Consider the following 144,179-nt stretch of genomic DNA (forward strand, 5'->3'; position numbering starts at 1 on the left):
TTAATGTTGACATTTTACATATTTGCAGTTTTACATTAGACAAAATTATGTCAGAGGTATAAAATGTTTTTTTTAAAGTTATTACAAAAACCAATAGGCCCCACTTATTAAATATGAAAAACACAAGTTAAAGGCAGTAGGTTTTTAATGGTGGAATTGTTATCATTGTTATCACTGTATTAAGGCCTGTAGACACGTATTGTGTTACATGGAATCTCAGAGAACACTGTTAAAGGCAGTAGGTTTTTAATGGTGGAATTGTTATCACTGTATTAAGGCCTGTAGACACGTATTGTGTTACATGGAATCTCAGAGAACACTGTAATAGCCAAAAGGTTTTCATTTGGGTCACCCTTTCCGATAAACTGTGAGGGTAGATTTGCACTCTAATAATCCTTTTTAGGACTTTTTAAACGTGTGTATATATTTCTTTGCCAACTCTAATTTTGTACACATTTGAAACTGTATTTCAGGATGCCTGATGGCTGCAAAGTAGATTGCAAAAACAACAGTTGGGCCTTAATCCATCGTTTTTTTGCACTCCACACCACCCCAGTTCAGACATGACCATATGCAAATCAGCCTTGACCCTGTGCCTCATGGAAACAGTCCAGCCCGAACTGCCAAGCCATGTCTTTCCTGGACCGGAATCAAGCATCCTAGGACCGGTTTCTGGCTATCAGCCGTCTTCAGCCAGGATAGCTTGACTCCAGTGGTGTGGAGAGCATGGGACACACGTCTGAGCATACCCATCCCACTAGGGGTGACAAATGCAAAAACAACAGTTGATGGACAGAATGCAGAACAATGTCATACATTCACCCCAGTACAGAGATCTGGGCCTAGATCCATCGTTTTTTTGCACTCCACACCACCCCAGTCCAGACATGGCCATATGCAAATCAGCCTTGACCCTGTGCCTCATGGGAACAGTCCAGCCCGAACTGCCAAGCCATGTCTTTCCTGGACCGGAATCAAGCATCCTAGGACCGGTTTCTGGCTATCAGCCGTCTTCAGCCAGGATAGCTTGACTCCAGTGGTGTGGAGAGCATGGGACTCACGTCTGAGCATACCCATCCCACTCGGGGTGACAAATGCAAAAACAACAGTTGATGGACAGAATGCAGAACAATGTCATACATTCACCCCAGTACAGTGTTCTGGGCCTAAATCCATAGTTCTTTTGCACTCCACACCACCCCAGTTCAGACATGGCCATATGCAAATCAGCCTTGACCCTGTGCCTCATGGGAACAGTCCAGCCCGAACAGCCAAGCCATGTCTTTCCTGGACCGGAATCAAGCATCCTAGGACCGGTTTCTGGCTATCAGCCGTCTTCAGTCAGGATAGCTTGACTCCAGTGGTGTGGAGAGCATGGGACTCACGTCTGAGCATACCCAGCACACTCGGGGTGACAAATGCAAAAACAACAGTTGATGGACAGAATGCAGAACAAAGTAGATTGCTTAAGCACAGTACAGTAGGCCTGAGTTTGTTATGGTGAAAAGCCAATGATAATTGTTGATTTGTTCATTGTTAAAAGTTATGTCAGATGTGATAGATCTAATCTGTTTTTATGAAAGGTTGTGACACAAGCAATAGGCTTCATGCATTGATGTGAAAAGTATTTGTTAGAAACAATAGGCCTTAGGGTTGATTTCTATCACACTGCCTTTAGACAGATATTTTAATACATGGAATCTTACAAATTACCTTGGTAGGTAATGGTTCTGGTGTTGGTAACCCTCTTTGACAAACTCAAGAGGTATATGATTTGCACTGTGTAATCCTTGCCAGACCCTCATAGGACAGGTTTAGTTGTCTCTCAAGCCCTGTCATCAATCAATCTACACACATTCATGTGAATGAGGGCCTTTGGATCAGCCCTCTTCTTCCAATCTTATGTTTGAGTGTCATTACCAGGCTGCTCCTGCCCATGAAAGCATACATTACAGGGTAACTTAAGTCACGGTCTCTGTTGCCTTGTAAGTGACAGCAGTTTGAGTGATCTTGGACACATCAACCTGAAAGTGAGTGCGATTCTGTGCCAGGAATGGTGGGCCAGTCTTTTAGTTTTCCATTTCTCCTTTTATAGGTTGCTTTCATTTATTTCCTTTTTCTGTGTTTGTATTTTTAAAGTGTCCTCTAGCCCCCCTCGATAGTGTATTAGGCAGTGTGGCTTGCTTAAGCTGCAGTGCTTCTCAACTTGTGTGGTCACTGCTTCTAAACAGGGTGGTCATCTTGGAGTGAATTATGCACAGTGTACCATTGTTTTACCCTTTCAAGATGGCTGCCATGGTTATAATCATAATGTCAGTGCTTGAATCTGTTAGAGCAATGATACACCATGCACAATACTATTCCACCATAGCCACTCACTGTGATGTTTATTGAGTGGCCATCTTGTTTTTTACATGGTGTATTATTGTTTTACTACTATAAGGTAGCCTACACACTGCTTCTAAACCTGGATCTTTAAAATAATAACACATTATCTGCAGTACAGTCGAAGGATATCTGCCACTGTTAGGTTTAATTTTATTTTTTGTATTGTAAGTGTATGCCTGTTGTGTTTAAGCGGTGAGATTTGTTTCCTACTTTTTTTCCAAATTTTCTTGTGTATGCTTATTGAGTTTGTGTGAGTGTGTGTTTAATTGTGGATGGCAGTGGCATAACACACGCCTACTCTGCCCACGCTGTGCGGGGTGGCCCCCAGGCTCCAGTGGGCCCTCTCTGCACAGTACTCTGGCGAGGGATCGCACAATTGAGTCCGGAGTGGGCCCCTCCACGTACCTTGCAGGGGGCCCCCTCAAGTTTCCTTACGCCAGTGGTGGATGGATAAGTACGTGAACACAAGAATGAGTCCGTGAGTAAATAAATGACAGCATGAGTTCAAGAATGATTGACAAAGTGCATGCATGCTGACTTACAATGTGTCAAAACTCACCTATAATTGAAGAAGCAGTTTCAGTCATAGGTCAGATTTATTGGCATTGCCAACAATGTTTTTTTTCTCTGCTTCTCTGGCCCTTTTTTTTCCTCAGGAGGCCAGGATCACAGTTTCTGGTTAAAACATGTCATCCTTGGCCACTGTATCTTTACTCTGGTGAAAATACATAACTTACCTCTTCTACAACATTGAAAGATTCCATCTTGTGTCAACTTGCCCTTGAAGCTTGAGGCATATCTAAAGAGGGTTTGCCTTCTTACGGTTTAATTTTTTATTTTATGTATCTTATGTTCGGCCAAGTTGTTGTTCTGTGTGGTGCAGAGCCGGCACACCCTGGACAATTTCTGTGTATGGTAATCAGGACAGTGAGCAGTACATTCCTGCTGTCAATGAGCTATAGTGCAAGGGCTTAGATGAAGTGGCGGCTCCCCCATTGAGGTGTGGGGGCGTCGCCTCACTGCTTTCTCGCCGTGCGAGAAGGCAAAAACATAAATAGTAATAGCTACCATTTAGGTTTCTGCCTTCTCGCATGGTGGGAAAGCAGAAGTGCCTGGTTGGGTGTGGGCGGTCCTGCTCTAGGGCAGGGGGGAGTGGCTTGCTTACTGTTGTGCATACTGACTGTTTGGTCTGCCCTGGGGCCGACCAAACAGTCAATACCCATGACCCGGGTGGGGCGCGCTCCGCTGCGCCTCACCTATCAATCAGTTGTAATTGGCAAAGGGAAGGGAGGGAGCCGGGAGGCTGCTTTTCCTTGATGACTAGAGCCGCAGGAATAACGTAGGACAGCGGGAGCGGGAGTTGGGACCCATGCAGAAGCTGAGGTGGCTGACGGTAAGTTTTATTTTATATATTTTTTTAATTTAACCCCTCCGGCCTCCCCCCACAACTACCCCATTTACACCCCCCACCCCCCCCCCCCCCCCGCCCACCCGGCCGTCATGCCGGCCGCGACTGAAACAGAGCATCCTTTGTTAACATTTATTGGCTGTAATAGTTGTGTTTTTTCGACACGTGTGAATGTACTTTAATTGCAATCGCCAATGAGATCTTCCAAATAATTCTGGATATTTCCCGTTATTCGTTTCCATATCGCCCCTTTAATTAGGAGAGTTTTAGTTAAAAATAATGTAAGGTGCTGGTAGCGTGATCAGCAGACAAGTTGCCGACTTTCCTTGCAGGAGTAAACTGAATATACACACATTTTTGGATTCCCAAAATATTTCCGCGCTGCTGCCAGCCTGGAGAACAGTTCCCAGCCTCCACTAGCACAGCACTTAGGGGGATAAAGAGCGCCACAAAAGAGGGCCTCTGCAGCGCCGGACTGGGAACCACAACCGGCGCTATAACAAAAACGCCCCCTAGGGGCCCAAAACCGGCCCCCACCTGTGCGGCGCACCGGGGGATTGCCATGTGCCCGCTGTGGCCAGTCCGGCACTGGGCCTCTGTCACAGGGCAGTATTTTTTGTATTTTATTTATTGATGTAATAAGCTTCACAACATATATCAGAGCCAAAGCAATCGTGCTGGGACAGGCAGGCAATCTATCCAGGACTGACGGCAAACAGACACTAACAAGGAAATGCCTTCTCTAATAATCACCCGTGCCGCAGAGAGGCCGGCCTGCTACACAACACCTCCTACATTTTTAGCAATAATATGCATTTAAAGCACTTCTGTTTCTTTGACACAGCAGGGAAGTGAATTTATGGGGCTGGTGCAGCCTAGACTGTACCCATATTGTAACAAACTGTTGTTAAATACTAAAAGAGATGCCCAATAAAAGGCATGGCTTGTGGTGTGGCCCCTCCCACGGTGAGGATGGATGACTGAGTTCATTAGAAGGCCTGCATTTCATTAGCTGCTCCTGCCTGGGCTCACCTACTCAGGGGCGTAGCTAGAGCTTGTGGCGCCCGGGGCTACCCCTCAGATTGCCGCCCCTTGGGGAGGGGGGCAGGGGGGGGGGTGCTGGGGAAAAAGGACGGTGAGCACTTGAAAGATGTCCGATTCTCCGAGGAGAGACAGGTAGTATTGCTGCTAACAGTTACCTCGATCTGTGTTAGGACCATCACATCCGGTTTAGGGTCCTATGGTTCTGCAGTCTAAACGCTAGTCCTTGCTCTTCTTGGTATTCATTCTTAGAAGAGCCACGTGACCTGTTTTAGAGATGTCCGCTTTTTATTTGGTGGCATCAGAGGCTGATATTAGTAGTTACTTGAAACGTCTTACATTCCAGATTACAACATTTGCTTATGAATAAGGTGGCCCCTGCAGTGCAGTCCATGAGATAAACCTTTTCCCATCACATTCATTTTTAGCATGATCCCGACTTGGACACCAGCCGCCACATGGTTAAAGTGATTTGTTTTATTCTCCTTGTTTTAACATGCTCCTTCTCTTTTATTTTTGCCTAATTAGCATTATTTTCGCCCTTTTCCTTATTACTCAATACATTATTCTATCCAAAATTCACAAGTTTATCATACAAGCAGCATTGTAAAAGGGCTGCAATTAACTAGCAATAGAATAAAACACATACTTCCTATCGACACTTTTATGAAATATGTAAGTATGGGCATGGTCTTCAAAGCTTTGTCATGCGAAGTGATGCCCACCCTCTTTCATACCTGCCAAGGTTTCAGATTGCTAGGTGTGACATGATTTTGATAATTTAGTTTGTAGTTGTGAGTCAGCCATCTCGGGCATTTGCAGCATTTTTAAGATCTTCATTGTATGATATTCTAATCTGCTTGCAAGACAGTGTCACTCATAGTAGTTGAAATATCATGTCTCTCATAATTACACTGAAATTATGAAGATCGTCACACATAGCGATTTGAAACCTTGGCAGCTATGCATCATAGCCCCACCACCCTTGTATGTCTGCCCCATCTGACTGGACTCGACTCCGACCCGACTCTCTCTCACCTCAATCAATTATTTTATATGTCTGTCGCGCAGAGTGACGCCCGCCCGCAGCCACAGCCCACAGAGAGACAGTACTGAGTACTATAAAGCAACAGGGCAGCTGCAGCAGGGCCAGGCAAGAAGAATGGTGGTGGTCTCACTCTCCACACTCCTCGACACGACGGGAGGGGCGGTGAGGTGAGCGCGCAGCGCGTAATGCATCACACTGGCAGGCTGGCTACGGTGCGGCGGCGAGAGGGCTGGCCCAAAATGTTACAGGGCCGTCATTGATTGGTTGTGGCTGTGCGCACCGCGCACGCTACCACTGATTGACGGCCCTGTGAGCGAGGCTGGGAGGTGAGAGCCCCCCAAACAACGGTCGGGTTCACACTATGACGTGATTGATTTTTATTCAATTGTTGTGTGCTTAGCCATAGTGCTGCTACTTCAGATTGAAATCAGAATGGGAGATGGCTGTCACTGAGTGTAACCGACGGCAGGGTGTCACGGTGACGACGGGTCAAAACTCAAAGTGTCAGAGTGAGTGTGGTGATAATATGATATGACTGTGTGTGTGTGTAAAGCGCCACCGGCCGCCCTACAGTCACAGGCCTCCGTGGCCGCAATAGGCCTCGGACGGGCCTCCTCAGTCAGTCAGTGAGTGAGTGCCGGCCGCGGCCGCCTCAGCCGCCTCAAAAAAGTTGCCGCCTGGAGCGGACCGCCCCCCCCCCCCCCCCCCCAGCTATGCGGCTGCACCTACTACACAGTGATACTTTAATCAAGAGGAGGAGAAATCACGTTGAATCCGGTGTGGACTCAGGTAATTACAAGCTGCATGATTTTGTCTAAGTAGCCAGAGCTCTGCTGGACTATGGCGTCATGCAAGGCACTGACGGCGTGCCCCTATGCGTTATTACAGTGCATGGTCAAACAAGGGTGAGACACTCAGGAGGCAGGCCACCTCTCAAGAATATTTTTTTCTTGAGGTACTGCTATTATCTCTGCACTTTTTCTATAAACCAGGCACCCTTCTATGCCAACTGGCATGGTCAAGCGGCGTGCATCCTACCATTCACATTCGACCCAGAAAGGCTGCATTTTATTCCACAGAAAGGTGCTTGAGGACCCGATTCAAGGCCCGCCAAGTTGCTGTACCCAGGTGGCACAGTTAGTAGGACACAATTATCCACAAATATTTGATCTTCCTCCACCAACTGCACTCTACTCACACCCCTCTTGTGAACATGCCCTGCAACATACAATATAGTCTCTTCACTAAGCATGGGCGAATTTTGCGGATTTGCGAACTCGCAATCCGCAAAATCCGCGAATTCTCGCAAATTTGCGGATTTTTTTTGTGTGTTCGCGCGGGTTTCTGCTAGGTCGCGAGGGTTTTTGTACAATTTCGCAAACGCGAACTTACCTGTCGGGTCGCAAGTTTTGCGAACTTGTTGTTTCTACGTGTCCAGCCTGTTTGGGACACTCTTCTTCATCACTGCCACCCTCTGTCACCACTGCCACTGTCTGGTTCACCCATGCCACCCTCTGGCTCACCCATGCCACCCTCTGTTTCATCACAGCACCCTCTGGTTGTCCAGTGTACATTATTGTGGCAAAGCAAAGCACACCTTCCCTGCCTCAAGTGACCTGAATTAATTTGGGGCTGATTAATGTGTCACAGAATATTTTTTTAGCTGGCACCTGCTTCCTTAGTGCTTCCTGATTAGTGATCTTTTGCACTTGCTAAGTGCTTTCATTGTTGCAAAATTAGTTACAACACCTGCCCTGCCCCAACTGACAATAATGAATTAGGGGCTGATTAATGTGTCACTGGATTTGAACTTCCAGCCTGGCTCCTGCTTGTCTCCCTTAGCTGTAATTCAGGACCTTTGTGGCATATGTGTAACTATTCTGAGGGTCAGAGCAGGGTCACATAATAGTTGCAAGTAGGCAACTGAACTCTGGAGGGGCCCCTCAGGAAGCACTACAGGAAATGGCTACTAATGATGAGCTTGAACTTTTGAACCTGGTAAGTAGTTTCAGTTTTGCTAAGATCGTATTTCTGCAATTTAGCGCTTATTCGCGGAGCGCGAAGTTGAACTGGGAAGCCGCGAACTCACGCGAACAGTGCGAGCAAGCCATAAAATCCGCTGCTTGCGGATTTACGGATTTTGCGGGAAATTCGCGAATCTCGCGGATTGCGAATTTACCGAAAATCCGCAAAATCCGCGAGCGGAACGGATTTTCCGCTCATACTTACTCTTCACTAATTCTACCCATTGACCTGTAACCCACAAATTCACAACTTTACAGTATATTGCCTTGATGTGAGGTATCTTGTCAGGGAAATCGTGATCTCCAAATACATATAATAGAAGTAAAATACCATAGAAGTTGAAAACCCTCGAACTGCCTTTAGGTGCTCAGTTTCACTTCACCCCCACAATATTCACTCATTGTTGCTGTCTCACCCAGGCTCCAATTATTTTTCTTTTTTCTGTTTTTCTCCAAATACTCTTGACGATACAAAACCTTTAAGAAATGGGAGCAAGAGCGCTAGCCGTCTGTGTAAGTAGTTCTTTGTGCTTGCATTATGGGCTTGTTTCTAAAGCTAGATAGAGGGAGGAACTGCGCTGACCCAGTGTTTAGGTTCCGTCATTTGCAGTTGTACTTGTTCTTCAGATGTATGTAATTGTTTTGTTGCGCTGGAGGCTAATTTTCTCCATAGTAGTGTAAGCTATCGCACACACCTGAGGTGGGCTGAAGGAATCTTTCTAGTATACTAGAAAATGGTGGGTCCTGAAAGAGTCTGGGAAGCCATCCGTACCCCTTTCCACGGGGAGAGCAATAGCTGGTCCCTCTCCCCCATCATGGAGAGAGTACCTTAAGCCTTGCTAACCAATCCCAAGCACAAAGGCGTTGGTCCCTTCTGGCAAAGGGGGGTTTTATGGCAAATCAAGACTAGGTGGAGTCTGCAGTGGCATATTGGGCTGAAATATAGTAGCGGCTGCTCCCGAGCTTGGGAAGAATTCTGCTTTATCTACAGCAGCAGCCACCTGTATCTTTAGATCTTGTAGTCTGTTCTAGTCCAGAAAAGGAGAGAGAAATGAAGGACACCATTTGTTGAAAAGAATGAAGATGTTGGAGCAGGGTAGATCCCTGGGAGAGAGAGGTGCCCTACATGTGCGAGTTTCAGTCTTGCAGGAAGAGGGCAGGGTGTTAGCTGGCTCTCCTTCCCCCTGTGGGCCAGCCCAGCGTGTTGCACCTGCACCAGTCAGTATACAGCAATAGCTGGTGTGCGCCCCAGTACTCCATCATGCCCTGCTAGAGCAGCAGGCCCAGAGCACCTGACACCATGAAGAAGACCCACTCCAAATCAGGCACCTGACCAGGCAGTTTGGAAAGAAGCAGGCCAACAACAACAACCTTTTTGCCCCAAATCCACCCTGGATCTTACCACAGACTTCCAGCAAAGGAGACAAGACTACCTACAGTCAGTATATCATTTATCATAAATCCCTCAGTTCTCACTTTTAAAATAACTTATTCCAGTTTGTTTTTCAACCCACGTGGAATTTTCAGTTGTATTATTCGGCGTGTTTTAGTCTTTAATGATTTTCTTTTGCCTAATTGTGTTTGTTGACCTCGGTCGTCTCAGAGCTCTCAGTGTTTCTAGGTCTATGGGCAAGCAGTGAGTTAATCCAGGCACGCTTTTTCCTGGTAATTGTAGTTTCGCTTTTATAATTAGAAAAACAGAACAGGTCCAAGAAATCAAAGAAAAGCTCTAGATTTGGTGAGCAATTCCACGATGGATCGAAGATGTGGGAAGTCGACATTCCTAAGGTATCTTTACCTAAACTGTACTGTCAACAAAAGGGTTTCCTCCTTTCATTAGTTCCAGGCCTAGTGTGGGCATCAGGAGGCCGCCCCTAGATAAACATGTTCGCCTCTCATCTGTCCGTCAATACCATACCAATGACATATTTAGTGGCATACAAGTGCCAATTATTAATACCAGCAACACATTACAGCACTACGTGTTGATCCACCGCACACCATTTTACGGCGGGCCAGCTGAAGCCGGCAACATGTAGCCTCGACTGCCGAGGATGTGGTGGAGTGGTCAGTTTGTTAGCTCTGGAATCAGAAGACCTGATTGCCCCACACAAATAGGTAGTGTAGGATTGACACTGTGTCTATCTTCATGAAAGTGCCAAATAATGTCAACAGCAAAGGCACAGTCCTCCTTTCATGCATTTTTGTAATACAACAAAATGCTTTCTATAAGTTGTAGCTCTGGCTTACTGTAGTTGATGCAATAGAACTAACATACCTAAGAAATAATGATTTGCAAAGAAGAAAGGTCAGGGTTGGAATATTTTGATCTTGATTATATGGAGTAATCTTTTAATCTTATAGTTATGTGGCAGGGCCTAGCTTCAGAAACATTTCTATCTACATGTTGCTATGACATCCATTTATTAATGTAATAACTGCACTTTTACAATTGCTTTATTAACCTTCTTGCTTTTCAAATTTGCTTGAAAATGCACCATTTACCCACTCTTTTTTCAAAATTTTCTCAGGGGGAAACCCCCCCGGCCCTCCTTAAGATGTTAAGGCTTGCTCGCTGCGCTTGCTCACCATGGTGCACTCCCACACAAACTTTACACCTCACCACTTTCAAATGTTACCAGCCACCACTGCTTAGACGTCGAAAAAGTGTGTATTTGTCAAGCAGTGCTTTCTGGTTTTTAGGAGGCTTTGAGTTGATGATGTATAATGAAAACGCATAAGAATAAATGACCATCTGACATTTTTGATTACATGGCCTTTCTTTTCCAGAGTGTTTCTCAATAATGCATTGCTTAGCTTTCCGTGCACTGCAGTAGTGTTGCAATAATTATTCAGAGGTGAATGTATGCAAATACACAAATAAGGAAGTTTCAATTACTGTTCTAGAAAGTGGGTGAGCTAGTATGATAACAACATTGTTTTATGGCGAGCAATTACTATAAGATTCTAAACAGTTTTCAACCATGATCTGGTTCCAGAAAGCAAGAAGCCCGTTCCCAAAAAAAAATCAGTATTTATCTATTCTTGTGTTTTAGGTTTTCTTTTTGTGGCCTGACTCTGTTTATCTCAGGCTTTTGGAACCCATATGGCAGAGTTCAATTATGTGACTATACATGCATTTTAAATTATGTGTGGCATTCGATGGTGTGCAGCAAGCATAAGGATTTATGGAGGTGGCCATAAAGAATTGTACATTTTTCGGGTTGGCGACCTCTCTACAGGGCTATCTTAAAAGGGCTGGGCCTTAAATTCAGTGTTATGTAGTTAGGGCATTGTCCATATGGATAGCGCAGGATTTCTAAGTTGACTGCATGTTACCTTAAAATTATGGTTTGTATCTCTCCAGTGGCAAAGATCTGAAGCTTCCCTGCCAGCTTCTGTCATTGCTGAAAGTGAAAAGTTGAGTGTTATGTTATGTGTATTTGTAAAGCACACTATCACCTGCGAGGGTACCCTGGTGTGGAGCAGGTGTGTGTGCCTAGCCCTGTCCATGATAGGTATCATGAGGAATTTGAAGTGAGCACGTTTGTGTATCTCGAGCCAGTGCAGTTCCCTGAGGTGTTGTGTGATGTGAGTTCTGTGTGGGATCATGAGGATTAGACATGCTGCCAATTTCTCAATGGTTAGATGTCTCCTAGTGAGTTGCTTGGTGATCCTGGCATAGAGGGTGTTTTCATAGTCCAACTTTGTGTTGACTAGGGCGGGAGTGACAGTTTTTTTAGTGCTGCTCGGGTGCCATTTGAAGAATTTTCTCAGCATCTTCAGGCTGTAGAAAAATGTTACAGAGATAGTGCAGACTTGCGCAGTCATGCCCAGTTTGTTGTCGATGATTATTCCGAGATTCCTCGTGTGGGTTCTTAGTGGGGGTGTGGGTCCGATTTTGGTTGGGCACCAGTTGGAGTCCCATGAAAAAGTGTTCTTGCTGAAGATCAATACCTCTGTCTTGTTGATGTCGAGCCTGAGACAGTTGACGGCTTCTGACATACAGGCGGTGAACTTTCTTTTTGTGTTGGGGTTCTTGTCCGAGAGGGAGAGTATGCCCTCCGTGTCATCTGCACAGGAGAGGATGTTAATGTTGTGAGCGGATCACGTTGGACAGAGGGCTCATGTATGCTTTGTAGAAGGTGGGGCTGAGTGATGAATCTTGAAGCAACCCGCAGATGAGTTTGCAGGCTTCCGAGCAGCTAGGTGCCAGTCTGATAGTTTGTGTTCTATCCAATGAGAAGGAGCAGATGAAGCAGAGATCAGGTTGCTTAACATTCATTACCGATAGCGAGTGGTCAAACCAATCAAGAGTTAGAGCACTATTCCTTAGCCAGAATATTTTGGGGCAGTAAGAGCACTCAGTGCCTTTCATATTATCGTAGTTTGGAGAACTTTCATTGACTGACTCGGACTTCCATCCACTCTCTGATTAGTACAAGAGCATTACTAGTAGGTCAGTCTTGCAGCTCCTTCTGTGTGACACAGAATGGCAACTTTAACTCCTGCTTATTCCTTTCACCTTTTAGTCTGTCTCTTTTTCCCGCTAACCCAGGAAGTCAGGTGACTCTCAAACATCCCTTAATTGCAGGACCTACAGACCACTTATGGCCAGGAATCCTCTGGCATACACTGGTGGTAAGGGTGATGAAATATGGCCATTGCCTTTCAATACGTGAGTGCACAGAGAGACTCCTTTAATACACTTTCCCTACCTGACCCTACCTACATAATCATGTTCTGGTTACCTCACGTAGGAAGCTGGGTTTCCGTTGCAGTAACCCCCTCACTTTTTGACAGACTACTGATGCACTTTGACTTGATGTACCCTGGGTTCCTGCCAATAAGGTTCCCAGGGTCTGAGTTCTTTCCCAAAACTGTACCTTGTACCCCCAATTGGCACCTCTGTGGCCACATGTGAGTTCCTACTAAAAGGTACCTTGGGTACCAAGGGCACTGTGGCCAGGGAAGGCGTCTAAGGGCTGAAGCACTTATTGTGCCACCCTTAGAGGCCCTGTACCTTTACAAACACACACACACTGTCATTGCAGGCTGCATGTATTGGTGAAGAACAATGTGAAGAGTCGACATTGTACACACCCCTGTGTTCCATGCCTACAATCCACTGCCCTAGCATAGGTCAGCCAGTCCTCTAGCTGGATGCATTGTACCAGTGGTGAGGGTACAGGTGCATAAGCCATGTATCCCTCCTGTGTCTAGACCAATTCTTAGACATTGTAAGACATGTAATGCCATTAAGAGTATATGGTGCTGGGGGTTGTCATTATGAACTTAACAGCACCATAATGGCTTTACTGAAAACTGGAAGTCTGGCATCAAACTTCTCAGCTCATTAAACCCACATTGATGCCAGTGTGGGAATTAATGAAGAATTCACTCAGAGGCCATCTTAGAAATGCCCCCTGAAATATGACCAGCCTCTGGTGGGTTCCCTGGCTGGTACACACCAGCCTGACATCACGAGACATGTTTCTGGACCCCTAGGTTGGGAGCCTTTGGTCCCTGAGCCCAGAAACAAAGCCTTTCTTGGGCGGAGGTGGTCACACCTCCCCTAGGCCAGGAAGAGCCATCTGTGGAAGTGGAGCTTCAAATACCTTGCCGCCTTTGTAATGCAATTCCCATTCTCTCCTGCTATCAGGAGCAGGCTCCCTTCCTGTCTCCCCTCCTTAGGTCTCGCCTGTCGATGCGCATGCGCATCGAGCAAGCAAGACTATTGGGGCTTATCCACTCTTTATCCAACTTGCAAGGAATCGTGGCGATTCCTTGCAGTGCCCGTGACTTTTAAGCTCAATGCACATGCGCATTGAGCTTAAAAGCGCGTGCACATGCCCCCAGCCGCCTGCCTTGCCTACTCTCCCGCCCCCTCACTTCTTGATTGCACGGCCGCTAGGCCGTGCCTCCCCTACTCTCCTCCTCCTACTCTCCTCCCCTCGCCGTCTGTTCCCGCACTCCTCCCACACCCCCGCTCCGCCCCCTCCCCTGCCTGCCATGTCGCGTCGATGTACATCGCTCTGACATCTTCCGGTAAAATTTGCGCTATTGGAATGTAGACAGGAACACCCCTCTCTCCTTTCATGTACACACCATGGACTGGGAACGGAAAGCTGTCCTCACACAAATGCTGCACCAGTCAGCAGGTCGAATGCTCCCTCTGGATAAGCTGCGGTGCCTTGCCTACTCTCCCGCCCCCTCACTTCTTGATTGCATGGCCGCTAGGCCGTGCCTCCCCTACTCTCCTCCCCTCGCCGTCTGTTCCCGCACTCCTCCCACACCCCCGCTCCGCCCCCTCCCCTGCCTGCCATGTCGCGTCAATGTACATCGCTCTGACATCTTCCGGTAAAATTCGCGCTATTGGAATGTAGACAGGAACACCCCTCTCTCCTTTCATGTACACACCATGGACTGGGAACGGAAAGCTGTCCTCACACAAATGCTGCACCAGTCAGCAGGTCGAATGCTCCCTCGGGATAAGCTGCGGTTTCTGGATGCTTAATGCGGTGGAAACAAGGAATGTTCCGTGGTTAACTGTCTCTAACGTGCCAACTTCGCTGCATGTCTGTGGGACGTCACGTTTCTCGTCCTAGGCTTTCATCTGACGCCCCAGTAGGTTGGTCTGTAATTGGAATGTAGACAGGAACACCCCTCTCTCCTTTCATGTACACACCATGGACTGGGAACGGAAAGCTGTCCTCACACAAATGCTGCACCAGTCAGCAGGTCGAATGCTCCCTCGGGATAAGCTGCGGTTTCTGGATGCTTAATGCGGTGGAAACAAGGAATGTTCCGTGGTTAACTGTCTCTAACGTGCCACCTTCGCTGCATGTCTGTGGGACGTCACGTTTCTCGTCCTAGGCTTTCATCTGACGCCCCAGTAGGTTCTGGGAGTTGTAGTCTTGGTATTGTTCCTATAAATCAACTGGACCTGCTTACTCAACAAGGCGCACTGTTGACAAAGACTGATGAGCCAACTGGTTTAACGAGGATAGCGATGTTGGCCACCCCTCACCCTCACTCACCCTCAACCCCTCACCCTCGACCCCTCCCCTCAACCCCTCACCCTCACCCACCCTCACTCACCCTCACTCACCCTCACTCACCCTCACTCACCCTCACTCACCCTCACTCACCCTCACTCACCCTCACTCACCCTCAACCCCTCACCCTCACTCACCCTCACCCTCACTCACCCTCACCCTCACTCACCCTCAACCCCTCACCCTCACTCACCCTCAACCCCTCACCCTCACTCACCCTCAACCCCTCACCCTCAACCCCTCACTCACCCTCACTCTCACTCATCCTCACTCACCCTCAACCCCTCACCCTCACTCACCCTCAACCCCTCACCCTCACTCACCCTCAACCCCTCACCCTCACTCACTCTCAACCCCTCACCCTCACTCACCCTCAACCCCTCACCCTCACTCACCCTCAACCCCTCACCCTCAACCCCTCACCCTCACTCACCCTCAACCCCTCACCCTCGACCCCTCCCCTCAACCCCTCACCCTCACTCACCCTCAACCCCTCACCCTCACTCACCCTCAACCCCTCACCCTCACCCTCACTCACCCTCAACACTTCACCCTCAACCCCTCACTCACCCTCACTCTCACTCACCCTCACTCACCCTCAACGCCTCACCCTCACCCTCACTCACCCTCAACACCTCACCCTCACTCACCCTCACCCTCACTCACCCTCAACACCTCACCCTCACTCACCCTCAACACCTCACCCTCACCCTCACTCACCCTCAACCCCTCACCCCCTCACCCTCACTCACCCTCAACCCCTCACCCCCTCACCCTCACTCACCCTCACTCACCCTCAACGCCTCACCCTCAACCCCTCACCCTCAACACCTCACCCTCACTCACCCTCACAACACATATTGTGTTACAATAGGTGTCACATTTGCGAAAGATAAAACGATTGGCATTGTAAATAACAAAGCTGTTATTTCGCTATTTTAAAAACAAGCACATACATAAAAAATGTGTCCTTTACAATACCAATAGCTCAAACTTTCCTAATACGAGACATATTGCATTGCTGTGCTTCTCTTCCCTGCTGCACTCTCCTGCTCTCTAGAGATGTAGCATAACGACGAGAGCTGCCATATAAGTCACGTAAATACAAAACATGTTGCATTCCAAATGCTATAGGTGTCACATTCGCAAAAGTTATAACTATTGGCGTTGTAAATGACAAAGCTATCAATTTAGCTATTTTAAAAACCAACAAATAAATAAAATATTTGTCATTTACAAAACCAAAAGCTCCAACTTTTCTAATGCGAGACCTATTGCATTTCCAATGCTTGTTTGGTAGGAAGTCAGGTGGAAAATATTTGCGTAACCCAGAAGGTGTGCCCACCTCTGCCAACCCACCCCTCAGGTGGGGAGGCTAGGTGAAGCCCACTCTTCAGTGCCCTCCATCTTGCAGATGGCAGGCACTCTCCAATCAGAATATGAGATTGTGCCCACTCCCCCATGTGAGGTGAGCACACCAAGGGTGTAGTGACCCTAATGTCAGTAGCCCATTTGCAACTGACCTTGAGACCCCTAAAACGCCCCCCAAATACAGTATTTAGGGGTCAGCCTGAACCAAAAAGGCATATTCCCACAACCTATGATGAAGGGCGAAAGAAGAAGCCCAGCAGAGGAGACTACAGAGAAGAACTGACTTGGCCACAGCCCTACCGGCCCTTCTGCAGTTTCCAGAGATCCTGCGCCAAAAGTCACCTTGTCCTGCAGCCAGCAACCTCCCGAACCTTTGGGAGGACTGACTGCTTTAAAAACGGAGTGGATCACTTGTGAACAGCAGCTCTGTTCAAAAGAAGCACCAAAGAAAGACTCCAAGACTGCTGAGGACAAAGAAACCCGAAGCCTTGAACCACCACTGCACCCGACGCCTATGGCCTGAATCCGTGTGGCCCACCGGTCCCAGCGAGGTCCCCCAGTGCTCCAGAGTCCAAGTCAAGAATGGGTTGACCCCTCCAGGACTCCCCAACGTCGCCTACAGCCTCTGCACAGAGATCGCGTAAGAGCGAGTGGCCCAGAAAGGTAAAATCCGACCTCAAAAGACAAAAGACACCTCTGCATCCAGCCGCCCTGTGCACTGGAGAAGTGAACCTGAGGTGCACCTACATCCCGAGCCCTCCAACTTACCTGCCCAGCTGTTGGTTCCTCCTAGAAGTCTGCCAGGACCAAGCCTGCATCCAAAATCCAAATCCGGCAAATCCCATTGAAAACCACAACAAGGCACCCAATGCCAAAACATCACCCTGCACCCAGTTGCCCCTGCGCCGCTGAGGGTGCTTCTGTGTGCAAACTCGGATCCCCCTTTGCCCTAAGTCTAACACCAGGACAGGAGATTTGCTCCCACAATGTTGTGGCCTGCTCGTGAGAAGCCACCAACCGGAAGCCCTCTAATCCCCCTTGGATAGCATTGGGCCGCAGCACCCTGCACCTGGATGCCCTAGTTCCAGTGAGGGTGTTCTGAGAATGCATCCTTGACCCTGGGGGAACCCTTGTTCTAACCCCAGAATACCAACTCCCAAAAATAAGTACTTACCTGCAAACCATTAACCTCATTTCCTTCCATAGGATTGCATTGACTGATTTTCCTTGAAAACATTTTTGTGTGGGGTTGTTTGTATGAAACATTGAAAAACTGCATATGTTTAAAAACTGAATGACTTACCTTTTGTCTAGAAAATGTTTTAGTGTGATATCCAGGCATATCACATTGAATAGAAAAAGTTCCTTAAAAAGTAATCCAATAAGTAACATGCACAGTAATCTGTAAAGTACCTAAAAAGTAATTTAGAAATGTTTACATACCTGTAATTCGACCAACTGCATTTGAACCTGCATTCAACTGCAAATCCCTGCATAAGATTTTGCTAAGTATTATTTCACTTACCTGCACCAGGCCTGGCTTGGTTCTGGAAATACAATAACTAAATAATATTTTTGATACAAACAAATTGGTCTGAGTTTAGTCTTTGAGTGTGTGACATCATTTCTTGCCTGAGTGTGTTCAACAAATGCTTAACACTGATACTGCCTTACTGCTCGCTCACATTACCACAAATAGAGAGTAAGGTGCTATCTACTTTTACCTCTGCCTACCTTTGGGGTTCCACTGGACTCTGTGCACACTATACCTTACTTTGGTATAGTAAGTACAGAGCCAGTTTCCTACACCTCGATCATGGAGCATAATAATCAGCTGAGTCACAGGCCTTGCTTGAAGCACCCGAGATGCCAACAAGCTGTATGGACCATTCCTTTTTCCAATAGCAAACCGCTCCTCCTCTGTCTTATTTAATTATGTGTGTGCTGTCTTTCTCTGTTCTCCTTTATGTTTCCCTTTTCTTTCTCTTATTACATCCTCCTTCCTTTATCTAATTCTGTTTGTTTTGTCCTTGCATTTACTTTTCTCAGACAGGAGAGAAATACACAAGTTTATATTCATTCATAGTCCCTTTCAGTCTGATTCATGATTACCATGCTGACTCCGCCACAGTTTTGTTATCTTCAAATGAATGGTTTAGGCCCGTTTGATTGGCATGAGGGGCAGAAAGAAGGCAGTCTGAATACAGCAGTATCATTTCCAGCTGCATTTGAGCTATTGAAATCTGAACAGGGCCTTGAAAAACTGTAATTTACAGAACCAGCTTCTCCAGTTTTGAGCTCCTGACAAAAACCCTAGCTGCAGCCATAACTTCAGTCATAAACAGCTGAAAAAAAGCAAATTTGTGTTGAGTCGAATGCGTGTGAAATAAAATTCATGGTGAATTAGCAACAACGTGTGTCCTTACAGAAACTCGGCACGTGGCTGAAGTTTATGGGTCAGAACCATCAGCACAGCTACATACGAGTCAGTTGCTGAAATACCCCACTGCCACTTCCTGAAATGGAGTGGGGGTGTGGAGTATCTTTCCGCCCACTGCAGGATTTCCACCCATGATGGCCAGCCAGATTAACTGGAAAGCCCCACAGCTTGTACAGAACGAGAGGAATTGGCCCCATTGCATCCAATCACACTGGCTGAATTGCCTCGTAGCATTCATGGGCTGCCTTAGAAATACATGAAGGGCAACAGCTAATTCCTTATGGGTTGGCGGTTCGGGCTGGACTGTTCCCATAAGGCACAGGGTCAAGACTGATTTGGATACGGCCATGTCTGAACTGGGGTGGCGTGGTGAGCAAAATAACGATGGATTAAACCCAGATCTGTGACTGGGGGTGAATGTTTTGCCAATGTGCAACATTCGATCCATCATCTTGTGTGTTTTGCTGTTCGCCCAATGTGGGAAGGGTATGCCCAGAAGTGGGTCCCGTGCTCACTACGCCACTGGAGTCATGCACTCCTGGCTGATGATGACTGATAGCCAGAAACCGGTCCTAGGATGCTTGATTCCGGTCTGGAGAAGACATGGCTTGGCAGTTCGTGCTGTACTGTTCCCATGATATATCAAAAAACAGGGGTGCCAGGACTCGGGTTCAACTCACAACAGCTTTTTATTTAGCGGCTGCGTCCCTTCTTTATATGGATTCAGAAGGTTTGTATTTTCATTCAAAACATTTTTAAAAGTTCAAAAATATTTACATTTTGTACAGACAACAGAGGATTTAACATTCCTTAGACAATTGAAACAATATAAACATAAGTCATAAGTGCAATACTTTGTCGAAAGACAAATTATAACATTCCTTTGTGATTACACTTTAGCTATTAAACTGGAAAAACAAACTCAATTTGGTACACCACTTGTTTTGGTTATAGTCCTTACGACCGAGCGTACATAGTTAATAGGACTAGACACATTGGGCCTTATGACTTTGGAGAAATCGCCCTATGTTCGTGTGCAAACCCTTAGGATTTAGGTTGCCTTTGAAACAGCCGAACAGCTGTTGTGAGTTGAACCCGAGTCCTGGCACCCCTGTTTTTTGATATAACGTATACTGTCCAGCCAGGACCCGTAGGACAAAACCCCTCCAGTGTTAAAAGTACTGTTCCCATGAGGCACAGGGTCAAGACTGATTTGCGTATGGCCATGTCTGAACTGGGGTGGCGTGGTGAGCAAAATAACGATGGATTAAACCCAGATCTGTGACTGGGGTGAATGTTTTGCCAATGTGCAACATTCCGTCCATCAACTTGTGTGTTTTTCTGCAGAGAATCATCAGTTCCTGGATTATCGCTCTTTCTGATCTACACTCTGGTTTAGTCCTCATAGGCCAACAAAAAAACTTGCACAGCACCTTAACACACCAGAAAATTACTGCAACCTAGGGTGTCTGAATATAAACAAAAGAAAATCAAGAACAAGCAAAAACAACCAAAACTGACACAAGCTAAATGGAGAACACATTGACAAAACAACCAAATACACCTTCTTTAAAAAAATACATCACCCTGCAATACATCCAATTGCATTGAAAGCAGAATTTCTAAGGCTATACTATCTGATGAATTCAGATATGACTATTCAATGACGTGCTCCAACCAATTCATCTTAAAGGTGCCAAGATATGAAGCCCTAGTGACACTCGAGACCTCATCAAGTCTTAAGCAAGTGGGACACTAGCCCAACAGACAGCCTGAATCTGTTTTTTGCAAGCATTTATTGAAGTCTTCAGAAATGTCCTCAACAAAGTTGGACATTGACCACTTCTACTCAGCAAGTGAAAATGAGCCCTGCCATATCAAACACACCTGCAGAAAAGCAAAAGCAGATTGCTTCACTTCAGAGCCCTACAGACTCAATAAAACAAGACAGCATGCTTGTTGGTGCCCAGAGGATATCGCCACAAACCACCAGAGGAGGAGATGCAAACCATCCACAGAAAAAAGACAGAACGGTTCTATCTGACCTTGCTACCAAAAGAAGCTCCATCAAGATATACCACAGACCAGAAAACACAGACACAGAAACAAGGCAAAATGAATGAAGTGCACCGGAATACTAGGCAGAAACTATGCTAGCCTAAAATCAGACTGAAGACATCCAAACATAGCCAAAGGAGAGCAAGCACAAGGTCAGCGATCGCAGAGTAGAGCTAGAAAGAGTGTAGCAGGACAAACCTGGGAAAAAGTGTGACTTTGGCCTGTGGAAAATGAACTTCAATACAATGAGACCTAAGTGTGTGGAAAACTAAAAACAATTTACCATAGCCTGCCCCAGATATGAGAACAGAACCTTTACTTTGAGACCTCCGTCCACAGGATCTCTGACTTCATTGGGTGTGAACTTTAGCTCAGCAGCATCACTGTGACTGGGAAACAAACTGGGCCATCAGAAAAAGCAGAAATCATGCAAAACACTGTTACAATTTCAATGAATCCGCAAATCGTTGGCAAGATTTTCAAACACAAAAGCAGGCCAATAAAAAATTCATGTATTCTATTGGATTGTGCCGCACTACTCAAATATGTGTGATATCAGAACACATATGTTATTGGTTCTCTTTGTTTGCTTAGTAACTAATTAAGAAATAATAATGACAGTATAAGAAGTCAGCAAAAACGCTGAGCATCTACTGCAGCCTCCTTTTCACCATGGACTCAAGCTACTCTCCTCTGCCCCTCCGGTAGGGGGGCTCTACTTTTTCAAAGTAGATGATTTTACCAAATTCTTCTCTAGGAAAATGGTGGGCCTTTTCTCCTCTCAGGAGGAAAGGTACGGCCAAGGGACTGGTCTGCGGACTGGTCTGCGGACGCCACCTTTTTTTAATCAAAAATTCTTAACAGACTAATACTTCAATACCCGGATGCTGGTCTAATAGTATCAGGTGATTTTAATTTGCAACTATTTCGGTACTCAGAATATACCTTTAATTCTGGAGGTTTATTTAAGGATTGTTGTGATATTATGTCAGAGGCTGGAACCAGCCAGTTAAAAGTAAAATCTGGACCAATTTCCACATTTAAGAAGCAAGGTTAAATCATCGATTATACATTTATTTCGGACAATATGAGACTTCATGTGTCTGAATATAAGGTAATCGGCCGGCCAGAAAGTGACCATAACCCTCAGGTTGTAACATTTAATTTTTTGGTAGAAAATCTTTTAAAATCTAATGATCTTCCCAATTCGTCATGTTCGGCATACAACCTGAGGAGGCTGGTATGGAATCTATCCAATAAGCAGGATATTATGCAAACGGCTGAGGTATTGATTAAGGAAAGTGATCAGGGCTCCCAGGGTGATATGAATATGATTATTAAATGGAATTTTATCACAGAGTCTATTGTGGGGAAATTTTCTACTGGTAAGATCAAGAAAATTAATACCAATCTGAATTTCCCCCCAAATTATTAAGGTTAAAGAAAGTACTCAATAGAGCTGTTCGTGAGGCGTATGCCCGTAGATTTTGTCAGACCTACTCAGTGTATAAAGAAAACCTGAAGGAACTTAAGAAGACCTATAAACAAGAAATATGGAAAGCAAAACTAAAATATCAAACAGGGATTTGGAATGGTTTATTATCTGCCGCTAAGCAAAATAACGCAAACATTTTTTGGGGGGTTATCAATAACCTCAAAAGGGGTGGCAGTAGGGCTTTTTCTGTAAATATACCCGAACCAAGTTGGGTAATGTTTATATCCAATTTGTATGGTGTATCGGCTGGGGTGGGAAAACACTCAGATAGGTTGGCTTCAGGTGAGGTAAATAATATATCATCAATTTATGTGGACAATGAAGAGTGCTCCAATCTGAACCCTAATGATCATGCTATTTATTCTAGTCCTGATCCAAAACTTGAACTAGAAATTCCGAGCTATACTCAATTATTGACCGTGTTACGAGGGCTGTGATCAAATGGTGCCCCAGGATCTAATGGGTTACCGAATGCCCTGTTTCGTGTTAATAGTAATTTGTGGGCAGGCATTTTGCATAATCTATTTAGGGATGTTCTGAAATTGGGAGTTGTTCCAGAGTCGTGGCAAGGTAGCATAGTGCAAACAATTTATAAAAGTGGTACGGTTTCAAACCCCGCTAATTATCGTTTAATTTCATTGACTGATGTCGATGCAAAAGAGTTTGCTTCCTGTGTTCTAATAGGCCTGGAAGACTGGGCTATGAAGGGGAGTATTATTCCATTCAATCAGACTGGGTTTCAGAAAGGTCAATCCACTATCACCAATTTGTTGGCCCTAACATTGCCTGCGAAGAAGGCTGTCTTGAATAAGCAAAATCTATATATTGCTTTTATTGATCTTAAGGCAGCCTTCGATTCTGTGCCTCGAAACTTGTTATGGAAAAAACTGTCAGATCTGGGAATTCCAATGGAACTGTTGAAAGCTATTATGCTTCTGTATGCCAGCACTTGGGTTCAAGTTAAGATTGGGGAGGGTAACTGCTTATCAAGGAGGATCATAACATATAATGGCCTAAAGCAGGGTAGTGTCCTTGCCCCCTGCTTATTTAATTTATTTCTATCAGACCTTCCACAGCACTTGGATGTTGTCAATGGCATGCTCCTAGGATTGGGGGAGTGCAAATTGGCTACCTCCAGTATGTTGATGATACAATTTTGGCGAGCCATACCCTCATTGGTCTACAAAGACTTATTACTGCCTTTGATGATTATATACAGCTGAATGGCCTTGAACTGAACGTCAAAAAAACAAAAGTGATGAAAATCGGTGTAGTTAAACAGAAGTTTAATTCCTGGAAAGCCAGAGCAGGCACAATTGATATGGTTAAGACATATAGATACCTAGGGGTAATATTTGATAATCAGATGTCTTTTAAATTTCACCTTAAAGATTTAAGGGCCAAGAATGTGACGTTGATCCATGCTTTTAAATGTTTAAAGAAATCACTGAATTGTCAATAGTATGAGTTTATTAAAAAAATAATTAAAGCCAAGTTACAACCTAGCCTCATTTATGGTTCTCCGATTACTAGAGGAAAAGATGGGAAGTTGCTTGACTTACTGATTGTTAAGGTTTTTAAAGCAACCTTTGGAATTGACGGGTCAGTGTGTCAAGCAGCAATTAGACTGGAATTCGGTCTCCAAAGACAGTGCCTGGTACGAAAGGATCCTTTCTAAAATGCATGGCTGTTTTATCAACATCAGCCCCAGCATCATTAGGGAATATTTGCTGGCAAGAAATTGATAAATCTGCTTACACTGCAAAATGGAGAGCCTATATTTTAGCATCCTTACATGATATCGGCCTGGAAATTGAAATGTCAGCTTTAAAAATGCCTAACTATAAACTAATTTTAAAAAAGCATATCAAAGCGGAATCGTTTAAATTGGATAAAATTGCTTTAGCGGAAAAAAACTATGCATGGTACGTGATTAATTCATATCATTCCCCGCGTTTTCAGACATATTTAAATGTCTTCTTTTCTGTAACGTTAAAAAAAAAATTCTAAGGCTACGTATAGGGTATAAACCCAACAAAGGAGGGCACTCTTTCTTGGATTAAACAGTGGCCGGACTCTAATTGTAGATTCTGTGGTTGGCCACAGGAAACTCTTGTACATATAGTATGTGTATGCCCGAGATTGACTAATCTTAGACGTTTTTTTCTGAGACCTTATTTTCTGATGAGTGGTGTGAGATCTGCTCGTCAGGCATTAATCATGTCATTGTCCGGTGAATCGGTTCCACTACTATGCCAATTAGTAACATTTTTAATGGCAGTAGATAAATGTTTAATATAGGGTTGATCCCCTCTAATTTTATCACCTTGGTGCTATTGATTTTAATGATTTATAATCTTGATTAAATTAATAATTTTTGTTACGATGGTATTAATTTGAAATGTAATATCAGCGGGGTTACCATCGCAGCAAACTGATGCACTTTTTGCACATTAGATCATTTGAAAGGATGGGAAATGAATGTTTATCGATCGATAATATTTCCTTATGATTTCTATGGAAAAGTATGTAAAGCACACCGTCACTTTAAACTGTATTATGTAATTCAAGATGTAAGGTGGCTAGATTTGGGCTTATCAACAAGGTTTTAAACTGTATACATGGGATTGTTTTTTGTATTATGTGAAGAGAAGATCTCTTGTTTTAAAATGTAATTGTGTTTTTTTTTGGTTAATTATGATGCTGTGATTGCAATGATTTTAACTAATCAAGCAATAAAGATGATATACCACTCAAAAAAATAAACAAGCATTTGCAATGCAATAGGTCTCGCATTAATTAAGTTTGAGCTATTGGCATTGCTAAATATTGCAACACCAATTGCAACAAAAGTCTATAAATTGTAGGCCAAAAAAAGTGTATTTGTTTTTGTATCAATGGTGGCATGCTGCGCTTTAGATTAATATGTTTAAAAGTAAAGTGTGCCATACTGAGATTGCTACAATAGTTAATTGTGGATGTGTTAACAATTGATATGTGCACTGATGGCTGGTGATGTGTGTGCCTGTAGAAATTGTGCACTGATGGCTGGTGGTGTGTGTGCACTGCCGGCTGTGGTGTGTGTGCCTGGTGGAAGCGTGCACTGACGGCTGGTGGTGTGCGTCTGTGCCTGGTGAAAGCGTGCACTGACGGCTGGTGGTGTGTGCCTGGTGAAAGCGTGCACTGATGGCTGGTGGTGTGTGCCTGGTGAAAGCGTGCACTGACGGCTGGTGGTGTGTGTGTGCCTGGTGAAAGCGTGCATGGATGGCTGGTGGTGTGTGTGTTCCTGGTGAAAGCGTGCAGTGACGGCTGGTGGTGTGTATGTGCCTGGTGAAAGCGTGCACTGACGTCTGGTGGTGTGTGCCTGATGGAAGCGTGCACTGATGGCTGGTGGTGTTTGTGCCCGGTGAAAGCGTGCATTGATGGCTGGTGGTGTTTGTTGCAGGTGAAAGCATGCACTGACGACTGATGGTGTCGGTGCCTGTTGAAAGTGTGCACTGACTGTGTGGCTGTGTGTGTGGCTGTGTGTGTGTGATTGTGTGTGTGGTTGTGTGTATTGTGTTTGTGTGTGTGGTTTTGTGTGGTTGTGTGTGTGTGTGCTTGTGTGTGTGGTTGTTTGAGGGTTGTGTGTGTGGTTGTGTGGTGGTTGTCTGTGTGGTTGTATTTGTGGTTGCGTGTGGTTGTGTGTGTGTGAGGTTGTGTGTGTGTAGTTGTGTGTGTGGCTCTGTGTGTGTGGGTCTGTGTGTGGTTGTGGTTATGTGTGTATGTGTGTATGGTTGTGTGTGTGTGTGGTTGTGTGTGTGTGTGTGGTTGAGTGCTGCAAGTATGTTAACACTAGCACAAGCACAATGGGGTATACACCACCTTCATGACACTCACAACTCATACTAGGCTGCAAGTATGTAACACACTCTTGCACCAACAAATTAAGGTACACCAGATTCATAACACTCACCAGCCACTCCTGTGGGGTAAGTATGTAACGCTCTTGCACCATCATAATGAGATATCACAGTTATGACAGGCAAGCTCATCGTACACATGCATCAGCATGACCACCCTACAATGTCTACAAAAACACTGGATAGGCACATGTTAAAACAAATATTCTATAAGACCCCGGCTTTCTTTGTTCCCCAATCCAGTATTCTTTACACTATGGCTGGGAACTCTAACCATGCATCATATACTATCAAGTACATTCTCCACCACGGAAGATGATGGGGAGTGATTATCTAGAACCACACAGGAGATACGTGTTTGTAAAAACACCTCGAAATGCTGATGTATAAAATACAGTGCATAACCAAACTTTACTATGTCCCTCCATACCGTCACCAGATCATATTTAGAGACGAAAGTTGACAAACAAGTTATGCAACATCACCTAAATATATCTCCAGTGCAATGCACGCATTCGCATATGTTTTGGCCGTTTATAGGGTCCATCATCCTGGGCCTTCTACCGGACATTCATTCACAATGCTGCCATGTACCTTCTGCTGCAATGAACATCTGTTCCCAAATGTGTATTATTGTATTAAAGCAGGCTATATGTCAAGATTTACAAGTTGAGTGACTGTTTACTATCATTTAGGGTGTCATATCTTTTGATATTCTTTTACTGATCCTGTAATAAACAAGTTTCAGCTTTACCACTCCAATGATTGTTTTTGGTGCCAGCAGCCTTGATCACTTTCAGGACACTGAAGCGGACACTTTGGCTGAGAAGTGGCACTCCGAATTTCGCAATTTCTCTAGCTTGTACAACCCTGGGGGTCAGCGAGAGATTAAATACGTGTTTTTTTGGCATTATGAATAATAATAATAATAATAATAAAACACTTATAAAGCGCCTGGCTGCACAAACTGTGTGTCCCCGCGCTAACTGCTTATAAATCATCCAAAAGGTGGAGCCAGAGAAACTAAAGAAAGGGAGCCATATCAGCTAGCTATTTAGGGAAGAGGAACGTTTTGAGTTTTGCTCTGAAAATTCTTTCGGACGGTTCCATCCGCAATTGAAGGGGGAGATCGTTCCAGTGCTTAGCAGCTAAAAATCGGAAGGATTTACCACCCATTCTGGCTTTTTTAATGCGGGGGATTTTAAATTGCATTGCACCAGATGACCTTAGAGCTCTCATCGGTCGGTGTATAGTCAGAAGACTACCTAGGTACAGGGGGCCTTTGTTATGGGCTATCCTGTGGGCATAGCAGAGATTTTTAAAAATAATTCTTTCCTTGATAGGAAGCCAGTGCAGTTTGGTTAGGGCAGATTTAATAGAAGCTTTTCTCGGGAGACCTAACACCAGACGAGCCGCCGTATTTTGAATGCATTGGAGCTGGTGAAGGCCTTTGAGATTGAGACCTATTAAAAGGGCATTACCATAGTCCAAATGTGGCGTTATTAAGGCGTGAACTATGGTTTTTCTTGCTCCTATAGGAATCAAATCAATGATTTTTCGGAGGATTTTAAGTATGCCAGTGCACTTTCCTATGGTTTTATTCACATGGGTTTTGCCCGACAGGTCAGAGTCTATCATGACCCCCAAATTCTTTACCACTTTGGCAGGGGTGGGGAGATTTCCCAGTTCACAGGGCCACCACGCATCAGACCACAACGATGTTTCCTTCCCCACCACCAATACCTCTGTCTTCTCTCCATTAAGGCGCAGACAGTTATCGTCCATCCACGTGGCTACTGCCGACATGCAATTTGAAAAATTTGCGGCATTTTCCTTACAGTCCGGTGTAATTTTAAACATGAGTTGAGTATCATCAGCATAACTAACAATGCCCACCCCAAAATTCCTTACTATGTCAGCCAGGGGTTCCATATAGATGTTAAACAAAGTAGGGCTCAAACTAGAGCCCTGTGGAACCCCATGGCTGACACTGCGGGAAGATGACCTAAAGGGTGGGCAGTGTAGTTGGAATGATCTCATGGTAAGGAAAGATCTAAGCCAATCGAGTGCTGGACCATTCACTCCTAATTTTGATAGGCGAGATAGCAGCTTAGAGTGCAGCACAGTATCGAATGCTGCACTGAGGTCCAGCATGACCAATGCTGCAGTCTCGCCCTCATCCACCATCATTCGGATACATTCCGTGGAATACAGAACTGCCGATTCAGTGGAATATCCTGGCCTGAATCCTGATTGAGAGGGATGGAGTAAGTTCTCCTTTTCTACAAAATCCATGAGTTGTTTATTAACAACTTTTTCTATAATTTTGGCGCAGTATGGAAGAAGTGATATGGGTCTTAGGTTGTTAAACTGTGTAATGGGAATGTTTGGTTTTTTTTTTAACGGTATCACTTGCGCTAATTTCCAGGCTTCCGGGACAAAACATTCCTGGAAGGATAGAGCGATCATATGGCTGATGTGGTCAATCAGAGTGTTTTCCATGATGTCCTTACATTTATCGTATGGACATACATCCCTGGGGGATCCAGAATGTATACTTTTAATAATATTAAGTAGATCCTTTTTATCTGGAATGGTAAACATAGACAATGTCGGATTTTGAGTGGCGGGAGTTGTTATGTCTACGTTATCCCTTACATCAGGGGTTTTGGAGAAGGTAGCATGGATCTTCTCCACCTTTTCCACAAAAAAATCAGCGATTTGTTCGCATATTTCCGTGGAATAGGTATCCAGAGTCTCTAGACGGGACGAGCAGGTCAGTTCTTTATAAATACGGAATAATTCCTTTGTAGGATGGGCAGCTTCCTCAATTCTATTGTTAAAAAAAATACTTTTTTCTTCTCTAACCATTTTTTGGTATATTTTTAGTTCGGTTCTATACTTCACTTTGAGGTCTGGTGCATAGCTCTTTCTCCAACTGCGCTCAATAGATTTACAGTGGGCTTTTGCAAGTCGGAGTTTTTCCGAAAACCAGGGTTCAGATTTAGCACACCTAGTAGGGGGTTTAGTAGTCCAGGGGGCTATTTTATCTAGAGCATTCTCTAACCATTGCTCGTAGTTGTTCCATACCTCTTGAAGTGAGGTCCCTCTGGTAAGGGGATGCTCATCTAGGAAGCTTTTAAACTGAGCCGGAGTGAACTTTTTCCAGTTGCGGCGCTTCAGCGAGTGGACTCTGATAGGCGGGCTTTTATTTTGACTGTTTAAAATCTCACAAGTTACCAGGAAGTGGTCAGACCACAATAACGGGGTCGGGGTAAAAGGGGCAACAATTCCCTCCCAGTTTACAAAAATCGGGTCAAGTAGGTGCCCATGTAGGTGGGTAGGGTAAGGTGCCATGAGTCTTAAGCCTAATGAGCTAAGTGCAGTTTTTAATGAGCACGCTTCTTTAGCGTTGTGGTCTTCAAAATGAAGATTTAAATCTCCCAAAATCATGAGATTTTTATGTCTTATTGCAAGCTGGGTGGCAACTTCTATGAGATGATTACAGAAAAGTCCTGTGGGGCCAGGTGGTCGGTAAATAAGTAAGCCAGTGATAGTGGTGGTGGAATCCAATTTAATAGAAAAGAATCCACATTCACTATTGGGGATGGCCAGATTAGTAAGCGTACATTCCAAATTTTTTTGAAAAATGAGTGCCAGTCCCCCCCCACGTTGGAGTTTCTGCCTATCTAGTCTGAGGAGAGTATAGTTATTGGGTATGGCTTCTAAGATGTCTGGGAGCGAGGCTTCTTCCAACCATGTTTCTGTGAGAAACATAGTGTCAAAAGCGTTGTTTTCCAACAAATCATGGATTTCCATTTTATGCTTTACCATAGACCTGCAGTTCAGCAATGACATCTTACGTGTAACTGTAGGTTCTGAGGTACCATTAGGGGAAGGGAGTGTAGTATTACATATCATGCAGGACCTGGGCACTTCCTCAGTTCTATGGTATGAAGGCCCCATGAACCCGATGGGGCTGGTAGCATGGTTTGAAAAATTAGCACTGGGGGAGGGGGAAGGGGAGGGAGACTTATTTAGATGTTTCCATAAAGGTTTGATGATGCTTCAGTGATAGTGTTCCGGCATTTTATGATGCCCCCCTAGGAACGGTAATGCTTCATGCTGAGGAGGGGCACACAAACAAAATTGGTTCATTTTTCCGTATCAGCTACTAAAATTAGGGACTTTCTGCTGCAATGGGGGTGCCCTATTATTCTACACCACACACGATTTACAGATACAAGACACCAGTTTGGCTACGGTATCAAAAATTACTCACTGATGTTTTACAACTCTCTTCCGAGGTGACGTCATGGATATAAGCCCTTCACAGTCCGGTCAGATGATCTCAGTGGAGTCTCTATCTGAGTTCTAGACATTTACGACGATCAGTTTCTTCCTTGTCCCTAGCGTCTTTTCTGCCTTTCAGCTTCACAGCATGGTCCAGAAGCGGCAGGGGATTTTGGTTTTTACATTATGGGACACCAGCCATGCTGGACCACAGCGCCAAGCAGCAGAGATAAAAGGCGAGCATTGAGTGCGTTTGGACGCACTGTTGCAGTAGACTACAGTGCCAGTAGGGGGTGACATGCGGCACCGTTGTTAACAGTGACAGTTCCTCAGTGTTTGAACCACTGTAAATCCCCAGGACGTTACTAAAGCCCCAGAACCCGAGCTGAACGTGGCAAGACCCTCACATCACTCGATAAAAGCCCACTCTGAAATTGTAGACTAGTTCACGAACACCCACAAAACAATCTGCCACTGTGTTTGGTCCATTCAATCCAAGCGAGGCCTCTTTCACACGCCCCATCCATGGGTGTCATCAGATACTTAATTGTAGTTTCTGTTTCCTTCTTCTCCATGTGCACATTTCTTTTTTCTTAAGTAGAAATTTACATTTATTTTATATTGTTGTCATCTGACGATGCCTGATAATAGTGATCTAGCAGAGTGACTGCAGTGAGAATGAACATCCTGTCTTTGACAGGGAAGAGAGATTACAGGGGTGGGAACAGTAAGGTTTAGTGTGTAGTGTCAGGGAGATCTGGGTGGTGCATAGATGTGTAATGACAGGGAGCTGTGAGGCAGGGCATAGGTAGGAACAGCCAAGGGAATCTGGGGGTGGGGCATAGGTATGCCCATCGAGTCCTGTAGATGGCGGGCATACATGTATACAGTCAGGTAAATCTGGGAGCGGAATTTTTTTTTTGCAGGAGAAAACCTGAATTCTTTCCTTCCACGTGTTTAGAGTTACTGAGAACACACCCAAATCAGCTGTTTAGAACAGGCAGCAAGAGAGGTGCTAATCACAGATAATGTAGTGTAGTTCCTATTTCCCCAATAGGCTCTGCGCATTGGAATAACATAAACAGCAGTGTAGACATAGGACTTAGGTCATCTAGGTCTCTACTGACTATGTTACACTTAATTTAGGTTTGCGCCAGCTAGCTCAGAGGTCACTGGAAACTTTCTTGAATGAATAGGCAGGGATTAGCTTCCCTGGCTCAGACAAGAAGGGATTCAGTTTCTGACACTGCATAAACATGACAACTTTGCTCCCTCAGAATAAGAGTGTATCTCTAGAGTCGTGTGAAAACAATAGACAGCTATTTCACTCAGTCAGCAGTGCATACTTAGTTTCACCAGAGTGCAGAGAAATAGAGAGACAGGCGTTTTCAATAAAAAGGTGTTATTTATTGAGCAGTCTTCTTTCTCATGCAAGAGAAGTGAATTGCCACAATTGCAATACTTAAAGTAAAGTAAAGTGCGTACAGTAAAAGTAGTATTATGAAATAATACTGTAAAAGCATTGATATGGTTTCTTAGCCATATGATACTTTAAAATGGATAAAATATATACATACATAAATACATTGACTAACGTACTTAACTGGTGCTTCTAACTAAGCCTACCCCGGTGTACCTGACCTAAGCCTAATACATGGGAAGGGATGAGTAAGTAGCAGTTTAAGTTAAGTTTAGTTAAGATTATTTTGCCAAGAATCTGCATCAGAATTCTCTTAAGGGTTTAGTCAGCTCCGTACCTTGGTAATAGAATGTGGGAGGTCTGGTATCTCTTTCTCAGGACTCGATATTCCAGCAACCCGCAAGGGTAGGCTGGAAACACCGGAGCTGAATTTTCTCAGCTGCAGAAAAAGACAGCGTCTCTCTCAGTGCGTCAAACAGGAGGGGCGGCTTCCGTGGGCACTCGCATCAGCTAGGCTCTCGGGCAAGTAGATGGCTGCTCTGCTCCAAACCACTGTGTGTTTGCTTAAGGCAACTGTTGGTATTTTATACCTGGAAGGTGCCGGGTTTGACGTAAGGTTGAACGTAAGACATCAATAAGAACTAACAGTTCTTTCTGGACTTCAGGAGTTCTTGTTCAAATCAAAACAAAAGCAGGGGGGTTTTCCCGGGCTGCTGGAGGCTTGGTTTGTTTAAAGAACGCGTTGTGCTTTCTAGGAGTCGATGGGAGTAGCCGTGCTGTGCTTTGGATTGCATGGGCTATTACTGAATATGAATCTGATTCTTATGCCTTTATCAGGATATTATTGATTATAACCTCACAAGGGCATAAATCGGGAATATAGAATTAGGGTCCTAGACATGAACACGACAATAACAAAAGCTTCATTAGCATGACTAGAGAGAGTAACTAAAGTACACATTCTTAGTTCATTTTGACGTTAATTAAACACCGTGGTGATTATAAATTGACAAGTCTACTAGACAAGGGTTCAATTTATGAATCAGTGTGGCCCGTTCCTTTGGTTGTCTGTAAACAGGCCGCCATACCCTGCAAAACACTTGCACAGCGGTCTGTGCAAGTTAACAAAAAACACCAAACACCAGCCCTCGTTTGCAAATTCGTGCACTTTAAAAAAGCCTTTGATCCAGCAGAATCTGCATTAAAATAAACAATAAAATTCAAGCAGCGGTTCGAGGTCCGGTCTTCATGCCCTTCATCCTTCTGAGGCCAGTTAGACAAGTTACAATTCCTTGTCACTGTGGTGCCTACGGGCGCCCAAGAGACATGAGCGGGGGTCAGGCGCTGTCTGGGGAGGGGTGAAGGGGTGTTCTTACAGTTGGGCATAGAGTACATACAATTCCGCGGAACCTGCAGCGCGCATGGAGGACTGACTTGCACCCCCTCCCTGAGCCTCCCCACCACCCCCCCCCCAAGTTCATCCGGCGGCAGGAGTGGAGCAACGTGCGAGAGGATGGGTGATTGGGAGGGGGGTTACACAGGGTATTTTATATTATTTTATTTTATTCATTTAATGCGATGTTATATAGCGCAAACTTTACCCGAAGGTGTCAGAGCGCTTTACGTAAGAACCAGATGCAAAACATAAGGACTGTGGATTACTGCGTTACATAAAAGATACAAACAGAAAAAATTGCAAATGTACAAGATTTGGCTTTAACGTGTGTAGTGGGGGCGTTATCAATGCAAGTCAGGTAAGCGCAAATACTGGGAAATGGCAGAGGATGGATGTTTTGCCGGGCTCTGCCCACGGACATGTAGCTATCTGTGAAGGATTAGAAGTACCACAGAAGGTTTAATGAGCGAGGCAGCCACTGGCAGAGGCATCAACAGGTCTAGTTACAGGGCTAAAGGGAGGGGGGGGAGCCGGGGGACGAGACCCTCCAAGAGAAGGAATTTTCAGATAAGGAGAATGGGGTGGGCTGCTATGAGCCATTGGGCGGTCCCTCAAATCTGGTCTGTAGGGGTGAGACGGCGAAAGTTTACCTAGCACTCCGCCTTTCATCTTTCCAAGGCCAGGTACAGGAATGACTGTCATTTCTTGTACGGGAGGGAGTGGGGGGGACACTGTCTGGGGCGGTAGGAAGGAAGTTTATACAGTGAGAGATGCGAGGGAAGCTGGAGCTGGTTTGCACAGGTGGGGGCAAAGCAGAATGTCACCTTCGGGAGAGGAGGGGGCCCCTCGAGGTGGGTGGCGGTTCGGACGCATGGGGAGTATGAGTCATACTCAAACAAGGAGGAGCATAAGTCGCAGAGACAGGGAGCCGAATGTGCAGAGAAGCACACAAGCAGTACGTGCTGTTGGGAGGGTAGCCGATGACTGACAGTGATAGAGGTCGTTCCACGAGAAAAAGGCATGTTAGATGCTTTATGAATCCAAGGAAGTGATATCGGACCGTTAGCTTGCTTATAGTTCCTCAATTGGAATTGCAGGGGCAGTGTGCGAGAACACAAACGTAGTTCCAAGGGCAGGGTTTAACAAGCGATGCACACTCTCTGCTGGGGGAGGGAGAGGGCCATTAAAGGAAGGGGGAGGAGAGGAGCCAGAAAGTTCAAAGAAAAGCGAGATCAAAGGAAGGGTGTGAGGGACATTGGCGAGCGAGCGTCATTAACACACAAAACATGTAAGCAACAAGAACACGTTGAAGAGTTAATGGGAAGATGCTCCTGAAACAAGGAAAGCGAAAGTAAATGGGAGATCTAAAGCGGAGCTGGAGAGTGAAAGCACACGCACGAGCTGCCTGTGGGAGGGAGGCTGATTACCTGATATGTGTCACTCGAGTGCATTCAAATATATGCGGAGATAAGTGACGGTCGCACAGAAGTATAATTGTGGCGAAGGCACACTATTAAGAGAAGGAAGGGAAAAGAGCCAAGCTATAGGTCGGTCAATGAGGCACTTATTTTTAAGAGGTAACAACCAACATAATCACGTGAAACACTAAGGGAGAAGCATCGTGCCATGTTTTACCTGATATGTTTGTACCGCTGGCCGGCCGTGGGCAGTGAATAATTAGGGGAGGAGAAATGCCTGAGGCCGAGCGAGCGAATGCTGGGGGAAGCTTCAGAAGCCAGTGGGAGGGAGGCTGATTGCTTTGGATGTGGACTCAGATGGTGCCTGTGGGGGGAAAAGCGCGTGCTTGTTCACGTGAACTTTCGAAAATCCGCCTGGTTTGACAATTATTTCCGCCTGGTTTTAGCTTTCTGGTTTGATCCCAATAGGTCTCTCTGCGAGACCTAAAAATTCTTAATAGTCAGGCTAGAAAAGTGATGGCAGCTGCATAAACAAGCGACTGATACCAGGAGAGAGATATTGGATGTTAGAACATCGGACTGTAGGGAGCTCTATTGAAGACAAAGGAGTACTCTGTGCTTCTAAAGACCGGCAGAAGCCCGGAGCATCAGCATTCCAATGTTTGTTCACAGCTACTGCTATGAACAAAAGGCCTCATGGAGCCTGAGGGGATTTCAACCCCCTTGGGCCTTTGTTTTACAAATAAGAACATTCTTCCTTCTAGAGTTGGAATGTTCTAATAGCCTTAGAGACCTCTGTATAATGTCTCCCTGCCATTAAAGGCCCACTCCCTTGTTAAAGACCCACACCTTCGTTTTCGGCCTTTAATACGAGAGCGAGCCTTTAATGGCCGGTAGAGCCTGCTACCAATCAGCATAACGGTATACCTTGCGTTTGGTTGGCTGCGCTCTGACTTACAATTCTAAAAGTTGCGACATTTATAGATCAGGTTAAACTTAGAAAACCGTAGAGCGCATGTGCATACACAATGCCTTTCCATCATTAACCATTGTCTTGAGGTAGGAAGAAAGGCATTTTGCTTGTGACGTATATAATCTGCATACAAAGAGTACTGGGTTGAGTTGAAAGGAGTAGACATAGCACAGTCCAAGGCCTATTGGAGGGACTGGATTTATGAGAGGGGAGTGGTGTTGCCAGCTGGCACACGCGGGGTGTTTTTCCATAAGTAATGTCATAGCAAACCTAAATGCTGAGATTTCTTCTGCAAGGTATATTCCCGCTGAAAAGATGTCTATTACAGCCTGGGGATTCGTCTCTACGGTTTTGGCCGAAACTTTCACAGGTCAAAGTGATGCCACGAAGCACTGCATTGATTTGCTAAAAACTAAAAAGACCCAGCAGCCCCTCATACAATTCTGCACACATGCAACCCTCAGAAAATCTGGGCCATTGTGTTTCTGACGCACAGGCACGAGCAAGTCAGCATCAGATTGGGGTGGTTCACGGGAGAAACCTTTCTATTGATTCCCGCACTTTTAGTCCTTAAATTAGACTCGTGTATTTTGCACTGCTTTAACTGTTGTCCACAAGACCAAAGCCAATTTGTCCAGAGACGTGATATGTGCTTAAAACGGTTACCCTTTCTGCCTGTAACATGGGACTGCCTGCTGCGGTTTGACTAGGGGGCTGAATGTTAAATATAACAAACATGGTAATAAGACTAATGCAAAAGGCTTGGTTACTATTGTATAGAGGATTCCACCGAGAACAATTATCTTCCCCTTGAGAAATGCCACATATTTAGAGTTTTGTATGAAAGGCTGGTCATTCAAATTGCAGCCCTCGCTCCTAAAAGTAGAGCATGTATTTATTGTACTGGAAAACATTTTAAGCTGGTTGGAGCTAGAAGCACAGGAAACCAGAATTTGTAATCAGGCTTTTGATAATTCTTTCCAATCAACAGTCATCAGAGGAGTTAGCATTTTAATATTCACTTTCAAGCTTATCATTTGCATTGAACCTGCTGGTATTTGCACAGAATGGTTGAAAGTGACTTTAGATATTGTAGGGGAAAGGCTGAGGGATGAAAAGCAGAAACAATTGTTTATGAATTTAAAAATAAAGATATGAAATCACTATTGAACCAGTATAAAGATGGTGCAATATTGAACACTGAAATTATTAATTAATGCTTCAGATTAAACATTAAACATTAATAACAAGGGAATGGGAAATCGCTATGTACGTCCTGGGTCTATAAATGCAGTTAACTGTACAGTTATCATCAGAGTCAGCCATGTTGGGGTGAATGACACAAATATTACTTCAAAAATATTGTGCAACATAAACATTGTGTCAAAAGTTTTGCGACTACCAAAATATCATGGAACAGAATAGCAAATGTAAGAATATTGCTTTTATATATAATATAATTTGTATTAATATTGTTGTATTTAACAATGTTCATTTTAATATAGTTGCAATAAATATGGATTTTTAATTGATCTAATATATTTTAGTTAGCATAATAATTTAAGGTGATCATATTGTTGGTATAATTGGTAATTCATTAAAATATAATTTGTAATTATAATGTTGAATTTTCAATTAGCAAATGTAATTATGTAGTGGGTTGTTGGGTTTTTAGGGGAATAGCGTTGGAAGTTAAATAAATTAGAATGGATTTAATTGTAATGTTAATACATTTTTTATTGTAAATTAAATATTCGATTGCTTATTATGTAAATAAATGTTTGAATTGTTACATTATCTTATAAAACTTAAGTTGTTACATTTTATGTATATTTAATTTTTTTAATTTTTGTTAGTAATTTATATTTTCTAAGCAGGTTGTTTGTTTGTAGGAAAATAGAGTGGGAAGTTAATGAACTTAAAATTAATTTTATGTTATTAATGCAATTTTTATTTTTAATTAAATATTAAAATATTTAATTGATTACTAATTATGTGAGTTATTTAATGTTTTAGTTATTTTCTTTGCTTATGTTTAGTTTGTAAAATGTAATTAATATTTTATTTTTTAGATTTTTGTAATTAATTTAGATTTTTGTAGCAGGTTGTTTTTGTAGGGGAATCACGCGAGAAGCTATTTAGGTTAGAATATGTTTTTATGAAATTCATAATGTTATTTAATTGTTAAAATGATAATTACTTTTGTATATTGTTAATGGTTTGCTTATTATGTAATGTAATTGTTTTATTTGAATGACTTATTCATTTTTTTAGTTGGTGTTTTAAAAATGATATTTGTAACATTTACTTTTTATTTTTTCAAATAACATTAGCTTTATCTAAGTAATATATTAATTTAATTTTTGTTGCTTTATTTTTAATTAGGGTCAAGGAAATGAGTTTCATATTAACCCCTTCGATGCTCATGACGAGCTCAGCTCATCATGAGGCACAGTGCTCCTGTGCTCATAACGAGCTGAGCTCGTCATGACCACACCCGTTTTTATTAAGGCCGAGCACAGGAGAGGGATTTGGTCAGCAGGGATGTGGTTAACCTATTTTACTGTGCTTATTTAGTATTTTCATTTTTTTCTTTAAACATATTTACTATTCACATTGGTGGTGTGGAAGAGGGGGCTAGATTTTTGTATGGGGATGGAGAAGCCCATATTTCTAGCCCGGGGCTGCCCCCGAAAACATTATAAAATATGGAAACGTTGGGCTGATTTCAGGGGCATTTGGCTCGAGCCTCCGCCAGAACAGGATCCGGTACTGGATGTTTGAGCGTACCGTGCCGATGTCTGTGTGTGCATAAGTTGCTGACATTGTATGAAACCGTGTGGGGGGGAGGGATCCGGGAGGGTTGGGGGTTGGGGAGGGGTGTTAGGGGGGGTTAGAGGGAGGGGGGTTAATTGCATTCCTTTTATAGCATTTGATGTAAAAGACATGATGGATTGCAATGTGTTATGTATATCTGCATGATAGGCAGTTGTCTCTGGGGAAGAGAGCCCTGCAATGTTTATGTGATCTATCAATAAAATCGGTTTTCAAAAAAAAAAATATTTACTATTCACTGTTTATATATGATTCAATTTCAACAATATATTTTGGCTGTTAGGCATTTAAATGTTTTTTACAAAATGATTATGAGTTGAAATGGTAGATGTACTCCCTCTAAAGTTCAACACTTTTCTTATTGTTGCTTCAAGTGGAGTAGGAATAGTAAATCTAAACGCTCCGAAGTTTAACTTTTTTTTTACTGTACTTTATTCTTAATATTATTGCTTAGTATTCTTGTTTGTATTATTTAATATTTTATTTTATATTATTCATATGGTTATTAGAAACATGTTTTAATTCCATTTATTTTGTATATTATATTATGCGCTGAGGCCAATCCTAAAGCTGCTCTCGCATGACAGCAGCTTCAGGATTGGCTGGAGCACTGGCAACTTGCCCTCCGAGGCAGACTGTGAGACTGTGCCTGCTCTCGCCAGCCCGAGCAGCGCAGCTGAGGAGTGAGAGAGCTTCACTACACATGAGGGGTTTGGCCGGCCTGACACGGCTGGCCAAACAACTCATGAGCAGTGAAGGGAGTGCCCACCACTCCCCCCACCAGCAGTGCCATCCCCTGGATACGCCCCCAAGACTCGTCAGAGAACTGGGGTTGTGTCCAGGGGATTAATCTAAAACAATAATAAAGCAGGTTTAAAACCCGTTTTATTTTTGTTTTATTTTGGTAGCGGGGGGGGGGGGGGGGGGGGAGGCGGTGGCCCCTGAGGCCAGCAATTGCACCTTTATGATTACGTTTGATATTTGCAGCACCACAGAGGAGAGCCAGTTGGAATTATGCAAGAGCATAAAAGTGCTACAAAAACTGGGTGCTAAGGTGTGGGTAAAGCAATGCTCAGAACCAGGTGAAGAAATAAAATATATAGCATTTGGAACCTTGAAGAAGTTGGAGAGCTAATTAATATCATGAAACCTGATTTGTAATTACATTTAGGTATGGTGAAGTAAAATGAAGACATCATCAGCGATCTAGAGACGAATGAGCCCTGAACAGGAACCTCAATGGTGCCAGAAGAAGAGGGTTTCTGTATGTTGGGTGGTTGGGGGAGGGGTCTGTGAGGGTGGTCAACGAGTAGGAAGCATGCAGTAGGATATTACATAAAATCACACAGATGGTCCAATTTATTTATATCCGCACCAGTCCACCTCAGCATACAAAGTGTGGCATGAAACGTTTCAAATGAGCAACCCAAGGCCGTTAACTTGCAATGTAAATGGTCTGCGAATTGTAATACAGCAGTGAATCATCTTTGAATACCTGTGAGACAGTGACTCACATTTAATACTTCTCCAAGAAACACATTTAATTGGCATCAGGTGCACGCTTCTGTTTAAAAATCAGAGATGGGTCCAGCAACATGAATTTCTATGGGGGGGGGGGTTGAGGTGGTGCTGTTCTAATTAGACAAAGTTCACCATATAACTCCTCGATTCTAAGAAAGATAATTCTGGAACATAGGTTTTAGTAAACATCAAAATCAGTCAAGTAGTAATTCCATTGTCAGGATACTGTGGCCTAAATGTGGATGCTCCTGGAACCCTGAAATATCTTTTCACTATTTTGTTGAACCTTCCTTCCCTGGTGATAGGAGGGGGATTTCAACACTCTAATGGATCCCCCACTCAACAGATCTACAGTGTGATCTAGTATGAGTACAACGCAAAACAACACAATGCCCGATTTAGGGCTAAGCGACATTTGAGTGTAAAATCCAGGGGGCAAAGAGGGTACACCTACCATAATACTAAACATAGTCACCTCTGCAGGTTGGATCATTTTCTTCTGGATAAATCACTGATAGACAAAATCCAGGAAACCAAACCTCACCCTGCACATATTTCGAATTATTCGGCAATCTGTTTGAAACTGCTATTCTGTGGACCAATCATTTGCCCCAGGTGGACATTAGACAAAAAGCTATTATTAAAATCAGATGTGTTACAAGAATTATATTATAAATAGAATGTGTTCCTTACGCTCAATTAAGTTCCCCTGCTCTGAGCATATTCTGGGGTACACATACAGCTTTTTAAAAAGAGATTATCGCATAGGGGCCTATTAGGATGGCAGGTGGATCGCCACCACCCGTATGGCTGTGGCGATCCGCCCGCCATTCTCAACCGCCGGCCTAACATTTCCCCCCGCCGTATTACGATGGCGGTGGGGATCCAGAAGGACGGAAAGACCGTCCGCCAGTTTTCCACTGGTAGGCAATCCGCCTGATTGCCTACCGGGCGGAAAAGTCCTGAAATATGGTGGAAGTGCTTTGCAGGCACTGCCATCCATATTATGATAATGGCGGTGTCTTGCTTTTCCATGGCGGAGACTCCACCATGGAAAGGCATGCAGTCTTTCCTTTGGGAGCAGAGGGTTGGGGGGGTGGGTGGCTGCACTTGGGGGGTACCTATGGTACCCCCTGACATTTGTGTGCACAAGGTGGCAGGCACCGCGCTGTGCCTGTCACATTGTGCATGCAAATGCACAACATGCCTTTTTAACATTGTGGCGGGTGCTGAATACAGCACCACCCGCCACAATGTTAAATATACAGGATGCGACCGCCATGGTGGCAGTCGCATCCTAATAGGCACTGAGGGACCGCCGCACCTCTTGTGGTCAGTTCCGTTTACTATTACGGTGGCGGGCGGACATTGTCTGCCTGCCATCGTAATGATACAAAAGGGGATGATGGACGGAGCGTTTGAGCCAATCAAACACTCACCCCTAGTCAACTGATCTGGGTTTAATCCATCACCATTCGTTAGCTCACTCAGCCACCCCAGTTCAGACATGGCCATATGCAAATCAGTCTGACCCTGTGCCTCATGGGAACAGTCCAGCCCGAACTGCCAAGCCATGTCTTCCCTGGACCGGAAACAAGCATGCTGGGACCGGTTTCGGATTCATAATCCTCATCAGCCAGGCTATCTTGAATCCAGTGGCCAAGTGAGCAAGGGACTCACGTCTGAGCATACCCTGCCAAGTTAGGGCGAACAAAGCGATACAAAAGGGGATGATGGACGGAGCGTTTGAGCCAATCAAACACTCACCCTCAGTCAACTGATCTGGGTTTAATCCATCACCATTCTTTAGCTCACTCAGCCACCCCAGTTCAGACATGCCATATGCAAATCAGTCTGACCCTGTGCCTCATGGGAACAGTCCAGCCCGAACTGCCAAGCCATGTCTTCCCTGGACCGGAAACAAGCATCCTGGGACCGGTTTCGGATTCATAATCCTCATCAGCCAGGCTATCTTGAATCCAGTGGCCAAGTGAGCAAGGGACTCACGTCTGAGCATACCCTGCCAACTTAGGGCGAACAAAGCGATACAAAAGGGGATGATGGACGGAGCGTTTGAGCCAATCAAACACTCACCCCAGTCAACTGATCTGGGTTTAATCCAACACCATTCTTTAGCTCACTCAGCCACCCCAGTTGAGACATGGCCATATGCAAATCAGTCTGACCCTGTACCTCATGGGAACAGTTCAGCCCGAACTGCCAAGCCATGTCTTCCCTGGACCGGAAACAAGCATCCTGAGACCGGTTTCGGATTCATAATCCTCATCAGCCAGGCTATCTTGAATCCAGTGGCCAAGTGAGCAAGGGACTCACGTCTGAGCATACCCTACCAACTTAGGGCGAACAAAGCGATACAAAAGGGGATGATGGACGGAGCGTTTGAGCTAATCATACACTCACCCCCAGTCAACTGATCTGGGTTTAATCCATCACCATTCTTTAGCTCACTCAGCCACCCCAGTTCAGACATGGCCATATGCAAATCAGTCTGACCCTGTGCCTCATGGGAACAGTCCAGCCCGAACTGCCAAGCCATGTCTTCCCTGGACCGGAAACAAGCATCCTGGGACCGGTTTCGGATTCATAATCCTCATCAGCCAGGCTATCTTGAATCCAGTGGCCAAGTGAGCAAGGGACTCACGTCTGAGCATACCCGGCCACACTTAGGGCGAACAAAGCGATACAAAAGGGGATGATGGACGGGGTGTTCAAACACTCACCCCGTCCATCATCCCCTTTTGTATCGCTTTGTTCGTCCTAAGTTGGCACGGTATGCTCAGACGTGAGTCTCTTGCTCACTTGGCCACTAGATTCAAGATAGCCTGGCTGATGAGGATTATGAATCCGAAACCGGTCCCAGGATGCTTGTTTCTGGTCCAGGGAAGACATGGCTTGGCAGTTCGGGCTGGACTGTTCCCATGAGGCACAGGGTCAGACTGATTTGCATATGGCCATGTCTGAACTGGGGTGGCTGAGTGAGCTAAAGAATGGTGATGGATTAAACCCAGATCAGTTGACTGGGGGTGAGTGTTTGATTTGCTCAACCGCTCCGTCCATCATCCCCTTTTGTATCGCTTTGCCATCGTAATGGGCCCCTAAGCTATCACAAGTAAACAATAAAAAGCAAAGAGAAGAGTTTGATCAACTAGAACGCAAAATCCAAGCTTTCGAAAAACAGATTGCAACATCAAGATCCCCTATGGATCTGGACACACCCATATTATTTGAATCATACAAAGCCCCCAAATCACATGTTCTGGCTAGACCCCTTCAACACAGCTATTTACTTTAAGTCATTGTCATTGTTACCCTAGGCACGACAAAAACACTTGTGTGTTTCTAACACAAAGCAGATTTTTCCTGCAAAGTGGTCTTCTAAATTCCTAAAGGCTGTTTGATTTATGTCAAGATGTTCTTTGCACCTTGTTCTTCCACCAGATCAGTGAGGTTTTCATAGGCATTCCAAAAGAATATGGTGTTTCCTTAACGGTGTACATTCCCTCACCCCTATGGCTGTAAGACAGGTTTTGAAAAGTTTACCCATTCATTCCAAAGCAGAAAAAGGCTCTGGGGAGTCACTGAGGAAAGGTGGGGGTCGGGACATGCTTGGTGCAGCCATAATTATGAGTCCGAGTGACTAAAAGTAAAATAACAAAGTAATATAGACAGTGTTAAAATAACAAGCAGTAATAATGAACAGTTGAACTGGTAACTTAAAAATATCAGCCGGTTCTACTACTGAGTCTTGGACAAGGCACTGCATTGTTCCTTGACTGCTTGTAAACGTACTGAAGTAAGTACTAGCACTAAGCAGCATTAATTTCCATTTAATTAAGTCCTCTGTTTATTTCTGTTTCAAAGTTGATGATTTCAGTAAACCCCTCCTCTGACGTCTGAACATGACAGGGAAAGGAGAGAGAGCTCCACACGCCAGGGCAGAGAATATGGAATGCCAGCAGTTGATCTGCACCAACAAACATGAAAATAAGGCTGGCATGAAGAGGCTCTTACAGCAGTGACCACTGACTTAGAGACTAGTGAAGGGGAACAGCCAGTCATGTTGGGCCCGATTCATCTGAGACAAAATCTTAAGTTTATGACTTTTGGCATTCACAAAAGGCATTTAGGAGTAGTAAAGTTAGGATTTTGTCTTAAGTTTGTCTTACGTTTTGGTCTTAAGACAAAATCCTAACTTAAGTTAAACTTAAGTTAGGATTTTGTCTCAAGTTTGTCTTAAGTTTTGGTTTTAAGACAAAAAATCCTAACTTAAGTTTGACTTAAGTTAGGGTTTTGTCTTAAGACCAAAACCTAAGACAAACTGAAGACAAAATCCTAACTTTACTACTCCTAAATGCCTTTTGTGACTACAGAAAGTCGTGAAGTTAGGATTTGGTCTCAGATTACTTTTGTGAATCGGGCCCGTAATGAGGAAATGCATGCGAAGAGCTACCATTACTAGCAGCTTCTGAAGGGGAGCAGCTGACAGTGCCATTTGGTGAAATAAGGCCTCCCTTTCTGAGAGAATCAATCAATCACTGATCTTATAAAGCATGACTACTCACCTGTGAGGGTCTCAAGGTGCTAAGAAATCTCAACGCAATGCAGAGACATTAATCAACCACAAGAGATGCACCAAAGAACATCGCCTGCCATGGAGTACCAGTGCCATTAGTAAATCTGGCTGCACTCCCTTTTCTTGCGTAGTGCACATACTTTCTGCAATCAGAGAACACCTGATGTCTCTGACAAGTCTACACAGTTCCTTATTGGAGAACAATTGTAGGTTTAGTTACACAGTGGTGGGAAGTGGTGAGATATTTCCATGCTTTACTGCGTATCCTCCCGCTGAGAGAGTTGCACAGCCCATTTTAAAGGAATTGTTGAAGCTGCCTTCAGCACTGGAAAGACCAGCTAGAAAGGAACAGAAAAGCACAAGAAGAAAACACAGGCTGGTTGGAGAGGCAACGCGCACCTCATGAACCAGCACAGTCATCAACAGGCCCTCCAAGGATCAGTAGCAGATGACAAAACCGCCTCCTGCACAGCCAATTTTCTCATCGCCTGTATAGAAATCATATTTACACTTACAGACCGAGAAGAACTTTTTATTAAATCCATCAGTTACATAAAAACAACGTCTAAGCCGAGAGTTCTGTCAACATCGCACCATTGACTAATGGGCAGCGCAGCACAGCTGTACTCTTCCCCTATAAAGTAAGTGTTGTAGCAAGAAATGTACATTGATGGGGAAGGGAAGAAATAGGAAGATATGTCCAAGGGGACATAAGAGTGCATCACAATCACAGTATTGATGCTTAAGACACAGTACCAAAGATGACCCAAGGATAAATTCCATGAAAACATGTTGAAAACAATAACAGGCCAACCCACAAACCTTTATCTCATAAGTAGGCATGACTTACTTCCGTAAATTCAGATGCCATAGATGTGACCATTGTTGGTGTATTTCATGCTAAGGTACTCTACTAGCAGAAGGTTTGTCTGATTGACAGACCTGCATTGGCTCCTCAAACATGTTGATCATGCTAACCCCTGAGAAGTCTATCAAGGACTTAGCCGGCCACCTCCTCTTCTGTCAGTTTTGCTATTTTAAATTTTAAATCAGAGACAATTCTTGTGCAGTCTCCCCTCAACCTAGTAGGATCAGTAATATGTCTGCATGTGGCTTTGACTATGTTCCTTTCTAATAATCGGCGTCTTTTACCAGGTGATAACCATGTTGAATTCTCTACCAGTGCAGCTTTTACATCTCCTGTTCACCTAGCATACAACTGCATAATCTTATTTTAAAATTGCAATGGTTGGAACCTCTTTGGCAGAAGCATTGTAAAGTCCAGAGACTGCAAAATATGAGAATAAACGAAACGACTATCTTCCAATAATGAATGTGCACGAGCGAGCAAGGTACATCCCTTCATTTTATCTTCATTCGATTTACTCAGCGTTTATGGGAGAGGATGTGCCATCTGTTGTTTGTCTCAGGTTTTTATTGCTGCAGTATTTGCTTTTCCCACATCTGTTTACCAGCAATACCGTATGTTTGCAATAGTTTTACAGCACTGCAATAATAAAGTAATTGCAAATTAGCATTATTTACCAAGAAGTGCACCGTGCATGGGACACTATGTGAAAAGGGAAACAGTTAATCCTAGCCAGGTGCACAAGAAAGAGGTTGGCACATAATTCTAACGATGTACAAATTCATAAATCCTTGTTTCAGGCAACATAATATGCACCTTTTAGTGTCATAGGCATTAATATTAATTGTAATTGTATTTATATAGTGCTTCCTACCCCGAGGCATTGATGTGCTTTTCGGCGAGTAGCATGCTCAGTGGCGGCTCCTCCGCTAAGGCGGAGGAGCGTCGCCCCTTTCCCTACCGCAGCAAGTTTTCATGCTGCGGTAGCTTCACGAGTGGGGCGGGGCTGTTCTAATGACAGAGGAGCAGGGGGAGGAGTGGTTTGCCCACTCCAAGTGCGCATGAATGTTTGGCCGGCCGTCTCGGTCTAGATAATGTTATTTGGGAGATCATAGTAGTAAAATTAGGTTTTTGATGACTCAAAGGAGGGATAGAGGCGGGAAGAGTCTAGAAAGGGTTATTTGGGAGAGCATAGTCGTCCAAAAAGAGGTTTGGGATGATTCAGAGAGTGGAGGTAGAGGATATATTGAAAGAAGTATTGGATGAGATACAGGGTAGTGAATTGGAGAGAGATGAAGGTTTGTTTTCTACAGTGGGAGTGAAGTAATAAATATATAGATACATAACTACATAAAAAAGTATACATTTAGGCAGGAAAACTTTAAGACATACAAAGTTGTATTATATAAAGTCCCATAAGGACATGTATGGATAAATATTTAGAAACTCAGACTTTCAAGTGTTGCTGTACATGAAGCAAATGTATTTATCTATTTATTAATTTATTTTAAATTTAGTTTGGTAATTTTATGCTTTTTTTAATGTATAATTATTTATTTTTATTTTATATTTTCCCCAATATTTCAGTAGTTCCATACTGAAGCACTTATAGATACAATTGATGTGATCATGGGGCGCCAGAGAGTCGGTGAGCAACATGGCTGCATCTTAGTGAGGTTCCTGCCATCCGGGACTTCAATCCTGCAATATCATGCCCTGGCTGGGAAACTGCTATGTGAAGCCACTCCCACGGGCTGCCTATTGATGAAGGACCAAGAGCAGAGCACTAACGCCGCCAGTAAAATTAAGCGCGCTAGAACCATGTGGAGGTCAGCACTGAGGTACAGTGGGCCTGGCAAGATAGTGACTGGGAAAAGTTACTGGGGAAGAAGCGGACCTAGCCCCGCCACGAGCACCACCACTTGTCGTACTGGCGTTAACTGCCGACGAGACTTGCCGCCCCTGAGCTGTGGGGTAGGCAGGGCTGCCATTCTACACATGACTGGAGAGGGCGGGCCGACCGCGGCCTGACTGGGTAGACGCCGTGACCCCAGTGGGACTGAAGGTATTGATTGGGGTTTCGCCGCCTGCGATGCCACTGAATGAGCAGGAAAGCGGAGGGGTCTCAGTTGCGGCCCGACATCATCCTCAGGCGGCTGGCGTACCGGGAAGTGCACCTGATGAGGAGCCGTGCAATCCTACCTAGGGAAAAACATGGCCTGAGGGCCGCCCCCGCAGGTGGGCTACCACTCAGACCGGAGCAGGTGAGTTGGAGGCTGGTGCTGTGGGGCCCTGCGAGACACTGCTGCTGACTATGGGAGGTGCTCACCGGAGGGTCTGTTCAGATTTCCCCAGGCACCAGCATGAAAGCAGCCTACACTGCAATCTGCCACTCGCTGCCTGAGGACTGGGCCCCTGCTGGGTGCTTTGCTGCTCCCCCTGGCCTGCCCATGATTACCACTGAACGAGCATGGAAGCAACTGCGGACTCCACATTATCCTGAGGGGGCTGGCCTACCAGGGAGTGCATCTACTGAGGAGCTACATGATCCTGCCTGGGGGACCGTAGAGCCTGAAGGCCGTTTGCGCCAATGGGCTGCCGTTCAGACTGGAGCGGGTGAGTTGGGGGCTAGTGCTGTGGAGTCCCACGCGACACTGCTGCTGATGGGGGAAGGTGCTCACCCGAGGGCCTGCGCAGATCTCCCCAAGCACTGACACAAAAGCGGCGTACATAGCTGTCTGCCACTCACGGCCAGCAGGCTGGACCCTTGCAGGGTGCTCTGCTGCTCGCCTTGGGTCAGATCATCCTCGCTTTTATCTGCTCTGCCCCCACTGATAAATCTATACCCGGGCTATGGGCAGAATGGAGGGCAAACAGGCCAAACTGCCCTTCGAACCCCGGAGGTCAATGCAAGCCCTGTCTGTGGACTCTGTCTGAAGTGTATATAGCTGAAGCACATACCTCACAACCACAGTTTGGCAATGCCGATATGCACTCTTTGCTGCTCACCATGCGCTGAAGCTTATCATTGATCGAGGCTAAATTGGACTCCATGAGTGTGCGCATGGATTTCGTTATACAAAGACTGGAGAAGCACAATGGGCGCATCAGTCAAAACTGAGCCTAAAATCTCTAGTCTGGAGAAATTAAACTCCAGGCGTGGGGAGCAACTGCAAAACATGGACTGCTTACTCAAAGTCATCGACACAAAAAATGAAGATTTAGAAGCGCACTCGCGCAGGAACAACATCTGCATCTTGGGAGTCCCCCGAGTCCACAAATGCTGGACGGATGGAGGACTATGTGGAGTGCATGCTGATGGAGCTGTTCGATGCCTCGTCCTTTTCAAGGCAGTTGGTGGTGGAGAGGGTGCACCGTTTCCTGACTGTTAGGCCCCCGCCAGGCTCCACTCCATGGCCTATCATCGCCTGCCTTCTGAATTACTGTAATCGAGACTCCATCTTGCCGCTAGCCAAAGAAAAGCATAATCTAAACTATGAAGGATGTTCTATTTCCATCTACTTTGATTTTATTATGGCGGTGAAGGAAGCCCTGAATAAATTCTTGCCAGTGAAGCCAGTGCTCACAGCATCTGTTATGCACCGGATCGCTCTGCCATTTTCACGGGCAGGGTGGATCTCACTGATCAAGATGATTGTCTTGCTGACATTTTTGTACTTATTTATTAACATACCATACCCCTCTGGAGTATTGTTTTTCAATTTCTACAGACACAGCTGACCAGGCTTGCATGGGGCACCAAGCAGCCTAGGTTGAGTTAGGCAATGGTTACCCAACCCTTCTCGAGGGGAGGGTTTGAAGCTCCGGATATCGAGATACACTACCTGTGCGCTCAAGCCCATTTCGTGACATATTGGTTCTAACCGCTGCCCTTTATGCCCCATCTAGCGACTGAACAAGGCTATACGGTTCCCATCCCTACTACTGCTTTTCTGGGGGCGAATGTCCCTGGAGAGGGTACTTCTTCTCCACTGTGGCGTGCACCACACTCTCATGGTGAGGGCTTGCAAAGAAATTGAAGAAAGCAAAACACACAAGGTGATGGACGGAATGTTGCACATTGGCAAGCCATGTCTTCCCTGGACCGGAATCAAGCATCCTAGGACCGGTTTCTGGCTATCAGCCGTCATCAGCCAGGATAGCTTGACTCCAGTGGCATAGTGAGCACGGGACCCACGTCTGGGCATACCCTTCCCACATAGGGCGAACAGCAAAAAACACAAGGTGATGGACGGAATGTTGCACATTGTCAAAACATTCACCCCCAGTCACAGATCTGGGCTTAATCCATCATTATTTTGCTCACCACGCCACCCCAGTTCAGACATGGCCATATGCAAATCAGTCTTGACCCTGTGCCTGATGGGAACAGTCCTGCCCGAACTGCCAAGCCAGCGGAAGGGAAGACGGTGGCAGTGTCTTCCTCAAACCGCTTTGTTGGCCTCAGGTACTAATCAGTGCTTCCATAGCCTACGCTGTGATTTTAACAAAGTTTTTTTAAAAATTTGGAACATTGAAAGTGATTGGTGTTTAACTGCAACGTGTTTGCTTTTAATAACGCTACTTGTGCCATTTGGGGAACTGTAAGGGGGCTTGGCACCTACCGCCTATCGACAGGAAGCCTGGGCTCAGTCATCACTCCTGCCCGCCCCGGTCTGACGCGGTAGCTAGTACGGTTGCGCGGAGGATGGGTCAGGGAGAGCCAGGCACTTCCGCCCCACCACTGGAGCGGTTAGCTCTCTAGTCGTCAGATTACCAGGGCTTTTTAGCCCTCGCCTGATCTTGAGCGCGCAGCGGGTAGAGCAGAAGATACGTCGAAGAGTAGCCAAAGAGTAGCCCTTCTGCGCCCGTCTGCGACTGGACGGGGCCAGGGGCCATGAACTCTGCTCAGGTTAGTACAGATCCTACAGTAACACTCCGTATTAGTTACTCTGGGCAGGAATTAAGGGCTCTTCAATCAGTGCCTCTTCTGGAATGTGCCCGGGATTCCTGGCCATGCCTAGAAAGCCCTATTGCATGTAGATACTGGCGATTTCAGGCTTCCTACTCTTCCATCTCCATTGGCTGTCACAGTGGAGAATTACATTTGCCAACGGGCTGGAAGAGCATTCTCTGTAACACCCGGTCCCTAGTAAAATCATACTGAATCCTGGGACCTAATTTCGACCGTACAGCCGGATATATGCTTTCTGACTGAAACCTGGTGAAAACTTCATACTGTCCCTGCCATCACCTTGGGTATTCCCATTGGATATAAAATTCTAAGGCTGGACCGTCCTGTTAAAACTGTTGGTGGGATTGCTATTGTTCACAAGGAGGAGTTGAACGTTTCCATATTGGAACAAAAGAGTAATCCCTCAATGGAAATTTTGATCTTTAGGATTAATACTTCATCCAAAGCTTACTGGAAGGGGGCTCTGGTATATCGTCCCCCATGGCCAAGTGCTGGTTTTACACTCCCCCTGGTTGAACTACTGGCCCCGCATCTTAAGGCTGGAGATGATTTCTTTCTTCTCAGAGATTTTAACATACATGGAGATCTCCCCAGTAATCCTGAGACCGTATCTCTACTATCGGACCTCTTGTTACTGGGTCTCGCCAAGTGTAATAATGGCCCAACTCATCTAGCAGGTCATACACTAGACATGATCTTTTCCAACTACACCAAAATTTCATGTCAACCCTCGACTCAGGTGAATTGGACTGACCATTTTATAATTGAATTTTCCCTTTTAGGTTTGGACAAACCTAACAAACGGCCCTCCCTTCCCTCATTTTTACGCAGGCAGTGGTGTAAAGTGACAATAGAGGAATTTCAGAAGGTATTAATTGAGCCCCTCATCACTGCCTCTGATAATATTGAGTCAGCCCTTTCCAAGTTTAATTCTGCTGTTTCATCTGCAATTGACTCTCTAGCCCCCTTAAAATTGTACAAACAACGTCCCGCCTCTCGCCAGGAGGCGTGGTACACTGACCAATTAAGGGCCGAGAAGCAAGCCTGTAGAAAATTAGAAAAAGCTTGGAGGAAAACGCATTCTGAAGAAAATAAAAAATGTTATTTTGATGCTTTGACAACTTTTCATAAAAATATAAGATTGGCTCGGAAAACTCATCTCGCCTCTCAGTTGGTGGAAGCCGGTAACTCTCCCAAAGCACTATACCGGATCTTACAAGCCTTTATTAAACCTGCGGCCTGCGAAAGTGCGGATCTTTCCTCACAGGCACTCTGTCTTTTTTAAAAATAAAATAGAGATAATATACGACAAAATCATCCAGGCCACAAACTCTAAGAGTAGTGCATCTATAACATCCTCTCATCCCCCGACTTGTGACTCCCCAATGCTCACTGCTTTTCCTGAAGTTAGTCAGACTGATATTCATACTCTGATGGGTCAAATTAAAACAGGATCTCCTCTAGATCTTTTGCCTGCCAAAACTATCATCTCTCTGGCCAACATACTCTACCCTATGATCCAGACCCTGATGAATCTCTCTCTTGACGAAGGTCAGGTACCACAGGAATAGAAAAAAGCTGTTGTAAATCCTATTCGTAAGAACTCAGCTCTCCCATGGTTAGACCTTTCTAACCTCCGCCCCATATCCCTCTTACCCTACCTTAGCAAGATGATGGAGAAATACATCAATACCCACCTGTAAAATTTCATCGAGCTGTCAGGAGGTTTAGAACACTCCCAATCCGGATTCAGGCCCAATTATAGCACAGAATCGGCGCTCCTCTCTGTGACTGATACCATCAGAATGTCACAGGATAGAGGGAGCTCCATGATTCTTGTGCTATTGGACCTGTCCGCAGCATTCGACACAATATCACACAATATCTTACTGAGCCGCTTGCAGGAGGTTGGGGTTGTGGTATTGGCTCTGTCCTGGTTGAAGAGCTTTCTCTCAGATAGATCACAAAGTGTCAGCTTGGGCTCCTTTCATTCCACGTCTATGGAGCTCACCAAGGGGGTGCCACAAGGCTCGTGCTTGAGCCCCACTCTTCAACATATATGTGGCCCCCCTAGCTGACCTAATGAGATCCTATGGATTTATTCCGGTGTCGTATGCTGACGATACTCAGCTATTATTCCCATTTCAGTCTCTAACTCCTGCTGTCAAGCACTCCTTCTCTGAGGGCATGAGGGCGGTCTCCCGTTGGATGGCCTCGAATTTCCTACAATGCAATGTGGGGAAGACTGAGTTCTTGCTATTCGGGGAGGCCCCACTACTGTGGTCACCAGACTGGTGGCCACTAGATCTGGGCCCTGTCCCTAGTCCTAAGCAGACGGTGAAGAACTTCGGGGTTCAGCTGGACCAAGGACTGTTCTTAAAGGAACATGTCAACCAAACAGCAGGTTCATGCTTTCACGTAATTGGACTTCTGAGACGTGGGTTCCCTTTTCTGCCAGATAAATCCAGAAAAACCCTTGTCCAGGCTCTAATACTTAGCCGCCTGGACTACTGTAATGGACTCCTTATATCAGCGAATGACAACTTGCTGAGCAGACTAAAGGTGACTCAGAACACCGCGGCAAGTCTGGTTCTTAATGCCCCGCCCTGAACTCCCTCACGTCCTCTTTTGGAAAAACTTAATTGGTTGCCAATCCGACAACGGATTAAATTCAAAATCTGTTGTGTTATTCATAAAAGCATTTTTGGTTCAGGCCCCATGTATCTGGCTGAAAAGTTTATCCTCTAAAAACCTGTACGCACCCTCCGTTCTAGCAACCAATTTCTGCTACAGAGTCCGTTCATCTGAAAGGCGAGATTGGGCGGTAAAGCCCTCTCGTTCCTGGGCCCCTGTCTATGGAACAAACTTCATTTTAACTTGAGATGGTGCTCTAACTACCTAAATTTAGGATATTACGGAAGACCTTCCTGTTTTAAATATCCTATTCCTTCAGCGCACTCATGTGAAGCACTGTCTATACTCCAGTTGGCTAACTAAGCGCAGAGATACTCCTTCGGGAGTCAAGTCTAGCGCTATACAAATACATAAATAAATTAAATAAATAAATGTCTTCCCTGGACCGGAATCAAGCATCCTAGGACCGGTTTCTGGCTATCAGCCGTCATCAGCCAGGATAGCTTGACTCCAGTGGCATAGTGAGCACGGGACCCACGTCTGGGCATACCCTTACCACATAGGGCGAACAGCAAAACACACAAGGTGATGGACGGAATGTTGCATATTGGCAAAACATTCACCCCCAGTCACAGATCTGGGTTTAATCCATCGTTATTTTGCTCACCACGCCACCCCAGTTCAGACATGGCCATATGCAAATTAGTCTTGACCCTGTGCCTCATGGGAACAGACCAGCCCGAACTGCCAAGCCATGTCTTCCCTGGACCGGAATCAAGCCTCCTAGGACCGGCTTTCTGGCTATCAGCCGTCATCAGCCAGGATAGCTTGAATCTAGTGGCGTAGTGAGCACGAGACCCACGTCTGGGCATACCCTTCCCACATAGGGCGAACAGCAAAACACACAAGGTTATGGACGGAATGTTGCACCATCATTTAACCCCTCTCGTTAATGAGACAGCCTGTCATAATATGCTATAAAAATGGTACATAACATCCTGGGGGATCTCTACCACAATGGAATTTTCAAGTACTGTGCAACATTGCTGACTAGAGAGGAGGCTACAACGCTGGAGAAATTCTTTTATATTAGACTGCCACCCCCACTTTCTATCATGAACCCCGACGCTGCATACACACTATACGGTTGACTACAGACCACGGGACCTGCACATGCAGTCTCTATGCTCTACCGGGCAGCCCTGACAAAGCGTCTTGAGGTTCTGAGCAACTCACGAGCTGGCTGGGATTCAGAATGGGACATGCCACTTACAGACAGAATATGGCTCCATAGCTGTCAACAAAAAGATCAATATCACAGCTAGTAACTGCCTGCTGATTATACACTTTAAGCTCTACAGAGGAGAAGTGTGGCTCAATGGTTAGAGCGGCAGACCCTGATGCAGAGGTCTAGCCCGGGACCAGGGTTCAGTTCCCCGCCTCGGCGGGTCTTGGGCTCAAAAATTCCACGGACCTGATACTTCTCGCCTCGGTGCCTATTCCAATCATGGAGTCCCACACTGCAAATCTGGGCAATAGCTTGCTTAATCTCCACAACGGCCCCCACAACGCTAAGGATGCCTGGCCTCCACCTTGGGGGTGCCCAGGAGTGGACGCCTCACAGGGAAAGCCAGGATGGGTTCCACAGCGGTATTCGTACAAGCGCCTTGAGACCCTTGCGGGTGAGTAGTGCGCTATACAAGTATCAATTTACAGATACAAATTGCCTCCTGAGGACTGCTGTGACAGGTGCAGGCATGAGGGGGCAGGTTTGCTGCATCTTGCGTGAGTCTGCACGGTGATACAAGGATACTGGTCAGAGGTCCTGGCTGCCCTGTCCTGAATAGCGGATACCCACATTCACTTCTCTGCGGTCATGGCGCTACTGGGTTACATAAAGGGCCTCGAAGTCCCCCACAGAAAATTCATATAATTGGGGCTTCTCCTGGTGAAGCGGAGGATGACATGCAGGTGGGGGTGAGGACAAGCTCACAAGTTTAAAAACGGGCTGGACAATTTCATATATAGCAAAGACCAAGTAACCACGTATGCCGAGCTACCGCCCCTAACTTCAAGACTTCTCGACATATGGGACCCACTACTAACATACCTGAGGGAAGACCCTGACACTACACTACAGAACAGCCATGATCCCATTCTGCTCCCCAATTTCCAGGAGTAAAGGCAAGCTTCTATATTGACAGAGCGGGTAGACGGCCTAGCTAAGTATCTTTCCTGAGATGAGGAATGTCCTCCACTCTGACAAGTATCAGACAACATAACTGAGTGCTTTGTGGCATAATCATGGAGTGCTGTGCTTCTGATTCCGAACTGAGATTGGGACCCAGGGGGTATAGATCTTATCTACTCAACCCTTTATGAGATGCACAGAGGAACGGTTGATATTGCAATAGTATGTGTGCGATGGAGCTATGGATATATATCAAAACAAACAAATGTATGTGCACTGCTGTACCCTGTTGCAAAAACTCAATACATTTTTTTTAAAGCAATTGTTGTGATCATAACTACACATTGTGATATATAAAATAATATAAAACAGAGACACATGGGTGTATAATCAAATAACTTCTATAATTTATCACACATTGTGATAGAGGAAATAAAATACAACAAAGACCCATAAGAATATATTCAAATAATTGATATGTAAACTATGCAGTGAACTATATATACATACAATTGTGCGTGTGTGTTTATATATATATATATATATATATATATATATATATATATATAAATATATATATATATATATATATTCACTCCACGAATCTTCAAAAATATTGTAGAAAACAGGACACCCAGAGCTCCATTTTAAGAATTAATTAGGCAGATGAAATAATCTCCACAACACGTTTCGCCAATAAGGCTTGGTCACGCTCGTCTTGTGGTGTTAACAGCCATTTGTAAATACCCAACACCCTCAATGTTATTCGTGCACATGTGAACACTGGGTAGCGGACAAATGTGGATCACAATGCGGGACTACATGCACAATTGTCAGAGATTCTATGATTTAATTGCCCACTTGGGCTGGATATCAGCTAGGGTTCGATGTTCACATTGCGATATTCTTGCCCACTGGGGCTATGACTTTCATTAAGGTCGCTCTGTCAGAACAAACTCATTGTTTGATTGGTTGCCTAGCAACTGTAAGTAACAAGGGCGGTATTTAATTTACCGTGTTTTAAAATGCGCGAGTTCCCAGGAATACAATCAGTTATGCTGTGGGGTGGGAATGATCATTTTACTTTACATATGCATTACAATACTGGTTTTACTGTAAATGTAATTCTTTCGGTTTCTTAGCAACAGCGACCTTCTACCAATAGCGCTGCAGTATGTTAAACGAACCAATGGAAGCTAGGCTTTCTAAAACACAGAATGTTTGATTCTATATGTAGCAAATGTTACAAAGAAAAACAACATGTTTGTGCGTTATGTATGTTCCCGCAATAACGATATATGAATCTATACATTTTATGGCATGAATTATGAAATTACATGTAACGTCAAAATTTTGGCGGATTTCTAATCACTATTTGTTAAAGCACAAGATGGTGATATTAAGAGTTGTTGAGGAGTATTATACTTAAAATGTGTAATGAATTCACGTAATGTCTTGAATCTCAACCTGTTACAACATGTCTTCCGCTTTTCCTTGTTTTCATATGTGCATGAATAACATTGTGGGTGTTGGGTATTTAAAAATGGCTGTTAACACCACAAGACGAGCGTGACCAAGCCTTATTGGCGAAATGCGTAGTGGAGATTATTTCATCTGCCTAATAAATTCTTAAACTGGAGCTCTGAGTGTCCTGTTTTCTTCGATATTTTTGAAGATCCGTGGAGTGAATTTTCAAGCCTGCTGGTATCTGCAACAGGAGCGCCCGTGACAACCTTATTCCTTAACCAGCATTGGTGGAGTGTATATAGCGGAAGTCACGGCACAGCAACAGGTAAGTTCTTTTTCAAAGTTACTTTATTTTACACACCATGTGCAGAAGTTTCAGTGCAGTAAATTGGACGGCCTACGCGTTTCGGCTACTCCTAGCCTTCCACTGGGCCATAGATTATCTAGAGTCTAGACCATTTTTAAAAGTGCTTAGTGTGAGCAACCTCATCCCTTTCCATCACTCTTCTAGACTGTCAACCTTGCTTACAATCTCTGGCAATAAGAGGTCGCCATTTTCTTAATGTCAAACATTACAGTAAAGTACATGTGGATCTTAAATTATTTTGAATAATTTCATTTCATCCTGATATACATATTATGAGTTCAGACTTGAAACATTTAATTCCTAGTCAAGTACCATTTTCAAACAAATGTTTTTAATTCTTTATCAAGTCCCTTTAGCATCATTGTCTTCAAGACTGATTATGTTTATCATACTTGTGATTTCTTGATGCTTATGTACATTATATCCAAGATTGTGTGTTCTCCATCGAGATCAGGTTTTTGGTAATTTATAATCTTACGGGAAATATCCACTTCTCGACGTTTATATACATTATTTACAGATTTTTGTGTCCTCAGATGGAGTTCTGTTTTTAAATCTTGTTCAGATTTCCCTTCAACTATTTGCAGTGCATATTGTAAAGTACATCATTGTGTTCCTGCAAATTATTTAAATTTAAGATACCACTGTTCAAGACCACCTTAATCTATGTACATATAGCATCACAGTTCAGATAACCCATCAGTCTTTTAATCATCATGCTCCTCTTTTTTGTATATCAATTAATTCAATATTCATCTGGCGACTTCCCCACCGCTGCTCAACTTATTTATACCTATGTACAATATATACAGCTAGCTTCAAGATATTGGAGTTCAAAGTTTTCCAACTGGATTCTTGTTATTATCTATTTACAAATGTACAAACAATTCTGCGTCTTGATTGTGTCCATATGGGTATTCTGTCCCCATCCCCAGGATCATTCTTGATTCAAGTTTACGTAACTGTAATGTACGATCTCCCCCTCTCTCTGATGGTTTACTGAGCTTAATCCCTGAGTATTTCAATAGGCTGGGGTTGCTTTGATGACAATCAGCAAAGTGTTTAGCCATGGGGTAATTGGGGTCCTCATTTTTGATCGCACGTAGGTGTTGGAGGATCCTTAATTTTAGTTTGTTTATAGTGCTTCCTATATAGGACTTTGCACATGGACACACAAGTCTGTAGACCACATATTTTGATTCACATGTTATGTGGTCCCTAATTCTCTCCGTTCTTCCGTTTTGCAATTTGTATTCAGTGATGTTGGTGCCATGCTCACAGGCCTTACATTTGGCGCATTTCCAAAATCCAGGTGTTGTCATGCAGGAGGTCTTTTTTGGTTGTTTAAGTTGTAAGTGACTCTGAGTTAGAATGTCACGTAGGGACGACGTTCTCCTATATGTGACACTTGGAAATGCTGTTAAGTTTTCTTTTAAAGTTTCATCAAGGAGTAAGATGTTCCAATTCCTCCGTAAAGCCTTCTTCAATTCATGACTCTGGTTGTTGAAATCCACAATCAAGCAAGTTACGTTGTTAGTCGCTCCTGTTTCCGTGGTCGTTCCATTCATTTTGCTACTTCCCGGTACTAGAAGATCTGATCTTTTCTTTAAATCCATTCTTGATTTTGCCGTTTCGATGACTTCATCTGGTAGCCCCTTTCCCGGAACCATTGACTCATTTAATCTATTTCTTGTTCCAAATCATTCATTTCAGAACAGTTTCTTTTGGCTCTAAACATCTTTCCGTATGGTATACTCCATTTAAGTTTCACTGGGTGCCTGCTGTTGGCATGGAGTATGCTGTTACTGGATGTAGATTTTCTACGTATTTTAGTACATAGGCGGTCATCTTTCACAAAGGTTTCTACATCCAGAAAGACAAGATTTGTTGAGCTGACAGTTGATGTGAAATGAAGATTATATTCATTGTTTTCCAACTAATCAATGAATCCTTGGAGCTCTTCTTCCCCTCCATCTCAGATGACAAATAAGTCGTCGATGAAACAACACCAGAGCTTGATTTTTGGATCTTTCTTATGTTCTCGGTCCACAATCCCTTTCTCCCAGACGGCCATCAGGCGATTTGCATATGTTGGTGCAAAAGATGTCCCCATTGTGGTCCCCTGCCTTTGCAGGTACAGGTCCCCCAAGAACAGAAAAGCATTGTCTGTCAGACAATAGATTAGCATGTCAATCAACATCACAGAGTGTTCCAAGTGGCTTAGTGATTGTTTTTCCAAGATCTTTTTGATGGCTCTTATCCCATCCTCATGGCGTATTGACATGTAAAGAGAGACGACATCTATCGTTGCCATCAGATACGTCGTCTTCCATTCAATTCCTGAGATTTTCTTTAAAAAGTCCATTGTATCCCTCAGATATGAAGGTAGTGAGGTTACATAGTTCATTAAAAACACATCTATAAATCTCAATGTCGTATCTAATAATGACCATATGGAGCTCACAATCGGTCTTCCCGGTGGTTTGTTGAGAGACTTATGTGCTTTTGGTAAAAAAGTATAAAACAATCGGTCTTCCCGGTGGTTTGTTGAGAGACTTATGGGCTTTTGGTAAAAAGTATATAGTGGCTGTGATCGGATTATCTGTTTTCAAATATGTGTACTCATCGAAGTCGATCAGACCCTTATCTTTCCATCTCAACAGTAAGGAATGATATTCCTCTGTCCATTCCTCTATTGGGTTATTTTTAGTAGTTCATAATGGTCTTTGTTGCTCAGTTGTCATTTAGCTTCTGTGATGTAATCCGTTACATTTTCCGACATCGCCTGATATTCCTTCGGCGAGAGGTTGTTCCTGGTTTTTTTTTAATTTCATTTTTGTTGTTGGCAGGTTTTCCAGAGATTCTCGCTATTTCCTCCACCATTATTTCATGGAAAAGATCAACTTTATTCCCTGGTGGTAACTGTGGGCAGAATCTTGATTGTTTCCTCAATCCACTCTCACCCCCACTGTTTGTGGGTATGCCAGATTTATTACAGAACTCAATATCCAGTTGAAGTAAGTTCTCAATTTCTTCTTGACTAGAAAATGCGGTTTCCCCACTTGATGTTAGTGCCCTCATAGCTGGTATGTCCTCTTGGGTAATTGAGGGCAGGTTACTTTTTTCCAGTGGGTTTTCTGGTTTCCGTTGTTTTTTCTCAGAGAAATATTTTCTCAGTTTGACTTTCCGACAGAATTTATATAGGTCAATGTGAGCATTAGGTACGTCAATGTTTTTGTTGGGGCAGTAGGATAGTCCTCTATTTAATAATTTGAGATGCATGTCTGATAAATTTTTACTTGATAAGTTGATGACTATGTTATCAGCATTTATTGTCCTTTTCTTTAGTATTACTTTTGTTTTACTTTGGCTCTCTTTGGCTTTGTTCCTCCTTCTGCCCCTTCTGGTTGTTGTTTTGTTTGGGGCTTCGATTGTTCTCTTCCCCACGTATTTGCTCGACCTCTTCCCTTCTGTCGCGTGATCATTTGGGCCAGTTGCATCTCCCCGCGAAAATCCAGTGGCATAGTTGTTGTTTCTTCGTCAGCTGAACTGATTTCTGAAACTGTCAATCACATCCGTATTCTCCATTCCTGCACTTTTGTCCATCACTACCCAACTCCTCAAAGTATAATACTTGCCAGCAAATGTATAAATCCGCCCGTTTGCATAGCCAAGCCTGTCTCTCATAAATTTATTAGCTTTTCGTTTTTCCACTTCCATTTCATGTTTAGCCACCTTCTTCTCCATGTTCTCAATTGACTCTTTGTTTTCTTCTGAGACAGGAATATTTGATAGTTCTAATTCTAGTGCCTCAATTACACTTGTAATTTCTCCAATTTTCTTTCGGCATGTATAATGAGAGTCCTCATGAGTTTAAAGGAGCATTCATTTGTATCCGTTTGCCACAGTTTGATTAAATCTGGGTCTAAATCATTCAGGGTGGGCATGATGAGTATTCTGAGACCCAGAGGAACTCTTTTATACTCTATGTACTTTTCCAGTGTTGTTTTCTCCCACCATTTGTTAATTTCCAGGATTTTTTGTTGATGTAACTCCCTCAGAATGTTCAGGATTGTTCTGCTCTCCTTCTCCTTAGCTCCCATATTCCCTCTTATATTTGTACTCGTTGTGGGGGTGTTGTCGTCATTAAGTAGCTCACTTGCCCTTAACTGGCGTTTTATATCTATATATATATATATATATATATATATATATATATATATATATATATATGCAGTTCCACTTCCTTCGCGGTTGCCGGGACACCCAAACAGCGGTGCAATCCAGGGGCAAAGGTTACCCTGTAAACAGATTCAGGCTCACAGCGCGTAGTCGGCACTGCTACGCAAATGCACTCTCCCAGACAGAGAACAGATCACTCCCAATCCTTCTTGTGCATTTCCCGTGACCAAGGCGAAGGTTCGCCGAAACGCGTTGGGGTTATTTTCGTTGTTTATATTCACGATGCTGCACATGATGGAATAAAGAAACTTTGGAAATGCACAAGAAGGATTGGGAGTGATCTGTTCTCTGTCTGGGAGAGTGCATTTGCGTAGCCGTGCCGACTACGCGCTGTGAGCCTGAATATATATATATATATATATATAATACCTTTCCCTGGTATACCACGATTTTTATATCAAAACACCAGTGCCGAGGCCCAAATGGTGCTTGATGTTGGTATTTATTGGCTCACGAAAAAAACAACCCAACGCGTTTCGAAGCCAAGCTTCTTGCTCACGGGTATATATATATATATATATATGTGTGTGTGTATATATATATATATTTAAACAAAAGCACAAGCAATGTGGTTTCACAGCAATTAGAAGTGACGGCATACCTTTGAAAAAGTTCGAGTGAGAACGAAACATGTCAGGTGGACCGCCGGTTTGATCAAAGAAATGCAAGCTCCGTTGCTGGTGTGCGGCTGATTTCTTCTGCAATGAGGATGTTTTGGTGATGTATTTCGGCGTGGTTCTGCCGCAGCGACGCACCTCCAGAAAGAGCGCCGTTGCCTTCCCGCATTGAACCCAGGTGTGGATTTCGTGGTAGCGGAGAAGGGGAGGCTGGTGAGCGCCAAAGACTGCCTTTGGTATGGACCCCGAGTCAGCCTCGAAAATAGGCTGCGTGGGGCGCAACAGACTTTGCATTTAGAACAACCGGATTTTAAAATTAACTTCAATCATGTTACCCAATGGAGGGTTGATAAACTATGGCAAATGTGAACCACTAGGACCACAATTCATAGCGCGCCAAGTAAGAGGCGGGGACAAAACTTTAAACAAAAGCACAAGCAATGTGGTTTCACAGCAATTAGAAGTGACGGCATACCTTTGAAAAAGTTCGAGTGAGAACGAAACATGTCAGGTGGACCGCCGGTTTGATCAAAGAAATGCAAGCTCCGTTGCTGGTGTGCGGCTGATTTCTTCTGCAATGAGGATGTTTTGGTGATGTATTTCGGCGTGGTTCTGCCGCAGCGACGCACCTCCAGAAAGAGCGCCGTTGCCTTCCCGCATTGAACCCAGGTGTGGATTTCGTGGTAGCGGAGAAGGGGAGGCTGGTGAGCGCCAAAGACTGCCTTTGGTATGGACCCCGAGTCAGCCTCGAAAATGGGCTGCGTGGGGCGCAACAGACTTTGCATTTAGAACAACCGGATTTTAAAATTAACTTCAATCATGTTACCCAATGGAGGGTTGATAAACTATGGCAAATGTGAACCACTAGGACCACAATTCATAGCGCGCCAAGTAAGAGGCGGGGACAAAACTTTAAACAAAAGCACAAGCAATGTGGTTTCACAGCAATTAGAAGTGACGGCATACCTTTGAAAAAGTTCGAGTGAGAACGAAACATGTCAGGTGGACCGCCGGTTTGATCAAAGAAATGCAAGCTCCGTTGCTGGTGTGCGGCTGATTTCTTCTGCAATGAGGATGTTTTGGTGATGTATTTCGGCGTGGTTCTGCCGCAGCGACGCACCTCCAGAAAGAGCGCCGTTGCCTTCCCGCATTGAACCCAGGTGTGGATTTCGTGGTAGCGGAGAAGGGGAGGCTGGTGAGCGCCAAAGACTGCCTTTGGTATGGACCCCGAGTCAGCCTCGAAAATGGGCTGCGTGGGGCGCAACAGACTTTGCATTTAAAACAACCGGATTTTAAAATTAACTTCAATCATGTTACCCAATGGAGGGTTGATAAACTATGGCAAATGTGAACCACTAGGACCACAATTCATAGCGCGCCAAGTAAGAGGCGGGGACAAAACTTTAAACAAAAGCACAAGCAATGTGGTTTCACAGCAATTAGAAGTGACGGCATACCTTTGAAAAAGTTCGAGTGAGAACGAAACATGTCAGGTGGACCGCCGGTTTGATCAAAGAAATGCAAGCTCCGTTGCTGGTGTGCGGCTGATTTCTTCTGCAATGAGGATGTTTTGGTGATGTATTTCGGCGTGGTTCTGCCGCAGCGACGCACCTCCAGAAAGAGCGCCGTTGCCTTCCCGCATTGAACCCAGGTGTGGATTTCGTGGTAGCGGAGAAGGGGAGGCTGGTGAGCGCCAAAGACTGCCTTTGGTATGGACCCCGAGTCAGCCTCGAAAATGGGCTGCGTGGGGCGCAACAGACTTTGCATTTAGAACAACCGGATTTTAAAATTAACTTCAATCATGTTACCCAATGGAGGGTTGATAAACTATGGCAAATGTGAACCACTAGGACCACAATTCATAGCGCGCCAAGTAAGAGGCGGGGACAAAACTTTAAACAAAAGCACAAGCAATGTGGTTTCACAGCAATTAGAAGTGACGGCATACCTTTGAAAAAGTTCGAGTGAGAACGAAACATGTCAGGTGGACCGCCGGTTTGATCAAAGAAATGCAAGCTCCGTTGCTGGTGTGCGGCTGATTTCTTCTGCAATGAGGATGTTTTGGTGATGTATTTCGGCGTGGTTCTGCCGCAGCGACGCACCTCCAGAAAGAGCGCCGTTGCCTTCCCGCATTGAACCCAGGTGTGGATTTCGTGGTAGCGGAGAAGGGGAGGCTGGTGAGCGCCAAAGACTGCCTTTGGTATGGACCCCGAGTCAGCCTCGAAAATGGGCTGCGTGGGGCGCAACAGACTTTGCATTTAGAACAACCGGATTTTAAAATTAACTTCAATCATGTTACCCAATGGAGGGTTGATAAACTATGGCAAATGTGAACCACTAGGACCACAATTCATAGCGCGCCAAGTAAGAGGCGGGGACAAAACTTTAAACAAAAGCACAAGCAATGTGGTTTCACAGCAATTAGAAGTGACGGCATACCTTTGAAAAAGTTCGAGTGAGAACGAAACATGTCAGGTGGACCGCCGGTTTGATCAAAGAAATGCAAGCTCCGTTGCTGGTGTGCGGCTGATTTCTTCTGCAATGAGGATGTTTTGGTGATGTATTTCGGCGTGGTTCTGCCGCAGCGACGCACCTCCAGAAAGAGCGCCGTTGCCTTCCCGCATTGAACCCAGGTGTGGATTTCGTGGTAGCGGAGAAGGGGAGGCTGGTGAGCGCCAAAGACTGCCTTTGGTATGGACCCCGAGTCAGCCTCGAAAATGGGCTGCGTGGGGCGCAACAGACTTTGCATTTAGAACAACCGGATTTTAAAATTAACTTCAATCATGTTACCCAATGGAGGGTTGATAAACTATGGCAAATGTGAACCACTAGGACCACAATTCATAGCGCGCCAAGTAAGAGGCGGGGACAAAACTTTAAACAAAAGCACAAGCAATGTGGTTTCACAGCAATTAGAAGTGACGGCATACCTTTGAAAAAGTTCGAGTGAGAACGAAACATGTCAGGTGGACCGCCGGTTTGATCAAAGAAATGCAAGCTCCGTTGCTGGTGTGCGGCTGATTTCTTCTGCAATGAGGATGTTTTGGTGATGTATTTCGGCGTGGTTCTGCCGCAGCGACGCACCTCCAGAAAGAGCGCCGTTGCCTTCCCGCATTGAACCCAGGTGTGGATTTCGTGGTAGCGGAGAAGGGGAGGCTGGTGAGCGCCAAAGACTGCCTTTGGTATGGACCCCGAGTCAGCCTCGAAAATGGGCTGCGTGGGGCGCAACAGACTTTGCATTTAGAACAACCGGATTTTAAAATTAACTTCAATCATGTTACCCAATGGAGGGTTGATAAACTATGGCAAATGTGAACCACTAGGACCACAATTCATAGCGCGCCAAGTAAGAGGCGGGGACAAAACTTTAAACAAAAGCACAAGCAATGTGGTTTCACAGCAATTAGAAGTGACGGCATACCTTTGAAAAAGTTCGAGTGAGAACGAAACATGTCAGGTGGACCGCCGGTTTGATCAAAGAAATGCAAGCTCCGTTGCTGGTGTGCGGCTGATTTCTTCTGCAATGAGGATGTTTTGGTGATGTATTTCGGCGTGGTTCTGCCGCAGCGACGCACCTCCAGAAAGAGCGCCGTTGCCTTCCCGCATTGAACCCAGGTGTGGATTTCGTGGTAGCGGAGAAGGGGAGGCTGGTGAGCGCCAAAGACTGCCTTTGGTATGGACCCCGAGTCAGCCTCGAAAATGGGCTGCGTGGGGCGCAACAGACTTTGCATTTAGAACAACCGGATTTTAAAATTAACTTCAATCATGTTACCCAATGGAGGGTTGATAAACTATGGCAAATGTGAACCACTAGGACCACAATTCATAGCGCGCCAAGTAAGAGGCGGGGACAAAACTTTAAACAAAAGCACAAGCAATGTGGTTTCACAGCAATTAGAAGTGACGGCATACCTTTGAAAAAGTTCGAGTGAGAACGAAACATGTCAGGTGGACCGCCGGTTTGATCAAAGAAATGCAAGCTCCGTTGCTGGTGTGCGGCTGATTTCTTCTGCAATGAGGATGTTTTGGTGATGTATTTCGGCGTGGTTCTGCCGCAGCGACGCACCTCCAGAAAGAGCGCCGTTGCCTTCCCGCATTGAACCCAGGTGTGGATTTCGTGGTAGCGGAGAAGGGGAGGCTGGTGAGCGCCAAAGACTGCCTTTGGTATGGACCCCGAGTCAGCCTCGAAAATGGGCTGCGTGGGGCGCAACAGACTTTGCATTTAGAACAACCGGATTTTAAAATTAACTTCAATCATGTTACCCAATGGAGGGTTGATAAACTATGGCAAATGTGAACCACTAGGACCACAATTCATAGCGCGCCAAGTAAGAGGCGGGGACAAAACTTTAAACAAAAGCACAAGCAATGTGGTTTCACAGCAATTAGAAGTGACGGCATACCTTTGAAAAAGTTCGAGTGAGAACGAAACATGTCAGGTGGACCGCCGGTTTGATCAAAGAAATGCAAGCTCCGTTGCTGGTGTGCGGCTGATTTCTTCTGCAATGAGGATGTTTTGGTGATGTATTTCGGCGTGGTTCTGCCGCAGCGACGCACCTCCAGAAAGAGCGCCGTTGCCTTCCCGCATTGAACCCAGGTGTGGATTTCGTGGTAGCGGAGAAGGGGAGGCTGGTGAGCGCCAAAGACTGCCTTTGGTATGGACCCCGAGTCAGCCTCGAAAATGGGCTGCGTGGGGCGCAACAGACTTTGCATTTAGAACAACCGGATTTTAAAATTAACTTCAATCATGTTACCCAATGGAGGGTTGATAAACTATGGCAAATGTGAACCACTAGGACCACAATTCATAGCGCGCCAAGTAAGAGGCGGGGACAAAACTTTAAACAAAAGCACAAGCAATGTGGTTTCACAGCAATTAGAAGTGACGGCATACCTTTGAAAAAGTTCGAGTGAGAACGAAACATGTCAGGTGGACCGCCGGTTTGATCAAAGAAATGCAAGCTCCGTTGCTGGTGTGCGGCTGATTTCTTCTGCAATGAGGATGTTTTGGTGATATATATATATATATATATATATACACACACACACAAGCACAATACTCCTACTGGAGATCCTTCGCCCTTAGTGGGGTGGCTTGATGCCGGCGGAGAAAACCGGTAGAGCATACAACTGGTAGAACGGCATTCCAACCGAGTACTCCGGTCCAAAGCATGCGACAGGGTTGGTGATTATATCAACAAAAAGAGGTTTAGTGAGTTCATAAACCTGTCGTGACGCGTTTCGCCCCCAAGAGGGCTTGTTCACACAATATGTTGTAAATTGTTTGTCCATTATATCCATGGATCAATAAAGACAATAGAAGTAAAAAGAGGACTGAAAAACATCATAATAGTCAGCTCCATCTTAGCATGGTGAAAAATTCATAAATTGTCAAGTGAATGACATTATAACCCTATTTTCACTTGTCTGTGCAAATAAATAAGAGATTTCTTATACATATATGTTCTAAATATTGATTGGCATTCATCACTGCAAAAATGTAAAAAGGCACTCATGTGTCGTCAAAATGGTTGTCTGTTGTCTGGGTGTTGCAGTCCAATTGCAGTCCCGTCACAGCAAAAATTGAGCCCGGTAGAGACCCAAAATCAGGAAAGTAGAGTAAAACTCCGAAAACTGATTACCGGAATGGCGTATGGGCAGAGGTGCCCGGTGGGAGTTGTAGTTCGTTCTGTGTCTAGAAATGTTTCTAATGCCGCAGCATGGTGTCCGATTGTCTCTGATAAATATACAGAGACATCTAGCCCCCGCTTATGTGCAAGTGCAAAGAATTCTGTTATTCTAATTAATCACTTTGCTGGTGACAGTGTGCATGCCAAAAATATGGCAGTTGCGCTTCTTGGGCTTAACATACATCTTTTCTAGTGTGGTGTCTATTGTGTGCCCCTATAATTGGCAGCTGTGCTTATATCCCTGGTTAGTGGGTATGTGTTGTATGGGTCCTTTATGTCCTGTCAGGTCATGGAAAAGAGATCAGCAACTTCACAAACCTCCCATTCTCCTAAATTGATTAGTGCAAAAAAGTAATACAACTGTGAGAAACCAATACATAAATGTATACAATAAAAATACAAATACACAAATCCTTGTATATTGTTTGACTGGTGAGGAGAAAGAACATGGAAGAAATGCAGAGAAAGGTTTGGGGAACAGGTGCCAGAGGCCTGAGACTGAGTCCCTCCCTTGTCTCCTGTGTGTGAGAGAGAGAGAGAAGACAAGTGTTATAATAGCAGTCCAGTAAAGATACATGTAGCAATGTAGATATGTACATTACAATACACAGAAATATATTTATCTTGTAATAGGGCTGCGAATAATTAATGATGCCTGGTATATCAAAGCATGAATTTTTAGGTATCAATTGGGAAACCTTCAACGGTGCGGGCTCTAGCTGTCCAAATGCAAGGGATATGTGCATGTGAGTGATGCTATCTCTAGAGATAGGACTGCCGTTGTATCTAACACAATGCGGGGGGTTGGGAGCTCCTTACAAAGAGAACTAGGTTCTATTCTTCATGTGAGTGAATAGCCATCTCCTCATCCATGTTGTGCCCGTATGGGAAACGGGTACACGTGCTGATGATATATCTAGATTCTAAGATGTCTAAGTTTTAAAGTGCGATTACCTCCCCTTTGGTTGAGGATCACTTGTTCAATTATGTAATAGGAAAGTTTTGTGTAGTCAGAGAAATTATCCAGCGGGAGCCCTGGAAATGCAGACCAGCAAGATGCGTCTTGGGTGCCTGTTTGGACAGGGGTATCACTCCTTGACCCCAAGGGAGATTCTTCCGTCTTCTAGTCGTGCAGAATGTCGAAGTTCCAGGATGTATGTATCAGAGTTTCGTCCAGGTATAATCTAAAGTCCTGTTGCCAGGGGTCCCTTACTTATACTGAAGAAAGGGGTTGGACATACTCTGGGGACTCACCTATGGGAGGATCTAAGGAGGGGGTGACTACACCCCTTTCCCTTTGTCCAGTTTCGCACCAGAGCAGGGGCTGATTGCCCCTGCAACTGGTTTGAACTGGGATATGCACAGGGACACTCAGGACATCCTGCACTGTCTGAAGAGCATTCTCTGAATGCACCCACCCAGCCCCAGTACACTAAAGCCTGTCTGGGAGGTGGTTACATCTCCTTGTGACAGGATGGGGCAGGATTCCAAAGTGTTTGACACCAAACACGACATGTTTCCATGCAGCCATTCCAAAGTTAGCATTTACAGCGAGGTTATAATGCACTTAAGAGTATATGGTCTGGCTGCATCACAGAACAGCTACAGAGAATAGATTCCAAAAGCTGCTGAGGGGTCCTGCACATACCTGGGCACCCTCTCACACAAACCCAAGCACTCTGCCTTCAGGATTGATAAGGCCTGCCATAGGAGTGACTTATAGGTTTATATTTGTCAGTGATTAAGGTGGATATAGGTAACCTATATCTTAGTAAGGGGTGCATGCATCACCTTACGCAGGCTGCAGTAGCAGACCTGTTGTGCCATTTTGGAAGGCTTTCCAGGGGTGGCATAATACATGCTTCAGGCCCTGGTAGGCCTCTGGGGTATCTGTGCCCTTAGTACCTAAGGTACCATATACTAGGGACTCACAAGGGAAACCCAGTAACCAATCTGGAGTATACCTAATGTACATACAATCAATTTAGAGAGGAAGCAGATTGGCTGAGGTCCTGGTTAGCAGGGCCCCAGCCAGACTAAAGTCGAAAACAGTGAAACACCATCAAAAAGCGGGGGTAACCATAGTAAGCAGATCCTACTCTCCCACAGATATATCATACATTGATGCGATGTGCCTTGAGGGCATGCGCTTTCTGCATGATGACCCTTTTTTGTCAAAAACTAGTAGAAAATGTAAAAAAATGTACCTTCTGTTAATTAGACTACATTGTATTTCCATTCCATCACCCCTATGCAGTAAATGCAAGCATTGGCAGAGATGTTAAAGCCAAATTAGGCCTTGTCAGTGAAGGGCTGGAACAGGCCCTATGAGCATTCTGTGTCTCACTAGTGAGGCTGCGGAGGTCTGGTCTAGTATGGTAGACTGTTGCTTTGGAGCCACAAGTTATTAGCAGAGGGGAGGCTTCTTTTCATAATGACACAATGGATACATTTAGTATTATGAGCAGCCCATATTAAATGCCAGTGGTAGTACTCAGTCGTCATTTTACCATTCTCTTTTCTCTACAATGAAAGTGCTGCAGATGTGCCCAAGTTCTGCTCAGATCTCAAAAGACTGCTTTCTGCTATTGCCTTTTAAAAATGTATGTGTGTCTTGCACTGTTCGGTGTCCCTGGTATTTACATCAGCTATCACTGGAGCAGTTCTCTAACACTGAAGAGAAAGCAAGGAGGGCAGACTGCAGTCTCAGGGGCATATTTACAAGCCGCTATTGCCATCACAAAGTCAATTTGAGTGACGTTGTGGTGGCGATAGGGTCTTCGCCTTATTTACAAGGCAGTGTTAAGGAACTTAATGTGGCTTAATGCTACCTTGTAAATAAGGCGCCCTTTCACGCTGTACTTAGTGTGAAAGAGGAGGGCGATGGGTGTTGTGGTGGGCGTTTCACCGCAACACCCATTGATTTTGACGCTTCCCCCTATGTACAAGGGTGGCATAAATAGGAGGCAGCGCCAAAATTAAGACCAGGGAAAACCTGGTCTTCAACAGGCGAAATGAGGAGAAATGCTTTATTTCTCTTCGTTTTTGCTGTTTCCATGTGTGCTGCGTTGTGCAGTACACATAGAAACAGCAAATTGCCATTTGTTGTTTATGTGCAGGATGGTGCACATAAACAATCCAAAAATAAATAAATTATGTTTTGCAACTTCCATGTGTGCTTCATTTAGCAGCACACATAAAAGTTATATAACGTTATTTAAAGATGATTTATGTGCAGGAATGGGACCATCCCGCAGATAAACAAGTTTACCCTTAACACAGACCCCCTTGCACTATGGAGCAAGGGTGTCTGCGTTGATGCTGGGCTGCTGAATTTAGCACCAGTGCATGGGGAAACAAAGGTTTACACCATTGTTTTGTAAATATGATGCAGCCCTGCGTTTCCGAAGGGGCAGAGTGCAGCGTTAAGCCAGGAAGGCTAACGCCGCACTTTGTTGTAAATATGCCCCTCAGTTTTGCAGTGAATAGTTTACTTTTGATGGGTGCTGTTAAAAGTGATGCAAAGAAGCACAGGTGACTGCACCACAAGCAAAATTAATGAATAATGTTTCCCAGTTTCATCATCATAAAACAACAAGAACAAACATTGGATGAAAGACATATTGTGCCCTCCCTTGCTTACTGCTTGAGATGCTACTTAGGCTCCCTGGTGGCACGAGGATAGGTGTTAACTCTTGTTATAGCCAGCCCGCATGGCCTCATAAAACGTGTCCCGCAATAAATGACAGCCATTGGTTTACAAGGGGAGCCTTGCTTCAACTGTTGTCAGTCCTTTAGCTTTTTTCAATGCGAAACTAGGAAAAAAAGAAGACAAGTCACCAAAATCAAAGTGGCCCCCATCAGCTAAGGAGATAGCTAAAACTGCTCATGGCATATTTCTTTCTTGACTGTGAGCCTTGCAGTAGCCGGATAGGTACTGTTCACGTTTACTGTGCTTAAAATGTATACGTTGTCTGTTAGAAGCATTTAGTTCTTCATTTGTTTTGTTTAGTTGACACCAGTACTGGATTATTGACGTATTAGCCCATGGTTTCCGGCTTTGCAGGAAAGAGATATCCTTATGTGTTTGTTCTTGGGCTATAAATCTCATTGCCCCTGCGAGAGACAGCAGACATGGGAAAATATTACACACATAGTGAAACACCCATCTGAGAAAAACAGAACAACCATGTTTGTTTTATTTTGTGATAGGACATATTATGCTCCACTATATTAATAATGAAGAAAAAATTAGAAACCAGTTTGAATAATTCTACATAATACCTCCCATAGCACTTTGAATAATCTCTCATTATTTCTTTTTACATTATTATTATTATTTTTTTTTAAATAGCGCGGACCATGCCCACAAAGGCCTCAGAGCGCTGGACAGGAGACTAAACATGGAGTTTGATGCAAATAATAGCAAATTGCACAATTTCAATGTTACACTTCTAGTAAAGGTTCCTTATGATACATTATGTAGCAAGAATATATTTTGCCTGGTATTATTCTTAACATTTTAATACACTTATTAATAGAGTAATTCTCCAGAAATCTATACCAGCAATTTACTTGTATCGGACATTTTCTAATTGTCTTATTTAAGTATATTGGTTACTCAAAATCATTTATTTTTCAGCATGAAATAGAATCTTAAAAGACAGTTCATTGTATTTGATTCCCCCAACTACTATCCACTCAGTCTAAATAACACATATTGTAGGAAGCACTAAAAAAATTCTACTTGAATAAAGGTGAAATATTTACAAAAGGGACCAGACCACAATTTTTTTGTTTGGCTAATATCATCCTGCAACATTATTATAGCATTCATATTTCACCCTTTTGACATCCTATAATTAATCACTGCAACTGATGCTAAATCACAGACAGTGACTGAGTGTAATATCTATGTGCACCACAAAGTTACAAAAATGCAGAAGAATGAGACAGGCAAATATAATTCTTCTCACTTCGCACGGTCCAGTTAGCTGAGTTTGAATCCTGGCAAGGCCAACTCATGCATTCCATTGTTCCAACGTATGTAAACTCAGTAGCATTACATTATGTAGCGTTTAGAAACCACATAAGTGCGTATGAAACACTACATAATACAAGTTCTTATTCGTATTCATTAAAGTTTACTTTGAATATCAGTGTCATTTTTTTAATCTTATCTGACTGTACTTATTGTAGTACCAGAAGAAAGGTCAACAGTGAAGTACATTTATCTGGAGCCTATCATTCACAGAAATATAATAATTAATTCAATATTAACTCTTTAATCTTGTGATGTTAAACTTTGTTACTCTATTTCAAGGTGAAAACTATTTTGATATGACCTCTGTCAGAAATTCAATATCATCTATCACAAGAGATTAAAATCTAGGCCACCTCTCACTCCCTTTCCTATTTTAGTAACATTTCCACATCTCTAGGGAGCTGGGGTGTATGCATTGCACATTTCATGACCAGCGCTAAAGTGCACGTGCTTCTCCCATGAACATGGTTACATTTGGTGTACACACAATTGACATATTTAGTTTACTGGTAAGTCCATCATAAAGTGGTACATATGCACAGGGCATGTAATTAAATGCTACTAGTGCCTGGAGGAGTCACAAACAAATTTGTTTTTTCACTTACTGTGAGTCCTACTCCTATGATTTTGAGTACCTTTTTTCTGGTACAGTAGGTTTTAACATTACTGCTCTATACATGTCACTTATAGAATGTAGGCACTTCTCTGCTCTTACAGTTCTGTGTGCATGCAGCCTGTCTTCAATACACATCTGGACTTTGATACAGCGACACTTTATCCATTCACTCTCCCTGTTCATACTAGTAACCAAACTATTTTACATAATTGACACAATTTGTCTCTGCCTTACCTTGAGTTGCAGGGCTAACTGGTGATAATCTTTAAACTTTTTCTCTCCTCACAGCTGTTTATAGACTTTCTAGTCTGCTTACAATTCTTTCCTCAAGCTTTCATTCTAGTGAAATGTGCCATATTTTGTTTTACTCACTGTGTGCACTAACTCCCTGAAAGATAAACACAAAAAAATCTTCTGCAAGGACATTTTTTATTCAAATACATACATTGATCAATATTTCAAAATCATTTCCCTCTGCCCTAGTGCAACCAGCCAATCAGATGTTCCGCTCACCATACTTTGGGAGGATAACTTCTGAGAAAAAAAGCCCCTTCTGGCACAGGCTCTTCGGCATGTGTTACAACCCTCTGTCAGGAAACTTCACTATCAGTTAATTTATTGATACAAAGAAAACCTTCAGTTTTATTTTCAGTCCCCTGTTTAATTTCCCTCTGGCTCTCCTGCATGGATTTATGATTGCCCCGAAGGCATCCGACACTGTCAGTTTATTATTATTGACACAAACTAACTTAGTTACTGGTTACTCCCCTTTTCACTGCCAGCTTATATGTGTAGGTACACCTCAATCTCCTATTTCACTACTAACTATATTCAAAAGGTTGAAATGCCCCGGCAGCAAGGTATTTACTTACCCGTGTGTGACATTTCATGCCATTTAACTTCTGACACCATTTGTTAGGGAAATAAATACTTTTTGCATCCCCCAGGACCAATGAAAGAACCATACAATACAGCAGTCCTGGAACAAATGTACTCGTTCATACTTTCTGGCCAGCAAAGAAAAATTCAGAGCACACACTGGTACTCTCAGCCTGCTTCTTCCCTGAGTGACTGGTTTCTGGGTCATATATGCACTAAGTAATGCCATCCCAGTAGAACTAAAAGGGACACGGTGCCAAATATAGTCAACAGAGGGATGCAAGATAGGCACTGTTCCAAATTTCCACATTGTGCCAATTATAATGCCTACATACAGTGTAAGCAAAAATGAACAACTTGATGAGCAAGCTAACATGGAAGTGAGAAAAATAAAGTGACCTCTGAGTTGGTTCTGAACAGCTGCTGAAGCTTGTCCAGGCAAGGTCAGATGTGTATTAAGTGCATACATATGGATATATATTTATTTTCCCCAACAATCTGGGCCACCCTTGCTGCCTTCACACTCTTACCTGGCATTAAGGTTGGTGCCCGCTCCGAAGCCTGCTGTCTTACCAGTGAAAAGTCTTCTTTTCTCCAACCGGATGTCAACAGATCTTGCCACAACCTCTTGAGTGCCTTGATAAACACTACTGGAACACTCACAATGGTACTCCTGTGACCCCTCATCCAATGGCCTGCACCGTTATGCCATCACCTCTGCTCCATGGTACCCGGGACATAACTGTCCACAATCTCACCCTCCTTGAGACTGTCCTCCTCATAGTCCAATTCCATATGATCTGACCATTCATCCTCCTCCACAACATGTTTTACACCAGCCACTCCATGTGGCACCTGTTGCCCCACCCTGGGGCCACCGTATACCTCAAACCGAGGGTCCATACCAAGTCCTTCCAGGCACTCCAGTGATGTAGGTTGTCATGACACATGTATCCATTCATCTGGCAATTCGCTCTGCGCATCTGCCGATCACCCTGACGAGGCCTCCCCGGACCTTCATGTGTCAGCTAAGATTGGGTTCCCCAATTTATTTCCACCCAGCCATTCTGTGCCATGCCTCCTCTTCCCCTTGGGGTAGATGAGCCGCACTGTGCTCTCCCAAGTCCACTTCCTGCCATTAACCTTACACCTGTAAGAAAGAGGATTGGTCCATTGTGCTGTGCCCGGAAACCCCTGCGACCTGAAGTGTACCATTAAATTGCTCCTTACCGTGGTGGAGGGAGGCAGACCTCCCGTGCTCCAAAACACCCCCTGAGCTCTGTATTGTCTGCACCTGTGCTGTGCCTCCTCCCCAAGAATAAACCTGTTGAGGCCTGCAACTAAGAGCTTTGTGTTCCTCTTCCTGATCCTCTTCCTCACTCCAGTCCAATATGACAGCCACGATTGCCGGTGTTGGACCCCTATTTGGTGTCTTCAGAATGGCCAGGGGAAAAGGAGTCTCCGGCCCTCCCTGTGACCCCGCCCTGCTATCCCCAAGGAAATCCTTCCTGCCACCTCTCCTGTATACCTTTGCTATACAGGAGAGGTGGGACTTGGTCAGCAAGTCCCACCTTCCCAGCTCCGCTGGCCCCACTGTGATCGTCTTTATCCAGCCACATACCCTCTGCAGCTGCTTGGCCTGCCACACCCTCTCCTTGGCCTAACCCTTCCACCTCTCCCCACTTGGGATTACTACCAGCCTGTAAGTTATTTGCAAGGCCTACGTGGTGTCGGGCCTCAGGCACACATGATGAGAATAATGGACAGAGACACCAGGTGGTATGGTACAGTAACTAGCCAAGAGCACGTGCACCCTGGCCCTTTTATTGGCAGGGCACGTCATTCCTGACACCCATGATGGATGGGTGGGAATGAAAGTGTGTCCAGCCCTCAAGGGAGTGGCTGGAAATACAGATGCCTGCTAAACACTAAAACGTGTCCTGAAGGACACTAGATTCCTCCCAAACTTTATTGAAGAACAAACAAAACATTAGTCCAAACTGTGGGGACAATTAACAGTCAAATAAACACCACAGGGTCCATCAGCCTTACGAGTCAGGTGGTGGGAAGATTTCAGACATGGGCTGGTGACTCTGTCTGCCGCAAGACCATCTCGGCGGGCACTCGTAGTTAAACTTGAGGGGTTCAGGCACGACCGCTGGCTTGGAGACGTCCGCTGCATACGTCAGCTCACTTATGAGGACATGTCTTACAGCCCTGCATGGCTCCACTCTGCTGACGTCGAGGATGGTCTGTGGTGAGTTCTAACAGTTCATACGATGGTATGCGTCATGAGCATGGATGGAGTCCATGGGGAGAGTTCACGGAGGTGTTGCCTGATCCACTGTCTCTGTTGAACTGTTTGGCTGTAACCGACAACTTGTCAGTGAGGCAATGTCTATTCTCACTCTCCCACCTGGGGAGGCCCATTGTCGGGGTTGCTACCGGACTGCAAGAGGTCTGCACTGGGGCCGCTTGTGTGCCGACTGGGGGCAGCTGCAAGACCACTGAAGAGCCGTTACTTAGTCGCACTCACAACCGCGGTTCACGTTTAGGCCTGGTTCGCAGGTAGTCTCTGGTTTCTTTTGTCGGCTGGTGTGGCAACGGTGTAGGACTCCAGTCCATTGGTACTCGGGGAATGGTGTTGCTTGACGCATGTGATGAGGGCGTGGCATGATGGCAGTTGCCAGCCATATGGTGAGTCAGAACAACAGGTGGTGGTGACTTGCTGGGAGAGTTGGATGTCTGGAGGGACTTAGCAGCCATGTGTCTTCGCCTTGCTGATGTTGATCTTTGGTGTTGGCATGACACGTGGAGTGTGCAACTCTCCTCTTGCCTGTCTTGGGGCCATTGGCTACTCCATCATGAGGCGGTGTGAGGAAGGACACTCTGTGCTGATCTTCACCCGTGGCGTCTGCGGTCCGTTATCTTCACCCGTGGCAACTGAGGTCAAAAGCAGGGATGCTGTTTGGCTTAGACTGCCGACGCTCTGGATGGACGTTCACATGGTGAAGCGTTGGGGAGAGACGCAGTTTGCGCTTGCTGCGGCTTATGTACTGTTCTCTCATGAGGCTGTGCCCAGGGACGTCGGTCCGCCTTGGTGGCTGTCTGGTGTGTCTGGATGTGCTCGTGCTTTGCTGTCTGAGTCCTCGGTCTTCTCCCCTTGTTGGTCTTTTCAGCGCACCTGTGCTCATCTGGTTCTTCTGGGTGACAAGGCTGTCACTCTTCTTGCCTCAAGGGTGTTGCGCTTGGATCTTGAGGCAGCTCCGTCGTGGCGCTTGCTTCTGCCTTCGTTCCGGAGTGCTTGATGGGACTGGTCACTTTGTGTCACGTGCTCCTTGCTTGCTGTGCGACGTGGCTTTTGACCACGTGTGGCCTGTTGTTGGAGCGCATGTTGCTGTGGCGGCCTGCCACATGGAGTGTGCGACTCCTCTCGTGCCTGTCTTGGGTCACCGATGACTCAATCTTGAGGCAGTGCAAGGGAGGACACTCTGTGTTGTCTTTGGCCTACTGCGGGGCTTCACTGGTGCAGTAGAGATGTAGTTGCTCTCTGTGCTGTGTTCAAGAGTGCTCCATTATGGAGATGTCTCTATCTCTCAGACCCCTGCCCGTGCTGTCAGGTTTGCTGGCGCAGCCTTCTGGCACCTCTGACCTAGTGTACTCCGTCTTCTTCTTGGGCACTTTCTTCTGGCAATTGGTGTGCCTGTGGTGTAGCTTGCGGTTGTGTCTCTAAACCAGTAGGAGTAAGTGATGCGATCTCCTCTTTGGTGGTGGCGTTGGGAAGCCACTTGTGGTGCTCGCTCTGCACCAGTCTTTCTTGTGCATTTGGTGGGGATGGCTACCTTTAGATGTTGCTGTCTGGCTGGTATCCCACCCTTGCTGGTGGTGGCTGTCTTTAGCATTGCTGCTTGTGTTTGTTCGGCATGTGTCTGGGCTGGAAAAGCTTCCGGTTTCTTGGGGACCCTTGATGACATGCACCAGTCTTTCTCCTATGAAAGTCTAGGCAGCCCATTGGGGTGGATGTATGACGATACAACAAAGGCCATTTCAATGCGGTCTGTTAGATTGCGGTTTTCACAACGCAAGTCGTTACATCAACTTGCGCTGAAGGGGCGCTGGACTACGGAAAGGTGTGACTTACTATTCCAACTCCAGTCTACATACAGAAGGGAAGGTGTTGGAAACAGTAATTTACACTATTCCTTAGTCAACAGCGCCCTCCAGTGCAAGTCTGTGTAACGACTTGCATAGTGAAAACCACGATGCAATAGTACCACGTTGAAATGGATGCGTGGTAAACAATGTCTCCCCACTGGGGTAGCGCGCAATGCACAATTTGAAAAACAGGGGACCCCTACACCTAATGCATACACTACTTGTAGGGAATAACTAGAACTCTTTTTTGTAAAGTAGACAGTAGTGAGCTAAATCAATAAGCCACAAAACCCAAGGAAACCATCCAACTAGGTAAATAAATATTATGACATGTAGTTGGAACTGATAGAGACCAAAACGTATTATTTGAATATACATTGATTTTTTGCTTTATTTAAATTATTTTCTTCATTTTTGTTAGACATTTCTTATATATAAATATACATATATTGCATTAAAAAGTCAATGATAGACATCAAAATATATGTGAAGACATACTAAACTACAAATAAGAAAAGAGGAAAAATAAACAACACAAATGACAATGCTGTTAAGTGGGGCTAGTGGAGTAAGCAAAGCGGTAGATGGAAACTCTACGCGCGTTTCGGCATTTGCCTTCTTCAGGAGTCCGTCATTTGCAATAGGACATTGAACAAAACAATAAGAATGTGGTGGCACACTATTTTCGTGATTTTATTCAAAATTGATTATTCAGTTGGTGGATGTCACTCCCATTACGGCCACGACGACGGACGTTATCCAGAACCCCCAATACATCATGGCGTTTGCTGTCGGCAAGGACTGCTAGCGCTTCCAGTCCCTGCGTTAATGATATCTAGTACCCGTATTACATCACGGCGTCTGACGACGTAAAGGTTTGGCGGCGCTTTGAGCCCCTCAATTACCTATAAAGAAATATCTACAGTTACAAGCTATCCAGGCTGATGAAGGCTGATAGCCAGAAACCGGTCCTTGGATGCTTGATTCCGGTCTGGGAATGACATGGCTTGGTAGTTCGGACCGGACTGTTCCCATGAGGCACAGGGTCAGAGCTGATTTCCATATAGTCAGTGTCTAACCCAGGGTGGTGTGGAGTGCAAAAAAACGATGGATTTAGGCCCAGATCCTTGTACTGGGGTAAATGTATTACATTGTTCTACATTCTGTCCATCAACTGTGTTTTTTGCAATTTTCACCCCGAGTGTGCTGGGTATACTCAGACGTGAGTCCCAGGCTCTCCACACCACTGGAGTCAAGCTATCCAGGCTGATGAAGGCTGATAGCCAGAAACCGGTCCTTGGATGCTTGATTCCGGTCTGGGAAAGACATGGCTTGGTAGTTCGGACTGGACTGTTCCCATGAGGCACAGGGTCAGAGCTGATTTGCATATAGCCAGTGTCTAACCCAGGGTGGTGTGGAGTGCAAAAAAATGATGGATTTAGGCCCAGATCCTTGTACTGGGGTGAATGTATGACATTGTTCTACATTCTGTCCATCAACTGTGTTTTTTGCAATTTTCACCCCGAGTGTGCTGGGTATACTCAGACGTGCGTCCCAGGCTCTCCACACCACTGGAGTCAAGCTATCCAGGCTGATGAAGGCTGATAGCCAGAAACTGGTCCTTGGATGCTTGATTCCGGTCTGGGAAAGACATGGCTTCGTAGTTCGGACTGGACTGTTCCCATGAGGCACAGGGTCAGAGCTGATTTGCATATAGCCAGTGTCTAACCCAGGGTGGTGTGGAGTGCAAAAAAATGATGGATTTAGGCCCAGATCCTTGTACTGGGGTAAATGTATGACATTGTTCTACATTCTGTCCATCAACTGTGTTTTTTGCAATTTTCACCCCGAGTGTGCTGGGTATACTCAGACGTGATTCCCAAGCTCTCCACACAACTGGAGTCAAGCTATCCAGGCTGATGAAGGCTGATAGCCAGAAACCGGTCCTTGGATGCTTGATTCCGGTCTGGGAAAGACATGGCTTGGTAGTTCGGACTGGACTGTTCCCATGAGGCACAGGGTCAGAGCTGATTTGCATATAGCCAGTGTCTAACCCAGGGTGCTGTGGAGTGCAAAAAAATGATGGATTTAGGCCCAGATCCTTGTACTGGGGTGAATGTATGACATTGTTCTACATTCTGTCCATCAACTGTGTTTTTTGCAATTTTCACCCCGAGTGTGCTGGGTATACTCAGACGTGAGTCCCAGGCTCTCCACACCACTGGAGTCAAGCTATCCAGGCTGATGAAGGCTGATAGCCAGAAACCGGTCCTTGGATGCTTGATTCCGGTCTGGGAAAGACATGGCTTGGTAGTTCGGACTGGACTGTTCCCATGAGGCACAGGGTCAGAGCTGATTTGCATATAGCCAGTGTCTAACCCAGGGTGGTGTGGAGTGCAAAAAAATGATGGATTTAGGCCCAGATCATTGTACTGGGGTGAATGTATGACATTGTTCTACATTCTGTCCATCAACTGTGTTTTTTGCAATTTTCACCCCGAGTGTGCTGGGTATACTCAGACGTGAGTCCCATGCTCTCCACCCCACTGGAGTCAAGCTATCCAGGCTGATGAAGGCTGATAGCCAGAAACCGGTCCTTGGATGCTTGATTCCGGTCTGGGAAAGACATGGCTTGGTAGTTCGGACTGGACTGTTCCCATGAGGCACAGGGTCAGAGCTGATTTGCATATAGCCAGTGTCTAACCCAGGGTGGTGTGGAGTGCAAACAAATGATGGATTTAGGCCCAGATCCTTGTACTGGGGTGAATGTATGACATTGTTCTACATTCTGTCCTTCAACTGTGTTTTTTGCAATTTTCACCCCGAGTGTGCTGGGTATACTCAGACGTGAGTCCCAGGCTCTCCACACCACTGGAGTCAAGCTATCCAGGCTGATGAAGGCTGATAGCCAGAAACCGGTCCTTGGATGCTTGATTCTGGTCTCGGAAAGGCATGGCTTGGTAGTTCGGACTGGACTGTTCCCATGAGGCACAGGGTCAGAGCTGATTTGCATATAGCCAGTGTCTAACCCAGGGTGGTGTGGAGTGCAAACAAATTATGGATTTAGGCCCAGATCCTTGTACTGGGGTGAATGTATGACATTGTTCTACATTCAGTCCATCAACTGTGTTTTTTGCAATTTTCACCCCAAGTGTGCAGGTTATACTCAGATGTGAGTCCCAGGCTCTCCACACCACTGGAGTCAAGCTATCCAGGCTGATGAAGGCTGATAGCCAGAAACCGGTCCTTGGATGCTTGATTCCGGTCTGGGAAAGACATGGCTTCGTAGTTCGGACTGGACTGTTCCCAGGAGGCACAGGGTCAGAGCTGATTTGCATATAGCCAGTGTCTAACCCAGGGTGGTGTGGAGTGCAAGAAAATGATGGATTTAGGCCCAGATCCTTGTACTGGGGTGAATATATGACATTGTTCTACATTCTGTCCATCAACTGTGTTTTTTGCAATTTTCACCCCGAGTGTGCTGGGTATACTCAGACATGAGTCCCAGGCTCTCCACACCACTGGAGTCAAGCTATCCAGGCTGATGAAGGCTGATAGCCAGAAACCGGTCCTTGGATGCTTGATTCTGGTCTCGGAAAGGCATGGCTTGGTAGTTCGGACTGGACTGTTCCCATGAGGCACAGGGTCAGAGCTGATTTGCATATAGCCAGTGTCTAACCCAGGGTGGTGTGGAGTGCAAAAAATGATGGATTTAGGCCCAGATACTTGTACTGGGGTGAATGTATGACATTGTTCTACATTCTGTCCATCAACTGTGTTTTTTGCAATTTTCACCCCGAGTGTGCTGGGTATACTCAGACGTGAGTCCCAGGCTCTCCACACCACTGGAGTCAAGCTATCCAGGCTGTTGAAGGCTGATAGCCAGAAACCGGTCCTTGGATGCTTGATTCCGGCCTGGGAAAGACATGGCTTGGTAGTTCGGACTGGACTGTTCCCATGAGGCACAGGGTCAGAGCTGATTTGCATATAGCCAGTGTCTAACCCAGGGTGGTGTGGAGTGCAAAAAAATGATGGATTTAGGCCCAGATCCTTGTACTGGGGTGAATGTATGACATTGTTCTACATTCAGTCCATCAACTGTGTTTTTTGCAATTTTCACCCCGAGTGTGCAGGTTATACTCAGATGTGAGTCCCAGGCTCTCCACACCACTGGAGTCAAGCTATCCAGGCTGATGAAGGCTGATAGCCAGAAACCGGTCCTTGGATGCTTGATTCTGGTCTGGGAAAGACATGGCTTGGTAGTTCGGACTGGACTGTTCCTATGAGGCACAGGGTCAGAGCTGATTTGCATATAGCCAGTGTCTAACCCAGGGTGGTGTGGAGTGCAAAAAAATGATGGATTTAGGCCCAGATCCTTGTACTGGGGTGAATGTATGACATTGTTCTACATTCTGTCCATCAACTGTGTTTTTTGCAAATTTCACCCCGAGTGTGCTGGGTATACTCAGCCGTGAGTCCCAGGCTCTCCACACCACTGGAGTCAAGCAATCCAGGCTGATGAAGGGTGATAGCCAGAAACCGGTCCTTGGATGCTTGATTCCGGTCTGGGAAAGACATGGCTTGGTAGTTCGGACTGGACTGTTCCCATGAGGCACAGGGTCAGAGCTGATTTGCATATAGCCAGTGTCTAACCCAGGGTGGTGTGGAGTGCAACAAAATGATGGATTTAGGCCCAGATCCTTGTACTGGGGTGAATATATGACATTGTTCTACATTCTGTCCATCAACTGTGTTTTTTGCTAATAAACCATGGCCCTTCCTCCACCTCCCCTATGCCGCCCCAACCTCTCCTTATCTGTTGGGCCAGTCTGCGCAATCTCAAGTGGTCCACGCACCTACCGGGCCCTTACTAGTGCCTGCATTATGCACCCGGAGCAGAGAGAATGCAAAGTTATCCGCGGCTACCCCGTCTGATGCACCCTTCGCTGCCCGGTGTGAGAAGTTGGCCTGGCATCTGCTGTCCACTATTCTAGTGGGCACATTGCACCAGTCCAAACAACCCTTATTGATGGTAGGTTTAAAGACAACCTATATAGAAATCTATCCTACTGGTAGCTGTGGAGAGCTGCCTTCAGGCTAAGGAATGTAAAGCAGCTTGTGTTTGAGATTGGAGTTACGACCAGGAGACCAACGATAAGTGCAGTCTTCTTTATTTATGGAAAAGGCAATACAAGTAAGGATTTCCGTCCTGCCTCAGCAACCGCCAAATAGAGAATGCTGAATACAGAACCTACTACACTTAACGCTCTAACAGCCTGATTCATCAAGCCGAAATCGGCTCGCAAAGGGCCAGATTCTGAGAATCTGGCCCTTTGCGAGCTCTATTTTTGCATTTGGGATTCATCATCCCAAATGCAAAAACCGGTAATAGCGATGTCGCAATTTTGCGAGGAATTACATTTAAGGAACCTCTATTTGAGATTCCTTAAATGCAATTCATTATCCATTAAAAAATTGCGAATTCGCAATTTCGGCCCGCTATTTACCGCAAGGTCAAACCTCGTGGTAAATAGCGAAAACTTAGAAAAATGCTTTTAAAAGCATTTTTCTAAGTTGCATGTTGCACACACACATGTCCTTTGGACATGTGTGTGCGCAACACCTGTTTCAATTTGCATTTAAGGGGTGCTACAGGGTGTCCTTTGGACACCCCTGGCACCCTTTAAATCGCTATCTTATTTGCGATTAGCTAATTGCTAATCGCAAATACGGAATACTCCCCATTCATTCCTTTGGGCCTTTTGGCCCATAGAAATGAATGGGGAGTTATTCCTTATTTGCGATTAGCAATTTGCTAATCGCAAATAAGGATTGTGTAGGAATCGCAAATCTTTTTGCGATTCCTACATGAATCCCGTTTTGCGAGTCTGTATTAGCGATTCCTTATGAATCGCTATTATAGACTCGCAAAACGGGTCTATGATGAATCAGGCTGTAAGAGAAGCACAAAGTGATGCAGACTAGAACTAGAACATAGGTGATGTCATCCTGTAAGAGAAAAGTAAGGCACAACATATCTCCTTTCCTTATAAAACAAAAAAGGATAACAAGAACACAGGAAAGAAAGAAGAAACATTTTACACATTCAATACACATCAATACCTAAGAAAATCATCATATTTTCTAGGAACACGAGAAATTCTAGCAGAAGCTTCTCGCCCCAGCACTTGAGTATTTTTAAAAGGATTGGAAGACACCCTGGGTGTTAGTAGAGGGCCTTGGGGAGAACTCTTTTGCAACCGCTCACTCACATTTTTTCCCGACACACTCCCTTTAGAATACAAGGCAATCCTACAGAAATTCCAGCTCTGCCCATTCTCCAAAACAACATGCCACCTATGGACCTCCTTAACTTTCATCGGATCTGAGAACTTATTCATACCATGCTCTCTCCGACCCAACTTGATTTTAACCAAATCTCCAACTTCAACTCTTCCGGTTTTATCAGAAACAATACTGCCTACAAAAACCCTGCTCTCCAACAACCACTGCGGAACCAACTTAGTCTTAGGAAGTCTGCCACGCATACGCTCAAAAGGAACTACATCCGTAACTCCATGGGTAGTAGTGTTATATGACCATACCATGTCTTCCACTGCTCTACGTACATCGCAATGACCTTGCACAGACATCTGTATAGTACCTTTCACTAAACGATTCATCCGCTCCACCATTCCATTACCCTGTGGGTTGTATAATGAAGTGCACATGTGTTTAATACCGTGATTAGCAAGGAAATAATGCATTGCCAATGAGGTTAGTTGAGTCCCAACAATTGAACCTTGAGTAGGGGTAACAATTTTTAACCTCTTCTCACTCTCTTTACATAACAAACACAATTCTACCCACCTCCGAACATCATCATCAATTCTAGGCCACCCAAAAAATTTCTTAGGACGTTTAAGAGTCATATTTTGCCCTAGATGGCCTTCATGGGCAAGACCAAAAAGCTTCTTTCTGAGAGAGTTAGGTGGAATAAATCTTTCACCCCGTAACACAAGATCACTTGAAGACCCTAGACTAAGTTCCTCTTGCAATTTGACAAAGTAACGTAAAGAAGGTTTCACATCACCTTCTCTTTTCCAACCTAATCGTATAGCATCAACAAGTTCAATAAAATCTGGATCTTCAATAACTGCTTGATGCCACTCTTCCTTTAAGATTTTACAAAAATCCCCCGCACAAGCATCCTCAAAACTAGCAATCACACACACACTTTCATCCCCAAAGTCATCAATTACTGTCCCAGATGCAATGGGCAAGTGTGACAAACAGTCAGCTTGGGTGATCCTCCAACCTGAAATATGTTCCAACCTATAAATGTACTCTTGTCATTTGGCTGCAAATTTCATTAAGCGAGGAGAACCATTATTAGCCCCACCAGGTGACAAGATTTTGTTGAGAGGCTTATGGTCAGTCCTCAAAGAAAAATGCACACCCCACAAATAAGTGCGGAAATGTGAAACACCCCACACAGCAGCCAGAGCCTCTCGCTCAATGACAGCATAATTGCGCTCAGAAGAACTAAGGCAGCGAGAAGCAAAAGCTACCGCTCTCTCAACCCCCCCCCTTCTTCTGAGACAACACCACGCCAATGCCATAGGCACTAGCATCAACTGTGACAAACGTGTCTCTTCCTGGCTCGAAAGTAGTGAGGATACCAGCATTAATAATTTCATTTTTGATCTCCTCAAAAGCTTGTGATTGCTGAGCTTCCCAGGTAAATTGCACTCCCTTTCTAAGCAATAAATGCAAAGGCTCCGTTCTATGTGCAAAATTTGACACGAATTTGGAGTGATACTCCACCAATCCTGAAAAGGATTTTAACTGATCTTTGTTGGAGGGAACCGGAGCACACCTAATATCTTTTAACAAATCCTCTTTAGGTTTTACACCAGCCTGAGAAATAGTGTACCCCAAGTAATCAATTTCAGTTAAGAGAAATTGACATTTGTCCCTCCTCAAAGTAAGACCTGCACTGGATAGAATCTGAAGGACCTTGGATAAATTACAATTGTGCTCAAGTTCATCCACCCCCGTAATCAAAATATCATGTTAAATGTTAAATGTTACAGGATTTCTAAAGTGCATGGCTGCCCGTGAGCGTCCCAGCGCTGAATAAGTACAGACAGAGTCATAATGGGAGGCTCACGGGAACATCCTGAAAGAAGTGTACATGCTTCAAATCTTTAAATAAAGAATGCATCATTCGCTGGAATACGCTGGCCGCAGAGGCCAGACCGAACGGCAATCTTTTGAACTGAAACGCACCATCAATCGTCACAAAGGCAGTTAATTTCCTAGAACTAGGATGTAACTATACTTGATGGTAAGCAGATCTTAGATCTAACTTACTAAAGAACTTGACTTTATCCATCAAAAGGACCATTTCAGAAATATTAGGCAAAGGAAACTTATCTACAATGATGTTCTGATTTAACGATCGAAGGTCAACACAAAAACGGAGCTTGCTATCCTTTTTTTGCATGACGACTACTGGCGAAAGCCATTACGAGGCCTCCACTGGCTCAATTATGACTTGTTTCTGCATATCATCAAGCATTTCTTTGGCCTCTTTCCTTACAGCAATTGGGATCATCCTAAGAGAATGTCTAACTGGAATAGCATTATCCTTAACTTTTATTTCATGCACATACCCCTTCAACTTACCAAGACTGGGACGGAAAACATCACTAAATTTAGAAAGAACAGTGTCAACATTATTAAAATCATCAATTACTAATACCATGTCATCTGATCTTGGATCAAGAATAATATGTAGATCATACTGCTGTACCCAACCTAAGATAGCTGGACCATCATCAGAGATATAAACCTTTCCCACTGCCGACCTCCCTTTAAACTCAAAAGAAGCATCCATGACTCCTTTCAGTTTAATAACTTGTCCCGTATAACCTTTAGGCATAATATCACTACGCAGGAGTGGAGTAGAGGGCCAATATTCTTTATACATACTATAAGGAATAACAGAAAACATGGAGCTAGGATCAACTAAAAGAGTAACAGAAACACCATTTACAATAAAAGAAGCTTTGGGTCTCTGCAAAACAATATGTTCTTCATCTTCAATATCACTTTCAACACATAAAGACATGTCTGGAGGAATAACATCATCTTCAACAAAATTCACTCTGTTAAAAGATGGAAATTTACAAGCTTTGCTAATATGACCTCTTTTACCACACTTACGACAAGTTTTATCTCTGGCAAAGCATCCTTGAAAATCAGCAGCATGGGACATGCTACCACAACGGAAACAGCCCACAAATGTACCCCTCCCTCCAGAAGCACCAGTAAAGAATTTGGGTTTCTGAGAGAAAACTTTGGGTTTAACATCAGGAGACTTAGTGTCAGAGGAAGAAAAATCCTTATCAACTTTGTTGACAACATTAACTGTCTCCTCTTTTTTAAGCTCTAGAATATGCATTTCCTCCATGCACTTGTCAGACTCCTCCACGACTTTAGCGATAGCGATAGCTTCCATGAGTGTAGGGTTCTTAGCCGCCCAAAGTTTTTGTTCCATCCTCTTGTTCTTACATTGCACAATTAACTGATCTCTGATCATTTGATCAGCCATCGCACCAAAATCACATTTTAAAGAAAGTTCCCTTAGACGAGCAACCATTTGATCAACAGTCTCTTTTCCTTTCTGCGGGACAGTATAGAATTTATGTCTCTACTGGTTCACCATCTGCATTTCGAAGTTCCGGCAGAAATTTAAAAACATGTTGTCCTGCTTTACCTAAGGAATTCAAAAGAATAGCCTTTTTCCTTGAATCAGGAAATCTAAGACCGTCGATAGCTTCCAGGTAGTTTTCAAAAAAACCCAACCACTCTTCCCATTCAGTGGTGGGAATTTCTCCTTCAACGAGAAATGCAGGGGGAGGAGAAATAGTATGATTGGCGGTAGTAGCCATAAGTATTTACAGACGTAAATTACTGAATTGCGGAATTAGACTGAGGCAGGCAGTAATAAATATGATATAATGTTGAAAAAAAAAAGTTTTTTAATTTTTTTAAAATTCACAATAAATGTTCACCTACACCGTGATAATGAGGGCTTCACGTTATATCACGTTTATATCACGTTTACAATTCGTTAATAGGCAAAGAAGCAAGTCTTCGATGTTGCCTTCGTTGTTTGTCGTGGTTGGCAAAAGCGCAATGCAAAGTGAATACGTGGTTGGCAAAAACGAGTAAATATTAAGATGGCCGCCACGCTGTGCGCGATGAGCTAATGCCGCACGTGACGTGAGCCAAAGTTCTGGTGAAACGCGACTTACGTGTTGCGCGCGCACAATCTCTCTTGTTGCCTCTAGCGCGAGTCGATGAGCACTAGACGATCAAATATAAAATTGTACCTTCAGAAAATTGTACCTTTAGGATCACGACTTTCACACGACTCCGCTTGCTTAAACATGTACAGGATTCGATGGCACCAGCGCCGCGTTACATTGTGAGCAGTGACGGTCTCACCGGATTTCCTCAGCCCTGGACAGACGGACGAGATGAACCAGGATCGTCGCCAAGAATGTTGAGATTGGAGTTACGGCCAGGAGACCAAAGATAAGTGCAGTCTTCTTTATTTATGGAAAAGGCAATACAAGTAAGGATTTCCGTCCTGCCTCAGCAACTGCCAGATAGAGAATGCTGAATACAGAACCTACTACACTTAACGCTCTAAGAGAAGCACACAGTGATGCAGACTAGAACTAGAACATAGGTGATGTCATCCTGTAAGAGAAAAGTAAGGCACAACACTTGTTTTACCAATCTATAATCTCATGAATGACCAAATGAAAGGAGAACTACACCAGGTGTATATATAAAATATATGTATTTATTCTAAACACATACTTCTAGTCTCTTTATGAGGCTGGAGGCTAAAGTACATTCAGTAAACTTAATTAGCACACAGTAAATTAGCACAACATACGTTGAGCCCTAGGAGTGTACCAAACCATATATTAAGAAAGTGGTATAAGAACCACGACTGACATAGATACAAGGCCTAGAGCCTTTAGAACTGCTGGGGCCACCAGGAACCACCCAAGATAGTGACACAGGGGACCCACGGGGGACGGGTGCAGTGTCTAGACACAGCCGCGAATCACCATTAGCATCTACGGGGAAAGTCGCAGTTGAAAATTTAAAGATTAAGGACACTTAGAAGTGGACTTGGAGCAAACCCCTTTAGAACTAGGAGGTTCTAGAGTCAACACCCATGGGAGCACTGGAGTACTCAAGTTACCTCACCCAGGGAAACCGGGTGCATAGGTGTCCTTTCGTGTAGGGTTTCGTTGTCGATTTCAATGGCGGGCTGCTGCAAAGTGCTGCTGGCGACCAAGTGGAAAGTGTCCTGGTGGATCCAAGGGTGGATCGGAGATGTGAAGAACCTGAAAGTAGAGGGGGCAGAGTCTGGATCACTTGCCCTTGACCAGGAAGGCAAAGAGCGGATGCCCACCGATGTCGGGTGATTTCAGGTGAAGAAGGTGAAGCTTGACTCTTCAGCCATGAGGACCAAGAGGTGTTGATAATGACCAGGTGCTGGATTCGAGCTGTGCCACACTGGATGTCGAGTGCTGTGGTGTCGGTTTCCGGATTGGACCCAACAAGCCTTAGCAACAGCAACCCATGCAGAAATCAGAGATTGGCTTTCGTGCAGGCCAGCAAGTTCTGATGGACTCACCCCTTCGTGGTGAGTCACAGCACATCTGGAGCAACCAGGAAAGTCCAAAGGAAAGAAAAGTTAACTTCATGGGGACCCACCAGTTGACGGACCAGGGATTGCAAAGGGCCCTCAAGCAGAAATGCTAGAAGCGGGCTCACGGAACACTCGTGGAGTGTAGGCCCACAATCTTCGGTGCAGATTGTGCTTGGGGCTTGGACTACAAGTAGCCTAATGCACAACTTCAGGCAATCTCTGGAAGTCGATGCACTTACAAATGTGCACGGTGTCCAGGAGTTCCGGTCCCACGTCATTTGTGAGGGCTGCAGGTCTCAGCTTTGCTCGGATCTTGTGTCAGCCTCTGAGAAATCTAGAAGTCTGTGTCCTAAGTCGCAGATACTTCGGGTCTGGCGGGAGCCTCGGAAATGAATACCGGCAAGATGCTTCTTTGGTGCCTGCTTGAGCAGGGGAGTCACTCCTTGACCCCAAGGGAGATTCTTCCGTCTTCTAGTCGTGTAGAATGTCGAAGTTCCAGGATATATGTATCGGAGTTTTGTCCAGGTATAATCTGAAGTCCTAAGGACTGGGGTCCCTTACTTATACTAAAGAAAGGGGTTGGACATACTCTAGGGACCCAACTATGGGAGGGTCTGGGAAGAGGGGTGGTTATACCCCTTTCCCTTTGTCCAGTTCCATGCCAGAGCAGGGGCTGAGTGCCCCTGCAACCGGTTTGAACTGGGGTATACAAAGGGACACCAAGTAATCCCCCAGCACTGCCTGAAAAGCATTCTCTGAATGCACCCACCCAGCCCCAATACACTAATGCCTGTCTGGGAGGTGGTTACACCTCCCTGTGACAGGAAACCTATTGTCCAGGCCTCCCCTGCCGGAGTTTCGTCCAGCAGCAGAAGGTCAGACATGTGTCTGTGGCTGCAGCATCCATTTTGTGATGCTAGGGTTCTTTTAACTTTAAACTTTACCGGTTAGGTCAGTGTGTACATGTCACTCCCTCTAGAAGGGTGGAATTCTACCCCCGCAGCAAGGACTGGTGGGGGTAGGATTCCAAAGTGTTTGACACCAAACACAACATGTTTCCAGCCCAAAGTTAGCATTTACAGCAAGGCTATAATGCATTTAAGTGTATATGGTCTGGCTGCATCACAGAACAGCCTCAGAGAATAGGATCCGAAAGCTGCAGAGGGGCTCAGCTCATGCATGTGCATTCTCTCACACAAAACCAAGCACTCTACCTTCAGGATTGATAAGGCCTGCCATGGGAGTGACTTATAGGTTTATATGTGTCAGTGATTTAAGGTAGATATAGGTAACCTATATCTTAGTAAGGGGTTCACGCACCACCTTACCCAGGCTGCAGTAGCAGACCTGTGGTGCCATTTTGGAAGGCTTCGCAGGGGTGGCGTAATACATGCTTCAGCCCCTGGTAGGCCTCTTGGTACCTAAGGTACATGCCTCAGTCCCTGGTAGGCTTCTTGGTACCTAAGGTACCATATACTAGGTACTCACAAGGGTAGCCCAGTAACCAATCTCGAGTGTACCTAAAATGCAATAATTTTAGAGAGAAAGCAGCTAGGCTGGGATCCTGAATAGCAGGGCCCCAGCCAGATGAGAAATAGTGAAACACCAGCAAAAAGTGGGGGTAACCATAGTAAGCAGATCCTACTCTCCTAAACCCGGCACAGCGGGTGTGCTCGCTCCCTCAATTAAATTCAGGCACCCGGCTTCCGCACAAGCCGTATTGGTTGGTGGACTTTCTCTTAAAAGCTTCTTTACTCACTACCACTAGGGCTACAACTGGGTACGCCTATGACAAAATGGAAGGCGGAAGCCCAACATGGCACCCTATAAAACCAATGGGCTACATTCTTTAATGGAGGTAGCCCAAAAAAGCACAGTCTTCTAGACTGCACCTCGATCTCCCAATGCCCCCTGGGGACAGACCTTGCTCCGTTTGGCTGTCCCCCAAACCCCTATTTGAATTTGAAAACACAGAAATAACTACCTACCTAAAGAAGCTTTACATACTTAACAAGAAAATTGTTCCCTGCAAACAATTGCGTAGAATAAAAAATGTCAGTATCTACATTCAAATCGATATTCAAGCATGGAAGCATGCAAAACTGCTTTGAGACAGTAATTGGTGTCTGAGGCCATTAATGCAAGGCTGTTTTATTCAAATGCTTCATTCGTCTGAATACTTTTTCATATGTGTGTCCAGTTGAGTGCTGAGAAATAACTGGGTGACACACTTGGAACAAATGGTTTACTGACCTGTCCACTAGTAAACGTTGTGTATGCTTCACACAAACCTTCAGTTTCTGCAGACTAGTAAATGGTATTACTGAATTGGGAAGAACATTTCTATTCTGTGTCCTAAGGGGAAAAAAACTGAGAGTAAACCAGATCACTCATTTCTTTTTAATTTCAATAGATTTTTATTGTTTTTTAACATACACATAATCTCTCATGGATAACTCGTTACAGGGTTTCAAGACAAACTCGGTGTTCTATTGTATAATCGTTTTTTCTTTTATCCAAATTGCTTTTCATAGACCTCCCCCTGTACATAAACTGCTACTGTACTGTAATGGCAAAGATAGAGGTGCAGGATAAGTGGAGCCACTGAGATTCATCGTGCCAGAAAATATATACATCAGATGGGTTAAATGGCCGCTATCTATGTCTAATGTGTATTTAGCTATAATCTTTTACATACATCACGAAAAAAAGTACATTGACATTGTGTTTGACAGCCAGGATAGTCTCTCACAGATGACTTGGAGTCCCAAGTCTGCCGAATCGACGGTCAGCGTTCCTGTTTGGCATTGTACAGACCATTATTTTTCCAAAGGCAGTGCCCCATTGGCTACTTTATGAATAAAAAAATTAAAAATAAATAACCTACCACTACCAGATGGAAATAAATGGCACACACCCTGGGAGCTCTCATCTAGGGTGTGGGGTTGTTAGTTTTGTATTTTGAATAACACACTCCCGCTTCGAGAGTTTGTTTTTGGATGAAAACAAATTTGGCGTATGGTTGCCTTCGGAGAAACAAACCACTGTGATGGCGGTTCCCCTGAATGCACAGAGGGACATATTTACAAGCCCCTATCGCCACAGGTGTGGAGATAAACCCCTCGCCTTATTTACAAAGCGGCGTTAAGCCACTTAATGCCGCCTTACAAATGAGGCCTCCTTTCAAGCTACACTTAGCGTGCAAGGGGCGTGCTATGAGTGTTGTGGTGTGCATTCCGCCGCAACACCCATTGATTTTGACACTGCCCTCTATTTACAAGGTGGCGTAAATAGGCGGCAGTGCCAAAATCAAGACCAGGGAAAACCTGGTCTTAACATGGCAAAATCAGGAGAAATGCTTTATTTCTCCTCGGTTTGTGATACAGCAGCTCATCAATAGTGATTGCTCGTGTGCAGGAAGGTGCCCCTTCCTGCACATAAACAATCATTAAAAATGACGTTTTGCAACTTCTATATGTGCTGCATTCTGCAGCACACATAGATGTTAAGGATCACCATTATTGATTGTTTATGTGCAGGAAGGGGCACCTTCCTGCACATGAACAATCATTCCCTGCACCAATAGTGCAAGTTTTTTCTACACCCCCATCTCCCTCTGAATTCCACCTCACCCCACCCTATGATTCATTTCTCCCTCACCCTCCCCACTTAACATCCCCCCTCAGCCCCTTTCTACTTCCCACGTCCGCCCCTCCGATTCCTCCCTCCCACACTCCCCTGTTCTCCCATGCAACACAAAAGACACCAGAAACGCCACCCCCGATCTCCCTGTCCTGTTCTCCAATCCCATCACCCAACCTGAACGCCTCATCCCCGTCTATCTCCTGTGCCCCCGCTCTACCCAACCTCAATGCCTCATCCCCATCTATCTCCTGTGCCCCCGCTCTATCCAACGACGATCATAACGTTCATCACAACCCGCCCCAGGCTATCCCCCCATCCTCCCTTCTATCTCAGACCCTTAGACCACTCCTACCCCTCTAACTTCATTAACCCTATAGAACCACTTCACTCCTCACTTCTTACCCAATCACTCCTTAATGTTGAACTTCTCCTATCATCCCTTGCCAATGAACTCACCTCCCTTTGAATTTATGTCTCTCTCTTCACCAAAGCACACTCCTTGGTTCATGCCCACACATCGATACCCTCACAATACACCATCCCCTCTTCTATACACTCTTCTATACACTCCAACATCCCTCCCCTCAACCCCCCTACTAACTGCCCACATGGCATTGTTGCCAACACCAACACTGTTGCCAACACCGACACTCCTCCTGGTGCTGCTACCAATACGGACATTCCCCCCTGCCCACCCCTCCCCTTGAACAGCTCTACCCTATCTGAACCCGCTGAAATTACCAAAATCATCCCCTCCTTCTATGCCATCACGCCCCCACCTTCACAACTTGACACCTGCACGACAGCCCTAGAAATTAACTCTCTTACAAGCTCTCTCATCTGCCCATCTTCATCCTTTCCCTCCACTCCCCTTAACCATCAGTCCACTATCCCAGTTCTCGTTGGTACAAGCAGACTTCCCCTACTTCCAGCGTCTCCTAGACCCCCTGACTACTCAGACCTGTCCCCCCTGTCCTCCCTCCCAAATGCCCAACACCTCCCCCCTCTTGTGCATGCTGATTAACTGCCGATCTGCCTCCTGCCATGCGACTGAGATTGCGGAAACCATTCTCCACGATAACAGTGACATAGCATTCCTTACCGAAAACTTGGCTCAACCCTCACTCCACTCCTATCCTCGACCTGCTGATACCACCTGGATATTCCATCAATAAGAAAGATAGAAGCGAACAAATAGGAGGTGGCCTTGCCCTAATCTTTAAAGAAGATCTTAATCTCTCAACAGTCCATGTGCAAGACCCTTCCACATTCGAGTACCTATGCGCTGAGATCAACTTTCCTTGCTCCCCCGCCATTAGGTTTCAAACTATCTACCACCCTCCTGCTAATTGTATCGCCTTTACTGAAGAGATGTCTGATTTGATTACCCAAGCATCGCTTTCCCACTCTAAAAATCTCTTTCTTGGGGACTACAACATCCACTGGAATAAAAATGACGACCCCGCAGTCTCCTTATTCAACGGCATTATGGGCATCACTGACCTGACTCAACTCTGCAAATCCCCAACACACGCCAAAGGTGCCACCCTTGATGCAATTCTGACCTGCAAGGACCTGGCCTCCCTCTCAAACATCCTTCCTGTTGACTGGTCCGACCACCACCTCATCCTCTTCACCCTGAATTGCTCCATTACGCGCCCCACTCCCATCGGCAATCTACCTCTGAAACCTACTCGTAAACTTCACCTTATTCCGCCGGGCGAATTGGAATCCACTATTAAAACTCACTTACTCCTTGCCCCTCTCATCCTTAGCACTAATGACCTAACCGACTACTATAATAATTCTATTTCTGAAGGCCTTAACCAAATTGCCACAATCAAAATCAAACAACAAAAAAACTTTTCGCCCAAATCATGGTTCAATTCTGACCTCAATAACGAAAAACGGGCCCTCAGACAATCAGAACGGACCTGGAGGAACCATCCCTCCTCTGACAATCTGGCCCTTCTCAGAAAGAAAAAGGGATGTATGTCATTACAACAAATTCTTTAAAACTACCTTTACAACGCATTCCACTACAACGCATACTACATTTACAACGCATACCATTACAACGCATACCATTAGATTGCATGTAGGGTAAGTATTGGATAGTGTAGGGGTAAAAATTACTATTCTAACTCCAGGGGGTGCAACAGTAGGGGAAGTATTGGATAGTGTAGGGGTAAAAATTACTATTCTAACTCCAGGGGTGCAACAGTAGGGTAAGTGTTGGATAGTGTAGGAATGCGTTGTAATGGTATGCATTGTAATGACTGCGTTGTAATGACATGCGTTGTAGTGGTATGCGTTGTAGTGACATGCATTGTAATGGTTGCGTTGTAATGGCATGCGTTGTAATGGATGTTGCAGTGTAAAAGTTTCGTTGTAAAGGTAGTGCGTTGTAAAAGTTGCGTTGTAAGTGTTGTTTCCCATGAAAAAGCCTCCTATCTCCGGTCCCAACTGGACCAGGCCAGAAACCGCCCCAGAGAACTATTTAACATTGTTAAAAAACAAACATCCTCTGCCCCCCCCAAAATGCTAGCATCGGTTGAACGATGCAAAGAAATTGCCAGCTTTGTCTCTAATAAAGTCAACTCAATTGAACTCTCCTTCACCTCCACCCCTCGAACTCCCTAACCTCCCCTCAATCAACTCCCCCCCATAACATCACTAACACTAGTTCATCCTCTTCCTCCCGCCTCAAAGTCCCGCTAATTCCCTAAACGGTCGCCCCCAACTTGTCTCCACTGTCACGCACCACCAGGCTAAAAACCATGCCTCCTGGAGCGAATTCGCCCCTGTTTCCGAATCCGCGGTCACCAATATCATCTCTAAGCTCAAACCCTCTTGCTCCAGTTTGGACCAACATCATCAATTCCTTTCTTTCGACAGGCTGTGTTCCCGCTTCCCTTCAGCTAGGCCAAATCTCACCGATCGTCAAAAACACCTCCGCTGACCCTAACCACCTTAACAACCTACGCCCCATCTCTAACCTACCTTTCCTCTCAAAAGCCCTGGAAAAATGTGCCCTGACCCAACTAGATAACCATATCACCTCATTCAATCTCCTAGACATATTCCAATCTGGTTTCAGAAAAGGATGCAGTACTGAAACGGCCATGCTCAATATTACAGATGACATCCATCGCTCCTTAGACAAAGGTGAATCCTCTCTACTAATCCTCCTTGACCTCTCGGCTGCCTTTGATACTGTCCATCATCCCACCCTTCTTAACACCCTTGAAGTTCGCTTCGGTATCGAGGGCACCGTACTCAAATGTTTCTCCTCATTCCTTCAAAATAGAGCCCAACAAATTAAGCTCAGCCACTGCCTCTCCAAGCCCCACCCTGTCTCACTTGGTGTTCCGCAAGGCTCCATCCTCTCCCCTACCTTATTTAACCTATTCACTGAACCTCTCACCCTCATCCTTAAACAAGCTACAATATGCTACCACCTCTATGCGGATGACACCCAGCTATACTACAGGATTAAATCTCACAATAACATCCTTCACCTCAACGAGACCCTGATTAAAATACAAGCCTGGTTACATCTTAATCATCTCAAACTAAACCCCAAAAAAACTGAAATCATCCTTTTCACTCCTAAAAACAACTCCCTCCCCATTCACCTCTGGATCAAGGATATTACAGCTCTCAACTGCCCCCTCTCCCCCTCGAATACTGTCAAATCCCTAGGCATCAGCATTGACCATAACATGAATCTCATCCCACACATCAAAAATGCCGCCAAGGGTGCCCTCTTCACCCTCCACCACCTCAAAAAACTCAAACCTTTCATACCAGCAGACAACTTTAAAACCGTTGACCAATCGCTTGTCCTTTCTCGTATGGACTATGGTAACGCCACACTCACTGGCACCCCTAAAACCCACCTAGCACCGCTCAAATCTGTCCTCAACCTTGCCGCCAGACTTATCTCCAATTGTAAAAAATTCGACCATATCTCTCCGGTCCTAAAAAACCTCAATTGGCTCCCGATAGAACGTAGATCCACCTACAAGATTGCATGTATCACGCACAAAGCCCTTCACCTAAGCACCCCCTCCTACCTGGCTGAGAAACTGCAAAAAGCTGGGTGCTCCAGGTCCCTTAGGAGCACCTACTCCCTTGTCCTAATAACTCCCAGACTCAAACACAAAAGAACCCAATCTCGTGCTTTTTCTGGGAATGCCCCCACAATCTGGAACTCTCTCCCCAAAGATCTTCGATGCAACCCCTCCTACCCTCTCTTCAAAAAAAGACTGGAAATACTCCTTCACAACAAATATTGGGGAACCTAACCTCGCTGATGTCTGACTCTCTACACTCCTTGCTCCCTGATTCTCGCCTCCTCCTCAACCCCTTCCCGCCTCTCATTTTGTCTCTCCCCTTTTCTTCACTCCCTTCTCCCTCTGAACTTTGACACCCACCCCCTATTGATCTCCATCACCCCTAAACACCCAGAACATTCTAATACCCTATTTTATGTAACTCATGTTTTAATGCACATTGTTTTACTTTGTTGTAATTGTTTACCTATCTTGTAAAGCGCTCTGGTCCAGTAGCGCTATATAAAACCTTGGAAATAAATAAAATAAATAAATAAGGGTGCCTGCATTGGCGCTAGGCAGCCGAATTTTGCGCCAACGCAGGGAGAAAAGCAGGGGTGCGCCGTATCATTGTATATATGGTGCATCCCAGCGTTTCTAAAGTGACGGAGCTTGGCTTTAGCAATTATTAAGCTAAACCACTCTCTGCCACTTTCTTATACATATGCCCCAGAGTTCGCCAGTGGCTGGTTGTGATCTCTAAATATGGGGGGGCAGAGGCTGGCCACAGTGGCGGACACAATGTCATCTTCCATCCTGTTTTTTTTAACACTTTATTTATTACAGTTTTTAAAGAGTGGTTGAAATATAGAAAATAAAAAGCCCATTGCAGTAGGTGTACTGTAGCATCTGATTCACATGACAAGGATTATAGCAGTGCTCAGTCACGTAGACACTAGTGAAATGAGAGAAAAAAGGGACATCCATGACATTACAATAATACAATGGAGAGGGAGGGTTGAAGGTGAAACATCATCGGCAAGCATAACAGAGTAGGATTAAGCGTGGCTGAAAGGACGTAGAGGGTGATGAAGCGGACTTCAGAGATAAGTTTAGATTCAGTTCGCAGATTTAAACTCCCATAATTTATAATACATTAACGAGTGTTGCATGTTTTTGTATTAATTCAACCTAGAATAATGTGCACCTTCACGAACACGTGGGTCTAATAATATGTGCTCTTGTCGCATTTGCCATTACGTTTAAATAATATATTAATTTTGTCTTTTGTTTTGTCAAACATTAACTGCGGCTGTTTAAAATAATAACATGTGCATTTTCTTAAATGTGCTCTTGATTATGTCGCGTCTTTTATGTGACAGTGTTTTGTTTGTCTTTTGTGCATTGAGCTAGGTAACATAGACTAATGGCTTAACTGTAGTAATGGGGGTGGGTAACAGAATAATATCATTACTTGAATTAATTGATGTCTTGTGTTTCCTTGCATACTAGAGTCTTGCTAAAAAGAGGCCTGTGGCCTATTTCTAAAATGGATGTCCGAAGTCCTGTCGAGTTGGGCCTTGCACAGCAGAGAATGAAAGAAAACATTTTCTTCATAATTCTTTGAAAAACAAACTCCCGGAAGCTGAGCTGTGCTGACCATTGAGATAATCATTGTATAACTTTCAATGCCAAGGACAGGACATAGCGGCGGAAAAGCTTGGGCAGAGGAAGCAACGATCTGTTTCATTATTTGTTGCAAGCCTCGGAAGAGCTTGTGACACACGTAGACAAAAGACAATGCCGCTCTTAAGGAATATGGTTTTTGCAATGTGAAAGGTGAATGACTTCATGGACTGACATTTCTCGACCAATCACACTTCGAGTTGATCTTCTTTTTTGTATTCTTTTAGTTAGTTTTAGATAGAGAAAAGGTATAAAAATTGCCCCCTTGTAAAGAGCTCTGTTGGCTCGTTCCTGTGCTCCAGAGATGCTGTCGGACTTTTGACTCACGTAAGATCCTTTTGAACTTATGATTTTCCCTTTAGGTTTCTTTAGTTAAGTTTGGGTAATAGGGTTTAGGGAATGAGTTCTTAAATGTTTAAGCAAATCACATTTTGATTTAGATTTAAGCTGACAGTTTAATGTGCCTCTCTAAGAAATTAATGCTGCTTAATAAAATGCTAATAAAGAATTAAATTCTTAAATGCTCTTTGCTCGATAAATAAAGTTAATAAAATAGATTTTGAAATGACAAGCTGGTCTTGTTTGTTTCGTTTGAGTTACCATTAGTTAATCCATTGCCTATGAATTTGACTTAATTAAATGTTTATGAAAGTGTTTGATTAATTAGGTCATATGATTCAGTTGGTCAATTCATGTCTCAGTCATCTATGGGCCTAGTGATAAATTTATAAATAATGGTGAGTATCGTGGTGTAGAGTGGTACATTTGAGACTGAATTTTCTTTGGCCCGCTGGATCAAATCTCTGGTAGCAGAGTTCAGTTACTATGGTAACTGACATGTTACATGGTAATTACATAGGATACATGTTTAACACATGTTAAGTTTGTTTAGTTGTTATATGTTGTCGAAAGGTTTTTTCCAGCAGTGAGAAAAATCCTATGTGCCGGCAGAGTAGTGTAACAGGTGAAGTTACACAGTTCATTTGTTCTGTTTTCAAGTTAGTGGTACTGAAATATCACTAATTGTTGTGGACATATACAACACAAGTTTAGGGATTCTTAGGTATGACAGGTTGTATGTATAGTGAGGTTTGCCTATGAAATTGTAGCTCTGAGTATAGGGACTAAGGGCCCGTTTTAAAACTCGTTGTGAAAAGAGTAGTAGGATTTTTCCGAACTTGTGTGAAGGGTAAGGTAGCGTCATCTATTCTTACTGGCGTTTGTGGATTTCTATTGGATGGTTAGAGTCCTGCCAAGGATTTCATGTATATATGAATAGGTTTTCCCGTATGAATGCGTAAAACTGTTTTTGTGAAAATAGCGTCGTCTATTTCACGAGAGTGAAATCTTGAATGTCTGGTAAAACTATCACTTTGTTTAGCGAAACGGACAAATGGTTTGTTTTTCCATAGTAATTAACTGAAATCCATTGAAAAGGATTGTTTTAAGATGGCGTTGTGAAAATATTTTGTAAAGGAGGGGTTTACAGAGTGACACTGACACGCGCAGCTTCGCTGCAGCGGCAGTATACCTCACAGGGTTCGCGCTGCGATTGGTTAACATACGTCACAGCAAGCGCACTGATTGGTTCACGTGACCGAAACGAACTGTTAGCTGATTGGCCTTTTTTGAAAACAGGATTCTCATTGGTTGAGCAAGGTAGTGACGTGGCTTAACCTGATTGGCTAGTTGGTGAGTTTTGCGCACGGATTGGCTAGAGTAGGGGAACAATAAGGAAATACTTACGATCTTTTCTAAATTATGTTATGTTATGTTATGTTATATGGTCTCTTTTATAGCGCACAGCTACTCCAAGGAGTGTCCCGGCGCTTTGGCAAAGAGAACTGGAAAGGAGTACACAACACAGCAACTCACTGAGGGCCGAAAGAATATTATTGGGAGAAAAGCCAGGTCTTCAATTCCTTTCTGAAAGAGAACAGACTGTTGGCTTTTCTCAGGGAAACAGGAAGCTCATTCCAGCATCGAGGTGCCAAGCATCGAAAGGAGCGACCTCCAATACGAGCACGTCTGATGGGGGGAACGTCGGCTTTGGCCAACAAGGCCGACCGTAGAGTCCTCTTAGGAGCGTAAAAAGCCATATGCTTTCCAATGTATTTTGGGCCAATCGAATGAAGGGCCTTAAAGGCAAGGGTCAAAACCTTGAAAGTAATTCTCTTAGAGTCAGGAAGCCAGTGCAGTCTCTTGAGCAACTCCAGGGCTTTTGCCCTACGCTGAAGACCAAAAATGGCTCTTGCAGCAGAATTCTGCACGATCTGCAGACGTGCCAGAAGATATTTGGGAAGGCCAAGGTAAAGGGCATTCGCGTAGTCCAGACGCGAGCCTATCAAAGCCTGGACAATTATTTTTTTTATGTTGCAGAGACAACAACGGAAGAAACTACCGCAGCATTTTCAAAATGCCGAAGCATTTCCCCGACAGCCCAATGATCTGGGGTCTGAAAGAAAGGTCGTCATCGCACAGAACACCAAGATTTTTGGCTTTTGAAGAGGCAACGTCAGGAGGAAACATATCCTGAGGCCACCATGTCTTGGTCTGGGATCAGGCGGACATCCGAAAAAAAGCAACTCCGATTTATCGGAGTTGCATTTCAGACTGTACCGCTGAAACCAGTCAAAGACAGCGCCCAGGCATTCTTTGATCCGACTACCGTCGAAGGCCTCACCCTTATTGCACGTAAAGAGGAGCTGGGTGTCATCAGCATAGGATATGATCTGGGCACCAAAGGATTCTGCCACCGCCGCCAGAGGGGCCATATAGATATTAAAGAGGGTGGGGCTCAGGATAGACCCCTGAGGAACCCCCACCTCAAGCGGCGGCATTTCGGCGGAGAACGGAGGTACCGAGACCACTTGTCGGCGGCCGGTCAGAAATGACTTAAACCAGTTCCACACCGTCCCACGAAAGCCGATTAAATTAAATGAATTAGTTTTAAAACATGAGTTATTATTGGAATAAAGAAGAAAAGAAGCCCTCGTGGTTTCAGAAAATTAAAAATGTATTCAATCCTGACAAGAAAATTGAAGAGCGTGGTGGAAAATGACTTCATAAGTACAAAACACCCGCAGCATATATGGAAGGAGAATATGGTTATCATACGGTTCTCTGGTTTGAAAATTGGATGCAATATACCAAAGATGATGGTGTTTTAGCCTGGCCAGAAGATGGATCGTTTAATGTTAAAGTTTTAAGAAACTTAAGAGATAAAATGATGGCTCTTTCGCCAAGGCCCTGTCGTGCACGCACCTTCCTTGTCTCCGAAGTGTCCTGGAGTCACGAAGCTTTACACCCCGTCTCCCCCCGTCACCCCCGGGAGCTAGGAATAAACGCTAACACCCGACAAGTAACCAAGGGGAAAACAGAGGAACAAAACAAGGGTAGGAAGGGGAGAAAAAATGGCACTCCACAATCTTCTTCCACTCAGATGATGTTCTATCTTCTGTTAATGGCACTGCAGTAAGACACAAGAACAATAAGTGAAAACTATCCCCTCCCTTGATGTTCCCAATGTAGTGAGTGTGATATACTGTATCTTTACCTTGTGGAATGTGGAGGGAAATAATATGGAAATAAAAGGAGCAATTCTGGAACACTTAATGTCTGACTTGATATGGTCTATCCAATGTAGCCGTAATCTAAATACAAAGTAACACGGTAAATGAAGCGTAATTAACACTTTAACTAGGATTTCTCTTCTCGATGCGAAACTCACCACTTCTACGACTTGAGAACTCCGAGAAATATATCCTTGACCATTCACCAAGAACGGTATAGCGGTATCAACATGAAACACCACTCTGACCCAAGTGGCAAGAGCCCTTGAACACACTTGGTCAGGTGAAAACCAAACAACTAGCACAACCGCTATAATTCCTCAGCGGATTTAAATAATACAAGGAAAACTAGAACAGAACAATATCCTAGAAGCAAGCCGCTTCTAAAGACTTACGATATCAAGAACTGGCTCGAAAACGCAGGAAGACACGTAATTCAACCACCACGAACCACTAGCTCTTCGGACGCCGACACCGTGACCCGGAACGAGAGGGGTAACAATCTGGATAAATGCGAAGCATTTCCTGAGTGTTTGGGGTGGGTTTAAGACTGGAAACACTATACTTCTGCGCATCCGCGTCAACTACGCATGCTCCAAAGCCCGTGTGAATACTTATGCCAACCATTGCCAACCACGTCTTTTCTTCAGTTGGACGAACAGAACGTTAATAGAACACTGAATCTAAAGCTAGGTTTTATTGAGTGTTACGCTCCCATGTACACGACAGGCATGACAGGCCCAGACCCACTCAATTTGAAGCTTTAGTTGAATGGGAAGTTGAAATGATGGAGCTTGAACGAGAAAACTGGGGAACACCAAGAGGTATAAATAGGGAAACCCACCAAGATAGAGTGCGTCGTTGGAGAAAAGGGGACATGCATGATGGTTTGTACCCGGTTATAGAAATGGTTGTTGAAACATCAGGTCAAAAGAATTCTCGGAAAAAAGGTCATCTTGATGAAGAGTTAGATGATGCAGTTTTAGAAGAAATTTTTATTAATCCACCACCTTATCAGCCAAGTTGTTCACAGTCTACCCCGAGAAGCTTTTCAGGAATTTCTCCTAGTGCACCTCCTAGAGAGATTGATGAAAATTCACCCAGATTTTTGAGATTACCTGAAAGGGCAAGATCAAGAAGTAAATCAAATACTCCGAGAGAAAGCAGAAATTATCCAGAGATTTCAGATTCGAGAAATAATTTCTCGAAAAATGATAAAAAAGCAGAGCTACCTGAAAATATACCAAACATTTCAAAATATCTAAAAGCGAAGGGAGAATTAATTCAGCAATTAACAAAAGGCATGGAAGCGGTAACAGTACCAGTTACAATTGGTCCTGTTGTACCAGTTTATGAGCAAGGTGAAAACAGACATTCAGTCTTAACGAATCCATTAAATGCGGAAATTAAAAAAGTGGCTGAAAATTTTTATTCTTAATTAATAGAAATTCACCGAGATAAAACAATGCCAAATTTAACTTTAAATCAAAGTTTGTCAAATGGTGCCACACCATCAGCTGCAGATTCTGATTCTGGTTCTTTAGAAAAGACCACTAATAAAACAGATTTAACACAGATTCCTCAACAAGTTCCTGAGTCTTAACAACTTGATGTTGCAAAATTAAAAGCAGATTTAGGAGAATTAATTATTGGCACAATTGGTACTGACTGTTTGAAGCAATATCAGGATGATGAACTGTTGTTTATTTGCAAGAGCATTCAGTGGAAAACTAAAAATAAATATGAACAATTTGAAGAAGTGGCTGCTGAACTAGAAATAGATTTGAGTCGTCAAAAACAATTGCAAAAACATTACAGAGTGGATTTTTCTGAGAAGGATATTGAGAATCTAAATACCACAGGCAGGATAACCCATGTAAAAGATTAATTGTCTTTCTAAAAAGATTAGGTGAATTAAGTAAATGGAGAGTTAAATGGACAAAGAAAAGAGAAGAAGAAAAGAGAGAAAGAGGAGAAGTTTTTGGTGAATTTCCTATGAGGGAAATAGCTGGTGGAGGTTATGTTCATATTCCATGGACAAGACAGGACATTCTGCTCTTTACAAATGATTTCCCTTGGCTGAGATAAAAGCCAGTAGAATGGTATCGTCAGCTTGACAGATTTATTAAGGTCTCGAAAGTAATGTGGATTGATCTTGATGGTTTTTTTGACATTGTTGTCCCATCAGATCTTTGGACAGAATGTAAAATTTCTGTTGGTTGGCCCAAAGAGGAACCACCTCGACATAGAATAACAGGTGCTCCTTCAGACGATGTCATGGATTTCTTTAACAAAGTAATTGTCTGGCTGAAAAACAAGATTCCTGCAAAAGAAGTAGATTGGGTTAAAATAGACAGGACAAACCAAGAACCAAAAGAATCAGTTCATTCTTTTTATGAAAGATTACTCCTGGTATTTAAACAATACAGTGGCTATGTAAAATTAAGTGAGAGTGGCATGAGCCACTTCGTTTATAGATTTGTTTATGGCCTGAAACCTGAAATTGGAGAAATGATTAGAAACGGAATTGTCGGCTGGCAGTCACTTTCAGTCGATGATATCCTGAGGGAGGCAAAATACTGCAGTGATGAGATAGATGCAAAACAAAAGAAACTTAAGGAAAAGGCAATATGGGCACAAGTGAAGGTAGCTGAACAGCAGATAGCAACCTTAGAAAATAAAAAATTTCAGCAGAATCCAGGAAAGTTCAAAGTGAATTTTGTGAATAAGCCTAAATTTAATATAAACACTGAAGAGCTAAAACAAAAGCTACCTTGTTTTAATTGCGGCAAAATTTGACACTGGAAGCGTGAGTGTAAAAATCCGCCCAGAAATTTTAAAAATTCATCATTAAATCCACAGATGCAGAGTGAGATAAATCAGCAGCAACAGCTACAGCGACAGTTAAATGAAATAAGTCAGCAGCAACAGCTACAGCCACAGTTAGTGAATCAGCAAAGCCAATTGAATCAGCAGAGCCAAATTCCACAGCCACCCTTGCCAAATTGCATGAATACACAGAGATACAGTCCAGAGACGGGTTTCTGTGGAGCTGAACAGGTAAAAAGATCACCAAAAGTAAATGTGTCAAATGTCTCTCAACAATTTTGGCTGAAAGAAAATGAGAGCAGTGATTCGGAGGATTACTCATGGCGGTGCCTGAGAAAGGAAGAAGAGTGTGTACTTGGAGCCACTCTTGAGGTAGATCAGGCAGGTCCATTTGTAAATGGTAAAGTGAATGACAAAGATATCACTTTTCCTGTGGACACTGGTGCACTGATCTAACAGTAGAACGGATACCCGTTCTACTGTTAGATCAGTGGAAATTGAAAATCTTCCTCTCTCGGGTGAAACCATCCAGGTAGTTGGCGTAGCTAATCAGCAAATAAAAACAGATTTAACCAAGCCAGTTGATGTAGAAATTGGAAATTACAAAGACAAACACAGATTTGTTGTGTGTAACAGCAGTCCTGTTAACCTATTAGGACGTGATTTGTTATGCAAGATGAACTGCAAAATATACTGCTCACCGGATGGTATTGAGCTTCAGACTTTAGAAGAAGATGGTTTGTATAAATTGACAATGCTAATGGTTGACGAAGAAAATAAAATGTTCCCTGCTTTTGATAAAAACAATTTACCTGAAGATTTGAAAGAGGCAGTTAATCCGAAAATTTGGGATTTAACTGGTGATGAAATGGGTTTATTGAAACATGTGGGCCCAGTAAAAATTACTGTGAGACAGGGAATAGATTTTCCAAACATTCCCCAGTACAAAATGAAACCTGAAACTATTGAGGGTGTCATTCCTGTGATTGAAAAATTCATTAAGCAAGGTGTTTTGAGAGAGATTGAAAGCAGCCCATGTAATTCACCGATTATGGGAATCAAAAAGCCAAACGGAACTTACAGGTTAGTTCAGGACCTGAGAAAGGTTAATAAAATAGTTGTTCCTTGATGTCCAGTTGTACCAAATCCAGCGGTAATTCTATACCAGATTCCGCATGATGCAGAATGGTATACGGTCATTGACCTATGTAATGCCTTATTTACATTTCCACTGCATCCAGATAGCCAACAAATTTTTGTGTTCCGGTTCCAGGATCGTATATTAGCATGGTGTCGTATTCCTCAAGGGTATACTGAGAGTCCATCTATCTTTAATCAGTTGTTAAATAAATCCCTGGAAGATTTAAAATTGCCTGGAGAGTCAACATTGGTTCAGTACATAGATGACCTCCTTGTTGCAGGAAAAACAAGAGAAAATTGTGTAACAGACACCATTACACTTTTGAATCGATTGGCAGATGAGGGACATAAAGTGTCACCTGCGAAACTACAGTTTTGCAAACAAGAGGTTAAATACCTTGTTCACAGAATTGCAAAAGGAATCAGACAAGTGACAATTGAAAGAATAAAAATGATTTGAGCTATACAACCACCAACTACACAAAGACAGATCAGGATGTTTCTAGGAATGGTTGGTTATTGTCGCCAATGGATTTGTGGGTTTTCAGTAATTGTGAAACCACTGCAGAGGCTGACAAAGGCAGATATAAAAGACCCGATTGTTTTGACAAAAACAGAATTAGAGGCTTTTGAAAAGCTAAAGAAAAGTCTGTGTGAAGCACCAGCATTGGGAAAGCCTGATTACGACAAAGAATTTGAGCTGTACTGTAGTGAAAGGGAAGGTTGTGCATTATCAGTTCTTATTCAGAAACATGGAAAAATGAGAAAACCAATAGCATATTTTTCAGCTGTTCTTGATCCTGTTGCAAAAGCATTGCCAGGTTGCTTAAAAGCAGTGGCTGCAACAAGTGTAAGCCTTGAGCAAAGTGAAGGAATCATAATGGGGTTTCCTGTAAAAGTATATGTACCTCATTCAGTTGAAACACTTCTTACCAGAAGTAAAACACAGCACCTGTCGAGTAACAGATTGACCAAATATGAAAAAGTTATTCTGGGATCAGATAATGTATCCATTGCGAGATGTGTTAATCTCAATCCGGCTGCACTTTTACCAGATAGTGTGGTTTCTGAAATTGACAATGAAACTGATGACATCGATCATGAGTGTTTGGATGTTTTGGAATACTGTACTTAACCCAGAAAAGACATTAAAGATGTGCCTTTACCAGAGTCAAAAAGGTAAGTTTGCCGTCAAGGGAATTTATTCAAACTATATTTTGTTTAGTTGAAGTTGTTTTTGAGAAGGACCAATCATTTGTCCTTAGAATGAATATATCAACAATCTTATTCTAGTTTGACAAAAAGCATTACATCAACATATAACATGTAAACATATAAACAAAGACACAAGGTGTATACGAAAAAATATATCTTTATCAAATAGCTCAATCAAAGAAGTCAGCTACAAATACAGATCAATAAGCAAATAAAAATTAGGACTGTAGGTACACATATAAATAAATTACAAAGTGACACAACAGAACCTAAACAGACACCTATCCCAGATCACATTGAGTAAAACAAAAGAGAGGGATAAGGTGTGTAGTCGACGTTTCGGTTTCTCTGGCGTTAGTTTGTTGAAACCATCCTCAGGACTGTTATTAAATTATGGTCTGTATAGAGATATTGTTATCTGTTTAAAAAGATACAGAAGAGACGTGTCTCTACTCTACTCTGTCCGAATACTAGGTGGTGCAGGATTAATAACTGCTCTCCATATTACTGACTTCAGCTCGTATTTGCTTGAGTTTGATATCTTTGATTTACAAGATTCAACTTGACACATACGTGATTTTCTATTCTCGTCATACATAATTGAATTCTATGAGGAATACTTATGAGGAACATTCCATCGATAGCCTGAATTATTACGTACAGCTTCCCATCCAATAACTAATAGATTCGAAAATACAGCCTGACTCACAGTCATCCATGGGATGCAGTCACTATCTTTTTAAACAGATAACAATATCTCTATACAGACCATAATTTAATAACAGTCCTGAGGATGTTTTCAATAAACTAACGCCAGAGAAACCGAAACGTCGACTACACACCTTATCCCTCTCTTTTGTTTTACTCAATGTGATCTGGGATAGGTGTCTGTTTAGGTTCTGTTGTGTCACTTTGTAATTTATTTATATGTGTACCTACAGTCCTAATTTTTATTTGCTTATTGATCTGTATTTGTAGCTGACTTCTTTGATTGAGCTATTTGATAAAGATATATTTTTTCGTATACACCTTGTGTCTTTGTTTATATGTTTACATGTTATATGTTGATGTAATGCTTTTTGTCAAACTAGAATAAGATTGTTTATATATTCATTCTAAGGACAAATGATTGGTCCTTCTCAAAAACAACTTCAACTAAACAAAATATAGTTTGAATAAATTCCCTTGACGGCAAACTTACCTTTTCAACTTTATTACCCAAGCCCTCAAGGGTATTTCGGGTCGCTCACTCTTTCTAAAATTTACCAGAGTCAGACATTGTTTACTTTGTTGATGGCTCCTGTTTAGGCACAGACGAAGGCATTCTGAGAGCAGCATATTCAGTTTGCACAGTTTCAGAAATAGTTGAGGGTTCAACTCTTGAAGGAATTCGTTCAGCACAAGTGGCAGAATTAGTTGGTTTAATTCGTGCTTGTGAAAATGCAGAAGGGAAAAAGGTTAGCATAGTGACTGATAGTCAGTATGGATATGGCGTAGTCCACGACTATGCCAGCTCCGGTCTCAAAGAGATTATTTGACCTCTGTGGGAACTCCGATCAGGAATGCAAAATTGATCAAAAGATTGATTGACGGTATTCAGTTACCAGAAAAGATTGCTGTTGTCAAATGTGGAGCGCACAAAAAGGGAGAAGATTATATAACTAAAGGAAATGCCTTTGCTGATGAAACTGCACGTTACTGTGTGAAAAACAATCTTTCACTTAATCGGGAAAAGGATAATGATCATGTCATGAACTCTCTCATGCTAATAATCTGTAGTAGAAACATGGCAGGGAGTAAAAGACTTACAAGATGAGGCAAATGATGAGGATAAAAACACATGGCTCAAAGAAGGTTGCAGACAGCGACAGGAAGATGAAATTTGGGTTTATAAAGATGGCAGACCTGTTATGCCTAATTGCATGATTGCTGACATGGCACGGATGTACCATGGTCCAGGTCATTTAGGAAGAGACACAATGATTCGACTGTTCAGGGAAACTGGGTATAATCCAAAATTTAGGATTATTGCGGAGTCACTTTGCCAGCGTTGTTTGATCTGCCAACAAATCAATCCAAACAGAAAACAGTTGTAAGCATGGGAACCATAGGACGGGAGGGTGGTCCTTTTACTAGGTTGCAAATGGATTTCATTGACATGCCACCACATAACAAGTTGAGATATGTCCTTGTTATTGTCTGTCTGTTTTCAAGATGGGTGGAAACGTTCCCAACATGTCACAATGACTCAGTTACTGTGGCAAAACTGCTTTTGAGAGAGATCATACCTAGGTGTGGATTTCCAGTGACCATTGAAAGTGATCCTGGCATACACTTTGAAAACAGACTGCTTAAATGAATTTGTGAGGCTTTCGGCATAAAGCAAAAGTTGCACTGTGCTTACAGACCAGAAGCATCAGGTGTTGTAGAGCAGATTAATGGCACAATAAAAACAGAATTTCAAAGATGTGCCTAGCTACAGGAGTAAAGTGGACAGATGCACTTGTCTTTGAGGAGCACACCAGATAAAAGGACAGGTCTTAGCCCTCATGATATACTCATGGGAAGAGTAATGAGACAGGCTTTTGTTCCAGTTGGAACATTGTTGACAATAAATGATAGTGCAATTATGGATTATTGTAAGCAGTTGTCTGATGTGGTAACTTCTGTATTCCATCAGGTGGGAACAGATGTGATTTCAAAAGAAAAGGAGCAGGCTCATGATCTATTGCCAAGAGACTGGGTCAGAACAAAGGTTGATCGGAGGGGGAACTGTTTAGTACCCAGGTGGCAAAAAGCAAGACAATTGATACTAGTCACAACAAATGCAGTTAAATATAAAGGTCTGAAGAGGTGGGTGCATGCAAGTCACACCATTCGCGTACCACCTCCTGATAACCCTGATGAAGATAGTGACGACACTACAACTGATTCAGACTCAGAAGAAGAACCTGAAGATCCAGATTCTGAAGATCGACAGGAAAGTCGACATCTGGAAGATTCTGATGCAGATCAAGCATCAAATGAAAAAGATCTAGAAATTGTTGTTGTTGATTCAGAAAATGATGAAGATGTTCTAGAAAAAACAACTGAAAAGGAAACTGTGTCAGAAGAGATTCAAGATCAGGAGAGTATTGAAAAGCAGATTGGAAGCTCTGAAAGCAGGAACGGAAATTCTGGAACTGGGAAGTTAGAAGTAGTTCCAGAAGAGGAGGATGAATTGCCAAGTACCAGCTACAGAGATGTTGTTCCTAACGGAGTGAAGCTGCCGAGTAAAGAAGTTCCTAGATACAGTATTGAAATCTCTGAAACTGACTCGGATGAAAGTGATGAAGAGTCTGAAATAAGAAAATTCAGAAAAAAAGCTTGGAAAGCTGAATGTAATGAACTCGAGCCTAAGAAGAAACTCTTGAGAAAAGGTGATGTCTGGCCAAAAGAAGACTTGAAGTTCAAGTTGGTGAAAAAATCAAAAGAACAGATTAATGAGATATCTAGTCAAAAGAGTGAATCAGACAAAAAAGAACAAGTTGGAAAGAAAATTGAAGTAATTAGCAGAAAGAGCAAAAGACCATTGAAGCCAAATCAGAAGTACAAGTCTCCAGAGTGGGCCTACATAATTATCCCACCAGTAGTTGAGGTTAGTAGTAGCAGTCAGGAAGATTTGGAAGAAAATAGTGACAATGACTAGGTTTAGCTTTCTTTGAGTTGAGGTTTATTTTTGGCATAAGGCTGAAGAAATTGTGTTAGATGACACAAGGTCGAAGAAATTGTGTTAGCTGGAAACACTTTTATAGACGCAAGGTCGAAGAAAAGCTGTTAGAGGGTTACTAAAATAATTTTTTTTAAAGGGGAGGTATTATTCTAATTACTACTACTAATTTTTAAATTTTTGTTTTAAGTAAAAGAAGTTAAAAAAAAAGAAAAATGCCTAATACTGACAATTAAAGGTGTGCTATCCTCAGGAGATGTTGTAAAATGTCTTCCATTTGTGTGATTCTAATCATTCTAGTTTGGTTAATCTTAGCAGTCATCTTTCCTCTTGGCATAGACAAAGAGGATTATAAAGTAAACATGACAAGCAAAGCTGAATCTAAACAAGCTGTTCATAATGTTGCAGGCAAAACTAACAGGGTTATTGAGCACAAACCAGAGATTCACCAGGACAGATCTGTTGGTGATTTTTATACTAATTCCTTTTCAAGACTCTTGTCAGAGTATGTTAGAGTCATGGATGTCAAAGATTGTTATGTGTGCATTAAGCTTCCTACTTCAGTTTCTGAAGGGGTTAAGTATAATACGCTTCCTCTTACTTATGGAATAACATGCAGTGTTATATCTAGTTTGTTCTATCAGACAGGTCGTCTGGAGTACTATTACTCAGATTTTGATGAAATATTTGCTAACTTGAAGGTTGTACATAGTCATAACAAAGTCAGACCTGCCAAACAGATGAGGGAATTCTTTCTGGTAACTAATGAACTCACCTATGAGTATGCTTACAAAAATAATTTAACCTGCAAAATGAGAGATGAAGAAATATCTTTTCTCAAGTTGGTTGAGGAAAGGAGGGCGATTTACAAAAGAAATGAGATGCTGAAACAGACTAAATCCAAGTTTTGGCAGCTCGAAGATGAAAAGCTTAATGGTGCTGCTATTCACATAGATGATCCAGTTAGTGGAAAATTCTGTATTAGAAGAGACAACACGCTTTACGACAATTATTTTGTTGGTGCAAGCCAGTGTGAGGACACTTATCGAATTGTAGGGGGTTGGGGATTTAAAGGTGGTAAGGACCCAATTGTCCCTGGAATTTATTTTGTCTGTGGGAACAAGGCATATTTCAGTCTCCCGGACCACTGGTATGGTACATGTTACCTTGGTCTAGTCTTTCCTAAACTTTTCCATGTGGACAGAAATGGGAAAGGTTCATTTGAAATTGGCAAACACCTGAATAGGTACAAGAGAGAAAGCTTCTCTGAGATCATGGGAGATATATTTGGTGCAATAATTCCTATGGTGGGAATAACTCTGAATGCAATCAAAATCAGAAAAGTTTCCACAATTGTCAACAGATTATCCACTGATACTGCAAGTGGTTTTCAATTGGTCAATACTGAGCTTATTGCCACCAGAAGCATGGTTATGCAGAACAGGCTTGCTTTAGACATTCTCCTAGCAAAAGAGGGAGGAGTCTGTGGGATTTTGCACGTTCAGCATTGCTGCACGTATATCCCAGATAAAAGTCAGAATATAGAATTGCTGATAAAGAATATCACTGAATTTCACTCAGAAATAGAACCCATGGAAAATGACAATTTCTCAGAACGATTGGCTAAAAGATTTGGGTCAATCAGGGAATGGTTTGCTGAAATTGGCAGTTCAATCATTGGCAAAGTGCTTTATCCTGTAATAATCATTGTTATAGTGACACTTTTGTTAAAAATCAGTTGCATGATTCACAAGAGAAAGAAGCATTTGAGGGAAAAGAAGAGGATTTACAAACTCAGAAAAGCTCAGGAGAAGAGAGATAGAAATGGTAGAATTTCGCAGGGCTCAATATGAGAGCTCTAGACAAACTGATGAAACAGGAGTTTAGATTTACTAACACAGAGAGAGATCATTATATGACATTTCCAAAAGTAAAAATTTTTAATAAAATTTTTGGGTTTTGTTTGGTGATTTAAAAATCACCAGATGAGGGAGTTGATGAAGCGGACTTCAGAGATAAGTTTAAATTCAGTTCGCAGATTTAAACTCCCATAATTTATAATACATTAACGAGTGTTGCATGTTTTTGTATTAATTCAACCTAGAATAATGTGCACCTCCACAAACACGTGGGTCTAATAATATGTGCTCTTGTCGCATTTGTCATTACGTTTAAATAATATATTAATTTTGTCTTTTGTTTTGTCAAACATTAACAACGGCTGTTTAAAATAATCGCAAGTGCATTTTCTTAAATGTGCTCTTGTTTATGTCGCGTCTTTTATGTGACAGTGTTTTGTTTGTCTTTTGTGCATTAAGCTAGGTAACATAGACTAATGGGTTAACTGTAGTAATGGGGGTGGGTCACAGAATGATTATCATTACTTGAATTAATTGATGTCTTGTGTTTCCTTGCATACTAGTGTCTTGCTAAAAAGAGGCCTGTGGCCTATTTCTAAAATGGATGTCCGAAGTCCTGTCGAGTTGGGCCTTGCACAGCAGAGAATGAAAGAAAAAATGTTCTTCATAATTCTTTGAAAAACAAACTCGGGGAAGCTGAGCTGTGCTGACCATTGAGATAATCATTGTATAACTTTCAATGCCAAGGACAGGACATAGCGGCGGAAAAGCTTGGGCAGAGGAAGCAACAAACTGTTTCATTAAATGTTGCAAGCCTCGGAAGAGCTTGTGACACACGTAGACAAAAGACAATGCTGCTCTTAAGGAATATGGTTTTTGCAATGTGAAAGGCGAATGACTTCATGGACTGACATTTCTCGACCAATCACGCTTCGAGTTGATCTTCTTTTTTGTATTCTTTTAGTTAGTTTTAGATAGAGAAAAGGTATAAAAATTGCCCCCTTGGAAAGAGCTCTGTTGGCTCGTTCCTGTGCTCCAGAGATGCTGTCGGACTTTTGACTCACGTAAGATCCTTTTGAACTTATGATTTTCCCTTTAGATTTCTTTAGTTAAGTTAGGGTAATAGAGTTTAGGGAAAGAGTTCTTAAATGTTTAAGCAAATCACATTTTGATTTAGATTTAAGCTGACAGTCTAACGTGCCTCTCTAATAAAATTAATGCTGCTTAATAAAATGCTAATAAAGAATTAAATTCTTAAATGCTCTTTGCTCGATAAATAAAGTTAATAAAATAGATTTTGAAATGACAAGCTGGTCTTGTTTGTTTCGTTTGAGTTACCATTAGTTAATCCATTGCCTATGAATTTGACTTACTTAAATGTTTATGAAAGTGTTTGATTAATTAGTTCATATGATTCAGTTGGTCAATTCATGTCTCAGTCATCTATGGGCCTAGTGATAAATGTATAAATAATGGTGAGTATCGTGGTGTAGAGTTGTGCATTTGAGACTGAATTTTCTTTGGCCCGCTGGATCAAGGGCGTGGTATGTGATTCATGCAATGGTCCTAATTGGGAGCATCGGCTTCCAAGGAAAGCAAGTGAGTGCGGAGGGGTTGTCAGATGTCTCTGGGTCTGGACATAATAGGTTGTAATTGTGTATAGTCAGTGGGGATAATATCAAAGCAGGACATTGTTTTGAGCCAAGCTTTATCAACAGGAGATTGCCTAATACCCCAATGTATGGTGATTTCCCATTTGCCCAGAGGAGCCCTATAGAAATAAAACTATGGGAGGATTTGGGTAGGTCATACCTGCTCCCTAATAGCGCCATGGTGGGATCCGGCTGGAGCTCAACATCTGCCATTGAAGAAAGGAGAGAATAAACAGTAGTCCAACAACTACTGATAATGGGGCACGTCCAGTTGAAATGTGCGAAGTCTGCATCGGGGGCTGTGACTTTCAAGCAGTGGGAAGAGGGTGCGGAGTCAAATTTAGCAAAATCTGCCAGAGTGACATATGCTGTAAGTAAAAGTTAGAAATTCAGACGCTTGTGTTTAGGATTGATGAATACTAGTTTCGTCTGAGAGCAACAGTAGGCCCAAAACTTGTCAGGTATAGGGTATCCCAGATCTGGGGTCCAGGCTTTTCGGACACACTTGGTTGAGTCAGGTTTCAAAGCCAGGCAGGCTCTATAGAGTTAAGATATTAAATGGCTGCCGTTGTTGCTTGTGATAAGAAGTGTTAAGAGAGGAGAACTCGTCTAGGGTGAGAGGGTATGTAGATATGCATGAGCAAAGAGTGTTATGTAGGCGTTGCAGGATAAAATGGTCTATGTAGGTGGCTTGATGGAAACGGAGATCATCAGCATGTAAACGTATGTGTCCATCGTGGAAAACATTCCCGAATGTATGCAATGCATGACAAGAGAGAACATCTTGAACAAGCTTTTCCTGTGTGAGTGGGGGCCATATTTATTCAGCTAAAGGGATAGCAGGAGAGTACAGGATACCTCCACCCAATAGTTGATGAAGTTGCCTCTAGGCCCAGCAGGTGGTGGACAGCGTCCGTATATCAGTTGGATCTTTGGGAATGTCCTTCAGTAAAAGGGAGGAGAGAGGTTGCTGCTGTCCTCTGCCATCCTGGCTTGACTGCTTGGCTAAAGTCAAAATAAGGCTCCAAGTCCCCCATCACAGATGCCTTAGGAATACAACAGCAGTATTCCGGCACTTGCGGTATCATTAATTTAAGGATGTGGGACTCCTGCAGGATTCCAAGTCTGCCATGCGCGTTCCCCTGAAAATGGGATATTCCCACAGGAATAAAAATACTACACCCAATTCTCTAAGTGATTCTCAATTTTCAGACATTCGACACCTATCAACTGATGAAATATTCAGAGTTTGGATTACTGGCAATTTTGTATTTCTGCTTTCCTTGTAATTGCCCAAAACAATTAGGAATTACAAAGGACACCGAGTGGAAGCCACAATAAAATCTATAACCTTAGGCAGTGGTGGCTCCTCCGCTAAGGTGGAGGAGCGTCACCCCACTGAACAAAAGGAAAAATAAAAAGATAAGAACTATCAGTATTATCATTTTATTTTTCCTATAGCTGTCAGTGGCTCTCTGGCGGGGTGGCGCAGCAGGAAGAGAAGTGGTTTGCACTCCTGAAGTGTGCATGACTGCTTGGCCGGCCCGCATGAGCTGGCCAAAGAGTCATGCGCACTTTCATGTTGCCCACCAGGTTGCATTACACAGCCTGGTGAGGAATATGCAAAGTCTCCCTGCCTCCGTCGGAGTGCAGACAAGCCTAGAAGCCCAGTGCTTCCTGCTGCTGGCCGGGAGTCATATTTACAACAAGGGGTGGTGAGGGACAGAGTCTCTGAATTAAGCAGAAAGCTCTCACCCAGTCAAGAGATCAGGGCTAGATCCAACACCGTTTTTTAGCTCACTGCACCATCCCAGTTTCAGAACCTGGCTGTATGCAAATTAGTCTGTTACTGTCCCAGTGCATGATGGGAACAGGGCAAACCAAACTACAAAAGCCAATTCTTACACTGGGAAGGAAACAAGCTCCCGGGGACCGGTTTCTGGCATTACAGCCGTCTTCCGCCCGGTTTGCTTGAATCCTGATGGTGCAATGAGCAAGGGTCTCACATCTGAGAATACCCTTCCACGCTTAGGGTGGACAAAAATATTTACAACAAGGGGTGGTGAGGGACAGAGTCTCTGAATTAAGCAGAAAGCTCTCACCCAGTCAAGAGATCAGGGCTAGATCCAACACCGTTTTTTAGCTCACTGCACCATCCCAGTTTCAGAACCTGGCTGTATGCAAATTAGTCTGTTACTGTCCCAGTGCATGATGGGAACAGGGCAAACCAAACTACAAAAGCCAATTCTTACACTGGGAAGGAAACAAGCTCCCGGGGACCGGTTTCTGGCATTACAGCCGTCTTCGGCCCGGTTTGCTTGAATCCTGATGGTGCATGAGTCCCTTTCTCACTGCACCATCAGGATTCAAGCAAGCCGGGCCGAAGACGGCTGAAATGCCAGAAACCGGGCCCCGGTAGCTTGTCTCCTTTCTGGTGAAGAGTTGGCTTGGTAGTTTAGTCTGCCCTGTTCCCATGATGCACTGGGCCAGGGACAGACTGATTTGCATATAGCCAGGTTCTGAGCTGGGATGAGGCAGTGAGATAAATAACGGTGATGGATCAAGCCCTGATCTTTGGACTGGGTAAGAGTGGTCTGTTTAACTCAGACACTCTGTTCATCACCACCCCCTTTTTGTAAATCGTTTTTGGCCACTATAGGTGTGGCAGGGTATACTCAGACATGAGTCCCTTTCTCACTGCTCCATCAGGATTCAAGCAAGCCGGGCCGAAGAAGGCTGAAATGCCAGAAACCGGTCCCCGGTAGCTTGTCTCCTTTCTGGTGAAGAATTGGCTTGGTAGTTTAGTCTGCCCTGTTCCCATGATGCACTGGGCCAGGGACAGACTGATTTGCATATAGCCAGGTTCTGAGCTGGGGTGAGGCAGTGAGATAAATAACGGTGATGGATCAAGCCCTGATCTTTGGACTGGGTAAGAGTGGTCTGTTTAACTCAGACACTCTGTTCATCACCACCCCCTTTTTGTAAATCGTTTTTGGCCACTATAGGTGTGGCAGGGTATACTCAGACATGAGTCCCTTTCTCACTGCTCCATCAGGATTCAAGCAAGCCGGGCCGAAGAAGGCTGAAATGCCAGAAACCGGTCCCCGGTAGCTTGTCTCCTTTCTGGTGAAGAATTGGCTTGGTAGTTTAGTCTGCCCTGTTCCCATGATGCACTGGGCCAGGGACAGACTGATTTGCATATAGCCAGGTTCTGAGCTGGGATGAGGCAGTGAGATAAATAACGGTGATGGATCAAGCCCTGATCTTTGGACTAGGTAAGAGTGGCCTGTTTAACTCAGACACTCTGTTCATCACCACCCCCTTTTTGTAAATCGTTTTTGGCCACTATAGGTGTGGCAGGGTACACTCAGACATGAGTCCCTTTCTCACTGCTCCATCAGGATTCAAGCAAGCCGGGCCGAAGAAGGCTGAAATGCCAGAAACCGGTCCCCGGTAGCTTGTCTCCTTTCTGGTGAAGAATTGGCTTGGTAGTTTAGTCTGCCCTGTTCCCATGATGCACTGGGCCAGGGACAGACTGATTTGCATATAGCCAGGTTCTGAGCTGGGATGAGGCAGTGAGATAAATAACGGTGATGGTTCAAGCCCTGATCTTTGGACTGGGTAAGAGTGGTCTGTTTAACTCAGACACTCTGTTCATCACCACCCCCTTTTGTAAATCGTTTTTGGCCACTATAGGTGTGGCAGGGTATACTCAGACATGAGTCCCTTTCTCACTGCTCCATCAGGATTCAAGCAAGCCAGGCCGAAGAAGGCTGAAATGCCAGAAACCGGTCCCCGGTAGCTTGTCTCCTTTCTGGTGAAGAATTGGCTTGGTAGTTTAGTCTGCCCTGTTCCCATGATGCACTGGGCCAGGGACAGACTGATTTGCATATAGCCAGGTTCTGAGCTGGGATGAGGCAGTGAGATAAATAACGGTGATGGATCAAGCCCTGATCTTTGGACTGGGTAAGAGTGGTCTGTTTAACTCAGACACTCTGTTCATCACCACCCCCTTTTTGTAAATCGTTTTTGGCCACTATAGGTGTGGCAGGGTATACTCAGACATGAGTCCCTTTCTCACTGCTCCATCAGAATTCAAGCAAGCTGGGCCGAAGAAGGCTGAAATGCCAGAAACCGGTCCCCGGTAGCTTGTCTCCTTTCTGGTGAAGAATTGGCTTGGTAGTTTAGTCTGCCCTGTTCCCATGATGCACTGGGCCAGGGACAGACTGATTTGCATATAGCCAGGTTCTGAGCTGGGATGAGGCAGTGAGATAAATAACGGTGATGGATCAAGCCCTGATCTTTGGACTGGGTAAGAGTGGTCTGTTTAACTCAGACACTCTGTTCATCACCACCCCCTTTTTGTAAATCGTTTTTGGCCACCATAGGTGTGGCAGGGTATACTCAGACATGAGTCCCTTTCTCACTGCTCCATCAGGATTCAAGCAAGCCGGGCCGAAGAAGGCTGAAATGCCAGAAACCGGTCCCCGGTAGCTTGTCTCCTTTCTGGTGAAGAATTGGCTTGGTAGTTTAGTCTGCCCTGTTCCCATGATGCACTGGGCCAGGGACAGACTGATTTGCATATAGCCAGGTTCTGAGCTGGGATGAGGCAGTGAGATAAATAACGGTGATGGATCAAGCCCTGATCTTTGGACTGGGTAAGAGTGGTCTGTTTAACTCAGACACTCTGTTCATCACCACCCCCTTTTTGTAAATCGTTTTTGGCCACTATAGGTGTGGCAGGGTATACTCAGACATGAGTCCCTTTCTCACTGCTCCATCAGGATTCAAGCAAGCCGGGCCGAAGAAGGCTGAAATGCCAGAAACCGGTCCCCGGTAGCTTGTCTCCTTTCTGGTGAAGAATTGGCTTGGTAGTTTAGTCTGCCCTGTTCCCATGATGCACTGGGTCAGGGACAGACTGATTTGCATATAGCCAGGTTCTGAGCTGGGATGAGGCAGTGAGATAAATAACGGTGATGGATCAAGCCCTGATCTTTGGACTGGGTAAGAGTGGTCTGTTTAACTCAGACACTCTGTTCATCACCACCCCCTTTTTGTAAATCGTTTTTGGCCACTATAGGTGTGGCAGGGTATACTCAGACATGAGTCCCCTTCTCACTGCTCCATCAGGATTCAAGCAAGCCGGGCCGAAGAAGGCTGAAATGCCAGAAACCGGTCCCCGGTAGCTTGTCTCCTTTCTGGTGAAGAATTGGCTTGGTAGTTTAGTCTGCCCTGTTCCCATGATGCACTGGGCCAGGGACAGACTGATTTGCATATAGCCAGGTTCTGAGCTGGGATGAGGCAGTGAGATAAATAACGGTGATGGATCAAGCCCTGATCTTTGGACTGGGTAAGAGTGGTCTGTTTAACTCAGACACTCTGTTCATCACCACCCCCTTTTTGTAAATCGTTTTTGGCCACTATAGGTGTGGCAGGGTATACTCAGACATGAGTCCCTTTCTCACTGCTCCATCAGGATTCAAGCAAGCCGGGCCGAAGAAGGCTGAAATGCCAGAAACCGGTTCCCGGTAGCTTGTCTCCTTTCTGGTGAAGAATTGGCTTGGTAGTTTAGTCTGCCCTGTTCCCATGATGCACTGGGCCAGGGACAGACTGATTTGCATATAGCCAGGTTCTGAGCTGGGATGAGGCAGTGAGATAAATAACGGTGATGGATCAAGCCCTGATCTTTGGACTGGGTAAGAGTGGTCTGTTTAACTCAGACACTCTATTCATCACCACCCCCTTTTTGTAAATCGCTGGCCGGGAGTCTGCAGGAAGATGACGAAGGATGCAGGAGCAGTGGCGGCCGGCTAGCGGGTCGGCCATTACCAGTTAGTGGGTTTTTTATTTTGAATTTTTCATTTTGTCCTTCGGCCTCCCCTAAACAACCTCTCCCCCACAGCACCACCCGGGTTCGGTAGCAGCTACTACTGAGTTTAGGACGTACAGGGGAATCTGCTGGCTTTCGTATACCATCAATATCTATTTAAGTTTCTTTATAATACAACTGTGTGTTAAGAGACAGAGATTAATGCCAATAGTCTGTAGGTTTGCGCATGTACGGTGTGGAAATCTTACAGTTCTACTGACATTTGATTAAAAAAATACCAGCTCCATTTTCAAGTTTGACTTATATGTGCAAAACCTTTTTACAGGAGCAGAACTACTTTTTTGTAATCTCAAAGGTTGGTTTTGAGCTATAAAATAATTGGATCACACAAAGATTTGCCTGTATGTAAATCTATGAGCATGCACTGAGTAACTGAAGAAAACATGCCTAGCTGCAGGAATGAATATTTGGTTAAGAAAAATATCTAAGTAGTGAGGTGCCACTTTTTTGAGAACATAAATTGGCAACAGCTAAGAAACCCAAGGAAACTTACTCAAGATAGCTCAATTCAGATTGCTCGAAGAACCAAACATGTGACCCTCTCATGGGATACCGCTGGATCCTGCCATATAGTGGAGGATTGCCCAGGTGCTATTTTGCCAGTCTTACAATTCACTGATGCCCGGAACACTGTCAGAGCTTCACCATCCAAAGTTATTTTGTCCAAACTTGACTTTATGAGTGCATTGGGAGAGGTCTTAGGGGGATGGATGTTTAACTTATCTCATTGCAAAGCCGCTTATGAGTTCAGAGCCAAATTAAACATAATTTGCGAAACATTTCCTTCCTATGAGTTATATCACAAACAAAGCAGTGGTCATTTAGAGTGCAGCAGAATGAGACATTCTCTGTCAACTCTCTTATCTTCTGTTGCAGACATGCTCTCAGTCGCTGCACTTTATTTAGGGACAGGTGAACCAGTAGATTTCAGAAGGCAACCCCTCATCTGCCTCCACCAACTGAAAACCCTTAGATGGCAGCCAATCTGCCACAGGGCCACCAGCATCTGTGCCTTGCAAGGCCTGTTATAGGTAGGCACCTCATTCAGGGTAGGGCTCTCGACATAGATGTTTGCAGCCACCTTCTACCTTGTGAGGCTCAGTAGTCCTGAGCAGGGATATGAGGAATGACCACCACAAATTGAGAGCAATGTCTTCCACCAGGGGCATTGCTATTTTATTCCACAGAAACAAACCTCTGCTTTGTGAACAACAACCCTGCCCTGTCTATAGTTTCTTGTGATTTAAGTTCGTTTGTGCAGCCCATCTACTGTGAGATGATGTGGCTTTCCTTCTGTTGTAGTGGAGGCATTACGTGTAGAAGAGACAGGTTTATGCCTCATATCCAATCTCCCACCTGGTAATGAAGTGTTTTCCACTGGGAACCTTAAATCCTCAACCAAATTTACCCCCACTGTAGCAGGAGCAGGAGGAGGTGACTGCGTTGATTTGGCGATCCATTTTGACCTAGGTACTAGGGAGTGCACAAGCACTCCCCCCATCCTATGCCCCGCCTCTCCATGCACAAGCTGGCAAAGGAAAAGTAAAATGATGCTAGAGCATCGTTTTATTTTTCCTTTGCTGGCTTTGTGCTAGGCAGGGGGAGACACTCCTCTGCCATTGCAGAGGAGTCGCCACTGCCAGCTGGGCACAGCAGCCGCCCCTCACAATCCTGTCCTGTTCCACTACTTCAATGCCCTCTGATAGCCCAATGAAAGCAATGTGCTCAAACAGACATGAAACCCCAATCAAGCTTAAAAAAGATCCTCAATTCCAGAGAAGAAACCTGCCCACTTTTAGGGCAAACTACGAATGACCTTCACAGTAAAGAACCAGGAACAGATCATTCTCTCGGGCAGCACCAGACTCTGAAACAACTACCAACCACAAGGGACCCATTAGCCTTCTCACCCCATGTACCTACTCATAAACTGTCTTACTCCACAAGTGTCTTTAGATACAACCTTGGTATCTCTCTCCCCCAGCATTATAAGTGCTCGAAAAGACCCGCTCTTCAGCGATGGGCTTCTGCCCTCGGCCGAGGCCAGCCGATTTACATTACGTCAATTGCAGGTTTCCCCAAACGAACAGAGGCAACTGGAAGACTGTCTTATCTCACTTTTGTTTAATGGCAGCAGGCGCGCACAAGGCTACACAGCAGTTCCACTTCAATTGAATAGTTCGCCTGACGCGTTTCAGGAATACCTTTCCTTTCCTCAGAGGCGTGTTTCTTGCTGGCTTCTATGGCATCATTTTAACATCTCGCGCTCTTCCAAATAAACACCTGCCTTAAGTGGGCGTCGCCAAAACGGCTTTCTGGGTGTTGTAGTGCAATTTGTAGTGCGAAATTGTCTCTTACCCCAGTGGGTTTGCGCATAGTGTCCAATCTTAAAACCATTGTTTTTTCCCCAGTGGGTAGAAGCGGTTCCGCCGCTGTCCTGTGCTTTGCTTTGTTGCTGACATCGTGAAGGGGAACACTCTCCTGCAAGGATGCTCACCCTGCTTCCTTCTTGAAATTCGAACATATATATATATATATATATATATATATATCCTACTGGCAGTCGCCAGTAGGTAGTTATAGTTAGAATTGTTTTCTATAGGAAATCCGCAACATTCTATTGGGAATAACCTTGGCGCCGGTTGAGGAATCTGGCTGTAATTTTCCTTAAATTTTCCTCGCTGCGCTCCGCTCCTTACCAGAAAGTTTGGGGGGGATTCGTCAAGCGGGGGCCAAGATAAAAGGGGGGTCCCAAAACGTGTTTTCCCCATGTTAATTTCCATAGGGCGGTTGGACTCACTTTTAGCCCGAACGGCTGAATGGATTTCCACAAAACTTGGCAAAATTGTAGGGACTGGTAGCCCGATGTGCCTTTGCTATGTCTCAAGATATGTGCTCCAGTGGATTTTGAGTAATTTAGGTTAAAAAATATATATATATCTGGGCGGAGCCTAAGCACACATCTGATCTGATTGGCTGTCAGCACTTCATCCAAGAAGTGTTGGCAGCCATCTTGGGACCAATATATATGATAGCACCTCATTAAAAAGCATTGTAGTTAATAGAGGGTTTTAGGACTTTAGTTACATTATAAATCATTTGTTGATGGTACCATACTCATTTTAGGAATTGTGGTGTGTTCTAAGGTGATTTTACCATGTGTAAAAGCCTTCTGCTGTGATATCATGAATCATGTTTGAAAGAAAACTAATATCTCATGATTTTCCCACAGTGGTTTGGATGGGGATCTCTAAGCTAAACTGAAAGCATATTTTCTGTAAATTCACATTATCTTTCTCAGTCATGTGAGAAAGAAGTCTGACATTCTCAGTAAAACATGTACATACAACAAGGACAGAGACTGTCAGTTGATTCCTTTGTGTTCTACTGCAGCCTCCTAGAGTGTTCTAAAGAACAACTAGAGCGCTAACAGTCCTACTTATTACAAAGGTATAGCACACCTGAAGCCATCGGGATGGGAATAAAGTGGTAACTCTTAAAACATTTAATTTAAAAAGGAACCAAAGGAGGGGGTATATTATGCCATAGAAAGTATTATTAGTGCTGCAGAAAGAAAAATTAGGGCACATTTTGAGTGACATCTCAAATCCTCTTCTATTTCATTAAAAAATTCTGACATGCAGTCTCCCAAGATGGCCACCAGAGACAAAAGAGCCCAAATGTAGCCCAAATATCACCCACATGTAGCCCAAGTATAGCCCAATGACAGCATGTCCCAGAGTGTCCTAAGGAACAACTAGAGCACTAACAGTCCTACTTATTACAAAGGTATGGCACACCTGAAGCCATCTTGATTGGAATAAAGTGGTAACTCTTAAAACATTCAATTTAAAAAGGAACATAATGAGGGGGTATATTTTGCCATAGAAAGTATGATTAGTGCTGCAGAAAGAAAAATTAGGGTACATTTTGAGTGACTTCTCAAATCCTCTTCAATTTCATTAAAAAATTCTGACATACAGTCTCCCAAGATGGCCACCAGAGACAAAAGAGCCTAAATGTAGCCCAAATATCACACAGATGTAGCCCAAGTATAGCCCAATGACAGAATGTTCCAGAGTGTTCTAAAGAACAACTAGAGCGCTAACAGTCTTACTTATGACAAAAGTATGGCACACCAGAAGCCATCTTGATTGGAATGAAGTGGTAAGTCTGAAAACATTTAATTTAAAAAGGAACAAAATGAGGGGGTTCATTTTGCCATAGAAAGTATGATTAGTGCTTCAGAAAGAAAAATTAGGGATCATTTTGAGTGACTTCTCAAATCCTCTTCTATTTCATTAAAAAAATTCTGTCATTCAGACTGAAACATGCACTTTCAAAACCAGCAGCAGACTTCCCTGGTGAGCAATAGCTTTACTACAGTGATCTAATGAGCAACTAGAGTGCTAACATTCAGAATGTTTGGCAAATGTGTGACACATCTGAATGCCTTCTTGATGGAACCAAAGTAAACAAGCATTGAAAATGCAATAGATCTCGCCCTCGTTTAAGTTAAAGCCATTCTGTTTGTAATGAGGTGGCTTTTTAGCTTTGCTTTTATTAGTGTTTTTTAAACTTTCATGTAAATAACATGCATCTGTATGCATATATGTGTATGTATGCATGCATTTATATTTGTATTTATATAGATATACAGATTATATATGTATATATATACATACACATACATATATATAAATGCATATATATGCATATATATATATATATGTGTATATGTGTGCGTGTAGAGAGAGGTAGAGGTAGAGAGGTAGCGGTAGAGAGGTAGAGACTAGTAGAGAGAGAAGTAGAGAGAGGTAGAGAGGTAGAGAGTAGAGAGTGAGTAATAGAGAGTAGAGAGTGAGTAGTAGAGAGTAGTAGAGAGCAGTAGAGAAAGTAGCAGAGAGTGACTAGTAGAGAGTAGTAGAGTGAATAGTAGAGTGAGTAGTAGAGAGTAGTAGAGAGTGAGTAGTAGAGAGTGAGTAGTAGAGTAAGTAGTAGAGTGAGTAGTAGAGAGCAGTAGAGAGTGAGTAGCAGAGAGTAGTAAAGAGTGAGTAGTAGAGAGTAGTAGAGAGTGAGTAGTAGAGAGTAGTAGAGAGTGAGTAGCAGAGAGAGAACAGTAGAGTAGTAGAGAGTGAGTAGTAGAGTGAGTAGTAGAGACTAGTAAAGAGAGAGTAGTAGAGAGTGAGTAGTAGAGTGAGTAGTAGAGAGTGAGTAGTAGAGAGTGAGTAGTAGAGAGTGAGTAGTAGAGAGTAGTAGAGAGTGAGAAGTAGAGAGTGAGTAGTAGAGAGTAGTAGAGAGTGAGTTGTAAAGAGTGAGTAGTAGAGAGAGAGTAGTAGAGAGTAGTAGAGTAGTAGAGAATCAGTAGTAGAGAGTAAGTAGTAGAGAGTAGTGGAGAATATTCCAAAGTTTGGCACAGCACCACTTGCACGATAAGTCCAATCAAATCAAATTCACTTAGAGTCCTTATTGAAGCGCTGAATCTTGGTATATATTCAAATGCTTTTATTTTCCTTAAGTTTATGTACCACAGCCAGCCGAAACGTTTCGTTCTGTACAACAGAACTTCTTCAGGGCGTTCTTATTTCCTTCAAGTTATGTCGGTATCCTGTTGTCATATAACTAGATATTTCTTCCAAGTGTTAGACGAGACGTAAGTATATTCTTATTCAAAGTGACTAGGTATCAATTTTACCCACACAATTCGGGCAGACTTGAGTAATTTATAGCATTCTCAAAGTCAGTCTTTCAAAAATTCCAAAGTATAGGACATGATAATCCAAATCCAAATGTTTCTCAAGAAAAGTCATTTTCAATCGTTCGAAATATCGGTGTTTGGGCAGATAAGACCCAGGGACCCCCAGTATGCAAGGGGAATCAGTCCCCCCTCTGCAAACACGCCAGTGGCCTGCGTTGCAGAGAGGTGTAAAAAGGGGCATCGCCTCATTACACCTCTGTGCAATGTAGCCCCCTGGCGCATACTGGAGGTTCCAGGTGGGCTAGTTGGCCCCCAGGGGCCCCCAGTATGCAAGGGGAATTAGTTCTCCCTCTTCAAACATGCACGGGGGCTGCGTTGCAGAGAGGTGTAAAAAGGGTCGTGGCTTCATTACACCTCTCTGCAATGCAGCCCCCTGGCGCATACTGGAGATTCCTGGTGGGCTTTCAGGTCTTATATAGTTAGGAATTAGCATTTACAAAACCTATGAAATTCACAGAAAAAACCATAGGTTTCACACCAGTTATGGTAAGGAATTAGCATTTAAAAAAACCTATTAAATTCACTGAAAAAACCATAGGTTTGACACCAGTTATATTTAGCAGGAAATTTTACTGACATAAAACCATTGAAATTCCCACGTTATAGTTAGTTGGACTCACTATAACTTGCGCGCCTGCAATGCACTGCTGATGACGTCACATATTACATCACTCATGACATGGTCAGTGACATCACTCATGACATCACTGATGACACCATCCTTGTGACAGAGTGACAGACCTCCTTTCAGTGTAATGTAACCCTTGAAACACATATTCAAAAATAGAAACTAACATTTTCAAAAAAAATAGAGATACCCATACCAGTTACAACAACCAATTCAGTAATACCACCATCTATATACACATCCACTCATTCACCAACAGTTCTATATAGTCACTCATACATATATTCACTCATCATATGTATTGAAACACCTATACATCCTGTTACACACCGACAGTCATCCAAATGTTACTCACACACATAATCACACATGCAAATAAACTATTGAACATCCATTTATTTGCATATACAGCTATACACACACTGCCAACTTTCTTCTAAGGAAACTTACACATACTTACTCTCTTAAACAATCACTTATAGAAACACATACTTATTTAAGCAAGAACTCTTTCAATCTCTCACTCTCACATATACTCACTTATATACATCAATACTCACATATACTAGATTAAAACATATGTAGTTACTGATAAAGACACTAGTGAGACAGTCATTCACTCACTAACATACACATATACACACTCCACCCATACAGTCCTGCACATATGCTGTCTTCAAAGCACATACAAACAGTGAGTCAGTCATTGATGCATCTATGTGCTAAGTTACACTCCCACCAAACCATACAGACACTCATACTGATACTTTAAAAAAATCTAATAACCCATATACACACACATGTAGCTACTCACCAACCCATGCAGCCACTTATCCACAAAGTGAAACACTGATACAAACATTTAAATATTTAAACGATACTCGCTAATATATGTATTCACTAAGATACACTTAATAAGCCAGTTAACCAATCAATTTTTTTTTAAACATCCATTAAGACACTTATTTAAACATTTATTCTTCCATCGACCTTTACATATACATATATAAAACATATTTATTTTTCAGAAAGACACACATTCACTGGATGGTGTCATCAGTGATGGCATGAGTGATGTCACTGACCATGTCATGAGTGATGTAATATGTGACGTCATCAGCAGTGCATTGCTGGCGCGCAAGTTATAGTGAGTCCAACTAACTATAACGTGGGAATTTCAATGGTTTTATGTCAGTAAAATTTCCAGCTAACTATAACTGGTGTCAAACCTATGGTTCTTTCAGTGAATTTAATAGTTTTTTTCAATGCTAATTCCTAACTATAACTAGTGTCAGAATTTGGGAAGGAGGTAAATATTGCTCTTTTTATCCTATAGGATTTACCAACAGTTGCACAAAGCTTCTTTTTGCTATGCTTTATAAAAAGTTACTTTCTTCAAGTTATTGTTACTCATTTTTCGAAAGCTGCTCCAATTTTATTACTTCAGTAAGTCAGAAATCTTTTTGATGAAATTACTGTCGAACGCTTACTCCCACAGAGAGCTCATCAGTGTACCCCCAGTACCAATAACTTAATGGCTATCCGCGTTGCAGCATTTTACAACTGCCCCTCGCCTGAAAGTAATATCCCATACTGCCAGCAGATATTGCAATATGTGCTTCTTTGACCCCCACATTTGTGATTATTCCTTAATTACATTTTCTTCTTTCTGCACTTTTGTTGACAATATTTTCTAATGTGCGGTTATCTCTTTTTGTTCAGATTGTAATGGTGTGTGGCGCTGGTCTGTAAGTATTCTTTTGTCTGTGAATACGTCAGCACCAAGTCACCACGTAAACTCTCCAACCAGCTAACTATATTACCAATTGAAAAGCCTTTGCATTTGAGACTTTTGTTATACATATATTAAGCAAAAGTTATTATCAGGGCCACTGAAATTATGTGGCAGAGTAGGGTCAAATTATGTGGCATGGTTGAGTAAATTATGCAGCAAGAAAAGGCTAATTATGTGGCATTATGCAACACATTTGTGATAGTTTTACTTCATTATTTTGTAATTTTTAAGTTTGTTAACACTATCTGAGCATTAGGTGTACCTCATCAGTACCAGTTTAGCACTCAAATATAGCAATAAACTACAGAAAGGTGACCAGTCAACCTTTGCAAAACACCTTCCTCTGCTCGGCAATACCTATTGCTGCGTTTTTACTAACTTTTGAACCGTTTGAGCTTGAAACAATTATTTTGTTAAAACTGCTGATTATGCAGCAGACGCTGGATTAAGTGGCGAATGCGACAAATGTAAAATTATGCAAAAATCATTGCAGCCACACAATCGCATAATTCCAGTGGCCCTGATTATTATCAGGGTCGGATTGTGAAGGTTGGCAGTCAGGCATTGGGCAATGGGCCGGTGACTAAGGGTGACATGTGATCATTAAATTAATGAGGTCATCCTATGTCCCTCAGAACCTGGGTATACAGTTATAAACAACAAAGAGTTCTGTTGGGTGACACAATTCTTCACCTTGACCCCTCAACATCAATACCAAAGGGTCATGAAATCATCCCGTCGAGGAAAGATAATCATTTACTTCTGAAAGTGGAATCAAGGTTATACCTATTTCTTCATTTTATATTATAGGATATCCGACGTGTTACATAAAACTATTCCATTGATGTTTCTACCTTACGATCATGTGTGAGTAACTATGCATCATACCGGGTCTTCCTCAGGACTAAAATGGTAACAAACCAAGGGACAGCCTTCAAACAATGTAATAAGGTACACGCAGCTTGTGCCCTGTCTAGTCTCAACATCCATTTTAGTTTGCAACAACTATGGACCCCAGCTGGGGTTCACTTAGGGCCCGATTCCGATTTGAGTCAGAAAGCTCCCCAACTGATCCGGATCTGGAGTGTTTTCCGACCAAGCCGGACTCCTGCAGTCCGACCGAGCGAGTACGATGCGGCCGCAGGCTGCCGGACTCGGTTCGGTCGGACTCCCATAGAAGTCAATGGGATACATGGGCTCCCATCAACTGAATGGGTACGTCTCGCACTAAGGCTCTCCCTACAGTGGGTACGATTCGGTGCCATCCACACTGCACACGCCTGTGTTTGGGAGACCCTTGGGTCTCCCCCTGTGTCCGCGTCGTAAGGCTGCGGGTGACAGGGGTCCGACGAGGACCCCCAAAGGCAACGTCCCAGTCGTTTTGCGAGCCGGAAACTTCGGCTCGAACCGGCTGTCTGATGGGTGCATTGTACTGGCTACGTAATAAATCGCATCCATTGCACAGCACGGTTTGCTTACGCACAAGACTTACGGAGCGGTTCGGACCCGGAAACGATTCTGTCGGTGAATTTCGCGTTCCTCGGATCGTACTTGCTCGCTCGTACAGCTGTACGAGGAGGGCGGAAAACACGCGTACGGCTCGTACTTTTTGCGGACGGATCGCGTTCTGTGCCCTTCCGAGCGAGATCGGAATTGGGCCCTTAGTGTGTAGGGATAAGGTATCACCTGCTAAATCGTCCCGTAAAGTTCCTTTTCAATAAAAACCTTAATCAGATTTGTGACTCCCTATAAAAAGGATTCCGCTGCTGGCTTTCTCTTGTCTCTGTGAGAGCCACGCATAAAGTATAATTATTCAGAATGTTTCTTGAATAGACCCTCTGTTTTTTGTAGACACACTTTATACATCCTACATTGTAAACGTACAAAAACTATTCATCACAAATGACATTCAAATCCCTATATATCAAGGTCCTATCACATGACAAGTCCTTTTACATATAAATTCTGTCAACCCAGCATTTCGGCAGTTGTTGGATTCAATCCCCCGCCTTCCTCAGGACATATTCATATATATAAAAACTTCATACAATAAAACAATTTTTACTTGTTCACATATCCATACACTCTTCGCTTCAAGGGCATATTACGGTGATATGAATATAGTCACACCAATATAATTATGTATCTGTATATCAGAAGACAGGTGTTCTAATCACTAATCCTTTTCATTTTAAGATTGTATTGTCTTCTGCACCATAACCCGCTATCTGCACTGGTATAGCTCGCCTTCTGAAAGTTATGAAGGGCCTTCAAGTCTTAAAAAATGCCTTGTAGATCTTTACTTTCTACGTTGTTTGGTCCTGGGCCGTTTCTGATCCAGAATGTGCTTAGCGGCTTTATGACCTTCCTCTGATATCCGAAGATACTTTTATTTCTCCTTGTTTTTCCCTCTTTCTTTGCGTGCTGCATGTATAGAAAGAGGAAAATGCATTAATTATTGTTTTTGTGCAGGAAGGTGTTCCTTCCTGCACAAAAACAATGACCCCAGCAGCAGAGGCACCCTTGCAAAATGATGCCAGGGTGTCTGCACTGGTGCATGGCTGCCAAATGCACCAGCACAGGGGAAAGCACAGAGATGTGTCGTATTCATTTTTCTTTTCTTTTTTTTTCTCTTTTCACTCTGTAAATATGTGATATTTTCTTGTCCAAGCCAAATCGTTGGTAAAATGGAATCCTGGGAAAATCTATTTGTAGATATATATATATGTATATGAAGATAACTCTAACCACTAGTATATATAGTAGACCTTTTACTCACTACCATTCCTATGTGATTCTTAGAGTTTATCCATTTGTATCTCTTCCTTGAGTGACTTTACAACTTGTACATTTGCAATTTTTTCTGTGTGTATCTCTTCCTAGTGTGACTTTACAACTTGTACATTTGCAATTTTTTCTGTTTGTATCTTTTATGTAACTCATGTAATCCTAAGTCCTTATGTATCGCAACTGGTTCTTTTGTAAAGCGCTCTGACACTTTCGGGTAATGTTCGCTCTATATAAAATCGCATTAAATAAATAAATAAATAAAAAATTGTTGCTAGTAAGACGCATCACTGTGCTTTGAAAATGACGCAGCACAGTGCAGCTAAATGGCTTGCGCTGCATCATTTTCTTGTAGAAGAGGCCCTGAGTGTCCTCGAATAGCTGTGCTGACTTTGCAGAATGAAGACATCCCATATTCCGATTTCTTGAATGAGAGTCTTGAACGGTTTTCCTTTGCCTTGAACCTTATCTTGTTATTCTTTTTTTACAGAGTTTTATTTAGCACGAATCGGGTATCAAATCGCTTTGCATAGCACCAGTTGCATTACATGAGGACACATTCATTTTTCTTAGGCATGGGGAGATGAAGTGATTTGCCCAGAATCACAGGATGTTCAGCGTCACTGCCGAGACTCGAACCCAGTTCCCCAGATTGTACATCGACCGACCTAGCCGTTAGGCCAACTCCTCTCAGACTAGACTGACGCCATCTGCTTAGGATTTACCCCTGCTATCTTTAGATACTTTATATAGTTTAGATGAGTTCCTTTATGGAACTAATACTTCTTCTGTTTTGCATTTTGTGCTTGGTAATGATTTGCATTGCCATCGATCTGCGATATATTGCTTAACTGACAACTGACTAATTGAATGAATAAAGTGTGTAACTTTGACTAATTTTTGGATAAACCTTCATGGTTGGAAATCCTCTTCTCTGTCATTCATGTAGAGTCAAATGGGTTTGGCTTGGTTGCACCGATGTTAGGTCACAGAATACACTTTCAACTGATAGCTAAAAGGTCCACACGACCAGTGGCACAATCTATTTGAATACCACACCAGAGCCCAGAGGTTTAAAACGTGCATTGCATCAATACCATTCTATGTGAGTTTCTAGGGGCCTTGGTACATTTCTCCCACAACATCATCATGACATCAACCTTATACATTTAGATGATTCTCTTTCTATGAAAAGCATGAAACTTGGCCATCCAGCTGTTATGCAAGCTGCAGTAAAAGGATCATGTTTCGTCCACAATGAGCTCCTTCCAAAGGCTGCTGATAGAAGCCCTTGAGTCTCAAATCTCATGTTCTCTTCTCATCAAAAACTGACAGAGTGATTTTCAGACCTGTTTAATGTAGATGCCTTTTACTTCCATTAGGCGATTTTTTTGGCCTGTCCTACATCCAAGTGTAAGTCCTTAGGCGGTTATCTCTTCCATACCAGAAACAACCAGCATTGGCAAAGCCAGCAGGTCTTGCCTATGCTATGCGGAGCTTCTGGCTGTGTCAATATATTTTGCCATGTTGCACAACAGTGTCGCTGCTGTGCAGCATGGCTAAAAGTAGAAGAAATAAGCTGTAAGATGCATTATAGCGCTTTTTTTATTGCTTGCGGGAGGGGAAGGTAGGAGAACTCTTGGAGGCAGGGAGTGCAACACGGAGGATATAGATATCTCCTGCACAGTTTCCCGCCAACAAAAACAAGAATTGGCATAGCCAATATGTCTCGCCTCTGGTACCTTAGAAGTGTTTAGCCATGCAACAGTTGATGTTGTTGCACCAAGGATATTGTGCTGCATAACTAACACTTATAAGTTCACCCAAAGGCGAGACCTATTGGCTATGCCAATGCTTGCTTTTAACCAGGTGTCCTCATACATTTAAGCAGCTTGGAAGGCAACCAGATTGTTATTAACAGTTAAATATACTACCAAGGGCACTTGATCAGAAGCGTGGAAGCTACTTCACTCTCTACCTCTGCATTTGTACTTTTAGAGTTCTTGGTACTGGTAGTTAGCATACTTTATTATATCTTACGATACTGCAGGATAAGAAATTTGGTTGGATTATTTTCAGAAATAGCATTTGCATCTTATTTTTACTCAGTTAACATCAGTAGCCGTATCGCTGCATCAGTCAAGACATTGCTCAATTCTTTTTAGAAATAACACTTTATTTATTTCAAGAGTTGCAATATAATTGATCTACTAATTCTTCTGAAACTAGATTTGTGCCCTTAAAATGTAGTAAAGCAGGAGTCTTTTGCAACTGTGGTTGGTATGTCAAGCTAGCTGTCACTTGGGTAGACCACTTTCATGTATAAGGAACTAGCACTTTTATACTTCGTTTTTATCAGGAACTAGATTTTTCCTTTTCATGTTGGGGATATTTATGGGGTCCCCCAATTACACTAAATGTTCCTTTGCTTACGATAATGCAGTTATTTTTATATGCTGTTTTATGTGTAATTTGTACTTGAATGTTATACCGTGTATTCTATGGCTGAAGCAATTAAGTTGAGTGATTGATCGACTGATTGTATTCCGAATGTTTGCAATGAATAGAGTATTGTCTCAAAGTCAATAAAATCCCCTCTTACTGCTTTATCAGACCCTCTCATAAAGAACTGAGACAAAGAAGATGAATAAGGTGGTTCTGCGTGAATTACATCATGAAAGTGAGCTCTCTTCCTCACTTTAGTCAACTCTCTGTCTCTCGGCGTATGCTACAACAAATTGTGAGAGAAGGGGGGTTGCTTATATGGTTCCCCTATAGAAATGTATTTTTCTTTGTTGCTGTGTAATGTATTGATCTTGAAGTGGTTTGACACATTCATAAACATCTGGGACAAGGAAAAGAGGGTTCAGGCAGCGAGGACTACCAATCTCATTATCGTGCTTCCAGAGTTGCCTCATCTGCATAGGCCACTTCAGTAGCTGAATGGCTATGTTTGGAAGAAGCTCTAAGACATGCAATAAAAACTAAATTCCAGACATCCTTATGCAAGAAATCTCCCAGTGAGCAAAAATAACGACCCACCAGTCCCCCTCGTATACTTTATTTTCATGCATGCCAATTCAAGTAACAAATCGCATGTTTAATCCTTTGGTAAATCATCAACAGTCAGCAGTCAGATTCAAGTGGTAAGTCTGCTGTGGAAGTTTTCTCCATTTATGTTTGGAGCAAAATTGCAACACATGGTTAAAAACAGTCATGCAGCATCACAGGCTAGGCTAATATTATCAAAACTAAAGTTAATTTGTATTCGCAATTTAAATGCTAGGTTTAAAACTATTGTGCGTCAGTCCTAAAAGTTATGCATAGCTACTTAGTATGTGAATCATGAAAAAAATAGTTTTCTTACATGCCTCCAAAAAGATGGGCTTAGAAGTCATGTTATGTTTGTGTAGCTGCAGCCACCTACCACCATTAGGTTTAAATTTCTACATAAAACCTGTTTTTGCTAATCTAATTTCTGCTAGCAAATAGCTAAAACTTTATTTTAGATCACATAAGCAAGCAAGCTTAATAAAATCAATGGAAACACGGCACTCTTATTATTTATGCTACAAAAGTGACTAGTGGAAAGTTGCAATTTTAATTGCTAAATGTAGACAGTGTGAACAGCTGGCTCACTCTTTCCCATATAGCTGCCGCTTCTCTGGATCAGAGAGATTTTCTGTTTTCACACCTATCATCTCCTGGTAAGGTGGCCAAATGACAAACGTCAAAGGCTTCTCAGCACTAACTCCCGCCTGTTAGTTCAGCCTACATTAAGCCACAAGTTGCCATTAAGAGGAAAGGGCCTTGCAGTTTTAGTGCAGCCTTACTTTGCATGGAGTGGAGCAGATGTGTCCAGAAGAGATAGGATTTTCCTTTCATCCGCCAAAGACAGGACTAGCTGGAGACCAAGAGAGAAAGCATTTCATTTTCTGCTAGATGAATGATATTTAAATATTCTGATTGGCAAGAGTAGCCTATAGGAAGAAATCAAAGGAACCTGCAGTACGGGGGCCTCATTTTGCAAGTGTGAGTTGCCATCCCTTATCATGATGCATAAATATATTGACCAGAATGTATGGTCCCCTGATAGGAGACCCGAGGGAGAACACATATCCATTCCTTAACCTGCACATCTGGCCACCGGCGGTCAATGAGGCATTTGTAAGTGGTGGAGAGGAGCTTTTATGACACAGATTTTAAGAAGGGCTGGTTCTGTGGCCAAGGAAGCTGGCTGAAATAATAGAATAATAGTCGAAGTTGTTAACATCATGGATGCATAAAAAAATCCAGAGAGTGCATATACAGTTTTAATATCACACAGACAAAGCTGGGACTTAGACATGTTATGTTAAAAGTCATGCAGTTTACATCCTTTGGTAATCTGCTCGACTATTCAGAGACATCTATAATAAATATGACAATGCACTAGAAATTAATTTTTAATTTATTTTTTGAATTCCGACCAACAATAACAGATACACCATCTGTCATTTGTCACATCAGTGATTCTTCAAAAAAGAGGATCCGAACAAGAATACAATGGGCTCAAATATGTTTTTTGTCTATACACTTATCCTATCCGAAACACAGTTCAAAGTTCTCTCTGCTCTGAGATTACCAATTTCACATTTTATCTTCTCACCTCTTTGGTTCCAGATTTCTCTTAGTCAGAGTTGTGTCATCTGAGAGTTCATATGGAATTCACAGATTGAGCGGGCTGGGAGGTGAAAGTGATCATCCTATGAGCAGAATAGATAATCGATCAGAGTTCCCTAAGCATCGTGTGTGATGTCACTTCAGCTACCCCTGGAACTGTGGTGAATGGACACACATGAATGATAGACCCGAAGAGAGAGCGCTTACTGTTGAAGTGCTAAAGCAACAAGAAAAGCATATTTACAGTGAGCATATACCCAACCAAGGGGACCTCTTAGCACTGTTTGACAGTTAATCGATGTATATTGCTCCACAATGATATTCGTTTTATCTGCCTTGGAAGGGTGAAAGTAGACCTGCTGGAGTTCAGCCTGATCATGAGGCCAAACATATATTGCTGCAGGGCATGTATTCGTCTTCTGGCCAGCCAGGCCCAGCCTTGCAAATATATAACTTCTGTTTTTGCCACTGCTACTCAGTGGAGTAGCAAGGAGGCGGGTGTGAGGGGGGGGAGGGGGGCGGGGGAGTCGAGGTCCGCCCTGGTGGCATGAGTTTTGGGGGCGGCTGCTGCTGGACTCGCAAGCCAAAAGGTAGCTAAAGCTTGAAAAAGTTGCAAGAACAGCAATCGTTAACCACAATAAATTATATCAGACGATTATCAAAATATTCCACTTTTGTTATTGTTTCGTTATTGGCATATGTGTTGAGTGGTATGAGGCACAAAGAAAGCAGCGATTTCACAAGAGCGAGAGCTCCCAGAATCTGAAAAGTGCTTTCTGAGCAGATAACTCACATTTTCTGAGGCTTCAACTTTAGGCAGGATATTTTTCACAGCAGAAAAACCTAATAATAGCTGAGAAAATATATTCCCGGAATCTATTTTATATTGATGTCTTAGGCAGCAAGAAACCTACTCGAGTAATGACAACTTTGACAATCACATTGCTCTGCTGGTTCAATAGTCGCCTCAGATGCGCATTTATGCTGTGAAAATTGCATTTGTAAATATTAGGTTCTTGCAGCCGCTACTCTAAAAACGCCTCTGTGCAGTGCCGCTGCCTGCTTAGCGATGTTCAGGGGGCATTGGTTCCTAAGTCTTCTGGCAACAGGAACCATATTTACATTGCTTCTTAAGTTGAATCTTTATATACCAGATGCTGCAGAAGTGAGGTCTTGCCCAGCTTTTTAAAACAGCTCTTTTTGAGTTTTGAACGCTCAGAGTGATTTCTATTACATTTGCCAGCAGCCCTTGTGCTTGTTTAAGGCCCATCAATCAATCAATCAAGATTTATAAAGCGCAGCTTATCACCCGACAGGGTATCCAGGCGCTTGCAGGTCCAGGAGGCTTATTTAAAACAGCCAGATCTTGAGGGGCACTTCTGATGTCTTCTTCAGCCATTTATTATCAACAATAACAATTTCTCAATAAAATGTAATCAGTATAGAACTTTAACAATTGTATGGTCTGGTATTGCAGTGTTGTGTCAAAATGCCGCCTGGTGTTGTTGGTGCATCCCGTTATCCCTTGTCGAGTACTGTTGTGTAGATCTGTGACAATGGTTCCATCTTCGCACGCTTTCCAGCCAGTCCTGTTGGGTCCCTGCACTGTTGCGTGAGTTCTTGCTGAGGTTTGACTGTCACCTGCTGGTGAAAACTCCTGGTGGCCTGTTACAAATCGCGTCTACTGAGTCCATTTAAGCATGTTGGCTTTTTTTGCATTGGATTATATTTGCCCTGAATAAAAAATCTAAACTGCTAGGTGACTGCTAAAAAAATCAGAAATTTGGGACTTAGGGGCATATGTAGGTAATTCACATTTTGCGATTCTCAAATAGCGATTTTTAAGGAATCGCTATTTGAGAATTCCAAATGGAATGTATGTAATAAATCGCAATTTTTTTGAGAATCTCTAAAATTCCTTAATTGCGATTTGCAAATTGCGAATCGCAATTAAGAAATAAGTGTCCCATTCATTCCTAACAAGAATGAATGGGGATACATTCTCAAATTGCGATTTTCTATGAGAAAATCGCAATTTGAGAATCGCAATTCCAAGGGTGCCAGGGTGTCCAAAGGACACCTGTTGCACCCCTGGAATGTGCATGTAAGTACATGTGGCGCACAGACATGCCCTAAGGGCATGTCTGTGCGCCACATGGCACTTTGAATTTTTAAGATAAATGCATTTTAACAGGAAATCGCAAAATACCATCTACTTGGAGTAGGCTGTATTTTGCGATTCCTTAAGCCAAAATCACAATTTGTAAGGCTCCCCTACATAGCATTTACGGAATCGCAAATTTGCGATTCCTTAAATGCTTGAGCAAAATAAGGAATCACAATTTTTGCGATTCCTTATTTTGCTATGTGGCCCATACATACCAAAACACCTTTTGCGATTCGCAAACGCCAGAATTCTGCGAATTCCGGCGTTTGCGAATCGCAAACGGCTTTCTACATATGCCCCATAATCTGCTGATTGCTTGCGTTCTAGTATGTTATGTTATGTTATAAATTCTTATAAAGCGCAGGGCTGACCCAGCAACGCTAAGATTGACAGGAGCATGCAGGGAAGATTTCAACTAGAGGTTAGAGAAAAGCCACGTTTTCATCATTTTTCTGAATGCCCAATGGTCTTGTGTGCCGAGCAACAAGAGGAATAGAATTACATAGGACGGGTGACTTGGCCCTGAAAGAGCGCACCCCTGCTCTTAGCCTGCGCACCCGGGGGACACAGGCCAGATGCAGATCCGGGGAGCGCAGGGCTTGAGCTGGAACATACGGCGAGCACAGCCCGTTCGAGATGTGCGGGCCTTGTCCATGCAAGTCCTTGTGCATAGTACAGAGAGTCTTAAAATGGACTCTCTGTTCTATCGGCATCCAGTGAAGCAGGCGAAGAAGGTCTGTGGCACGGTAATGCTCATGTAGCACAAAAAGCATACGGACAGCCACGTTCTGCGCCCGTTAAAGTCTTTTGGTCACAGCTTTATTCACGCCAAGTAAGAGCCCGTTGCAGTAGTCTAGTCGGGACTGTACAGTGGATTGAACAATCACTTGATGGATGGACGCGTCCAAGAATCCCAGAATGAGTTTCAGGCCACGTAGGAGACCAAAGCAGGTGCCTGCCACTATTTTGGCTTGACTCTCAAATGAGAGGGCACTGTCCATCAGAACTCCTAATTTCTTGACCACGGTTTTTGGTTGGGGGGTACCCAGGGACACCGGCCACCATTGGTTGTCCCATAGATGGGCATCGCGCCCACCAGGAGCACCTCTGACTTGTTGGAGTTCAATTGCAAGTAGTTATCCGCTATCCAGTCAGAGATGGCCATAAGATCATCTTGAAATTTTGCTTGGTCCTGTTTGGGGTTATTGGAGAAAGTGAATACCAGTTGGGTAGCATCGGTGTATGATACTATATTGATGTTCTGTGCATTGGCCAGAAGGGCCAGGGGGGACATAAACATTTAATACAGTGGGGCTCAGGGCAGAACCCTGAGGAACACCACATCCAAGAGGGTGGATACTTGAAAAAAAAGGGGGAACAGAGACCTGAAAGGATCCATCGGTCAGAAAAGACGCAAATCAGGCCAGGACCTTGCCCTTGACCCCGATCTCCTCTAACAGTTGTCACAGAATCCTATGGGAGACTGTGTCAAAGGCCGCACTGAGGACCAACAAAATCAGTGCCGAGGTTTTGCCCTTATCCAGAGTGGCCCGTGGCTGCTCTGTGACTGCAAGTAGTGCAGATTCAGTGCTATGTCTGGGCTGAAAGCCATTTTGTGACCTATCCAGGATCGCCTTTGCTTCCAAGTATTTAGTCTAAGGGGTGTTGACATAGGACTCCATGATTTTAGCCAGGGATGGAAGCAGGGATTTTGGGTGGAAGTTCTCTGGCAGAGACGTAACTAGTGTTTTTTTTTAAATAAGGTAATAACTTTGACGTGTTTCCAAGACTTAGGGATCACCGCCAATGTGAGTGATCCATTTATCAGCTCCCAGTCCTCCATCAGGAGATAATCTTGAAATTTCCTGAAAAGATTCGGTTTTAAAGGATCATCAGGAGAGCCCGATTTTACCTTAGCCGACAGAACGTCCATGTCTTTAGGGGAAATGGGCGGAAGGTCCTGTAGGGAGTAAGGTAAGGCTACCATAGTAGAATTCTCCCGAAGTTCGGAGGCAGCCGTCCTCGGACAGAATGCACTATAATTACATTCCACATTGCTGATGAAATATTGAGCGAATGTCTCACTTTGTAAATTGGAGGATATAGTGTTATTGACAGTAGGCGGGGGTTTTACCATTTCTTTCATAAGGGCAAAAATAGTTTTAGTAGGATTCCTGCTCGTCGTGATCATGTTACCATAGAAAATGGCCTTGGTCATCCGGACCAATTTGTGGTATGCTTTGACTGCATTCCTATAGAAAATTTTTGCTGTGAGATCATATGCACTTCAGGTCCGTTCTAGGATTTTTCATTTTTTCTTTTCCACAATCAGGGCCTTATTATACCAAGCAATGGTTTGAATACGTTTGGCATGGGTCATTTTAATTAAAATACAGTGACCTAGTGCTTTATTGACCCATCCCCTAAACGCAATGTCTGCTGCCCCTAAGTCACTAGGCCATTCTGGGCGATGCCAGTTTAGAGTGGATGTGAAAATGGTTGAGTCCAATTTATACGAAGGGCGCTTTATTGAAGACTGACAGGGGGATTGTAATGGGGGGCCTGTATGCAGTATACTGACACCAAGGCGGTGGTAGTCACCAACAATCTCACATCTGCGACAATAAGTCTGCAATGGTCCTTTCAGTCTTCTTTGTTTAATATTCTTCTATAACACAGCTGCATGAAGTGGTGGTAGTACGCTTTACATTGTGAAAGGAAAATACAAAAAAAGAACCAGTGGGGGCAACAATAGCATTTCATGATAGAACACAAGGTCATGAGCATCTTAGTACCATGTATGTGAGGATAGATAGTTCAGAGGGACAACTTGCTGGTAGGTGTTTTTGGAAGAGCAGATGTGTCTTCAATAACTTTCTGCAGGACCAAAGGGTGGGGAGAGTGTTTCAAATGGCAATCCCTGAGAAGGGTTGTTTCTAACCCTTGGTGGAATGGATCACGGAGTTGAAAACAAACTCAGTGAAACTCCGCGTAGCTCTGCTACGCCACCCGCCTACCACAGCCCTATTAACAATACGTAAAAAACTTTAAAAAAGCAATTTAAAAGTAAAGAAAAATGCCTTATCTTAGCTGTGGCATCCCTGGCCTGCCCTCTTCCTCTTCATCGCGTTCTTGGTCAAAACTGTGCATGCATGGTCATCTGAGCATGCCCCCCAGACCAACGCTGTTGCCTTCACCTACTTCAACTCCCTCCGCAAGCCCATCAGGTGGATCCCCCTCAAATGCAGGGAGAACATTACCCACGCACTCATAACCAGCAGACTGGACTACGGTAACACCCTCTATGTCGGAAGCAACAAAACCCTGCCACACAAGCTCCAACCCATCCAGAACATCACAGCCAGACTCATCCTCGAAACCCCATGACACTAGCACATGACCCAGCAGCTACGAGACCTCCACTGGCTCCCCACCGAGAAGAGAGTAACCTTCAAGCTGCTCACCCACGCCCACAAATCCCTGCACAACATTGGACCCAAATACCTCAACGAGAGAGTCTCCGTCCATGTATTCAAAAGGAACTTTCGCTCCGCCGACCTCGCCCTGGCAGAGACCTCAAGTATCCGCAGAACCAGAGCAGGCGGAAGAGCCTTCTCCTACATCGTTATTTAATCCTGAAAAAACTGAGGTTCTAGTGGTTTCGACTATAAGTTCCCCATGGAGTGATCTATACTGGCCTCAAGAATTGGGTCCCACCCCAACACCATGTGACAAGGTGAAAAGTCTTGGAATTAAGATCGACTGCGAATTGTCAATGGCCAGCCAGATTTCCTCCGTTGTGGGGACTTGTACAGGTCTAATTAGACAATTGCGCAAGTTAGTTACCCTTCTCTCCCCGTCCATGCTTCGTACAGTAGTTTCTGCTACAATCATCTCGAGGCTGGACTACGGGAATGCTCTCTATTTAGGTCTGCCGAAAAATTTGACCAATAGATTGCAGGTTGTTCTGAATGATGCTGCACGACTTATCTTCAGACTCCCAAGAAGATCCCACGCCTCTCCTTTGTTACAGAGCCTTCACTGGCTTCCTATTAGGCAAAGGACTGAGTTTAAAAACCTATGCACGGCCCATAAGGTTATCTATGGGCAAGCACCTGCCTATATTAAGGAACGGTTGGAGGTCTATAAACCTGAACGAAGATTGAGGTCGTCCGATGCTCAGTTGTTAGTTTGCCCACGGTTTAAACTAGCAACGAAGGGTGGGAGATCCTTCTCGGTTCTAGTCCCTCAAATCTGGAACAGACTACCTGAGTCCCTTCGCAAAGAAGGTAACCTCCTGCGTTTCAGGAAATCATTAAAAACACTTCTATTCAGGGAGGCTCTGGGTTCACCTTAGTCTGTATTATGCTACTGATTCTCCGATCAGCTAAATAGTTATTTTGTCCGTCGGTCATGAGCGCCTTGAGACCTGCCGGTGAGTTGGCGCTATATAAACCGAAGCTAACAATAACAATAACAATATTTTATTACAATAATAATCGTGGCAAAGACCTGGAATGGGCTCCCAGTCAATATCCAATGCTCCCCCACTCTGCACACATTCAGGAAGAGCCTCAAGATCTGGCTCTTCAACTGATCCAGAGCTGCACCCCCCACCCAGAGCCTTGAGACCCTCAAGGGTGAGTAGCACGCTTTATGAACCCCTGATTGATTGATTGATTGAGTGATTGATTGATTGAAGATCACATGCCACTGTTTTCAATTGGGTGGGGTGTTAGATGTGTGAATGTTATGGATTGGGAGTATAATTTAGGAGGCTAGGTGAGTTTATAGCTTATAAGTAAGAGTTAGGTTGAAGTGTGGTGATGTTAACTCCTGGACTTGTGCTGGGATGAAATATTCAAGTGTAGTTTAATCAGTAGAGCCCGTTTAAATCTGTTTTTAAATCTCCATGTGATGAGCAGGAATTCTGTTTTCTACAGATTTAGAATT

The sequence above is a fragment of the Lissotriton vulgaris genome, chromosome 4_1 (assembly GCF_964263255.1).
Source record: "Lissotriton vulgaris chromosome 4_1, aLisVul1.2, whole genome shotgun sequence".
Classification (NCBI taxonomy): Eukaryota; Metazoa; Chordata; class Amphibia; order Caudata; family Salamandridae; genus Lissotriton; species Lissotriton vulgaris.